Source organism: Macaca fascicularis, chromosome 4 (assembly GCF_037993035.2).
Source record: "Macaca fascicularis isolate 582-1 chromosome 4, T2T-MFA8v1.1".
In the NCBI taxonomy this organism is placed as follows: Eukaryota; Metazoa; Chordata; class Mammalia; order Primates; family Cercopithecidae; genus Macaca; species Macaca fascicularis.
In genome coordinates, this window is record NC_088378.1 from 64,948,462 (window position 1) to 65,092,640 (window position 144,179).

At 42.3% G+C, this 144,179-nt stretch overlaps 1 long non-coding RNA gene across 1 annotated transcript; it reads right to left on the bottom strand.

Annotated features, from left to right (window-relative positions):
• Positions 1 to 138,664: 138,664 nt before the first annotated feature.
• LOC135970311 (uncharacterized) lies at positions 138,665 to 139,648 on the bottom strand. The gene is made up of 2 exons (XR_010586003.2): positions 139,516 to 139,648; positions 138,665 to 138,789 (listed from the first exon to the last, which is right to left on the bottom strand). It is a non-coding gene; the product is annotated as an uncharacterized lncRNA (long non-coding RNA).
• Positions 139,649 to 144,179: the final 4,531 nt, after the last annotated feature.

Here is a 144,179-nt window from a genome sequence, read left to right on the forward strand (position 1 = left end):
TATATTTATAGTGTACATATTCCTATATATATTCTTAGAATATATATATTTTTTTCTTTTTTCCTCTTTGAGAGAGAGAGACTCACTGCCTAACATGCGGTAAGGGTGCAATCGTTGCATCCATCCATATTGTTTCATTACTGTGACCTCCTTTTTTGAAATCAGAACACGGGATTTTTCAGCAGAGGGCCTTGAAAATTCGTGATCTATGTGCATAGCTACTACCACACCTCCGACTTCCACTCCAGAACACTCACTCTAACCTCAGCTCTCTCGCCTTGTAAGGGCTCAGGCTTGTAGCCAGAGGTACTTAATAAATCTTTGTTGATGATAAGCCAATATGTTTCATATCATAACAGCTTTAAATGGCCCTGCCTCGCTTAAATAATGGCCAGAAGCACGGAAAACAACCACCAGAGTTCTGGCACCCTCTCTGGATTCCATCTGGACCACCTCCCAGGCACAAATTCTTTCCTGGGCGAATCTCACACCCATCTTCATCCCAGGTGGTTCTCTGAGCATTCTCTGGGGAAAGCGCCTCAGTTCCCGATGCACAGTAGGGTCTGCTTGCCTTTGTGGCCCATGTTAAATCCCCCTTTCTAGTGCAATCTCTAGGCTCTCCCCTGCTCACGGTTCTGGCGTTTGCCCCCTGCCCTCTCACCCAGCAGCCATGGAGGAGACCTACCCCTCCTATTTCCCCCATATAGAGGAGAAGAACCAGACACTCAGGCACTTCAGGACAATGTCAGGTGTGGTGCAACCAGATAATGCAAAAGAATGCTTTTGGATGCAAGAGTGGCCCAAATGGGCTAGAACAAGGAAGGTCTGAACTGGCCATCTACAGATGGACACGGGGCTGGGCTTGGAGAATGAAACCAAGTCCCAGGATGGCCAAACGAAGACTTGGCACACAGGGCCAAGAGTCCAGAGATGAACCAAAACCAGGAAGCTGTTGGAGCTGTCAAATTTGCCAAAGATCCAGACCCAGCCGAAACTCAAAGGGTTGCTCTGGTCAGGGGAGAACAGGTGATCTGAGGGAGTCAAGTAGGCGCTTGGGCAGTGTCAGAGGGGCTGAGTCCTGCAGATGCTGGGGACAGGACAGAGAAGCACAAGGCTGTCATTTTAGAAGCACCGAGGACAGTGTGGGGCCAGGTCCTCTCAGAGGCTCCTGCAGATGAAGAAAAGGGTTGGTTCAGAACCAGAGGCAGAGCTGAAGTCACAACTTCCAGGTTTAAGTGCTGACCCAGGATGGGTGCTGGAACACGCGCCAGGCAAGCCATTCTATAATGTGTCTCTGCATGTCTGCAGGTTGCATGGCTGTCACTGAGGAGCTCTCTCTGACTGGGGCCCCGCCTGCACCCTGGCAGATGGAGCAAGGTCCAGGGGGAGGCCCTGAAGCCTAAGAACACTGGGATTTCTCTGTGGGCCCCTCCTCTGCCACAGCAGTCATCTTTACCAAAGGGAGAGAACACGGAGGGCTGCTGGGAAACCAGGGAGAGTTTATGGGTTCGCCAGCTGTCTGAGCAGCAGGCAAGCAAGTCTGTCTAAGCTACAGGACTTCAGAGGCAGCCCATACTCCAGACTTCCCAGACCTCTCCTAGGGGATGTGGGCAGGCAAGAAACACATCAGCAGTTTGGTAAGACACCAAACACAAGCAGAGGCGAAGGAGGAAGTGGGTAACGCCCAAGCACACACAGGCTTGATGGTAGAGGTGGCCATAAACTTAAGAGACCCGCTCTTATATCCCCCTAAGGCCATCTTGCCGTCCCCAGGCAAGAACAGTGCTAAACAATGGCTTCCAAGTGCCCGCTCCTGAGGCAGACCATCATTGCCATGAGGCAGACCATCACTGCCATTAGCCCACGCTTGTGCACTGCATCCTCTCTGCTCACAGGGGGTAAAAATACAGGAACTCCTGCTTAATGCTGGTTTTTTATTTGGCTCTTTATTCTTATCTGTTCTTGATTCAATGACCATTTGCAGTTAGATTTTTTACCTAAATGGATGATGATCACCAGTTTTTTAGTTACCCCGTCTCCAGGGTTTTGACTGCACAAAACTTACATCCAGCCCTTTAGCTAAAGTTAGATTCACCTTGTGTCTTGGCTCTTAAGATTTTGACAAGTTGGCTGGCCTTGCTTGAACTCATATCTCTGCAAATACAAGGTCTATTGGAAATCTGGAGTTGTCACTTTTTTCCCCTGGGCAATCAACTGTACATTCACAAGGAATGTTCGCGATTGCTATTACTATAACTCTCAGAACACAGGCACCATATAACTCTGCTGAATAAAAAGAAGAAAACGACTCATAACTTAAGAAGCTGCCAGGGTTTAAAGCGTGGCCTTCAGAAGCCCAGGACTGCTGCGCCACTAACGCCTGCAACGCTTGAGTCTGAAAAGAGACATAATGTGTATTAGCATTCTCAGCAAAAGCACTGTAGCCAACTCTGTTTTCATATTCCTCAACCCAGTTCCTTTGAAAATGAAAGTAAAAATAAAGCAATACTCCTTTATAATTTCCTCAAGACCTTGGAGTGTGGGTTAAAGAAAATCTGCTGATTCTGCTGACCTTCGCAAAGGTGCGGTGGAGGCAGGGAGGAGTCACTGCATTTGGGTCTCATGCGGGTCCCTAAGAGCTGGGCTTTGCCCGTGCTTTCGATATTTTCTTTCAAACTTGCCATTTTGCTGCTGCAGCTGGGCTTGTCAGTTTTCAGTACTAATGGGTTGTGATGGAGTGTCAGGGGAAGTCAACAATCAATGCTTGAAAAAAAACTGGTGGGGGCGGTTGTCGGGGGGCCATCACTGCTGACATGGCCAGGAACAGAAATACAATGGTCTTCTTTTGTAGAAAAACAGACAAGGAATACTGCACTGTGTTTTGCTTTTAAGATTAGTATAGATTTTTATCCTTTGATGACTGGGCTGTCTGCCCTTCCCCCACTGTAAGTTTGGCTATCAAACAACATAGATTCTGGCTTTTAAATAAACCACTTTACAGTATAGTTAACATTACAATTCATGGTGTGAGTTGGACTTGTTTCTTGCAGGAAGATGAATGAAGATGGGGAAATGTCTGCCGAAACAGAGGCATGAAAAGAATGGTGTGAGATGGCTGGGCCCACCTTGCGAATAGGCCTGTTTTAGGAAAAACTCAGTTAGACCCCAATGTTGTGTTACAGTAGAATACCATTACAGTAACATTCAGCATAATGATGCTAATGGGAAAAGCATCAATGCCTGGCTGAAGTTTACATCCAGGGCAAGAAATCTCACCGAACATGTTTTTTACTAATAATTCAGTAGAACCCTATTGTGACACTGGTGTCAGAATACAAGAATAATATTAGCCTCCTACGTTGTTTTATTCAAGTCGTATATCAGGGATTATACGTGGAAAATGATTTGACCCTACTGTAATATAATCTGTGATAGCAAAGCACTTTCAAAACAGGGGTTTACTGAACTTATTGACGTGAATTCTATTCATGCCAAGAATCCCAGAGTGATAACGAAGTAAAATTATTCGAGTTGACTTTATATAACACATGAGTTCCTGAAAAATTTGGGGTGACTCAGAGTAAAACTCAGAATCACATCCTTACCTATTCACTTTGTAAATTCAAATCTACATGTAACAGGTTTTCTTTTTTTTTTTTTTTTTTTTTTGAGACAGAGTCTTGCTCTGTCGCCCAGGCTAAAGTGCAGTGGCGCGATCTCAGCTCACTGCAAGCTCCGCCTCCTGGGTTCACGCTTAACAGGTTTTCTTAAAAGAAAGTTCATCTCTATTCATCTTTCTTTATAAAACTGAAAATTTTGCCTGTAATCCCAGCACTTTGGGAGGCCAAGGTGGGTGCATCACTTGAGACCAGGAGTTTGAGATCAGCCTGGCTAACATGGCGAAACCGTCTCTCTACTAAAAATACAAAAATTAGCCTGGCGTGGTGGCAGGTCCCTGTAATTCTAGCCACTCAGGAGGCTGAGGCATGAGAATCACTTGAACCCGGGAGGCAGAAGTTGCAGTGAGTCGAGATTGCACCACTGTACTCTGGACTGGGTGATAGAGTAAGGCTCTGTCTCAAAAAAGAGAAAAGAAAAGAAAATTTTTGTTGCAGAAAAAAAATGTGAACACAAAGTGTCTAAAGTTGCAGTGAAATAAAAAGCAGCTTTGCTGATCCCATATTCTTGCCTGAACTGTGTTTTTTCTTTCACCTACTTCACAATCTCACCCAGCCCAATGATTACTCTCAATTTCATCATTTCTATATTATGAAGATGTTAACAAGCATATAGTAATGTAATGATTGGAGTAAAATAACACAACAAGTTTATTTTGTTTTTAAAAATCATCCGCCAAGAAGACAGGGTGTATTTCTCCTATTTCTCCCACTAATTGCAACTAAAAACCCTAGACATCATATATATATATAAATCAAACAGAAGAAGACTCTGAAAGGTGGACGGAAGGAGGTAGACTGAATAGGGGCCTTGGGACGCAAACAATGAAGAGTGTTGAGTTCCCTGGATTTTCTTTCTGTCTCATATACCCTGGACTTGGAAAAGAAGAAGCTGGCAACCCTGAAACCAATGAGTGCAGACAAAACCCCAGCGAGGTCTCACTGGCCTTTTTCTTATCTGCAGAAAATTCTTGATCTTTGCTGATGTGCTTGTTACATGTATATTAAATATTAATTAATAAGGCCATGTCTCTGCAACGTAGGCTATCTTATAATGCATGTTGCAAAAATGCCTGCCTGTTCTTGCTGATTGACACAGGAAGACTCCCCTTTCTTCTGGTGTGTGTGACTCCAGGTCTTCTCTGCAACCTCAGTGCTCAGAGCTCCGGCCCCACAGGTCTCTGTACTCTGAACCTGGCTTCACAAGCGCATGGCCTGAGGAGGGGCTCATCGTGCAGCTTTGGTAGGAAGACAACCTTTCTGTTTGGGATCCACGCTAAAAATGGATTCCACTGCCTCAATTGCCCAGCAACATCTATATTGTTGCCTGTTAGTATATTATGATTTAACATCTTCCCAAGTTACAGGAGTTCAGAAGATTACTATTTAGTCATCTTAGGCTTATCACTGTGTAGACTATAAATGGCCAGAAAATATGGAATGAACGAATAAATATTGGCACCACAGTTCGAACAGAACTGAAAGTACACACACACACACACACACACACAAACACACACACATGCACACACACACCCCAAACGCTGAAAATGCTGGATAAACTATTTTTTAATGCATGCTCAAAAGCAACGAAAGAAAATTCCCTGATGTCAGGAAAAAAGAACAGCTCAAAGAAAAAGAGGTGAGTGTGAGCCGAAGCCAAACAGATGACAGGGGCGTTGGAAACAGATACAGCCTAACAGGCGTGGGACTCAAGTTTTAACACCTCTACAGCAAAAGGAGATGAGGCCTTGGGCCCGTGCAAGATGGAAAGCTGAAATGAAACTCCTGTTTAAACTGGAAGCCATGAAGCTGTGCCTAGATGTTGACACTGAGCTCAGAAAGTCGGCACCTTGGTTTAGAGAATCAGCAAGGGAGCTTATCATCAGCTTAGTGCAATGGGTAGGAAGCCTCACCCATAGGAAGTTGGAGCCAGTGCCTGCTACACACATGTGTAGTGTTCCCATCTGTATTACCTACATGAGGAGAGAACCCCAACCAAGAAATTAAGACAGGCACTGATCCAGCAATCCCACTTCTGCAAACATATCCGAAACAATTGAAAGCAGGGTCTCAAATAAATGTTTGAACACCCATGTTCATAGCAGCATTATTCACAATAGCCAAAAGGTGGTAGACACAAGTACTCAGGTGTCCATCAGTGGGTGAACTGATCGACAAAATGTGGTATATACAAAAGAAATATTATTCAGCCTCAAAAAGGAGGAAGATTCTGTCACATGCCATCACATGGATGAACTTTAAGGACATTATGCTAACTGAAATAAGCCAGGTACCAAACGACAATTACTGTGTGATTCCACTTGTATGAGATACCTGGAGTAGTTAAAGCTCATAGAGACACAGGCAAAATGGTGGTGGATAGGGGCCGGGGAGAGGGGAAAACAGGTAGTCACTGTTTAAACGGTATAAAGTTTCAGTTTTCTAAGATGAAAAAGTTTTGCAAATTGATTGCATAATGCCATGAACATACTTAATGCTACTGAACATTACTGTACACTTAAAAATTGTTAAGTTGAGCGAGGTGCAGTGGCTCATACTTGCAATCCCAGCACTTTGGGAGGCCAAGGCGGGAGGATAGCTGGAGCCCAGAGACTTTGAAGCAGCAATAAGCTATGATCGTGCCACTGCACTCCAGCCTGGGTGACAGAGCAAGACCCTGTTTCTTTAAAAAAAAAAATTGTTAAGATGGTAAACTTTAATTTAAAAATTAAAGAGAAAACTGGTACAGAACCAGGGAAACCTTTGGGCCCCACAGAAGAGCAAATGGAAAACAGGAAAATCTAGACAAGAGCACAGTCAGGATCTTATGTCACCCCAGAAAATCAATCCCCACCGAAGATGAGCTCATGCGCAAAGATGACAAGCCACACAGGGAAATGAGTCACTGTAGAATAATCGGCAGAGGGAGCAAATGGAAAAACGTGTTCACCGAGGGAGAGAAAGCAAACATTCCTACCTAAGATACAAAAGATTGTCTATAAACCATAATAAATGAACAGAAAAGAAAGGAGGTTGGGAGAGGGAGAAGGAAGAGCTGGCATTAAAGAATAAAAGACAAACTAAATAGGAATTACAGGAATAAGCAAATAGACCATCATTACAATTTTCAAAAAGAACATCATTGCATGGGTTAAACACTGGTCTAATTGATACTGCTAACGAATCCAGAGCATGGAAAATAAAAGCAACACGTTTTATTCAGGCCCAGATCTTTTCCCAGCCAATTGTATGATTTATAACCCATGATGCAACACCCATTCTATAGCCAGACACAAAATACTATCAGGCATTCCTCTTGTTCATTCTCAAATATTCAAACTTCAGATTAGGCACTATTTTTAAGCCCTGGAAATACAGTTACGAACGAGACAGACAAGGTCTTTCTCCTTCTGGTTCTTGCATTCTAGTAGTTTGTTATCTAGAAGATAATAAATAGGCATAAATAAAATAATTTCAGATATTGATAAGTATAAGGAAAAAATAATACAGAACATAAGATAGAGAGTAATGGGGCTGTCATTGGGGCCACCTTAGACTAAGTGTCCAGAAAAGGTCTCTCTATAGAGTTGGCATTTAAGCTAAGCTTGAATGAGAAGGTATCAATCAAGCCAAGATCTTTGAGAAGAGCAATCCAAAGGGAAGAAGACTTGAGGACAAGGGCTCTGAGAAAAGAAAGGAGCAAAAGCCTTTGAATTACGGTTTAGAATACACATAGTAGAAAGAAAGGAGAAGGATGTTTTCCATCAGCCGTAGTATGTAAGATGCCCTGGTTCAGATCCGCCCAGTTACTTGCATTGCCATATTGCTCTTGGTTCCCTTAAAGTTCAAGTTGTAACTGGGTTCTAGGATACGGTCTGGGAGAATCAAAGCACCAGGCCAGAATTATACTCCCAAGGCAGACACAGAACCGTGTTCTCCCAGAATTCCCTGGGTGACTTTGTACTGCATATTGCCTGCCCCTGCGTGAAGGAACAAGTGAGTTGATGCTGAGCACCCTCAAGCTCCATTTATTTTCTAAAACAACAGCGGTGACCTTCTGTAAAGGGGCATATAGTAAATAGTTTGAGCTGGGCGCAGTGGCTCACACCTGTAATCCCAGTACTTTGGGAGGCTGAGGCTGGCAGATCACCTGAGGTCAGGAGTTCGAGATCAACCTGGCCAGTGTGGTGAAACCCCATCTCTACTAAAAATACAAAAAAGTAGCCGGCATGGTGGCAAACACCTGAAGTCCTAGCTACTTGGGAGGCTGAGGCAGGAGAATTGCTCGAACCCGGGAGGCAGAGGTTGCAGTGAGCCAAGATCAGGGCATTGCACTCCAGCCTGCGCAACAGAGCAGAATCCATCTCAAAACAAAATAAAACAAAACAAAACAAAGATGAGCCTTGGGATGTGGTGGGGTAGAAATGTGAGTACTTTTATGATTTCCCCCCCCCACCAAAAAAAAGTCAGAAAGACACTAATCTATTAATATTTAATATGCAGGTTGACTTTGGTGGCCTCACTCAATCTGATGTCGCAGCATGAGATCACATGGTACAGAAAGAATTGGAGGGAAAAGAGCCATCCAAGCGCAGCCAGTGGTCCTCAGTCTTTCATCACTTTCAGTGCCTCAAAGTACGTTACGGTTTGTATGTAACATCCAAAATACAGACAAGTAGCTTAAAAGATTTCCACAAAGAAACCTCGGACTGAAGACAATACCAATAATACAAGCACAGATGAATGACACAAACATGACAGAACCAACACTTCTCCAAGTCCTAGTGTGACATTTGTTAGTCACATAAAAGACAAAAAACAATGGAAAAATTAATTATATCTGAAAAGCAGTCCACAAAAATATTCAAATCTATATTCGTTACTATTGCTGTAAAACAAATCACTGAAAAACTTAGTGACTTAAAACAATAATAAGGATTTAGTATCTCACACAGTTTCTATTGGTCAAAATTTGGGTGCAACTTCTCTGAATGATTCTGGCTTAGACTCTCACATGAGATTGAGGTGAAGATGTTGGCCAGGGCTACAGTCATCTGAAGGCTTTGCTGGGACTAAAGGAGCCACTTCCAAGATTCACTCGTTTGGCTGACAAGTTGGTGCTGCCTTTTGGGAAGAGGTCTGAAATCCTCACCATGTGAGCCTCCCTATCAGGCTGCTTGAGTCTCCTCACAACATGGCAGCTGGCTTCCCCCAGACTGAGTGTTGCAAGAGAGCAAAGCAAAAGCGGCAAACTCCTAGCCTTAGAAGTCAGCACCATCAGGCCAGGCACAGCGGCTAATGCCTGTAATCCCAGCACTTTGGGAGGCCACGGCAAGTGGATCACATGAGGTCAGGAGTTCAAGACCAGCCTGGCCAACATGGTAAACCCCATGTATACTAAAAATACAAAAATTAGCCAGGCGTGGTGGTGCATGCCTGTAGTCCCAGCTACTAAGGAAACTAAGGCAGGAGGATTGTTTACACCTCGGAGGCAGAGGTTGCAGTGAGCTGAGATCGCCCCACTGCACTCCAGACTGGGCAACAGAGAAAGACTCCTTCTCAAAAATAAAATAAAATAAGAAGTCAGCACCATCACTCCTCACTCTCACCATACTCTGTTGGTCACACAAACCAACCCAGATGTAGTACGGGAAGGGAGTATACTAGGAGGTGAGGACCACTGAGGGCCACCTTGAAGGTTGGCTACCACAGTACACCCTCGGACCCCTAATAATTCATGTCTTTCCTACGTGCAAAATACACTTGCTCCCTCTCAAGTGTCCCAAAAGTTTCATCTCATCACAGCCTCCATTCAAAGTCTAGAATCTCATCATATATATCAGGTTCAGGTGCATATGAGGATCCTCAAAGGTCACTGAAATTTACCCCAAAGGTATCTGGTGTTTGGGGATTTTGAGATATTTAACAAGAGCAAACATTATTCATACCATGGTATTAGTCTGGGTCCTCGTGTGTGTGTGTGTGTGTGTGTGTGTGTGGAGAAAGAAAGAGAAAGACAGAGATACTGACATTGTAAGGAATTGGCTCGTGCACTTATGGCAGCTGAGAAGTCCCGTGGTCTACCATCTGCAGGCTGAAGACATGGGAATCCTAGTGATATAATTCAGACCATATCTGAAGGCCTAAGATCCAGGAGCACCCATGGTATAAGACCCAGTCTCAGGGCAGGAGAAGACCAATGTTCCAGCCCAACAGTCAGGCTCAGAGTGTGTCTTCTCCCTTTCTCTGCCTTTTGCTCTATTCAGGCCTCCAAAGGATTGCACGAGGCCCCCCACACTGGGGAGCACCATCTGCTTTACTCAGTCTACCCATTCAGGCATAATCTCATCTAAAAGCACCCCCACAGACACACTCAGAATAAAATTTAACCAGATATCTGGGCACCCTGTGTCCCAGTCAAGTTGACACATACAATTAACCATCACAACCATTAAAATAAGATAAAATAAATGAATGTTTAACATATTATCTATCTCACATGTCTCATCCCATTTACTTATATTTTTATGTATGTTTCATGATATGCATAATACAACTATGCACGAGTACACTTATATATGTACTATATCTAAAACATGCATTTGTATACATTGTGTATTTACAGTACTCTTTGTAAAAGAGGCACAGAATCAAAAGTGTGTATAAGCGTTCAGGCCATGGTAAGATGGCCCTCAGAGAAACAATTTGATTGGGAAATTCTGCATTGGAATTTACAGTATTCTTTTTAATAGAGGCACAGAATCAAGAGAAGTTTGGAGACAACTGGTGTAAAGAGCCTGAAAGGTGAAAGAAAATGCTCGTTCATTCCTAGCTGCTATTTTCAGTAATCACTGTCAGGGCTTCTATCTGGTGGTTGGTAAGTAGTATCAAAATATAGTTAGCAGCCTGACTGCCTTATGGGAAGTGGCAGAAAATGAGGTGGTTTTTGAGGGGAAGTGAATGTAAAAATCACATCAAGGAAGAAGAGGTGGTAGCTGTGGCAAGCATTTAGCCTGTTCTTGAAGATGAACGGAAGATTTAGAATCAAGGACAAATTTCCTTTTTAAAAAGCCAGTAAATGCATGACCCATTTATAAGACTAGAGCAACAAATATACCTAAGAAAAGTACGTAGGGAAGATTTGAAGGGGAGAAAGTGTATCCTTTCCTATAAAAATTGTGTCTTATTTTTTAAAGGAAGGGCAGTGCAGAGAGATGGTGGAAAGAAGAAAAGAGAGGGAGGACCGAATGAAGGGAGGGAGAGAAGGTGGGAGGGAAGGAAGGAACTTATCAACGTCTGCCACCATAAGCTACCAGCTCATTACCCAAAATGTTTAATTCTCTTCTCCCTTTGCTGCTCCTTCTCACTGAAACTTTGCATTTATAGAATCAAAGGTCACAAGAACAATCCTACTGCAGTTCTTCACCAGTATGGTTGTCCACTGTGGTAGTTCAACCAAACACCACAGTGCCAGTCACCACAGGCACTCCAAGAATCCTGCTCTTATAAACTTTCATCTAGCTAGCCACTGTGGAACAATACAGAATGTCCCAATCGAATTATTTCTCCAAGGGCCACCTTACCATGGCCTGAACGCTTATACACGCAGCTACTATTACCCATATTTACAATGTGCGTTGTGCCATAAGTAGTATAAGTTGGTAGTTGGTACATGTTATCACCAAAATGGTTGTATAATTTTTAAATGTCTTAGTTAAAGTATTAAGAATTACAGTCTAGGCTATGAACAACATCTACCATCTACTGAGCCCTTGTTTTCAGCCAAACACTTTTCATAAATGATTTTCATACATTCTGTCATTTCATCCTCACAATAATCGTTTGTGGTATGTTTGACTACTATCCCCATTTTACAGAGAGAAAACCAAGGCTGGGTTCTCTTAGAGTAAAAACTTTCAAAACAAAGTGCCAAACACTGCCCATAAGCTGAACAAAAGTGTTTGAAAACTAAAACTGAAAAAAAGGCAGAATTTCCAATGCACAGAAAAACAGACTACGGAATGTAGTTTTAACCGTTTAAATTTGTCTCCCGTATATTTTTCTTAAACATTTCGTACTGGTACCACTTATCTGCTCTTAAGGAAGGGTTGATAAAGGAGCAAACAAACATGTACTAAGCAATTATTAAAGAACAAGAACCAATCATGTCACATTTGATAGCCTGATTTTTGGGGGGATTTCATGCTTGTGATTCTTTATTGCACTCTTATGGTGTAGTCATACGTTCTGCTGGAAAAGTTGTCCCTAACTCACGTGATGTTACTGAACGTGTCTCTGTATCATGGGTTTATACTGGAAAGAACATCAAGCCTTCTAGTTATACTATCATCTAAACAAATTTGTGAACAACTGGCCTAGCTCTCCCTAAACATGATTTTACTCATATCATTTCAATAATATACTTTTCAGAAACACATTGATTATGTAAGATGGTATGTGAAAGAAATACCATCTTTTCTCAGTGTGAGTTGAAACTGTTGTTCTTGTAGTTCTTCTCCTGTTGCAAAGCAGTAGTGACACCACCCAGGAGGGCCACATCTCTGAAAGCCAGGAGCAGAACTCTGCAGGAGAACTCACACCCTGGGCTCCTGGATGACAGCACCTCTGCTCTGCAGAAGAAAAAAGGACATGGCTCCCCAAAGAAGGAGAAAGTGAATGGGAGCACCCCGGAGAGGATGCTGGAAACACAGTTAGTTGTGCTGTTGGTGGAGTGAATGGAATGTAAAGAGTCTCCAGGGATGACTAAGTCTAGATTCTAGTTGGAAGTTAAGAAACTGAGCTCACTTCTGGATAGAGTCAGCTTTCACCATCAATTATGTATCAAGCTCAGTAGCCAGTTCAAGTAAACAGCTCAGGAGGGAGGAGTGGGCCTGAGCAAAAGGAGGCAGGAATCTCCTGAGTAAGGGCAAAGGAGGTGGGGGCAGAGAAGCCCAGGGCTGCACAGAGCCCAAAGGCAGCCTCCAGGAGCCCCGAGATAAGCGGCACTCCCCACACAGTGGAAGTGCACCCCCCACAAGCCCCATCCACTCACTCAGCCTTGGTGCCACCAATTGCCTGGTCCTGGGACAGTCTTCCCAGGTTGATGGAGACAGCTTGTCTCCTGGAGCCACAGCGCTGCCCACTTCCACTCTCATTGGGCCCTCTGTGTGTGTCAGAATCTGCCCTCCCCTCCCATCAGGGCTGATTACAAATCTGTCATCTTTTCCATTCTATGCATCCCAGACAACATGCCCACAAGGATGCTGGCTGGGATGGGCATTTGGATGCCTTGACTTAACGAAGCCCACAGGTCCACAGTCCACTTCACATCCAAGAACACCTACCAAACCAATCTATCTACAAACAGAAATTGACACAGAACAAACGGAGCACATGGGGCTGAAGGGATGCTAAGCACAAAAGTGGATCAGATACAAGTTAGGTCAAAAAGAGGAAGGAAACTTTCCTGGGGAACCTCAGCTCAAACTGGCAGAAGACCATGGATGAGTGTTTGGGGCACCATTCTGGAAGAGAAAGGAAGAGACAGAGGCTGACCCACTCCCAGGCTTTCCTGATCAGCCAGGAGGGCCGTCCCAGGTAGTGAGTAAAACTGTATTAAACTACGCTGGAGAACATATCCATATATGTCTTTAAAGTGTTCCATGCATATATGCCAATGTCATCATTATTGCGCTACTATTGTGGTGGTGATGACTGATGGAATTCCTCACTTTAAATAAGAATGACTCACTCATATTGAACAGTTGCCATGGCCATGCACCCTAATAAGTGTAATTTCATTTAATTCACCCATCTGCCCAATGAGGTAGGCACTACTGCCTCTCTTTTACAGGTAAAGAAGTTGATTCTAAAAAAGGGAAAGTAACTTGCCCTCACTCAGAATGAGCAGTGAATGATCTGAGCCATTCGGCATAGCCAAGCAGTCCTAGGTAACGCTATGGCCTGGAGGGACAGTCCTGCTTTACAGCACAGCAAAACCACTAAATGTAAAGATGCCCCCTAATCCCTGAGATAAGGCTACATCATGTGTGTGGAAGCCATTCGAGAAGGCAAGAGTTTAAAACATTTTAGGAAAATCGCTATTCAGAATGATGAAAACAAACTAAAGTTTGACTCCCAAAGAAGTGACGTCAGCGGGCTGGAAAATGTAGTTATGTGGAACACTAACCCCGGATGAGGCTGGATGAATGAAGTGTTACCATATTAGTAATAGGAATATGAGAGCAGCACAATGGAGATGAGCAACGTTAGCCAAACTGCAATGGCTGGACAAATTGGTGCAGGAGAGAAAGGAGAATCTGAGAAACGTAGAAGTCATTTGTCTGTGAAACAGCCTCACAGAGACCTGGAGGACCCGGGCTACCCCACTCGCTTCCTACCACTGCCACCGACTGCTCAGAATGTGGTGCTGGAAGCCAGGCACACACCTGTAGTCCCAGCTATTCAAGAGGTGAGGTGGGAGGACCACCGGAGCCCAAGAGTTTGAGGCCAACCCTTAGACAACATAGCGAGATCCCTGTTTAAAAAAAAGGAACGATAAAAAGACTAGAGTGGGTTTTTCCAGGTAATATATTTATTTCTTTCCACAAACACTTGGCTCTTCTCCTCTAATTTTGAAACCCCTGACTCTGGGTTCCTCTGTATTTTGGCACTGCCGGCATTAGAAAATATATATGTGCTGCAGCCTTTGTGAACAGTACAAGGCTGTAGTAAAAGCAAACTGATCTCCTTGTCTGGTATATTTATGCAGTGCAGCAGAAAACCAATAAGTGCATGACCTTGTTCCACACACAAATATGTTCTTTTAACGGGTTTCTCCTTTAAGGCAGCAAGTCTGCACTGGCTGGGAGAACAGAAAGACTTTTCCTTTTAAGAAACGTGCACAATGGTACTATTTTCTTTTTCAGCCATTTTTTTTTTGTCTTTTATTTTCTCGGTTTCACAAACCATACTCATAAAAGCATATACTTTTTTTCAAATGATGACGTTAGCAGAACCATCGTGCAGAAGGGCTTCCCTCCCAGGGCTGCTGGTTTGCTTTTATCGGGTGCTGGAAGTAGACCCCACCACAGAGATTCACACCAATTCAGATTCTTATCAGTTACATTAGAGGCACCATATTTCAGGCTGTATTCCTATCTGACCTCTTGGCTGTGTTAGTCACATGGATATATGGATGGACAGAAAGACAAATAATGAGACTCTACAGGTCAATAACTGCTTTCAAACCACTACTATAATTAAGAAAGCACTGGTTTGATTTTCTTGCTCCTGCATAACTCTCGTTTGGGGTTGGGCAAAGTTGAGACTGATTTATGCCACAGCACTCCATGAATAAAGCTTTGGAATTAGAAAAGTGTGGCCACAAATGTTGTGTTTAATTTACACGTGCATCAATAAGCACTTCGCTCCACGCAATAGCCCCTGTGTGCTACACAGGATCGAGTGTACCATCAACATTCTGTGGTCGACACTCACCAGAAACCTGCTCTGTGCCAAGCACTGTGCTGGGTGCTGCACATTCAGAGACAAGCAAAAAAAGAAAACGGAGAAGAAACAAAAAAAGAACCTGCAACCGATGGGGCAGTGCCACAGGATCCAGATTCGCGAATACCCTTTGTGAAAATTGCTTCAACATCGTTCTATGTTTCACACGGAAAACCACCCCTTCCTCCTTCCACCCATGAATCAGTCGAGAACAAAAGGAAATGATTCTGAATTTTTCCTTTCTTTCCCAGCACCTTGGGAAGAGCCAGGCATAGAGCCAAAAAGATGAGGGGTTTTGCTAAGGAAAAACACCACCCTGTTTAGCTTTGATGGGGGAAAGAAAGAAAGAAAGAAAGGAGCAACTGTATCGTGTATAGAGGCTTGAATGATGTGTATGAGAAGAGTGTTTTTATGGATAACAGCCATGGGCAAAACAGCAGATCTAATCAAAAGCACTACACACATGGATGTTCCCGGCCTCTGGGAGAAGGGAACTCTTACAAGGCTGAGTTTCTCCATTTTTCTTCTTCAATTCGACACAGAGGATAGACAGCCTTACTGTGCATAAAATATTCCTCACCGCCTTCCTGTCCTCCACAAGAAAAAAAAAAAAAAAAAAGGCTCCATCACTGAGACAAGCCATTAATTCCAAACTAATAAAATACTCTTCCCTCCATCACACAGGTGAGTTGTGGTGTGACTATCCATGCGGTTCCGCACATGTGAGCGGCCAGAAATCGCCACGGCTACCCGCCGCTCCCTTCTTCCGAGCCCGGGAACCCAGTCCTGACTAAGGGAAACAAGGAGGCTAAGAGGAATGCTCCCCCTTCTTCTCTCCGCTCTCCTCCTCCCCGTGCCCCTCCTGCTCCCCTGTTGGACAGGCTGACTCTCCGTGAAAGGCCCCCGTAGGCTGCAGCAGAGATGGGAGGCAGCCGCTGCTGTCGCCCTCCACAGGGCACCACGTTCTCCCAGTTCGGGAGGCTTCACCGAGGTCACCTGCTCAGGTTCCTGATTTCCCCGTCAAGGGCCCAAGACGCAGGGCTGCCATGTTTTGGAAAATCTGAAGAGTGAACAACAGTCTGAGCAGACAGGAGCCCGAGGAAGTAACCAGAGGAGCCCGAGGAAGTAACCAGAGGAGCCAGGGCCTGGGAGGAGGAGAGGGGCGCTCCTAGCACGTGCTGGAAAACAGCGGGTCAGACACCAAGGCCAGACAAGACAGCGGGGCACCGAGAACCGGTGTTAAAGAGTCTGGTCCAGAATAATTCTGGGTATTGGAAAGCCAGATAAAAGATACGGAATCCACCAGGAAGCTTCTTGACTAGACCTCAAATGGGTGCATTTTGTGCTTTTTTTTGTTTTTATTTTGTTTTGAGACAGAGTCCTGCCCTGTTGCCCAGGCTGGGGTGCAATGGTGTGATCTCGGCTCACTGCAACCTCCACCTCAGGTTCAAGCAATTCTCCTGCCTCAGCCTCCCGAGTTGCTGGGATTATAAGCGCCCGCCACCACTCCCGGCTATTTTTTGTATTTTCAGTAGAGACTGGGTTTCACCAGGTTGGCCAGGCTGGTCTTGAACTCCTGACCTGAGGTGATCCACCTGCCTTGGCCTCCCAAAGTGCTGGGATTACAGGCGTGAGCGACTGTGCCCAGCTGAAATTGTTGCATTTTAAAACCAGATCCACATTCCACTGTTTTCCAAATTGCTCTTGACCATCCCCAAATAATCTGACCACGATGACTGATAGAAAGCTGGGGCCCTGGCTGCATCCCAGGCACCTCACCCGGTGTTTACCGGGATCTCCTCATTCACGGCTCAGGAGTGTTTTGGCCTACATGTGGTTGCTCCCCCACTTAGAGAGGAAGAGGCAGAGACTCAGGGTAAAAACTCACCCAGCTTTGCCCAGCCAGCAGGACCAGAGCTGGGGTTTGCACCCAGCTGATTTGATTCCCACCTCCACATCCTAACTATGCAAACTTTTAGAAACAGCCAGAAAAAATACATTTTTATAATGTGACAACATAGCTAGGTTAAACTGCAAGTCTGAGAATTTCCTAACCTGTGTGGTTCTGGCTTAGGACTGGCCACCGGAGGAATAGATGCGAGATCTGTAAGGCAGATTCAAAGCCGCAGGCTGCCACTCAGAGGTCCCACACTAGTGCAATCTGCTGGCACGGATGCTGGCCTGGGGCATCCTCCTCCCTCTGGACCTCCTCCTCCAGCTTCTCTGTGTCCTGAGTCAAGCACTGCACAGCTTCACAGCAAAGGACGCTGGCTTCTTCAGGTCACTCATGTCATCCAGGTTGCAGGTGGTAAGAGACAGACAACTGACCGTTTGTCCTTGTGGGTTTAGTTTGTCTTCACAGTTTCCAGTTCATCCTCAATTTCCTGTGCTTCATTCATGTCTTGCTTTTCTTCCCAATTTCTGGTCCTGCTGACTTAGAATAGGCCCCCGGCTACCGAACACAGAGGCTACAGCCTTCCAACATGTCTTCATCAGCTTCCATGATTGCATACAGCCCAATTGCCATAAGAGATGATCCCAAATGCACATCACTCACAGTGGTTCTGCTTCTCTGATGCACGTGTTGGGGCTGGCAGTGGTTTCTGGGGAACAGAACTTTAAAGATGAGTTCTTAGACTTGGAACTGGTGTATCTAGAATTGGTTCACTGATCTGATTAGATGTAGAGGCACTAACAGCCCTGTGACAATAGCCAAGGAACACTGGTAGCCTGTGACACGCAAGGGCAAAATATTCACTAAATTGTCATTTGTAATCAAGCGTCTGAAAGACAAGGCTTTAGGTGACCAAGTAGTTGCTGCTATAATGCTTTTGGTGAAAATAAAGAGTCTAATGGAGTTGGTTGCTTTTAAGACTAGTGCAGAACTTAGCAAAAGAAAATGAAGACATTGGGGCTTCTAATTCTCAGTTCAAAGTCTGGGGAAAGGACAACATGAAGCTTCTAGGACTTCCCTGAAGGATTTCTTGTCTTCTGTAGCCAAAATCTCTGAAAAACAATCCTAAATCTGATCCTAAGGACTGCTGAATGACAAAGCACATTGAATTCACAACCTTTCAAAAATCTTATACGTTAAAACCAGGGCATGGACTGGGCCCCTGAAAATGTGAGAGTCATTTCTGCCAAGCCTCTTTTGTCAGTGGAAGTAGCGCTTCTTCCTCAACCAAGCTTCCTTTTTCTGAGGTCTTCCTGTGCCTGAGAAACTTGTCATGGTCTCCACTGAGGTCGCTGCCTTGCAGGGGACCGATTCTCCCAGACCCTACCCAACTGTTTCCCATTGCTTCTGGACCTCCGACCAGGCTCAAGTCCTGGCAGGCCTCAGGAGCGAGGGCACAAAGTGTAACCCATGGGGAGGCACTGTACGCACCAGAAGGACCAAAACACAGCGAACTTTATCCATAGTATCCTGGAAGACACATTTGGGAATGAATCCCATGATGTTGGATCCAGCTGGAAGGAATAGTCCAGATTAAGCCAAATTTGTTGACACATGTACACTGAGAAAAGACCCTGGATTCAGTGTGTTAATGTGAGCAGTTGAGAGGGGCTCTAAATGTCTGTACAGGTCACTTCCTGAACAGGAACAAAAGTGGCCTTTACTGACTAACGTTGAAAGGCTGGCACTTCCTCAGCAAACTTCAAAAGACAAGATCCTGAGGCTTAGAAAATCAGAATTGTAGAGTGGACTTACTGCTTAAGACCTGTTCAGGATGGGTATGGTGGCTCACGCCTGTAATCCCAGCACTTTGGGAGTCCGAGGCAGGCAAATCCCTTGAGGTCAGGAGTTCAAGACCAGCCTGGCCAACATGGTGAAACCCTGTCTCTACTAAAAATACAAAAATTAGCTGGGCATGGTGGTGCACACCTATAGTCCCAGCTACTCAGGAGGCTGAGACTGGAGAATCACTTGAACCCAGGAGGTGGAGGTTGCAGTGAGCCGAGATTACACCACTGCACTCCAGCCGGCACGACAGAGTGAGACTCTGTCTTAAAAAAAAAAAAAAAAAAAAACCTGTTCACCCATTCCTAACTGTACCTTCCAGGAGAATCCAAGGCTGATATAAATTTACATATCTACCAGGAGATAAAACTGAGTTTAGGGTGGCTCTTCTCTGCAGGCCAGGAACAACCGTGAGAACTGCAGTCACTGAATTGGACTGCCAAATTCACGAGGATAGAAATGCCAGGGTGGCAGGCGCCCTTATTCACAGACACAAGGCTTTCACTGTTACTGTAATGGGCAGTACAGCTACGGGGGTGATCACAATGGTTTGACGCATGGAAATCTTTGGTGTCTCTAGAACTGAAATAGACATACCACCTGCTGGGTCTGATGAATAGAATTCTAACATGAATCATCCCAACAGAATTGTGACCCCTCAACCAATTTCTAGATTTGAGTCATTAGAAAGCCTCAGAGCCTCTTCAATGAGGTTAGGCTGGCCCCCCTTGACAAAGGTCCCAGTTACATCGCTAATGGTTAACTGATGTGTCTCCTGAAAGTCGGCCATGACTCCTGGTTGCCAAAATACTTGCCTGTGGGTGAAAATGCTTGGCACCACTGACGGCCCTCCCTTTAAACTTCTGACCCTGGCATCCCTGGTTCTTCTGCCTCTTCCGCTGCTCCTCTGACTCTCGTTTGTGGCTTCCTCTTCTTCTTTCTAGGCCCTAAATGTGAGAATCTCTGTGTTTCTGTTCTGGTGCCTTTTCTCTTTCCATTTCCTAAATACTTGTATCTCCTCTAAGTAGAAATTCCAAACTTCCCTCTTCAATCCTAACTTTTTCTCTGAGCATCATCCCTGCTTTTCCATTAGCTAAACATCAAACCCCTGGGTGCACTATCGCCATCTCTAAACCATCCCATATCATTTTACTTCTGTTTTCCTATCAGTGAGGCCGCCATCTTCCCAATCAGATGTGAAACATCAGACATCCTTGACTCCGCCTCTCTTCTCTTCCCACATCTAAACAGTCACAGAATATTAGCCATTTGTTTGTACCATTTCTTACCTACCTTTCTATTGCTGGAAACCCAGCCCTAGCTCAAATCTTGAAATTCCGGTTCTCTCTGGAGGAACCATAGCAGGCTTCCACTTCCATTCTGTCCCCCAATCATCCCCCAGCCAGCCTATTCTTAGCATAGGTTCTATTTTGGTGTGTGTAGTTCTATTATTCAAAAACCACCATGACTCCTTGCCTGCACAACACAGTCCAAGCTTCAGATTTTAGTATTTTTGCCGTTATCAGTTCATCAACCGACATTTTTCATGACCCATTTTTGCATCCTTTATATAACGGATATTCCAACCAAACTCCACCATTCCCAGAATCTAACCCACAGTTTCCACTTCTATATCTTTATTTGCAGCATTCCCTTTATCTTTCATACTGTCCTCCTCCCCACCTGTTCCCTTGTTCCATAAATATTATTGAACATCTCCCTTGTGTAAGGTCTTGTGAACATCAGGGCGTCGTTCTTCCCTTAGGTGGCTCAGAATCCAGCCCGTTGAAATCCTACAAATCCTGCAAGGTTTAGTCTAGGTACCACCGCCTTCTTGGACTCCTCTTTTATCTCAGTCAGAGGTGACCACTGACCATTGCACTCTTGCCCTTGCTCGTGGTGTTTTCTCAATGCTAGATGCCAGTCCTTCATCCTTGAAGGTCTTTATGACAGCTCTGCCTTCTGGCTAGCATGCCCGTACTCCATGTAACCAAATTCTCACTTCCTTTAGTCTTCGCTCAAATTCACATCTTCAAAGGCCTTCCCCCACCACCCTCTCTAAAATATCCTCCAACCCTTCCCCGATTCATTTTTCTTCCTTGACGTTATCAGCACACATACAGAAGTATGTGTGTGTGTGTGTGTGTGTGTGTGTGTGTGTGTGTGTGTGTGTGTGGTTATTTGTGTATTGTACGTCTTCCCCATGAGGCTATCAGCTCCATGAGAACAGGGATGCTATATGCGAGAACTGTCCTTTGGAGACACCAATCACCTTTCCCTCATCTTCCCTCTTAATTTCACAAAGAACACAACTCCAGAATTATAGTTTATACGTTCTTTGGACCAGATCAAATTCCTAGACAGGGCTTTCTTTCCCCAATAATTATTTCCACAAGCAGAAAAGGAGAGAGAAATGCATTTATCCTCTCCTGTCCAGCTCATTGCTTTTGATTCTGGTTACATCGAAAACAACCACAGCTCTCTCCCCAAGCTTAGCAGACTCTCAGGTAAGAACTTGATCAATGTCTCTTGAACGAATTCCCCCTACCCAAGAAACAACCTCTTACATATCTTTTCCACAGCTCAATATTCTCACTGCGGCCTGAAGTATTGACAGTGCAGACCACTGACCACAGTTTTCTCTTTTAGGGCAGCTGCCTTCAGCAGGGACTACCACTGGTTCCTTCTCACAGAACAGCCACCGAGCCCAGGAGCTGCAAAAGCAGAGAACACTAAAAGCAAAAACAAAGGTGCTCAGCCCCACCTGTGCCTGGCTTTAAGCCAGAGCCACTCCTTGGTGACCATTAGCTCCAGAAAGAAAAAGCACTGAAAGTGGGTCTTTCCTCCTGAAGCCCTGGACTCTCAAGAGACTTTTTCCTTTAATTTTTCACCTCGCTGGGAGTATTTTTGTAACCATCACTGACTGGATATAAGGGCTCTATGGGGAGACCGAGTTGTCCTAAGTGGCAGAGAGAGCTCGTTCCTCCATAATATGTCTTTCCGAGAACAGTGCATTGGTAGCAAAAGTTGTTTTGTTCATTCCTTTTTCCTGGTATGAGTTTGAGCACCCTGTGGAAAAGCCAGCCTTGGCTTTTCTTCTGCGATGACTGCAAGATCAGACACAGAAAGGCCTCTCTCTGAGAGGAAGGAGCAGCCACACCCTCACAGTACTAGGGCACCCAGAGCACAGCCGGTAAAGACCATGGGCTCTGCAAACAAAGCCCTCCAGGAAACAGCCAAGCCAGGACAATTCCCTTTGGTGACCTGCAGTGTTGATTATTTCCAACGCCTTTATCTGTGGTCCATGAGGCCTCTGAGTCACTTATTATTGGCACCGGTGACACGGGGGTCTTCATGGCACACACGTCTGAGCCTTTATCGCCTGTCTTCTGATCAGCCAGATAGATACCTTGCATGTCTCTAATACGTGCTCTGTGTCTATGACTTAATTATCGAGCCTAGATTCATGTAATTCGCCATAGAATCTGGCAAACTGAAAATTGTCAGTCCAAAGACATTCTGTGCAGCTACTCTGATGGCCACCTGAAGGTAATAACAGCCTGACACCTTTAAACAAGCCGCTTGATTTCTCTGGGCCTGGGCTCCCTCATTAATAAAATGAGAGAGGTAGAAGTAGTTGGTGGCTCCAACCCTGGCTGCATATTAGAATCACCTGGGGAACTTGTAAACTAACTATGGTGCATGGGCCCCTCCTTCCCAGACCAATTAAGTGGGAATCTGGGGGAGGAGGTGGAGGCCAAAGCCCCAGTATTTTTTTTAAAGCTCCCTAGGGAATCCTAATGTGCAGCTGACATTGGGGAACCACCAGATTGGAAGATCCTCAGGTCCCTTAGTGCTCACCTCACTCTGCTCTGCAAGGTGCCCAGGACATGCCCAGGAGCCGCTGTTGCTGTTTGAGTGAGCACGGAGACGTATTTCTAACAATGGTTTGCCTGGAGTGCAAGAGAGCCACAGGATGGGGTCCCACCCAGTGATATCTTACTGTCCAAAGTAAAAAAGTTCACTTACAGCCGGGCGCAGTGGCTCACGCCTGTAATCCCAGCACTTTGGGAGGCCGAGGCGGGCAGATCACGAGGTCAGGAGATTGAGACCATCCTGGCTAACACGGTGAAACCCCATTTCCACTAAAAATACAAAAAATTAGCCGGGCGTGGTGGCGAGCGCCTATAGTCCCAGCTACTCAGGAGGCTGAGGCAGGAGAATGGCGTGAACCCGGGAGGCGGAGCTTGCATTGAGCGGAGACCCGCCACTGCACTCCAGCCTGGGCGACAGAGCAAGTGGTCTCAAAAAAAAAAAAAAAGTTCACTTCCAATCACAATGGCCTCTGCGGGGGCTTAATGTGTCCATGGAGAACACAGGATCGGGGGTTTTCAGGATTTTTCGAGGAGTTTAATCTCACCAAACAGTGCTCAAAACAGAAACCTGTCAATCTAACAGTGTAAAGAGCCCTATCATTTATAGGTGGCCTTGTACCCTCTCTGCAAAGGTGAACGTGCCTTGTACCCTCTCTGCAAAGGTGAATGTGCCCAGCCTTCGAGTCCCACCTAAATCCCACCTCTTTGTTTCTGCTTTCTCTCCCTATTTTCCCTCATCCATCCATTCATTCATTCAACAAATGTTTATTTCAGTGCCTAATTTATTGAGGCACTGTCCTGAGCACTTGGGATATATTAGTAAACAAAAGCAAAGAAAAAACAAAGGAGAGTAGGCTAAGGCTGATGATCAGAGCTGGGAGAAGCACCAAGGTGTAAACTGCAATAATAAAGAGGTGGTGGGGCTCAGCCCCACTGACAAGATGGTATCGGAGCAAAAACTTGAACCTGTTCCTCTCAGTTCTGCTCTACAATTCCCTTCCACCCAGAATTTTATGTGGCTGGCCGGGTGCAGCAGCTCACGCCTGCAATCCCAGCACTTTGGGAGGCCAAGGCAGGTGGATTGCTTGAGCTCAGGAGTTTGAGACCAGCCTGGGCAACATGACTAGACCCCATTGCTACAAAAAATACAAAAATTAGACCGGGCGTGGTGGCTCACACCTGTAATCCCAGAACACTGGGAGACCAAGGTGGGTGGATCACTTGAGGTCAGGAGTTCGAGACCAGCCTGGGCCAACATGGTGAAACCCTGTCTCTACCAAAAACTACAAAAAAAAAAAAAAAACTTAGCTATGCGTGGTGGTGCACACCTGTAATCCCAGCTACTCAAGAGGCTGAGGTGGGAGAATCACTTGAACCCCAGAGGCAGAGGTTGCAGTAAGTGGAGATCGAGCCACTGCACTCCAGCCTGGGTAACAGAGCAAGACTCTGTCTCAAAAAGAAAAAAAAAAGAAAAAGAAAAAAAAAATATATATATATATATATACACACACACACACACACACACACACAAACTTAGCTGGGTGTAGTGATGTGAGCCTGTAATTCCAGCTACTCGGGAGGTGGAGGCTGAGGCAGGATGATAGCTTGAGCATGGGAAGTGGAGGCTGCAGTAAGCAGCGATCAAAACATTGCACTCCAGCCTGGGCAACAGAATGAGACCCTGTCTCAAAAAAAAAAAAAAAAAAAGAATTATCTGTGGCTCCATGTTACTATTTCATGTTTTAGTGACTTCCTCCAAGAAATTTTAAGCATCCTACGGGAAGGAATATGGCTTATACTTTTCTGAAGCTTCTCAGCACAGAGCAGATAATAGGCACTGAGGGGGAAAAAAAAACACCGTTGAGATGGCGAAAGGCAAAAATAACGCTAAAAGGAGCATTTTATCTTATCTGCATTACAATCCATTTCTCCATCAGAAGGTTTTTGGTTCCAATCTTAGATCAAATGGGCTTAATTTCATAGAATCATAGCATTTTAGACTGGAGAGGGACCTTGCAAATCTTCTAATCCATATCCCTCATTTTATAGGCAAGGAGCCTGTGGCCTGAAAGTCTGGGATTCTCCCAAGTGGGTGAGTGGCAGGCATTCCCCCGAAGGTCACACTGCTGCTGAATGAGCTGTCACTGCCACTTAGGAGCACCACAGGCTGCGGCACCAGCCAGGGCCACCCCTCACCCACTCGGTGACTCCTTCAGACACTGACCTGCAGTGCAAGGCAAATGTGGGGGCAGCTTGAAGCATCGCCACACCTCATGCCCCTGTCTCTGCTGGTCCCTCCACAGCACCGGAGCTCCCTTCCAATTCCCTTCAAATCCAGAAATTTGGCCCAATCAATTTACAGAACAAAGAGTTTTTTCAACCTACTGGGTTTTTCTGTAATGAACCTGCCTGCACCTTGGTGTCTGTCCCAGAAAAGACGTAGATGGTAACTATCACTTTAAATGAGCAAGGAATTCGTAATAAAACTGAAACCTACAACAGTCTTTTCAACCTTTATTAACCCATGCCCTCTAAGAGAAGCACAAAATCACACACTCCTTTAAGGGTCATTAAAGTTGCAGAATAAACTACATACCACAGCTAAATACAAAACAGTAATATTTAAAATGCATTTTTATCTTGAAAGATACCTTAACTTAAAAACATGTAATATTACTATGAACACTAAGTCCGCTTGCTTACTTTCTCCTCAGTTTTTTTTTAAGAGGAAATAGATTTTGTTTTGTTTTGTTTTGTTTCCAAATACAAAATACTGTAATATTCACAGTGCTTTTCTAAAACTACATAGGGTCTTATTAGGTGTTAATGGAAAAAGACAAAGCTATATTTTAAACCCTGTTGACCTAAAAGTTAAATTATGCCAGAAAACATAGACTTTTTGGAATGAGTACACAGCTTGGAATCTGGCACCATGTTTTTTAATTCAGATAAAAGGGGCATTTGGCAGGGACGGCTTTGCCAAGTCTGCATTATTTGACTCTGCAATCACGAGTTCTGAAACCTCAACCTAATTCCCAAGATTACTGAGATCTTGGGGTCTGTCGTCAGCACCATCCCTGACCAGAGTGGACAAAAGATGAATGGAAACTGAGTACCACGTGTGTAGCCTTGAAAAAAAAGGTTTATATGTCTGCGGCAGCCTGCCAGAGGCTTATAATAGAACCTCAAAGAATAGCCAAGCAGGGAAATAGGCAGGGGCCTATAGTTTCATCCCCTGTAGGAAGAAATCATAATATTGTCAAGTAGTGAGATAAATAAAAAAATTGGAAATGTTACCGACAAGAATGTTGGGCTGAACTGCAGACTGTATTACACTTTGTTGTCCTTTGTATTCAAAGATAATGTGCCTGACAGTGATTGTTCTCTGAGCCTCAGAATGTGGCTTAAATACCAATGGGAAGCTGCAGAGTCTTTTCCATGCTCCGTAAATTGTTCCGTGGTTTGCTGCCACTGCCTTGTCACTCTTTGTGGCTCTGCTCTTTAGAGTCATGGATAACCTGAAGCCTTTGGTCCAAGGGGAGGGAGCTCACGCCTTCCTGCCCTCGGTGGGATGGTCAACTCATGCCTCTGGTTTGACAAAAATTGATGCTACAAAGAGGAGCTTGGGAAGCCACTGTTGCTGTAGGAGGGACGTACCTCCTTCGCCCCCAATAACCCAGGAAACAGCAAGGGTACCAGGAAATCGCTGAGCATCCTAGTGATAAGGGCATTGAGTAGAGAGCATGGACAAGTTCCAACCCCACACCACTGCCCAAATGAAACGCTGAGCTTCAGAGAGTCCCCCCACCGCAGCTACCATCTATCAAGCATCTACGCCAGGAGATTTACAAACTGCGAAGTCAATGACTCCTCTTATAGCCCTCAGAGAAATGAGGTCAAGGGCACGCTGCTACCCCAGAATTAGAGAGGCAGGCAGGCAGATACAGAGAATCACAAATTACCAGAGCAGAAACCTCTATGGGAACCAGTACCAGGGTAGAAAACCCTGGACTGTAATTGATAAATTGTTGGAGGCTCAATGTGTACAGGTCTGAGAGTTAAAAATTCCAGGATGACCCAGTCACAGGGAGACCCCACACTTCTGTAAGTTTACCTTTAGGAGCTCTAGCAGCTGCGCAGTGAATGTTACAGAAAGAAAATCCTCTGGAGCTTCCAGCAGGAGGAGGAGAAAAGGAACCATTTTGAGATAAAACAGAGCATTCTGTTCTTCTAACAAGACCTGCCCTCAAGAGAAACTGATGTACCCAAGTCTCACCTGCTGGGTGTGTTTCAGAACCTAACAGAAGGGAAATAACCAATCCCAGCCTGCTGTAGCCTTCCACGTGGGGCAAAGGAAAATCCTAACTCCTACTCCTTCATATGAGTTAATATGCGAAGGGCTTTAATGAAGAAAGTAGATAACATGTAAGAACACTGGATAGTATAGACATAGAGATGGAAATTCCACAAAGGAATCAAAAAGAAATACTAAAGATCAAAAACACTATAACAGAGATGAAGAATGCCTTTGACGTGCTCACAAGAAGACTGGACATGGCCGAGGGAAAAAATCTCTGAGCTGTGGGATATGATAACAGAAACTTCCAAACTGAAACACAAAGAGAAAAAAAGACTGAAAAACTGAATCCCAGAAAGAGAAAAAAGAAAACAGAGGCAATATTTGAAGCAACAATGACTATGAATTTCCCTCAAATTAATGTCAGACACTAAACCACAGATCCAGGAAGCCAGAGAACATAAAGCAGAATAAATGCAAAAAGGAAAAAAACTATACCTGAGTAGGCCAGGTGTGGTGACTCACGCCTGTAATCCCAGCACTTTGGGAGGCCAAGGCAGGCGGATCACGAGGTCAGGAGATCGAGACCATCCCGGCTAACACAGTGAAACCCTGTCTCCACTAAAAATACAAAAAAATTAGTTGGGTATGGTGGCGGGCACCTGTAGTCCCAGCTACTCAGGAAGCTGAGGCAGGAGAATGGCACGAACCAGGGTGGTGGAGCTTGCAGTGAGCTGAGATTGCGCCACTGCTCTCCAGCCTAGGTGACAGTGACAGTGCAAGCCTCCGTCTCAAAAAAAAAAAAAAAACCAAAACTCTACTGAGCACATCATATTCAAACTTCAGAAAAATCAAAAGGAAAAAACCTTGAAAGATGCCAGAAGTTAAATTAAAAAAAAAAAAAAAAAAAAAACCTTACCTATAGAGGAACAAAGAATTACATCAGACTTCTCAGAAACATGCAAGCAAGAAGAGACTGGAGTAAAATATTTAGTGTTAAGAGGAAAAAAAAAATAACACCAACCTAAAATCCTGCCCTGTAAAATTATCCTTCAAAAGTGAAGTAGAAATAAAGACTCAAACAAAAATTGAGGGAAATTGTTGCCAGTAGCACTGCTTTTCAATAAATTTTAAAAGAAGTTCTTCAGAGAGAAAAAAAAAAAAAACATATAGGTCAGAAAGTCAGATCTGCAAAAAGAAAGGAAGAGCATCAGAGAAGGAATAAGTAAAGGCACAATAAAAAAAAACATTTTCCTCATTCTTAATTGATCTAAAAGATAATGACTTGTTTAAAATAATAACAATATATTTATTTCTGTATGCTTTTGTGTGTATGTGTATGCATGCTTGTATATGCATATGTGTGTGTGTTTCTGTATGCTTACGTATAAGTGAAATGAATGACAGCAATGCTACAACGGACACAAAAGTGGAATTAGGACTGTGTTTTGTGATAAGATATTTGTGGCCAGATGCAGTGGCTCACACCTGTAATCCCAACACTTAGGGAGGCCGAGGCAGGCAGATCACCTGAGGTCAGGAGTTTGAGACCAGCCTAGCCAACATGGTGAAACCCCATCTCTACTAAAAATACAGGAAAAAATTAGCCATGCATGGTGGTGGACGCCTGTAGTCCCCACTACTCAGGAGACTGAGGCAGGAGAATCGTTTGAACCTGGGAGGTGGAGACTGCAGTGAGCCGAGATCACTCCACTGCACTCCAGCCTGGGTAACACAGCAAGACCCGGTCTCAAAAATAAATAAATAAATAAATAAATAAATAAATAAATAAATAATTTAAAGATATTTGCATTACTCTTGATGCAGTATAGTGTTATTTGAAACTGAATTTAGATTAATTGTAAATGTACATTGTGAGCTCTCAGGCAACCCAATTTTTTTTAAAAAGTATAATTGATATGCTGAAAAAGGAAAGAAAATGGAATCATATAAAATGTTTAGTTAAAACTGCAAAAGGAGCCTTTCTCGCCCACCCTCGCTAACACCAGCGCCTCCTCTACCTCTGTGCAATGAAGGAGAGGGGGCTAGAGCCAGGAGGTCTCCACACCTGGGCTTCCACAAAGCCGACTGCCCGCAAGGCCACCGGTGTAAAGAGCCCAGGAAGCCACCGGCTCCAAAAGACTCGCAGAGTGCGCCCTCTACCGGAGGGGTGGAGGAAACTCATCGTCCCAGGCTCGGTACTGTGGCACTCCGGGAAATCAGACGTCATCTGAAGTGGAAGAATTCCTGTTTCACAAACTTCCCTCTCAGCATCTGGCGTGAGAAATTGCTCAGGACTTTAAAACAGATCTGCGCTTCCAGACCGCAGCTATTGGTGCTTTGCAGGAGTCAAGCGATGCCTTTCTGAAGACACTAACTTGTGTGCTATCCATGCCAAATGTGTAACAATTGTGCCAAAAGACATCCCGCTAATATGCCCCATATGTGGAAAACGTGGTTAAGATCACTAGGATGGGAAACATCTCATTCTCAAAAAAAAAAAAAAAAAAAAAAAAAATTCTCTTTACCACCTGTTATTGATAGTTCTGAATGTTAAGGTTTTTTTTTACATGGGGTCAAAAGGAACCTAAGAATATGATTGTGAGTGGAAAAATACAGGACTTAAATCAAATATTGGCAGTTTTTCCATTTTTGTGTGTGAATTTTTAATATAAATGCAGAGACATAAGGTATTAATGCAAGTCAAAATGTTTCAGTGAACAAGTTTCAGGAGTTCAACTTTATAATAATTATAAACAAACCTGTTATATTTTTCTGGACAATGCCAGCATTTGGAGTTTTTAAAACATTCAGCTTCTATGGACAGCAACCAAATGGTGTTTCTAGCATTTTTATCATACAGTAGACCCCATTCATTCACTATTCTGGATTATCCTACATGACAGTACATGTTTCTAATATTGTCTGTCTTCTGTGCTATTCCTACAAGTTTTAAAATGCATTAAATTCTTTAAAAAATTAAAATAGAAGTTTAAAAAACAAACTACAAAAGGCAAAAAAAAAAAGTATGGAAGACAAAAATAGGAACAAAGAACAAGAGCAACCAATAAAAACAATAACAAATATGGCAGACATCAATTCTACTATATCAATAATTACTTGAAATGTCAATGATCTACATACACCACTCAAAAGATAAACAAAGGGCTAGGTGTGGTGGCTCACACCTGTAATCCCAGCATATTGGGAGGCCAAGCCAAGTAGATCTCTTAAGCCCAGGAATTCAAGATCATCCTGGGCAACATGGCAAAAACCCAATCTCTACAAAAAAATACAAAAACTAGCCAAGCATGGTAGTACACACCTGTAGTCCCAACTTCTCTGGAGGCTGAGGTGGGAGGATCACTTGAGTCTGGGAGGTCAAGGCTGCAGTGAGCCAAGTTCATACCACTGCACTCCAGCCTAGGCGAGAGAGCTAGACCCTGTCTCAAAAAAAAAAAAAAAGATAGATATTCCAAGAGGATCAAAACACATGACCCAGAACCATTCCAAGATGGCCAAATGGGAACAGCTCCAGTCTGCAGCTCCCAGCGTGATCAACACAGAAGATGGGTGATTTCTGCATTTCCAACTGAGGTACCTGGTTCATTTTATTGGGACTGGTTGGACAGTGGGTACAGCCCACGGAGGGCGAGCTGAAGCAGGGCGGGGCGTCACTTCACCCAGAAAGGGCAAGGGGTCAGGAGATTTTCCATTCCTAGCCAAGGGAAGCTGTGACAGACTGTACCTGGAAAAACAGGGCACTTCTGCCCAAATACTGCACTTTTCCAATGGTCTTACAAACGGCCCACCATGAGATTATATCCTGCACCTGGCTCAGTGAGTCTCATGCCCATGGAGCCTTGCTCATTGCTAGGGCAGCAGTCTGAGATCAACCTGCAATTCAGCAGCCTGGAAGGGGGAGGGGCGTCCGCCTTTGCTGAGGCTTGAGTAGGTAAACAAAGCAGCCGGGAAGCTAGAATGGAGGGGAGCCCACCACAGCTCAATAAGGCCTACTGCCTCTGTAGACCCCATCTCTGGGGGCAGGGCATAGCTGAACAAAAGGCAGCAGAAACTTCTTCAGACTTAAACATCCCTGTCTGACAGCGCTGAAGAGAGCAGTGGTTCTCCCAGCATGGTGTTTGAGATCTGAGAACAGACAGACTGCCTCCTCAAGTGGGTCCCTGACCCCATGTAGACTGCCTGGGATACACCTCCCAGTAGGGGCCGAGTGACACCTCATAGAGGCAGGTGCCCCTCTGGGAAAAAGCTTCCAGAGGAAGGATCAGGCAGCAATACTTGCTATTCTGCAATATTTGCTGTTCTGCAGTCTCTGCTAGTGATACCCAGGAAAACAAGGTCTGGAGTAGACCTCCAGCAAACTCCAACAGATCTGCCGCTGAGGGACCTTACTGTTTAATGGAAAACTAACTAACAGAAAGGAATAGCATCAACATCAACAAAAAGGACATCCACACCAAAACCCCATCTGTAGGTCACCAACATCAAAGACCAAAGGTAGATAAAACCACAAAGATGTGGAGAAAACAGAGTGGAAAAGCTGAAAACTCTAAAAACCAGAGCACCTGTTCTCCTCCAAAGGACCGCAGCTCCTAGTCAGCAACAGAACAAAGCTGGACAGAGAATGACTTTGATGAGTTGACAGAAGTAGGCTTCAGAAAGTCAGTAATAAGAAACTTCTCCAAGCTAAAGGAGGATGCTCAAAACTATCACAAGGAAGCTAAAAACCTTGAAAAAAACATTAGAAAAATGGCTAACTAGAATAAACAGTGTAGAGAAGACCTTAAATGACCTGATGGAGCCAAAAACCATGGCACAAGAACTACGTGACGCATGCACAAGCTTCAGTAGCTGATTCAATCAAGTGGAAGAGAGGGTATCAGTGATTGAAGATCAAATGAATGAAATAAAGTGAGAAGAGACGTTTAGAGAAAAAAGAGTAAAAAGAAACTAACAATGCCTCCAAGAACTATGGGACTATGTGAAAAGACCAAATCTATGTTTGGTTGGTTTACCTGAAAGTGATGGGGAGAATGGAACCAAGTTGGAAAACTCTCTTCAGGATATTATCCAGGAGAACTACCCCAACCTAGCAAGGCAGGCCAACATTCAAATTCTGGAAATACAGAGAAAACCACCAAGATACTCCTTGAGAAGAGCAACCCCAAGACACATAACTGTCAGATTCACCTAGGTTGAAATGAGGAAAAAATGTTAAGGGAAGCCAGAGAGAAAGGTCGGGTTACTCACAAAAGGAAGCCCATCATACTAACAGCAGATCTCCCAGCAGGAGCTCTACAAGCCAGAAGAGAGTGGTGGCCAATATTCAACATTCTTAAAGAAAAGAATTTTCAACCTAGAATTTCATATCCAGCCAAACTAAGCTTCATAAGTGAAGGAGAAATAAAATCCTTTACAGACAAACAAATGCGGAGAGATTTTGTCACCACCAGGCCTGCCTTACAAGAGCTCCTGAAGGAAGCACTGAACATGGAAAGGAACAACTAGTACCAGCCACTGCAATAACATGCCAAATTGTAAAGACCATCGATACTAGGAAGAAACTGCATCAACTAATGGGCAAAATAAGCAGGTAACATAATAATGACAGGATTAAATTCACACATAACAATATTAACCTTAAATGTGAATGGGCTAAATGCTCCAATTAAAAGACACAGACTGGCAAATTGGATAAATAGTCAAGACCCATCAGTGTGCTATATTCAGGAGACCCATCTCACGTGCAAAGACACACATAGGTTCAAAATAAAGGGATAGAAGAAGATCTACCAAGCAAATGGAAAGCAAAAAAAAAGCAGGGGTTGCAATCCTAGTCTCTGATAAAACAGACTTTAAGCCAACAAAGATCAAAAGAGACAAAGGAGGCCATTACATAATGGTAAAGGGATCAATGCAACAAGAAGAGCTAATTATCCTAAATATATAGGCACCCAGTACAGGAGCACCCAGATTCATAAAGCAAGTCCTTAGAGACCTACAAAGAGACTTAGACTCCCACATAACAATAGTGGGAGACTTTAACACCCCACTGTCAATATTAGACCGATCAACGAGACAGAAAGTTAACGAGGATATCCAGGACTTGAACTCAGCTCTGCACCAAGCAGACCTGATAGACATCTACAGAACTCTCCACCCCAAATCAGCAGAATATACATTCTTCTCAGCACCACATCACACTTATTCCAAAATTGACCACATAGTTGGAAGTAAAGCACTCCTCAGCAAATGTAAAAGAAGAGAAGTCACAACAAACTGTCACTCAGACCACAATGCAATCAAATTAGAACTCAGGATTGAGAAATTCACTCAAAATCACACAACTACATGGAAACTGAACAAACTGCTCCTGAATGTTTACTGGGTAAATAACAAAATGAAGGCAAAAGTAAAGATGTTCTTTGAAACAATGAGAACAGAGACACAACATACCAGAATCTCTGTGACACATTTAAAGCAGTGTTTAGAGGGAAATTTATAGCACTAAATGTCCACAAGAGAAAGAAGGAAAGATCTAAAATCAACACCCTAACATCACAATTAAAAGAACTAAAGAAGCAAAAGCAAAGAAATTCAAAAGCTAGCAGAAGGCAAGAAATAGCTAAGATCAGAGCAGAACTGAAGGAGATAGAGACACAAAAAACCCCTTCAAATGATCAATGAATCCAGAAGCTGTTTTTTTGAAAAGATCAACAAAACGGATAGACCGCTAGCAAGACTAAGAAGAAGAGAGAAGAATCAAATGGACACAATAAAAAATGATAAAGGCAGCCGGGCGCGGTGGCTCACACCTGTAATCCCACCACTTTGGGAGGCCAAGGTGGGTGGATCACAAGGTCGGGAGATTGAGACCATCCTGGCTAACACAGTGAAACCCCGTCTATACTAAAAATACAAAAATATTAGCCAGGCATGGTGGCGGGAGTCTGTATTCCCAGCTACTCGGGAAGCTGAGGCAGAAGAACGGCCTGAACCCGGGAGACGGAGCTTGTAGTGAGCCGATATCGCGCCACTGCACTCCAGCCTGGGCAACAGAGCAAGACTCCGTCTCAAAAACATAAATAAATAAAAAATGATAAAGGGGATATCACCACCAATCCCACAGAAATACAAACTACCATCAGAGAATACTATAAACACCTCTATGCAAATAAACTAGAAAATCTAGAAGAAATGGACAAATTCCTGAACACATATACCATCCCAAGACTAAACCAGGAAGAAGCTGAATCTCTGAATAGACCAATAACAGGCTCTGAAATTGAGGCAACAATTAATAGCCTACTGACTTAAAAAAAGTCCAGGACCAGACGGATTCACAGCCAAATTCTACCAGAGGTACAAAGAGGAGCTGGTACCATTCCTTCTGAAAATATTCCAATCAATAGAAAAAGATGGAATCCTCCCTAACTCATTTTATGAGGCCAGCATCATCCTGATACTAAAGCCTGGCAGAGACACAACAAAAAAAGAGAATTTTAAACCAATTTCCCTGATGAACATCGATGTGAAAATCCTCAACAAAATATTGGCAAACTGAATTCAGCAGCACATCAAAAAGCTTATCCACCATGATCAAGTCGGCTTCATTCCTGGGATGCAAGGCTGGTTCAACATACGCAAATCAATAAACATAATCCAACATATAAACAGAACCAAAGACAAAAACCACATGATTATCTCAATAGATGCAGAAAAGGCCTTGGACAAAATTCAACAGCCCTTCATGCTAAAAACTCTCAATAAACTAGGTATTGGTGGAACATATCTGAAAATAATAAGAACTATTTATGACAAACCCACAGCCAATATCATACTGAATGGGCAAAAACTGGAAGCATTCCCTTTGAAAACTGGCACAAGACAGGGATGCCCTTTCTCACCACTCCTATTCAACATACTGTTGGAAGTTCTGCCCAGGGCAATCAGGCAAGAGAGAGAAATAAAGGGTATTCAATTAGGAAAAGAGGAAGTCAAATTGTCCCTGATTGCAGATGACATGATTGTATATTTAGAAAACCCCATCATCTCAGCCCAAAATCTCCTTAAGCTGATAAGCAACTTCAGCAGTCTCAGGATACAAAATCAATATGCAAAAATCACAAACATTTCTATACACCAATAACAGACAAACAGAGAGCCAAATCATGAGTGAACTCCCATTCACAATTGCTTCAAAGAGAATAAAATACCTAGGAATCCAACTTACAAGGGATGTGAGGGACCTCTTCAAGGAGAACTACAAACCACTGCTCAACGAAATAAAAGAGGACACAAACAAATGGAAGAACATTCCATGCGCATGGATAGGAAGAATCAATATTGTGAAAATGGCCATACTGCCCAAGGTAATCTATAGATTTAATGCCATCCCCATCAAGCTACCAATTACTTTCTTCACAGAATTGGAAAAAAATATTTTGAAGTTCATATGGAACCAAAAAAGAGCCCGCATTGCCAAGACAATCCTAAGCAAAAAGAACAAAGCTGGAGGCATCACATTGCCTGACTTCAAACTATACTACAAAGCTACAGTAACCAAAACAGCTTGGTACTGGTACCAAAACAGAGATATACACCAATGGAATAGAACAGAGCCTCAGAAATAACACCATGCATCTACAATCATCTGATCTTTGACAAACCTGACAAAAACAAGATATGGGGAAAGGATTCCCTATTTAATCAATGGTGCTGGGAAAACTTGCTAGCCATGCGTAGAAAGCTGGAACTGGATCCCTTCCTTACATCTTATACAAAAATTAATTCAAGATGTATTAAAGACTTAAATGTTAGACCTAAAACCATAAAAACCCTAGAAGAAAACCTAGGCAATGCCATTCAGGACATAGGCATGGGCAAGGACTTCATGACTAAAACACCAAAAGCAATGGCAACAAAAGCCAAAATAGACAAATGGGATCTAATTAAACTAAAGAGCTTCTGCACAGCAAAAGAAACTACTATCAGAGGGAACAGGCAACCTACAGAATGGGAGAAAATTTTTGCAATCTACCCATCTGACAAAGGGCTAATATCCAGAATCTACAAAGAACTCAAACAAATTTACAAGAAAAAAATCAAACAATCCCATCAAAAAGTGGATGAAGGATATGAACAGACACTTCTCAAAAGAAGACATTTATGCAGCCAACAGACACATGAAAAAATACTCATCATCATTGGTCATCAGAGAAACACAAACCAAAACGTCAGGGAGATACCATCTCACACCAGTTAGAATGGCGATCATTAAAAAGTCAGGAAACAACAGGTGCTGGAGAGGATGTGGAGAAATAGGAATGCTTTTACACTGTTGGTGGGATTGTAAACTAGTTCAACCATTGTGGAAGACAGTGTGGTGATTCCTCAAGGATCCAGAACAAGAAATACCATTTGACCCAGCCATCCCATTACTGGGCATATACCCAAAGGATTATAAATCATGCTGCTATACAGACACATGCAGATGTATGTTTACTGTGGCACTATTCACATAGCAAAGACTTGGAACCAACCCAAATGTCCATCAATGATAGACTGGATTAAGAAAATGTAGCACATATACACCATGGAGTACTATGCAGCCATATAAAGGATGAGTTCATGCCCTTTGTAGGGACATGGATGAAGCTGGAAACCATCATTCTCAGCAAACTATCACAAGGACAGAAAACCAAACACCGCATGTTCTCACTCATAGGTGGGAATTGAACAATGAGAACACTTGGACACAGGGTGGGCAACATCACACACCGGGGCCTGTTGTGAAGTGGGGGGAGGGGGGAGGGATAGCATTAGGAGATATACCTAATGGAAATGATGAGTTAACGGGTGCAGCACACCAACATGGCACATGTATACATATGTAACAAGCCTGCACGTTGTGCACATGTACCCTAGAACTTAAAGTATAATAATAAAAAAAAGTTAAAAAGAAATAAAATACTTTTTTGTATAAGTGTATGTAAAATATTAAATGGAACACACTTATATTGAAAAAAAGAATAAATAGACAATCTGTATAGACGTATACTTATTAAAGAAATTGAATCAATAATTTAACATTTCCTTGTATAAAGCACAGTGTAAGAGTGAAACCATCAAACCCAGATGGGTTCACTGGTGAATTCTACCGAATAGTTAAATTAGAAATTATACCTATATAATTTATAATATAGATATACTCTCTTCCAGAAGGAGGAAACAGAGAGAATACCTCCTAACTCATTCTATGAGGTCAGTATTACCCCAATACCAAAATCAGACAAAGACATTACAAGAAAAGAAATCTACAGACCAACACCTCTCAAGAGCACAGAAGCAAAAATCCTCAATGAAATATTAGCAAATCAAATCCAACAATATACAAAAAGAATTATGCACAACCAAGGGGAATTTATCCCAGGTATGCAAGACCAGTTTACTATTCAAAAATCTGTTAATGTCATCCATCACATAAACAAGCTAAAGAAGAAAAATCACATAATCATATCAATAGATGCAGGAAAAGCATTTGACAAAATCCAATACCCATTTATGATTAAAACTCTCAGGAAACCAGGAATAGAGAGAAGCTCCTCAAAATGATAAAGAACATCTACCAAAAACCTACAGCTAACATCATACTTAATGATGAGAAACTCAGAACTTTCCCACTAAGATCATGAACAGGCAAGGATGTCCCCTCTCACCAATGATTTTTAACACTGTACTGGAAGCCCTAGCTAATGCAATAAGACAATAAAAGGAAATAAAAGGTATGCAGATTGGGAAGGAAGAAATAAAACTGTATTCATTCACAGATTACATGATTGTTTAGAAAAAATTTTTAAGACCAAAAAAACCCTTCTAGAACTAAAAAGTGATTATAGTGAGGTTGCTGGATAAAGGTGAATATTAAAAAGTCAACAAAAATCTTCAACAAAATACTAGCGAACTAAATTCAACACATTAAAAAGATCATTCATCATGATCAATTGGGATTTATCCCAGGGATGCATGGATGGTTCAACATATGCAAATCAATCATACCAATAGAATGAATGACAAAAACCACATGACCATTTAGATAGATGCTGAAAAGGCATTCAATAAAATTCAACATCCTTCCATGATAAAATCTCTCAACAAACTGGGTATAGAGAGAACATACTCCAACACAATAAAAGCCATATATGACAAACCCACAGTTGTTATCATACCAAATGAGGAAAAACTGAAAGCCTTTACTCTAAAATCTGGAACAGGACAAGGGTGCCCCCTTTCACCAATTTTACTCAATATAGCACTAGAAGTCTTAGCCAGAGCAATTAGACAAGAAAAGGATATAAAGGGAATCCAAACTGGAAAGGAAGAAGTCAAGTTATCTTTGTTTGCAGATGATGTGATCTTATATTTAGAAGAACCTAAAGACTCCATCCACCCAAAACTATTAGCACCAATAAACAAATTCAGTAAAGTTGCAGGATACAAAATCAACATACAAGAATCAGTAGCATTTCTATATGCCGATAGCAAACAGTCTGAAAAAGAAACTAAGAAAGTAATTCTATTTTCAATAGCTACAAATAAAATAAAATATCTAAAAATAAACTTAACTGAAGAAGTGAAAGTCTTCATACCTAGAAATAAACTTAACTCAAGAAGTGAAAGTTCTCATCAATGAAAACTGTAAAACGCTGATGAAAGAAATTGAGGAAGACACCAAAAAATGGAAAGATATGACATGTTTATGGATTGCAAGAATCAACAGTGTTAAAATGTCCATACTACCCAAAGCAATCTACAGATTCAATGCAATCCCTACCAAAATACCAATGACATTCTTTACAGAAATATAAAAACAATCCTAAAATTCATATGAAACCACAAAAGACCCCAAATAGTCAAAGCAATCTAAAGCAAAAAGAACAAAGGTAGAGCTATCACACTGCCTGACTTAAAATTATACTACAAAGCTACAGTAACCAAAACCACATGGTACCACAATAAAAACAGACACATAGACCAATGGAACAGAATAGAGAACCCAGAAAGTAATCCATGCACTTACAGCCAACTTATTTTCAGCCAAAGTGCCATAAACATACACTAAGGAAGTGGCAGTTTCTTTAATAAATGGTCCTGGGAAAACTGGATATCCATAGGAAGAAGAGTGAAACTAGATCCCTATCTATCTCTCACCATAAAAAAAAATCAAACCAAAATGGATTAAAGACTTAACTCCAAAACCTAAAACTATGAAACTACTAGAAGAAAACACTGGGGAAACACTCCAGGATGTTGGTTTGGATAAAGATTTCTTGAGTAAGAACTCAAAAGCACAGGCAACCAAAGCAAAAATAAATAAATGGGAGCACACCAAGCTAAAAAGCTTCCACACACCAAAGGAAACAATCAACAAAGCGAAGCGACAGCCCACCAAATGGGAGGAAATATTTGCACACTACCCATCTGACAAGGAATTAATAACCAGAATACATAAGGGGCTCACACAAATCAATAGGAAAAATAGAATAATAATCCAATTAAAACATGGGCAGAAGATTTGAATAGGCATTTCTCAAAAGAAGACATAGATATGGCCACTGGGTATATGAGAAAATGCTCAGCATCACTAACCATTACAGAAATGCAAACCAAAAGTACCAGGAGATATCATCTTGCCTGTTAAAATGTCTTTTATCAAGAAGGCATAACATGGCAGTGAGGATGTGCAGAAAGGGTAACCATCATGCACTGTAGGTGGGAATGTCAAGTGCAGCCACTATGGAGAACAATATGGAGGTTTCTCAAAACACTAAAAATAGTGCTACCATATAACCCAGCAAGCCCACTGCTAGGTATGCATCCGAAAGAAAGGAAGTCAATAAATCAAAGCGATATCTGCACTTGCATGTTTCTTGCAGCACTATTCACAATAGCCAAGATATGGAATCAACCTAAGTGTCAATCAACAGATGAAAGGATAAAGAAAATGTGGTACATATACACATTGGAATATTATTCAGCCATAAAAAAAGAATGAAGTCCTGTCTTTTGCAACAACATAGATGGAATGGAAGTCATTGTGTTAAGTGAAGTAAGCCAGGTACAGAAAGACCAATATCACATGTTCTCACTCAAATGTGGGAGCCAAAAAAGAGGATCTCACAGAGGTAGAGAGTAGAATGGTGGTTACCAGAGGATGGGAAGGGTAATGGGATGGGAGGAATGAAGGGAAGTTGGTTAATGAGTACAAAAATATAGTTAGATAGAAAGAATAAGTTCTAGTATTTGATAGTATACTAGGAAAATTACAGTTAACAATCATTTATTATATATTTGAAAATAGTGAGAAGAGAAGAATTGTAATGTTCCCAACACAGAGAAGAGTTACGTGTTTGAGGTGATGGATATCCCAATTGCCTAATTGCCCTGACACTGTATATATGTATCAAAATATCACATGTACCCCAAAATGTACACAACTATGATATATCAATTTTAAATATGTAAAACTCCTTCTCTGGGAAGGACAATGTCAAGAGAATAAAAAGACAAGCCATACACTGGGTGAAAATATTTGCAAAAGACAAATCTTTTTTTTTTTGAGACAGAGTCTCGCTGTGTCAACCAGGCTGGAGTGCAGTGGTGCAATCTCATCTCACTGCAACCTCTGCCTCCCAGGTTCAAGCAATCCTCATGCCTCAGTCTCCCAAGTAGCTGGGACTACAGGCACATGCCACCACGCCCAGCTAATTTTTTGTATTTTGGCAGAAACAGGGTTTCACCATGTTGCCCAGGCTGGTCTTCAACTTTTGAACTCAGGCAATCCGCCCACCTTGGCCTCCTGAAGTGCTAGGGTTACAGGTGTGAGCCACCACACCTGGCCTGCAAAAGACACATCTGATGAAGGACTGTTATTCAAAATACACAAAGAACTTTTAAAATTAAACAATAAAAAAGAACCTGATTAAAAAATGGGTGAAAAGCCTGAACAGATAACTCACCAGAGAAGATATACAGATGACAAATAAGCATATGAAAATATGTTCAACATCACATGTCATTAGGGTATTGCAAGTTAAAATAAAAATGAGATACCACTATATACCTATTAAAATGGCCAAATTCCGGATATGGGGGCTCACCATAATCCCAGCACTCTGGGAGGCCGAGGCAGGCGGATCACGAGGTCAGGAGATCGAGACCATCCTGGCTAATAGAGTGAAATCCTGTCTCTACTAAAAAATACAAAAAATTAGCTAGGCGTGGTGGCGGGCACCTATAGTCCCAGCTACTCGGGAGACTGAGGCAGGAGAATGGCATGAACGTGGGAGGCAGAGCTTGCAGTGAGCCGAGATCACGCCACTGCACTCCAGCCTGGGTGACAAAATGAGACTCCATCTCAAAAAAAAAAAAAAAGGCCAAAATCCAAAACATTGACAACACCAAATGCTGGTGACGATGTGGAGCAAGGGGAACTCTCCTTCCTGGCTCGTGGAAATGCAAAACAGCCACTTTGGAAGACAGTTTGGCAGTTCACACAAAACTAAATATACTCTTATCATATGATCTAGCAATCTTTAGTATTTACTCGAATTAAGTGAAAACTTATGCCCTCACAAAAACCTGCACATGAATGTTTATAGCAGCTTTATTCATAATTGCCAAAACTTGGAAGAAACCAAGATGTCCTTCAGTAGATAAATAGATAAACAAACTGTGGTGCATTCAGACAATGGAATATTATTTAGCAACAACAACAACAACAACAAAGAGCTATCAAGCCAAGCAAATATATGGAGGAAGCCTGAATGCTTTTTCTTTTTTTGAGACGGAGTCTCGCTGTGTCCCCAGGCTGGAGTGCAGTGGCATGATCTCAGCTCACTGCTATCTCTGCCTCCCAGGTTCAAGCAATTCCCCTGCCTCAGCCTCCCGAGTAGCTGGGACTACAGGCGCTCACCACCATGCCTGGCTAATTTTTTGTATTTTAGTAGAGATGGGGTCTCACCAGGTTGGCCAGGAGGGTCTCAATCTCTTAACCTCGTGATCTGCCCGCCTCGGCCACCCAAAGTGCTGGGATTACAGGTGTGAGCCACCACGCCCAGCCTTGAATGCATTTTACAAGTGAAAGAAGTCAATCTGAAAGGCCACAAGTTGTGTGATTCCAACTACATAATATTCTGGAAAGGAAAAACAATAGAGTAAAAAGACAAATGGTTTCCAGGTATTAGGAAGAAGGGAGAGATGAATAAGGAGAACATACAGGAATTCTAGAGCAGTGAAACTCTTCTGTATAACACTACAATGGTGGATGCATGTCATTATACACACATCAAAACCCGCAGGATGTACAACACCAAGAGTGAAGCCTAATGTAAAATATGGACTTTGGGTGATATTAACACATCAGTGTAGGTTCACAAAGTGTGACAAATGTACCGCTGTGTTGGGAGATGTCAATAGTGGGGAAGGTATGTGTGTATGGGGACGGGGTATATGGAAACTCTGTATTTTAAGCTCAATTTTTCTGTGAACCTAAAACTGCCCTAAAATATAAAATTTACCAATTTGTTAAAAAAGTTAATAAGTACCAGAGCTAGGATTTTATCTCAGATGGAGTCAACTCTAAAACTGTTGCTTAATTTGGCAATGACAGCAGGTCTCCGAAATTACAGTCACAGCCCCCCAGCAACTGAATTTGGACCCTGTAACACTTTACGTTTCCTCGACCCTTTCTTTTTAGGTTTTCCAGCTTTAACTTAACTTTCAGCAGCCAAGGACATCACACTATCAACCAAGCCACACATAAAGGAGCTATATTACTACAAGCAGGCAAAAATAATTAAGGAGGCCAGGCGCGGTGGCTCACACCTATAATCCCAGCACTTTGGGAGGCCGAGGCAGGCGGATTGCCTGAGCTCAGGAGTTCGAGACCAGCCTGGCCAACATGGTGAAACCCTGTCTCTACTAAAAATACAAAACTTACCTGGGCATGGTGGCGGGCACCTGTGATCCCAGCTACTCAGGAGGCTGAAACACAATAATTGCTTGAACCCAGGAGGCCAAGGTTGCAGTGAGCCGAGATCACGCCACTGCACTCCAGCCTGGTCAACAGAGCAAGATCCCATCTCAAAAAAATTAAATTAAATTAAAAGTTAACAAATAAAATAATTCAGGAAATCTTTATTCACAACAACCAGTTCAAATTGTAATTCGTACCAAGTATCCACTGCTGTATAACAAGTCACACCCAAAATCTAGCAGCTTAAAATAACAACAGATTATTATTACTTGTGATTCTGGGGGTTGGCCAGGAAGTTCCATTGCTCCCACTGGGCTGACTTATCCAACCATATTCTGCTGGTGGACCAGCTGGGTTCTGTGCTCTGCTAAGTCGGCTGAAATAGCCGCGCCTCTCTCTCCACACAGTCTTTCATGTTGAGGTTTTTCACAGCATGGTGACCTCCAAAGTCCAAGCCAGAAAAGCAGAGGCTCCAAGCCTTTTAGGCTCTAGCCTCAGAAGCTGGACAGTGTGCTACTATTACGTTCCACTGGTCAGAGCCAGTCCATTCGCCCAGCCATATTGAAGGAGTGAGGAACTAGATGCCACCTCTTGATGAGAGGAGCAGCAAAGTCACATTGCCAAAAGGCATGAACACAAAAAGAACATGGGGGCCATTATTTTAAATATTATTGTGCCACAGCTTCCCTTCAGCCCCATTGATTCACGTCTCCTTCACATGCAAATTCCCAAAGTCTCATCCAATCCCAGCATCAGGCTCAGAGCCCATGACCTCATGCAGATCATCAAGTAACAATACAGATGAGGCTACTAAAGAATGACTCTTTGGTGTAGCAACTCTTAATCTAGAGCTCTGTGAACTAAAAACAATTATCCATCCCACAGACACCCAATATACAATGGAAAGACGGGGATAAGATAACTGCAATTGATACTTCCACTCAAAAACAAGGGAATGGGGCCGGGCGCAGTGGCTCAAGCCTGTAATCCCAGCACTTTGGGAGGCCGAGACGGGTGGATCACGAGGTCAGGAGATCGAGACCATCCTGGCTAACACGGTGAAACCCTGTCTCTACTAAAAATACAAAAAACTAGCCGGGCGAGGTGGCGGGCGCCTGTAGTCCCAGCTACTCCGGAGGCTGAGGCAGGAGAATGGCGTGAACCCGGGAGGCGGAGCTTGCAATGAGCTGAGATTCGGCCACTGCACTCCAGCCTGGGCGACAGAGCGAGACTCCGTCTCAAAAAAAAAACAAAGGGGGGGGACAGGAGGCATGGAACTGTCACTGGCCCATAACAACTCTTGAAACCCAGCTGGGCACATGTTTCAGGCCTTCTTTTCTGGGAATAAAGAATGTTCCTAAGCTGGGCGCGGTGGCTCACACCTGTAATCCCGGCACTTTGGGAGACCGAGGTGGGCAGATCACGAGATCAGGAGTTTGAGACCAGCCTGACCAACATGGTGAAACCCCGTTTCTACTAAAAATACAAAATTTAGCTGGGCTTGCTGGCAGGACCCTGTAATCCCAGCTACTCAGGAGGCTGAGGCAGGAGAATCACTTGAACCCAGGAGGCAGAGGTTGTAGTGAGCTGATATCATGCACTGCACTCTAGCCTGGGTGACAGAGTGAGACTCCATCTCAAAAAAAAAAGATGGAGTTTACTGGGGGCCAGATGTTCCTTTACTGGGGGCCAATTCTGGTCCCTAAGATTGTTTCTCTCCATTCTTATTCTTCCCAGCTCTTGGTTCTGCCCTAGCCTTGTGGCTTTACCTTCTGAGACACCTTTCATTTATCTCCAACAATGGCCCACGTTTGCAGCTAAGAAGCTTTCTTCGTCTTCTTTCTGCCCGTGGAAAGTTGGGAGTCCAGAAGCCTCTTTTTAATTTTGAATTCCCTCTTTCCCTTTCAGTCCAAGCTGACGGTGCTCTCATAAATATGATACTCTCAAAAAACTTTGTGGGTTTCCTATTAATTTTATAGAGTTTCTCTCCAAGCCCAAAAGGTATGTCTATAATTATTTTCAAGACGTACCTCTACTTTGAACATGTCAAGTTGCTATGAAACAATGCCCTTAAGATTCTTTGTCTGGTGAGAGAGTCCGTTAGGCACCTCCTTAAATTTTTCTGAAGTCTTAACAATAGCCATTTCCTCATTGTCCTTCCAGCATCTGCTAACAAACTTTTTGCTTCTATTACAACCTCTACCTGCCATCCAGTCACCAAATCATTGTCACAGGTTTTAGGATTTTGCTACACTTGCATCTAGTGTCAGATAACAATTTCTATTATCAGTTTCTCTGATAATTAAAAAGCAAAGGCAACACAATGGAGGAAAAATAGCCTTTTCCAAAAATGGTGCTGGAACAATCGGACATCCTCATACAAAACACTCTAAAACTTCATGGTTTTAAATAACCACAATTTATTATTTGTCATGATTCTATAGGTTGGCTGAGGAATTCTTTTCTGGTCTTGCCTGGGTATAGTCAGCTGGTAGTTGACTAGGACTGAACTCACCTGGGCCTTTCTCTGCAGAAGGTCTTTCTTCGTGAGCATAATTGTTCACAGCATGGGAATCTTAGGGTAACAAGAGACCAAAAGCAGAAGCTCCCTAGTCTCTATAAGCCTGGCCTCAGAAGACATCCAATGTCACTTCTGGCAGATTCCATCGGTCAGATCAAGTCACAAGAGTAGCCTGCAGTCAAAGAATAGAAAAAACGTAATTCTCCTTTTGTTCGAAGGAGTAACAAAGAGACATGAATACAGGGAAGTGTAATTCACAAATTATTAGGGGCTATCATTATAACAATCACACACACACATACACGCACATAATGTAAGGAAATATGTGAATATGTGCACATGATTTTTTCACATCTGAATTTGGAATTGTGATATTTGCTTTACTAGTTTACTTAGATAAATGTAGTTGAGTCATACATAATATTTTATGATAGCTAGTGAATGGCCTGTAGTATATTTGGCAAAAGTAATGTATTCTTAGTGATTTGAGATTTGTCTAGAGCTCCTGGCTATAAAATGTTTCCTGTAAAGTAAATGATATTGCTGAGGAATTTTTGTGGAAATTACAGAGTTTATGGATTAGCAAAGTGAGAATTAGTGAGGTTCCTCTATCTTTACTACAATCTGAGAACTAGACATCCTATAAAGAAATTAGTTCTAAGAGTGAAGGCCTTTTTCAGATCATTCTGGCAAAGATGACATCATATTGAAAGCAAAAGACTGTAAAAGCCAAAATTTGGCCATTATAGAGATCATTTTTACTGCAATGTATAATTTATATTAATTAAATTTTCACATGGATAACTCGGCAATAAAATTATTTATAATCTGAGTATGGCTGTAATCTTACTATGAAATATTTTTTACAAAGGTTTGAGACAATGTGAGCTATAGTTTTCTGTCTTTATTTCTCAGTCACTTTTACTGTTAAGAAATTTTTATACATTGGAGTATAAAGTGTTGTTTCTCAGATATCTGTAACTGAAACAAAATATTATTTTTACTATCTTCAGAAATGTGTAAAATGAATGATTATAAAAATACATGACAATGTTTACCATCTTCTTTCATGCATTAAGGGAGCTACTAACAAAGTTGTACTGAGGAATGTTGAATAAGACTGTTTCAGTTGGAGGACGTTTAATTTTACATATGGGAGAAAGATCCAATCAAATCAGATAGAATCTCATGACATAATTTATACCTGTAGTGCTATTATGTCATCTTAATTGTTTAATAGTCTTTATCAGGCAAAAAGTTTTGACCTTTCCCATCAACGTTGACTTAAGGCACGCTGCTATAGCCAGCTTCAGAATAAATTACACAGTCACAGAAAATTTTAAAACTTTGTGGAGAACACTTAAATCCATTAAAATTTTCAGTAATTCATCCTGTACAATCTTTCTCCAATAACATTTCAAGTCTGACAGCCATTCTGCCAAAAAGTTTAAAATGTAAAATGATTACATGAGGTACCCAGAGTAGTCAAATTAATAGAGACAAAACGTAGAATTCTGGTTGCCAGGTGATGGGGGAAGGGGAAATGGGGAATTACTGGAGATGGATGGTGACTATTGCTTGCATAACAATGCAAATGTACTTAATGTCCCGGAACTATACTCTTTAAAATGATTAAAATGGTAAATTTTATGTTGTGTATATTTCACCACAATAAAAATAAAATAAGATTAAATTAAAATATTGCAACTAGAAATAAATACTAACATCTTGGAATGTTTGTAGGTACAAAAGGAAGCAACTAAGATTATAGAACAAAATCAACATCAAGGCCAGGCGCGGTGGCTCAAGCCTGTAATCTCAGCACTTTGGGAGGCCGAGACGGGCGGATCACAAGGTCAGGAGATCGAGACCATCCTGCCTAACCCGGTGAAACTCCGTCTCTACTGAAAAATACAAAAAGCTAGCCGGGCGAGGTGACGGGTGCCTGTAGTCCCAGCTACTTGGGAGCCTGAGGCAGGAGAATGGCGTAAACCTGGGAGGCGGAGCTTGCAGTGAGCTGAGATCCGGCCACTGCACTCCAGCCTGGGGGACAGAGCGAGACTCCATCTCAAAAAAAAAAAAAAAAAAGTCAACATCAACAATGGCACTGAGATGCAACCATAAAAGTAGAAGAAAAAAATCCCTTTTCCAAAATGGCAGTTACTACCACCGCTAATACAGATGAAACTTGGCTTCAGAGGGTCAATCAGATTCAGGAGAAGCATTGCTGACAGACATAAGTGCAAGCAAGGCACATTTAGTCTGCAAAAAAGCTCATAGCTTAAAACGTGACTAAGTCTTGAATTAATCACTCTGCTTACATTATTATTTTTTTTAAATCAGGACTAGCTTAAGCATCACTACACCTAGTTGTCTTTACAGATCCCAGGGCAAAATCAGGAACCTCCATACAACATCTCAAATACTTGCAATTCCAATATCTCTTCTTACTATGTTTCCCCATGCCCTGGCCTTCACCTGGATGATTCATTTATCTAGGTCTCAACGCGGACTCTCTGAGAACGCTTCCCACTTTTCCCTTCTCTGATGGCTTCCTTAGTGTTCAAAATCACTCCAGTTTCCCTACCAGTGTTCCCCTGACTACCTGTGGGTCTTTCCCACAAGCCTGGAAGCTGTTGGAAGGCTACAATGGTGACTTGTTCCTCAATGTATCCATGGCCCCTAGTACAGTGTTTGGCCCATAGTAGACAGATAATCCATGTTTGTTGAAGGAATGAATGAAGAATTACATGAATGGAACACATGGATCAAGCTTCTTGAAGACGGGTCAATTGCAGGAGATAGGCTCAAAGCCAAAGATGGATCTGGGGACCCAATCAATCCAATTGGAATGAAGTATTAAAAGCCACCATGGAGATGATACAAACCAAGACATAGCAGCAAGAGGCTGGAATGCAACTTTAGCCAGTAGCTCATCAGAAGATATTAGACTTCTCAACTGGTGCATTCCGGAATGCAATTTCTGTTCTGGAAGGTTGTTGTAAATATTGCATTCAGAATGTAATCTTTGAAAGTCCTATGAAGAGTTATGTAGAGTAGCTGACCCATTTGCTCATGAAAAATATTTTTTACTGGGCTTATTACGTGTATGTATAGCCATATTGACAAAATCAAAAAAGGCTTTGTGTTTTACCTATGTAAACATTTTACTGTAAAAGTAAGAAAAAACACAAAAACATGCAACTCAAGATATTCCCAGAATCTCTACACCCCTAATTCAAGTAAATACCCAGGTGACACAGACTCAACCTGGGATCCACCAAGCCACTTATCCCTCTTCTCTCCACACTCACAGCACCCACCTTTCTCTTCTCCATGTCCATCTCTGCCTTTAAATTCTTATTGTTGAGATTTGAGGTTTTTTTCTTTACAGGTATAATTTTTTTTTTTTTTTAGATGAAGTTTCACTCTGTTGCCTAGGCCGGAGTGCAATGGCACTATCTCGGCTCACTGCAACCTCTGCCTCCTGGGTTCAAGCAATTCTTGTGCCTCAGCCACCAAAGTAGCTGGGATTATAGGCATGTGCCACCATGCCCAGCTAATTTTTTTGTATTTTTATTAAAGACAGGGTTTCACCATGTTGGCCAGGCTGGTCTCAAACTCCTGGACTCAAGCAAACCACCCACCTTGGCCTCCCAAAGTGTTGGGATTACAGGCATGAGCCACCGTGCCCAGCTTATTTATTCAATTTTTAAAACAAGTCAGTAATTTTTAGAACTTCTTTCAAAAATTAAAAAAAAATGAGTTGCACTTTGTTTATTTGTGAACCCCAATTGGTTTCCTGCCCACACCTCCCTTTTCCTCGAATCATTCTTGTGTAGAATCACCTGTGATGAAAGAAAAATCTCTGGTGACCACCGTAGCCCTAGCAAATGAAGTGCACGGCAGATGCAGCCCAAGCTCGAGCCCTTCCACATGAAAATCAGTGTTTACACTTGATCAAGGGCCAAATCGCACTGACTGTATTACGAACAAGAAGATGGATCTTCCAAGTAATTAGCTAGTGCATAAATATCAAAATTAATAAAGTAAGATACTATATCTTCTCATTTTGGTGGCTTCTAAACCAGTAGAAATTTGTTCTTCTGAATTCTAAGATTTTGAAAATCCCAGGAAAGGTAGAACTACATCAGAAAGAAACTGAAAAAAAAAAAAAAAAAAAAAAAACCCTATAAGCAAAGGCCAGCTCAAACCCTAGATAACTTTTCCTCCCTCCAATCGGCATGTTACAGAAAATAAATAATGTTTTCATTTAACAATAGATAGTTTAACAATCATTATCCTATGCCAGGACCTAGCAGTGCAAGAATGGCTTCCCCTTTTGAGAAAAGTTTCTTCTTGCCCAGTTGGACTCCAAGCCTCCTGAGGAAAAGGCTTACCAAATTCCATTTTAATGTAGTCACAGCTAGTTTAACAGCCTCAGGAATAAGGTCTGGCATGCCACTGGGGATGACAAAGAATAACAGGGGCAGGAGGGAAGGGGTAAGGATGAGATTGCCCAGCAGCTAGTTTATTTCATTTCTGTTTATTCAACATGCAGATTTAGTACCTACTGTAAAATTGTTTTTTTATTTGCACGCTTTATATATTATCTCTTATGGTTCTACGGGCTGACTAAGCACAGCTGGGCAGTTCTTGCTTGGAGTCTTTCACACAATTGCAGTCAGACAACAGCTGGGGCTGGAGTCACCAGAAGTTTCCACAGGCCTGGCCATCCAAAATGGCCTATTCACTTGGCTGGCAGTTGATGTTATCTGTTGGCTGGGAGTTCATTGCACACTATCAACCTGCCCACTTGATCTCACCTACACGAGATCCCTGATTCCTGAAGATTGCAGCTGGGTCCTGGTAGGGAATGTCCCAAGAGTGAGCATTCCAAGAGTCCCAAGTAGAAGCAGCAAGATTCTTACAATCTAGCCTTGAATGTCATAAAGCATCAATCCAGCTACAGTCCTGATTCAAGGAGGGGACTACACAAGAGTGTGAATAAAGGAGTCAGGGCTTCTGGGTGGGAGAAATCTTAGAAGAAGGAACAAGATAGGTAGGTAGGTAGGTAGGTAGGTAGATAGATAGATAGATAGATAGATAGATAGATAGATAGATAGATAATGGCTGGGCACGGTGGCTCACACCTGTAATCCCAGCACTTTGGGAGGCCAAGGCGGGTGGATCACGTGAGGTCAGGAGTTTCAGACAAGCCTGGCTAACACGGTGAAACCCCGTCTCTACTGAAAACACAAAAAATTAGCCGGGCGTGGTGGTGGTCGCCTGTAATCCCAGCTACTCAGGAGGCTGAGGCAGGAGAATGGTGTGAGGGGGAGGCGGATCTTGCAGTGAGCCGAGATCACACCTCTGCACTCCAGCCTGGGCGACAGAATGAGACTCCATCTCAAAAAATAAATTAATAAAATAAATAAATAGATATATGATAAATAGAACATAAAATTTATATATATATTTAGATACGTTATATATGTATATATATTTAGATATATATGTGTATATATGTGCAGATATTACACACTACACAGTGTGCTTTACAAACATTTCATTCACAAAAGTGAGTCCTGTTAGGTAGATATAAACATTCAAACGTTACAGAAGAGGAACCTGAAGCTCAGAGAAGCTGAGTCACTTCTCTGAGGTTACCCAGCAATGACTTTTCCTCTCTGAAATCCAATGGGCCATCTGCCGCTATTAACCCAAAGTGTTCAATGAGCTCTCTCTACTATTTCCCAGGTGCAAGGTTTTGTTCTAAGGGGCATTGTTGGAAATATAAATGATAGAGGAGATATGTCCTCTGCCTTCAAGGATTTTATAATCTAGTAGAGACCAAAAACATTGAGGTAAGATAATTCGTGGCTCAACAAGGAAACCTCTATTATAACAGATCCTCCTTTATCCGAACTACTGAAATTAAATATTAGGAACACCCAATGGAAATTGCCCTGAGAAACCTCTTTGACACTTTTTATGTCCTTCAAAGAGATTGAAAGAAAAGGTAAAAATAAGGAAGATGAGTAAAGGATAGGACTAGAATGCAGGAGCTCTGGAGGAGCCCCTAAAAGGCTATTGAAAGGAAGGCTCCACCGCCACAATAATGTAGAAACTTTCTTTAACATGCAAAAATGTAAAAATGTAAATTGATTTCTTTCTAAAAGGCTATGCAACAGGGTGTATATTTGTGTTTTTCTGTCAAAGAATGGGTTTAAAAACCTTTTTCCCTTTCCCACTGTAGTAGATGGATAGTCATAAAACCCTCCACCGTTTTTATCACACTGTTGATCACTTTCTCTACCTACAGGGCAATAATTTTCCACTCTGTAACCCAATCAATATGCTATCTACCACTAACTCCCCTTGCTACCCTTCTCCTCAACCTCAGTTATCAAATTTTTTTAAAATTACAACTTTAAGTTTCAGACAATTTAAGTCCGTGGTATCTTTCAAGCTATTAGTTTAGTTTTTTACACATTTTTTTAAGTGTCTATGTTCTTGCTGTCAACTTAAAAGCTGGAGAGTTTAAAGAACTTGAGCCACAGTACACCTTATTTGTCCCCTTGCGTCTCGCTACTGCAGCCCTAGGTGCTTTGTATAATGCATGAGTGAACCCCGCTTAGAAATAGAAATGCATTTTCAATAAGTATTTATTATGTTGTTCTGAGCATACAGCTTTAAATTTGCCCGCTGTAGCTTGAAGCATTACACAAACTGTTGGTCTGCTGACTGCCTCTCTGGCAGCAACACACAGAGAAAATAGATTGCTAAGGGTTTTTTTCCCCTCCTCCTCCCCCTCTCCTCTCTCCTCTCTCTCTCTCTCTCCTTTCTCTCCTGTTTTTTCCTTTTTCTCTTTTTAAAAAAGTCGTGGACATTTTTTAATCTTGTGGCATTTTTAATCAACACGTATTTCCTTCCAAGACCTATGATCCTCTATTGATTCCCATTAAAATGCCTTTCTTTTCTTTGCCCCCTCTGCTGATCGAATTTCAGATCAGCCACAGGAGATGCAACTAACCTTCCGGCACTACTGAACCCAACCGAGCGAGGGTGATCAAAAGGCTTGATGCATTCATTAAACATTCCCATCGCCCGGGCAGGCGCTCTAATGGAAGCTATCTCTCTGCATTGCAATTTTTTCCCCCTTTTTGTCTTCCCCCCACCTCCAAAAAAATGTTTTTTGCCTTTGATCACAAGGGGCGGGGGGAGAACATGAGAACAAAAGAGACCTATCTTTTTCCCCGGGGCTGACGTCAGTTTGATTTTACTGACAACTATTCGAGCGTGTGTAGCAGTTGGAAGCGGCCCCACGCCCGCTCCCCCTCCCACCTTCCACTTTTGGGAGAAAACAAGACTTTTAGCGGCTCCGGAGACGCGCCCTGAAAATGGCCCGCTCGGGCTCTGCGCTCGCTGCCCTCCCGCCCGCTCGGCAAAGGGCATTCGAGGCTTATTTGTGTGGCACGATCTTTACTGGGGCGGAAAACACGCGGCGGGGGAGGAGCGGGAACAGACGCAGCCGGGCGGGGAGAGCCAGGAATGTTCCTCCCCGGCGTGGGGAGAGGAGAGGACACGGGCAGAGAAAATAGTCCCCGCCCGGCGCGGGGCGCGCGGGGTCCGGGTCCCGGGCGGCTCCGGGCGGGGCGGCGGCAAGAGGATTCCGGCCGCGCGGAGTCGGGGCGCAGGGAGCTTCAGACGCCGCGGGCGCGCGTGCGCGGTGCGGCCCCCACGCCCCGGCCGCGGCGGCCTCCGCGGCGCCAGCCTCCGGCTCGGCGAGCGCGGCGGCGGGCGGGCAGCAAAACCTGGGCCGGAGCCGGGCGCGGAGCGGGCGGCGCCGCGGAGTTTGGGCGGCAGCGCGGCCCGGCGAGGAGCTGGAGAAGCCGGCGGCTGGGGGACGCGCGCCCCGAAGAAAAGCCCCTCTCCCGCGTCCCTCACTCGCTCCTGGAGGCCGCAGAGCGGGGCTTGCGATGCCGGTGCAAGTTTCCCAATCAGGCCTAGGAGGAAATGGATGCAATTAGGGCACACACCCGTCCCGCAGTTGCCAGGAGCCTGAAGATCTATGACCGACTTAAGCCATTTCTGGAAAAGTCATATTTTCCAGGCTTTCGTGAAATAGTCATTGCGCCTATTCTAAATCTGGAGGCTAATGAGCATCTATTTCAGGGGGAATGAAAGATGTGAAAAGTAGACTGGGCTCCGGGAAATGTGGGTAATGGGACTGGACCTGCGCCTGGGATCCGCCCACCCGTCCTCTCCCGGGAGCCCCCCGACGTGTGCCATTAGCATAAGGCGCGTTAAGCGCTGCCACAAAGTCCCGAAAAGGTGAATTAAAAAGGATCACTTCTCCCTCAGGATCTTGACTTTTACTAAGGGAAAAGATGCCTTAAAGAAAAGCCGGAGAGAGCTGGAGTGGCCGTGTCATTCCCTTGGCGTCTCTGCTGACCTCCATTTCAGCCCGAACTACACTGGGTTCCAGTTCTGTCTTCCTATTTCCCTGGGCTCCTAGAGGGTGGATACCAAGGCTAATCGGTGTTTGTATCTGCCCCAGCCCTCCAGGGCACACCATAGGTGCCCAATAGATGCCTCCTAAATGAGCATATATTGGAGGTAATAGTAAAATACTACCAAGCATAGAGGAAAGAACAGTTAAAGGGTCAGACGGTGCTTTGTGAAAGGCCAGGCATTTGAGCTGGATTCTGAACACCAACTCTAGTTGGTCTGCAGATGACAATAAAGGCCACTCCAGGTTGAGGGAACAGCATGAGCAAAGCAGGGAACATACAATGAGTAGGCAAGTGGTAAATCTGCATAGGAGGTTACTCAGGGGGCATAGCAAAGGAAGTCAGGAAGCCACTGAATACCTTGCAACACAGGTAACAGCCAGGAAAAGCACAAAACATGCTGTTCAGTGGTTCCGGAATATGGCCGTGCAAATATATAATAAAATAAGGAATGTGGATATACAAAAACAAAAGTAAAAAGAAGAACAGGACAGTTTATAGGGGAATTTCAGAAAAATTACATGAAACAAAAAAGAAATGTCAAGGAAAATCCCTGGCCTGAAACTCCCAGAACAAAACATTTAGTACCATTTGTGGGGGGTCTTTATGTAAGAGGGAGAAAGAAAAGAGGTAACAAAGAGGAACTAGTGTTTTCATTAAAGATCTTTGACCATAATAATGTTTCTCATCAGTGAAGGCATAAGAGACACAGGAGATTTTAGACATCACTGTTAAGAAAGAGCTGGAATTCAGAATTAACAAGACAATAGGGAGAGATTGAAAACAAGATAAATGTGGATCATCAAGGAATTTTAAATAAACTGTAGCACAGTCACTCAACAGAATATTATGCAGTCATTAAAACTGCAGTGTATTTCTTGGAAGGATGTTCACAATCGATTGTTATGTGAAGAAACAAGTTACAGATGATCAGATCTGGAGGGGCATACTTAAATGTTAGCAGCGGCTCTCTCTTGATGTTTTGATTGTTAGTGATTTTTCACTTTCTCCTTCATGCCTGTAAGTATTACCTGAATTTTTACAATGAGCAATTAATAAAACAATAAATAAATGAACACAAGATTAAGCAAAGTTTTAATCTTGTGAAAATGTTTGTAAGTTTTCTGTTGTGAAACTGAAATGATGTCTGTGGCACTGGAAATCCTCAAGGCAAAGAAAAGAAGAGAGCCTCCCGAGTCACACTAATCAGAGGCCTGCACACGTGCTATTTGTTACTCCCTGTACCATCTCGGTCAAGCTACTTCAAGACCTGTCTGGGCCTCAGTAACCTGATCTCGAAATGAAGGGAATATTAGCATCTACCTAACAAGTGGTTGTGAAGACCAGAAACGATATCTGTAAAACTCTTAGTGCTTGGACCCCACGAGGTGCTCAGGGCTCCATGGGTGGAAGCTCTCATAGGAGTGAAGAGCATAGACTTCAGAAAATGCCTTTCCTCTCGGATCCTTCCTCTACCACTGTGGTGGTCATTAGAGCTGTCTGCAAAAATTCCTCCTCTCCCTTTCAGATAATAAAAGTGTACTTCCTCGGCCCTCTGAAGTTACAGGTACCATGTGACAGCCTCTGGCCAATAAAATAAACAGAAGTAGTGTGGACATTGAGCACTTTGCCGTCTTCTCCTTTTCCACTTGCATGACAACCAGCAGTGTCCCGATAGTGTCTGCCGAGGTCTCAGATTGAGGAAGAAGCCTCCAGAGACCTTGGTAGACATTTAGCAGGAGGGAGAAATAAATCTTTGATATTGTAAGCCACTAATATTTGGGAGCTCTTTGTTATCAAAGCCCGGTTTAAGTCATCCTGACTGACACAGCTACTTACTAGTTCCATGACCTTGAAAAAGTGACTTACCTGCTCCAGTTTGCCATCTCTTCCCCTGTAAAATCTAGGTGTTAGCATTCCTACTCCATAGGGTTGGAGGGAAAAATGAGTTCCATGTCCAAAGTGCTTGGCACATCCTGGCACCTGCTAAGCATACGTGGAATGACAGAAACTGTTATCATTTCACACACTGGCTTCTCTCCCCATCTCTTAAATGGGAGCAGGTGTCAATGCCGAGAGGATCATCTGATGCTTCTACCTTGTCTTCCTACCATTGGATTTGCCTTATGGCAGTCATATGAATGGAGATATTACCTCTGAATAAGAGATGGCAGAGGCAATGTAGGTAAGAAAACTCATTGAGACATTATTTACCATGTCCTTTTCATCCTTGGAAGAAATTCCAAATGTTCATGTCCTAGCAGCGTCAGCAGCCACACGGCCAGTAGGAAAGCTCTCTACCACGATGGCCGAGGGAGTCCTCTGGAGAACTAAGAGCACCAGAAGGTTCCAGTGACCCTCAGGGTCACACAGAGAGCATGAATGAGATTTAGAGAGATGGCTATAAGGATGGTGATCATCAGTTTCTTCTAGAATAAACCAGTTTTCTTATCCTCTCTGGATCATAAAAATGCAAGTGGTATTGAATGTGTGTGTGTGTGTGTGTGTGTGTGTGTGTGTGAATGAGACTTGTGTGTCAGGTTGTTCTGATGCTCTGTGGACTCCCCTGCTTGTGGAGTGGAGAGCATGTGGCCATTTAAAAAAAAAAAAAATCTGGTTTTCAGGGCATAGGAAAGCTTTGTATCCATTACTACCTAATCAGGAAGGCTTGCGATTCTGACAGCAAATGAACAGTCCTCTGAGGGTGTTTGGGCATGAGGCCAAACACCTCAGAGAATCCAGGAGTGCAATGCATGGCTCTTCTCCCCAGCGGGGCTCAGCAGGGGTATGGTCACACCTTCCCAATTTGGAGAGGGATATAAGCCCAAGGAAATTCTCAGGCAATGCACAATGAAGTCTCTATTACCTGGATTTCAGTTACTCAAGGCTCATGTGAAGTGAGGCACTCAGAAAACCTCTTCACTACCTCTGAGAAAGAGTAGCATGCAACAGTGAGTAATGAGGAGCCATAGCTGTACATTTCAGGGCACTTTCTAGTTAACTAAGTGTCTTCACACGCATTGACTCATTTCATCCTGACAATGAAAGGATCAGTCACATAACAGAGAAGTTTTGCCCCACTGTGCCTCTACTTGACGCGCTGGAAATCGTCAGTCTTTCTAGACTTTCAAGCCCTCCACCACCACAGAAGGCAGCAGAAAAGCAGAGGAAAGACAGGGAGTTAGTTCAGGGACTTGGCAGCCCCTCTCAAATGAAGATCATTAAGCAGTGGGCACATAATTTGACTGTGACCTGGGCATTCGACTTCCGTTTCTGTCACAACCAACACACAGCTACCTCCCCTGTTCTAGCTCCGTTCCACCGATCCACGCATGAGAGCCACACCCCTGGATTGCTCCTGCCCCAGCTCTGCACACACCCATCCATCCTCCACATTGCAGCCCGACTCATCTTCTTAAGCACCACTCTCATCGTGCCAGTGCTCATGAAATGCTTTCTAGTGCCTAAGTACAAGCTCCTAGGCCCATCGTTGATGGACCCCTGAAGACTGGTCCTACCCTACCAACTCCTACTTTAGTCAAAAGTCCATTTCCAAGTTGCTTCCACCCTGGCTGGAATGTCCTTCCTTCTCTCTGCCACAAATCAAAATTCTACACACAAGGCCAGTTAGATGTTATAGCCTCCACGAAAATGTCATTGACACCTCCACAGACAAAGGCTTTTCCATGCCCCTGAATTTCAGTGGGTATTTTACGGCTCAGCACAGCCGTCTTCAAACAAGGCACACCTAGTCCTCTGGGCCTGAGACTTTCCAAAGGGGCCCACAGACGAGGATATTTTGAAGGAAGGCAACATGCAGACCTTCAAATTCAGTATCTGCTTTTTATTACACACCCATGCCCCTTTCACAATGGCTCCTATTCCACTTTTTTATAAAAGAGAAGCGTCCCTCTCCCACTTTTCCAATCTTCCTGGCATGCCTTGCTCTGGGCTTTAAAAACCCTCCTGGACACCAAATAAAAGAAAAATGGAAAATATTGGTGTAGGTGTAAGGGAGTGAGTGGCTCTAAGTTTGCCTTAACAAAGGACCATATGTGGCAGCGCTTAAACCACAGAAACTTATGGTCTCGCAGTTCTGAGGCCAGAAGTCCAAAATCAAGGTGTTGGCAGAGTTGGTTCCCTCTGAGGGCCCTGAGAAAGGAGCTGTGCCAGGCCTGTCTCCTTGGCTTGGAGATGGTCGTCTTCCTCCTGTGTCTCTGCACATCATCTTCCCTCTAGAGGTGTCTGTCCCTATGTTCAAATTTCCTCTTTTTATAAGAACACCAGTCATAGTGGATTAGGGTCTACCCTAATCACCTCGTCTTAACCAATTATACCTACGATAACCCTATTTTCAAATACGGGGCCCATTCTGAGGTACTAGGGGTTAGGGCATCAATATATGTGTGTGTAGGAACACACTTCAGTCCTTCACAGACTGGATAACAAAGCCTTTGCAAACCACACGGTTTCCAATATTTTGATTTCAACAAAACTGAAGGAGGATCTGGTAGAGTTGTCAGCTGACAGATCATTAGAAAATCATCTTTGATCATACATTACCATGTGATTTGGGGCAAATAAGTCAGAAAAGATTATTTGCCCCAAAAGACAGAAATGGAAAGATAATTTTTGACTTATTTGCCCCAAAAGACAAGAGCTGAAAGACATTTTTACAACAAAACTTTTTCCATTCCCCTCTCCTTATTTATAAGAACAAGGAGTTCTCATCTCTAAGAAATGAGAAATAGAAATAGAAATAGAAATAGAAATAGAAATAGAACTAATGCCACACACTGTCATCCTAGCAATCTAGCAATGAGTAGCAAGTTGGGAGGCTGAGACAGGAGAACCACTTGAACCCAGGAGGCGGAGGTTGCAGTGAGCCGAGATCGCGCCATTGCACTCCAGCCTGGATAACAAGAGCAAGACTGTCTCCAAAAAAAAAAAAAGAAAACAAAACAAAACTACCAATAAAACTTTACTTTTCATGTTAGCATTTATGAAAATTCGGTATTCATTTAGGTTGTTTAGATCAGTTGTGTAACACTAGTCATTGCAATAACTCAATTCAGAAAACACTGAGAGCCTATGGTCACAAGAATTTTAAAGTGTATAAATTTTAGTTTGTATACATATGTTTGATAGATAAAAGTACAACGAGATATTCAGTAAAACACTTTCTATCATTATATTACATTAGCATGAAATTCTGAAGGGGAAGTAGAATGGAAATGAAATTTCAAAGAGAAAACGGAATACAATTTTTGCTTGCTGAAGATGAGCTTGCGTGTGTATTTCTTAAATGGATGATGGTGGGTAACAAACTGATGGGATCTGAATTCCATTGAGATGCATTTAAAAGAGTGATGTCACAGTTTTCTTTTAAAATGTCAACATTTACAATACGCTGGAATTCACATGTTTATAACTATTCAAATGTATGATAAAATTATAGGTATCAATTTTAAAATATGCAGAGAAGAGCATTGTTTTCTAAACTATTTAAAGTTCTTGAGCAAAAACTTAAAAGACTAATTCAGCATTCAGTGACAAATTTTGTGTTGTTCTTTAGTTGTCTGAGTGCCTCGGGGGATATTTAGAATGTAGTCTTCTGTAGTTCACTGTTAATCCAGGGAGATTAACTGAGCTTTTGTCTTTATTTTTATTTATTTATTTATTTATTTATTTATTTATTTATTTATTTTGAGACAGAGTCTCACTCTCTAGCCCAAGCTGGAGTGCGATGGCGCGATCTTGGCTCACTGCAACCTCCACCTCCGGGGCTCAAGTGATTCTCCTGCCTCAGCCTTCCGAGTAGCTGGGACTACAGGCGCCCGCCACGACGCCCAGCTAATTTTTTGTATTTTAGTAGAGACGGTGTTTCACCATGTTGCCTAGGGTGGTCTTGAACCCCTGAGCTCAGGCAATCTGCCCACCTCAGTCTCCTATAGTGCTGGGATTACAGGCGTGAGCCACCTCGCCCAGCGAGCTTTTCTCTTGACTAAGCGTTGTCACCATTTTCACCCACAAGTGGAATGGTGGGATTGGATGCAAGCTTGAAATCTTTGATTCCCTTCAGAGAGGTGCATGGTGGCATGAAAAGTACATGGTCTCAAAACCACGGTGAGATACTACTTCACACCCATTAGGATGGCTATTATCAAAGAGAGAGAGAGAGAGAGAAGAAATAAGTGTTGGCACAAATGTGGAAACCAGAACCCTGGTGCAATACTGGTGGAAGTGGAAATGGTGCAGCCACCAGGGAAAGCACTATGATGATTCCTCAAAAAACTGAAAGTAGCACTACCATAGTATCCAGCAATCCCACTTGTGGGTATATATACCACAAATAATTGAAAGCAGGGTCATGAAGAGATATTTGTACACCCATGTTGATAGCAACATTATTCACAACAGCCAAATGGGGGAAACAACCCATATGCCCATCTGCAGGTGAATAAACAGATAAATGGTGGAATATCCATACAATGGAATATGATTCAGCCATAAAATCATAGGCTCTGAGTGTTTTCTGAACTGAGTTATCATTGCAATGACTAGTGTTACACAACTGATCTAAACAACCTAAATGAATACCCCTGAGCTCAGGCGATCTGCCCACCTCAGTCTCCCAGAGTGCTGGGATTACAGGCGTACAGGCTGGGATTACATTCATAAAGGGGTGAATGAAATTCGCATACATGCTACAATATGGAAGAGCCTTGAAGGCAACATACTAAGTGAAATAAGCCAGCCACAGGACAAATACTGTGAGATGTCACTTATATGAAGTATCTAGAATAGTCAAACTCATAAAGACAGACAGTAGAATGCTAGTTACCAGGAACTAGGGAGATGGGGGGAGAATGAGAAGTTATTATTTTACGGATTCTGAGTTTCAGTTATGCAAGATGAAAAAGTTTTGGAGATGAAACCAAGTGAGGTAGCATGCATCTGTAGTCCCACCTACTCAAGAGACTGAGGCAGGAGGATTGCTTGAGCCCAAGAGTCTGAGACTAGTCTGGACAACATAGTGAGACCCTGTCTACACAAAAAATAAAAATTAGTTGCGTGTGATGGTACACTCCAGTAATCCTCACTACTCAGGAGGCTGAGGCGGGAGGATGACTTGATCCCAGCAGTTCGAGAGTAGCCTGGACAACACAGCAAGACTACATATCTTAAAAAAAAAAAAATATATATATATATATGCTGGACAAGGATAGTGGGGTGGTTGTACAACAATGTGAATGTACTTAATGCTACCAACTTTATACTGAAATATGGTTAAGAGGGTAAATTTTACTTATGTATATTTTATCACAATCCTTTAAAGGATATGGTCTTTGCATTTGGAGAGATCTAGTCTCAAATCCAACATCTCCTAGGTATGACCTTGAACAGGGTGCCTAAACTCCCTGAGCCTCAGTTTCCTCCTGTCTAACGGGAATAAAAACACCTAACTTAGAGGATTTTTATAAGAATGAAAACGTCAACAGATCTGTAGCGGATTCTGTGGAGAGCCACCCTTCAGGACTCAGGTGCCACTGCCCGAGCTGCTGGGGGTGTTGACTGCTGGCAGCCTACAGCTGCGTTGCTCTCCAGGCATCCGCTCCCACAGGAAGCTGCTTAGCCAAGTCTATGACCCCTCTTGGGAGACAGCAACTGGTTAATGCCAGTTTATAAGGTCCAGCCCTCTTGCCTCAACTGGAGGAAACTCTGAAGGGTCCTCCCAAACCAACAGCTTTGGCAGGATCCGTTGGGATCTGTGTCAAGATACCCCACATTCTCCCTCTTCCCAGCCCTGCTTCTCTCTTGTTCTTCCGGTGATGGGAGAACAGGGCTTCTGCCTGTGCATCGCCAGCTCAAGGTCTGTTTCCAGGTAACCTTCTCCTGCTTCCAAATGTTCCAAGAGCTGCCCGTTGGCCTCAGAATGAAACCTGCAATGATTGTCATTTCCTGCAAGACCTGACATGGCAGAGTCACTTACTGTCTCTCCTGTTTCTTCTTCTGCCCCTCCTCTTGCCTCACCCCATTCCAGCTGCCCTGGCCTCAGGAATTCCCACAGCGCCTCTATACTTGCTGTTCTCTCTGCCTGGACCCTTGTCCTCTGGGGCTCATTTCATTCTTCCAGGTCACCCCGTCAGCCTGTCTAAAATATCCCCCAGCTGGGCCCCAATGCCCCCTATCCCTGTACCCTACTTGTTTTTCTTTTTTCTTTTTTCTTTTTTTTTTTTTTTTTTTTGAGAGGGAGTCTCGCTCTGTCACCAGGCTGGAGTGCAGTGGTGCAAGCTTGGCTCACTGCAACCTCCACCTCCCAGGTTCAAGCTATTCTCATATCTTAACCTCCCAATAGCTGGGATTACAGGCACTCACCACCATGCCTGGCTAATTTTTTTTTTTTTTTTTTTTTTTTTAGTAGAGACCGGGTTTCACCATGTTGGCCAGGATGGTCTCGATCTCCTGACCTTATGATCCACCTGCCTCGTCCTCCCAAAGTACAGGGATTACAGGCGTGAACCACCGTGCCCGGCTCTTTATAGCATTGATCATTACCTGAAAAGATTGTGTATACTCATTTGCTTATAAGTACTAGAATGTTCCCCAGAGGCAGGGACTTGCTCTGCCTTCTGCCCTCTGGTTCTCCGAGCAGCTAGAATCCCTGGCACATACTAGGCACTCCAGAAACATTTGTGGAAAGAATTAATAAATTAGGGCTAATGCACACTGAGCATATAACTCAGTGTATACCATATGTCAGGGCCTCACAGATAGTACATTATTATTTTATTATATTTCTTGTCTGTCCAATTCAGACAGAGAATGTCAGACAAGGTCCTTCTTTTGTATCCCTTTCTATAGTACTAGGCACAGAAGCCCTCCATAAATACTTCTAAACTAGACTTAATATGTTCTAAAGCCAATGGTGAGATAGAACTGAGATTATTTCTGTCCTGGCTGGCTATCGGTTCTATTTCATTTGAATGGCCAAGATTCTCTCACAGCACATCAGGTCTCTATTAAAATTAATCATGATCAGACTCTATTCATCCATCACTTAGGGAGAAAAGATGACAGAGGTGTCCCTTCGTAGTCATCCTGGCCACTCCTGGAGGTGGAAGGTTGCTCTGAGGCCCAATGTGACATGTCTTCACTCTAATCATCAAATATTTTTACATATTACTTAATAATCTCTAAGAAACTACAAAAAGGGAGGACATCAGTGTGAGTTCTGCCCCCAAACTCACTTAAAGTCCAAACTTGGCAGAGAAGAGAGGCCCCATCACTCTGCACCTGTTCCCCAGCCAGTTCTCACAGCCCAGGGCAATTTCCCCTTTCACTTCCCCTGAAGGGGAATGTACCGCCAAGCACTCCTACCTGGTTTGACATCCCATGTTCATGGCTGGATAATGACAGTGCCCTTCATAAATTCTATGGCATGCAGTATCTTCTGCTCTGCCATGTTCGTGGAGGAGGGAATACACAGGTACAGCTGAAATCCCCTAGACAGCTACCATGTATCTATCTACGTTCACTGAAACAAGCTTGCAGAATGCTAAGAGCATTCTTTGTTCTTCTTCCTTTTTTGCAGACGTAAGAAAACCTAAGAAAGGGAAGCCATATCCCTACCAGTAGGAACGCTTTCAAAAGAAGGGAAGGATGTGACAGCTGGGTGCCAGGCATAGTCCTAGAGAAGCTGACATCCATTTTGTACTTTAATCCACATCAGGACACTTCAAGGTAGTTGGTATTGTCTTCAATTTGCAGATGAGGAAAGAGGTTAAAGAAATTAACTGATATACATTGGGTCATGCAGATGATAAATCATACACCAGGATTTGAAGTAAGTTTCCTGTGATTCCAGAATGTCTTCTAAGAATCTGCTACACTGCAATGTGCCCTTGGGCTGGTTAGTTACTCCCTTGAATCTGAGCTTGGTTATCTTCCTTAATAGCTCCCTCTCTGCCCTGGATCCTATTTCTAAAAACAACAACTATAAAAAGTTAACCTACCAGATTAAAAAATGTCATCTGTCTACAATAATTAAAACAGAATGCTGGGCAGTAAAAGAGCAGAGTTCAAATATAAACTCAGGTGTGTAATAAAAGGAGCATTTCAGATCAATGGAGGAAAAGAAGATTGTTCTATAAAAAGTATTGGAAAACCTGGTTAGTGAGACAATTAGTAGATGCCCAATAAGTGTTTGTAATTAGTTTTATTGTAAAATTAAATGAGATAACACATGTTCTCCAGCTTCTGCAGTGACTGCTAAGAAAAGAGAGTCAGTGTAACTTTCTGAGGTCTGGACTTCTTAAGTCTCTCATCTAGATAGCACCCTGACCTTCATTCCTCACACAATCTCCTACAATACTTTCAGATTTACCAAGTGCTTTCACTACCCTATTAGTGCAGGGCAGGTGTTCTTATTCTCACTTTCTATATATGGACACTGAGACTCAAAGAGGTTACAATCACAGCTGGCGTGGCCGTGTGAAACTTAAAGATGGCTTCCTGGTTCTTGTGCCACGGTCTTATCACTAAACTCTCTATATATAGTCTTTCCCCACCCCCACCCTGACGTTCACACCACACAATTTAACAATGGAAAGTACATAACATCAGTACATCACCATGAGCACAGTAACTAGGTTAATTTCTATGTAATCCCAGTCAGTCTTTGCCCGTAGCACACATTTTACATCATTATCGTCATAGTTTAATTACAATTTAGTGGCCCATTTTCCCACTTGACAATGCTGTTTACAGTTTTGTAGCAAATGACTGATGTGCATCTTCCTGTCTTTCGCACGCTTCTCTTCTTTAAAGTCATCCATGTAAATCTCCATCTCTAATCCAATTGCTCTTAAATGAATTTCGTTCACTTGAGTGACTGCATTCAGTTGTGTTCCCCTTTATAGGCAGTCAGTTCTCGTCCCCCAGCAAGAAGTCCTGTTTCTTTTCCCAGTCCATAGGTGACTTTAGATGTTGTGTTTCATTTCCTGGGCTTTCGGGATTTCTCTCCTGCAGGTGAACCGCCAGGAGCTCTTCTTCTGCAGGTTCCTGCCTAGGTGTGAGCAGCGTAAGGAACTGTCTCTTGCCTTCTTGGAGTTTATGACCATGGCATTCCTGTTAAGGATTCACTCCTCACTCCTTTTTTAACCTGTAGCTTTCCAGTTTCACTTCTCCAGGCCAGTCATCACTAAAACCATGACTCACCCCCATGGTTTCCTCTCTGGCAAGGGAGAAATTTCAAACCTGAACATTTTCATCACCGTTAATGTATACAGTATGATTCACCAAGACTCTATTAGAGTATTAAATAAGTCATTATTTTCAATCATCCACACTGTATGTTAAAAAAAAAAAAAAGAGGCATTTTATTGCATACTTAATGTTCTATTCTCCCCATTTAGTAGATGGAAATGGCCTCACAGAAACATATCTGACTCAGCTGGTCTCTGTTTGGAAACAATATAGAAAGAGATACAGAAAAGAGACATTTTTTGGTCAGTGTTTGTCCTAAATGCTCCATAAGGTCAAGTTCAGTCAACTTGAAATAAGGAGTTATGGGGTCTTAACAAAGTAGCACTCAAATAGTCTGTCAATAAATATCTATTGAATGTCAGCACGCAACTCGGTAGAGATGGCTGAAGGGAAATGCTGCTGAAAGCCACGTTGTCTGACAAACACATACACTAGTAAAATCTGCCAAAAAAGGGTGACATAAAATGAAGGTTGTAATGTTTTTAAAAGGTTGGTTTTGATCAGGTTACAACTGTAAAGTGCTTTCACTTAATTAAAAGAAAGATGATAAAGCTACAGAATAACAATAATAGTAACTGGGAAAGATACTGTTGTGATTGGTTTTGCTTTCAGGCATCTCCTTGTAAGGGTTTTGTGCAAGGAGAAGGGCAAGAATCATTTTTCCCTAAGAACTTATTTAATCTATCGATAAGTCTCATAATTTTATTTTCCATCATTAAGGAGCTTTTCCTAGAGAAAAAAGAAGTCCAAATTTCATTTTGGGAGGAAAGAAAGAAAATTTTTTAAATTATGATTTAGCACGTCTTAGGCTGGGTATAACTTTTCATGACTCAGTTAACATAGGTTAGGAATGGCCAAGCATGTTTGAATATTCTGCTTTTGTGAGGCGTGGGCATTGCCAATGGTTGAAAGTTATGGTAGCTGTAATTCAGAAGCGGGAATAGTAGTGTCAACCTGAGAAAAATGTAGCACTATAGTAACAAGCCAAATTGCTGGCATTGTCAGTAGCTGTGATTTCACTGTATTGATTGTTCCCTGTGAAACGTGAAGCTCTTTATTGGAATCATTTGTATGGGTGTCATATTGGGTTAATTGCAAAGCAATTGGATTTAATAATAATATAATGGTGTATCCATGTACATCGATTGCTAGAATTGTGAGATGTGAATTGTACTTGATCACGAGGTTGTGCTTCCCGATGCCACAAGATGAGCAAGTCCTAGGCTTATCATGTAAATTTAAGCTGCCTAGGGTGAGCTTTAACTTATATGCCAGTTTGGATTGTTATTGCAAATAGGCCTGGAACATGACTGGTTATAAATGGGATGCCCTTGAACTTGAATTGTTTTAAAAAGCATAGCTTCATGTTGAGTTAACAGCATGACGTGAAGATTAGTACCAACATAAACACAGTGAATGAAGGCTTTCTGTTGGCCATGCTTTCTTGTAGAATTTCATATTTACTAAAATTATTTAAGTCTTAGCTAAGTTGCTTAGTCCCATTAAGTAAGAAATGCAAGAAAGATGGTTTTCGAAATGGGCAGAAATTCCCTGAACAGCATGGTCTCATGCCAAATAAACAAATCAATGACCGAGTTAATAATTTCATAATAATTGAAGATAAAACATAGTTATATATTTGCACAGTTATTTTTAACATTTAAAATTGGTGGATATTTTTCACTTTTCCAGTTGAAGGATACTCCTTTCCAAAAGCAATGGAACAAGGAAACAATAGATTTTTATGGGAAAATTCCACATCCAAGAGATGAAAGAAAACCTTAAAAATCAAGACAAATCTAAGTAGGAAAACTTGAGGTTTTAAAGAAAGACGAAAAAGGAAGAGGAGGAGGAAGAAGAGAATGAAAAATAGATGAATTAGAAAATAAGAAGATTGGTTGGGCACAGTGGCTCACGCCTGTAATCCCAACACTTTGGGCGAGCAGATCACTTGAGGTCAGGAGTGAGACCAGCCTAGCCAATATGGTGAAATGCTGCCTCTACTAAAAATACAAAGAAATTAGCCAGGTGTGGGGGCACATGCCTGTAAATCCGGCTACTACGGAGGCTGAGGCAGGAGAATCGCTTGAACCTGGGAGACGGAGGTTGCAGTGAGCCCAGATCATGTTATTGTGGCACTCCAGCCTGTCTCAAAAAAAAAAAAAAAAAAAGATAGAAAGAAGGAAAATGAGAAGATTGAGTAACCGTAAATCCTGTCTGGCACAATATAGGCACTCAAAAAATGTTTTTGAATATATAATTTGATTAACTAAGTGGAAAAAAAAGATAGTAAAAAAGTGAGTAATAAAATAAATAAATAAATAAAAATGTATTGTCTAGACTGTTGTATCTGATGTTTCTAAATAGAAACAACCAATGTTTAGGCCAAGCTTTGCCACATGAGTTTACACTAAACTATCATTTCCACCAGTTATATTGACTGTGTTCACTGTTTGAACTAGTACAATCTCTATAACACTTTCTTCACATCATTTGACTTTATGATCAAATTAGAGAGGTGACTGGGAGAACCACTAACTTCTACAATTCATCCAAAAGCGAATGCAAAATCACTCACCCAAAGCCAGTACTACTGGGACCAAAGGCCTCTCATTTCCCTTCTGCTTTGGTGAGTCTGACCTTCTTACCAACTTAAACATCATTTTGGGGGTTACTAAGTCAAACATAAAATTAAATATGCCTAATAAGTGTATTTATCTATTAAGATATTAGCTATATGTATTAGTTTCCTACAGGTTGGTCTTTGTAAGAGCACAGACCAATGTTACAAGATGTTTATTAAACATTTTTCCAAAAGCTGTTCGCATGAGTGTGTTCAGGGCTGAGCAGAGCCCCTTTCTAACTGCTAATGAATTCTATGACCACGTGTTCAGGGCTGCGCCTGACTGAAGTTGACAGCTGAATCAAATGAAAACAAACAGCAGCAACAGAAGAGAGAGAGGGAAAAGTTACTTTTATCTTTTACACAGATCTTTATTTTAGTTTGATATACATGTAGTGATAATATTGCAGACGTAGGAGGACTTTGGGAATCCAGGAAATTCTAAAAGGGAGGCCTGAGGGAGATGAAACATACTAACACTGGGAGGGAGATGCATGTTTGTGGATAAAGTTCCACACATGGTATCCTGTGGTGTGATGGGAACCACAGGAGTCGGCACCCTCTGTCGTGGCTACAGTTCCAGTCTCTAGAGTTCCAATCTCTTGCTGCGATTTTACCATGTAGATGCCAGACACTGAATTTTCTTAATCGAAGCAAGACTGCTTAGGTCAAAATAGTAGAATGATGCGAATTTAAGTAGGAATCAACAACAACAAAAAAGCAACATGAACACAATGAACTCTTGTGTTACTATTCAAACATTTAGGTATCTCCACATAAACATTCCTGTTAAAAAAAGTACATATATTTTTTCAGATATTACTATGAAATTTGGACCTGATACCCAAGAAAAGTTAAAAAATAACCTTCTCATTCTAAGCATGTCCTTCCTCTGAATGATCGGAATAGGCTAATATTATTAAATACATAATATTTATTATGTATTTTATAGGCACCTTTTTCTTTGTTCATAAGCATCTTATTCATCATCTGGAGAAACAAAAAATTGAAATCCCTATTTGCTTTTAGTTTCTCTTGCTTTATGGGAGTCCCACCCTCCCTTTTTCTATGGTATTTCTATGCCCTTGCTACTGTAACAGCAAAGAAAAACGAGACCACTAGGCAACGTGGCTCACGCCTGTAATCCCAGCACTTTGGGAGGCTGAGGCAGGAGGAACATGTGAAACCAAAAGTTGGAGACCAGGCTTCTGGTGAACATAGCAAATACTCTACTAAAAGTAATTTTTTTTTTTTTTTTTGAGACATTGTTTCACTCTTATTGCCCAGGCTGGAGTGCAATGACACGATCTCAGCTCACTGCAACCTCCACCTCCCGGTTTCAAGTGATTCTCCTGCCTCAGCCTCCCAAGTAACTGGGATTACAGGCATGCATCACCACGCCCGGCTTATTTTGTATTTTTAGTATAGAGGTGGTTTCACCATGTTGGTCAGCACCATGCTGGTCACCATGCTGGTCTCGAACTCCTGACCTCAGGTGATCTGCCCAGCTCGGCCTCCCAAAGTGCTGAGATTACAGGCATGAGACACCGTGCCTGATCTAAAAGTAATTTTTAAAAATTAGCCAGCTATGGTAGCACATACCTGTAGTCCCAGCTACTTGGGAGGCTGAGGCGGGAGGATTGCTTGATCCCAGGAGATGGAGGCTGTAGTGAACTATGACCACACCACTGCACTCCAGACTGGGCAACAGAGAGAGACCCTGTCTCGGGAAAAAAAAAAAAAAAAAAAAAAAAAAAACCACCAAGGAGAAAGAAAAAGAAAAACAAGACACCCACCCACAGTGTTTGTGTGCAAAATCCCACCAAACTGCTCTCCCCTCCAAAACCTGTGCCCTGTGTCCCTGGGCAGACACTGGCTGAAAAAAATGGGACTCAGGGAGGGAGAAGGAGGGAGGAGATTACAAAAGCCAAATGGTACCACAGCACAGGGAATGCTGCTGGGGTTTCTCTTAGGCTTCAGTTCCTGTCTTACAAAAGATTTGCAGTTTTTATCCTGTCTTGGAACAAATAGAACCACGGCTGTTGTTTCACAATCTGTGCAGCTGATTGCATAGACTGGTTGCACATTTCTAATTCTATCACATTTCCAGCAGTTGTAAATGTTCCTACCTCTGGGACAGGAGGATGTTACATGGGTTTATTGTTGGAAGAAAGGACAATATAATAGGGAGGGATGGCGGGAGACTGGGGGTGTGGGAGAAGGCACATACTCATTCCTCCACATGATTCATTGCTTGGCCATCTTCTTCCCACTTCCATGCACCTGTTCATGTTCATACTGACCATGTTTCAAACTCGGAAGAGAGGCACCCACTCTAACAATTAGGACCATACTTGCATAACCTGGATTATGTTTGAAATCAAAACCATCCCAAAATATCTAGAACATGAGATAGCCCTATTCACAGCATTTCTTCCCTTCTATCCATCTATTAAAATCTACCCCATTGTCTAGGGACTCATCGGAGCATCCCTCCTTCAAGAAAACTCCTTTAGCTATTCCAATGTAGTGTGACTCTCCTTCTGAACTGGTAGCATGAAAAACAGTCTTATACTTATTGCAATGTTGATTATAACTATTGAGTATATTATGATATTATATAATCACTTCATCCATATTATTTTTAGATTTTTACCATGTAAAGGAAATCATCCATGTTATTTTTATAAAAGTGTAAAAAGGGAAAGTTTTTTCGAGAAATATATATGTATGCTGTGGCATTAGACAGTGACTCTAATATATATGTTTTCATGTAGTGTATGTAAATGCTGACCACTACTTAAGCACGGCACTGTTTAACATAACATGCTATAGTGTTGGAGGTCTTAGTTTCTGAGGCTGTTCATGTTTATAAACTATTTTGCCTACTCCCATAACCCTCTAAAAGAGATATATCTATATTCAATTTTCACAATTATATTAATAGATGAAGGCATAGATTAGGAGATAATCTATCTAATGATTCTTTTTGTAACAAGTTTTAAAATCACCAGCCAAGAGAGGAGCATCATCAGTACGGTGCCTAGGGGCTCGGCCACTCTATAGACACAGTTATAGTGCCTCATATTTGATGCCTTGTGTTTCCTTGTCTCCTTGTTTTACTATCTCTATTTTTTGTAATAGAATTATACCCCTTTGATGTTCGAAGAGATCAAGTATCATGCCTTCCTTCACTACTGCTGCTACCTAGAATGTCCATTGACATTGTCTACATCTGGTCATTTAGTCTTTGCCTCAACAAATACATGTGATATAGAATATTTCTATCAATATTAGATTTGTGAACGTAACATTTCTAATATTGATGTCACATTGTCAGAAAAGTCTATTCTTATAGTCAACAAAAATTTGATCCATTATCTCCAACTTCTAAACTTTGGTTCTAAATATGATCTCTGAAGGAATTTTAAAAAATCTACCCCCAATTTTCCAAGAAAGCCCTTCATAAATGCATAGCTTTTTCACTGTTCCACATGCATATTCTCTTCTCTAGGTCAAAGGGCCTCGATTCTTCCAAAGGTTCTTTTAGGCATTTCAACATTCTTCTCTTTCATTCATTCAATCAACTTTTGCTGAAGATCCACTACATTTAAAGCATTGTGCTGCATGCTGTCTACATGATGATGAGCAAAATCAGACATGGTTCCTGTTCTCATGGAGCTCAGAGACAGGGAAAACATTTATTACATAATCACACTAGTGGATTGATCATTCAAAGCTCAGATAAGGACTCAGAAGGAAAAGACCACTATTCTATGCAAGCGTAAGACAAAGGAACCTGCCTCTGAGAATCCAGGAAAGATTTTTCTAATAAAGAGATGATTGAGTTGAGACTTGAAGAAATAGCAGAATAAAGGGAAGAAGGGAGGACAGACAAAAAAACAGATAGAGGAGACAGCATGTTCATGGATGCTGAAAAGAGAGGGTGCATGGCGTGCTCAAAGCAAGAGAGAATGGCATGATTAGGGTACAGAAAATGAGGGATAGAGGCTGGGCGCGGTGGCTCAAGCCTGTAATCCCAGCACTTTGGGAGGCTGAGACGGGCGGATCACGAGGTCAGGAGATCGAGACCATCCTGGCTAACACGGTGAAACCCTGTCTCTACTAAAAATACAAAAAACTAGCCGGGCGAGGTGGCGGCGCCTGTAGTCCCAGGTACTCGGGAGGCTGAGACAGGAGAATGGCGTAAACCCGGGAGGCGGAGCTTGCAGTGAGCTAAGATCCGGCCACTGCACTCCAGCCCGGGCAACAGAGCCAGACTCCGTCTCAAAAAAAAAAAAAAAAAAAAAAGAAAATGAGGGATAGAAAGGTGAGAGGTAAAGTTAGAGAGTCCAGCAGAAATAACATTTTTGGGAGCCCTAAAGGCCTGTTAGAGTTTTGGGTTTTATCCTCAAAACAATAGGAAGTCACTGACAGCTGTGACAAATTGTATTACTGGTCAACAAATACTCTGGTCTCACTTCCTCCAGTGCACCTCCCTATGGGAGGATCATGCATCCCTTCCCTGTCAAACTCAGAAGATGTGACCTGCTTTAGCCAATGAAATGTAGGCAGCAATGATAAGTATCCCTTCCGGGCAGAAGCTTTAAGACCCTGCATGTGGGTTGCCCTTTCTCTTTTCCCTCTACCTTGACCGGCAATGTTCTACATAGAGGCCACTTCCTCAGCCTGAATTCCAAAGTTTCCATGGAGCAGGGCCACAGACATACCATGAATAAGCAATAAACTGTTCTTGTTGAAAACTAATAAGATTTCTGAGGTTGTTTGTTACCATAGTGTTACCTCACTTATTCTGACAAATAAAAAGAGTTTTACAAGGCCTAAGGGAACATGACTGTTTTGGTCCATTTGTGCTGCTATAACAAAATAGCATAGACTAGGTGTCTTATAAACAAGAGAAATTTGTTTCTCACAGTTCTGGAGGCTGGAAAGTCCAAGATCAGAGTGCCAGCAGATCCCGTGTCTGGTAAGGATCTGCTTCTTGGTTTGCAGATGGCTATCTTCTCCTTGTGTCCTCACATGGTGAAGAGCAGAGAGAGTGGAAGTCACCTGTCTTTTCTTGTAAGGGCACTAATCCCATTCATGCAGGCTTCACCCTCATGACCTAATGACCTCTCAAAGGCCCTACCTCCAAATACCATCACACTGGGTATTAAGCTTTTAACAAAAGAATTTTGGGGGAAAACAAGTATTCAGTCCACGACAATAATGAAATTTGTGTTTTAAAAAGATGAGTAACCGCTATTCAGAAAGTAAACTGAAAGGAAACTAAAGTAGATTCTGGAAAACCAGTTAGGCAGTTATTATATTTACAGATAGAGGATAATGGTAAATTGGACAATGGTGAACATAGAGATAGAAAGCTGTAGATATATCCAAAAGCTGTTTAGGAGGTAGAGTTTTTAGGGCTTGGTGATATATATGGATCTTTTGTGGGTGGCAGGGAAGATGGAGAAATGGAGGTATCAAGGATGATGGTGACTTATGATGAAATGGTTAAAATTAAAGGAGGACAATATTTGAGGGAAAAGATCGTGAAGTTAGCTTAGAACATGTGGAATCTGAGATAGCTTTGATACAGCCAGCTGATGCTGAGCAGGAAGGTGGCTACAAATCTAGAACTCCAAGACTGGCTTAGACTAAAAATTTAGGAATCACTGATGTGTAATGGTAGCTATAGGTGGTGGTGAGTTTGTCTGGGTATAAAAGTGAAGGGGAGAGATTTCATGACTAATGTTGAGAAGCTCCAAAATTTAACATCTGGGTAATAAACTTATTTATATTAAGAGGGGCTAGCCAGAAGGGAGAGAAGAGAATCAGGAGAATATGATGTCTCAGAAGCCCCTAAAGACAAGAGTATTTTTCAAGAAACAGAGCAAATAACAGTCTTAACAGTGTCAAGACTGCTCAAACCTCAAGAAAGATAAGGAGCAAACAGCCTATATTGGATTTAGCAACATGAAGGTCATCAATGGCCTTTGCCACAGCTGGTTTTTGCCACAATGATGAGGCAGAAGTCCACTGATACAGAGCCACACACAGCCCTCCCAAGTCCCTGCAAGCTTTGTCAAGGACACCAATGAGTGAGAGGTCTGCATGCTCAGTGCATGGTATCCCCGCAGGAAGATCACCCTCTTACACACAAGTCCTCCCGATGGGGCTCACTACCATGAGCCTGAGCCTGTGTGGACACAGGAGCCCTGGTCCCCTTCCTTTATCTTCTCCAGAAGTTAAAAGGAAATTATAGCCCCAAGTCATTATAAAACAATTATTTAACACCATTTTGCAGATAGTTAGGAAAATAGGATTAAATACTGACACAGATGCCATGATATCCAGCTATAAAACTAAACAAACCCTCAACAAGTTTATTCACATCTGTTCAATAAAAAGAAAGCACCAGAGGCCAGGCACGGTGGCTCATGCCTGTAATCCCAGCACTTTGTGAGGCCGAGGTGGGCAGATGACTTGAGGTGAGGATTTCAAGACCAACCTGGCCAACATGGTGAAAACCCATCTCTACTAAAAATGCAAATAATTAGCCAGACGTGGTGAGAGGTGCCTGTAATCCCAGATACTGGGGAGGCTGAGGCAGGAGAATTGCTTGAACTCGGGAGGTGGAGGTTGCAGTGAGCTGAGATTGTGCCACTGCACTCTAGCCTGAGCAACATCTGCCACCTCAAACTGTTACTGCCTCGTGCCTCTGTCTCTGTCCCCTGACCCTCTCCAATTCATTTTGCACAAGCACCAGCCTGCCAGAATCCTATCCCTAAAATCCTGCTTTCACCATTTCTTTTTTCGAAGACTTACAATGGCTTCCTATTTGGGGCACATAAAATGTAAAGTTTTCTGTTTAGAACACACAACAAAGCCCCATGCGATGACTCACAACTGTAATCCCAGCACTTTGGCAGGCCAAGGTGGGAGCATCCCTTGAGTCCAAGTGTTCAACACCAACCTGGCAACATAGCAAGACTCCATTTCTACAAAAAAAAAAAAAAAATCAGCTGGGCGTGGTAGCGCACGCCTGTAGTCCCAGCGGGCTGAGGAGGGAGAATGGTTTGATCCCAGGAGTTCAAGGCTGCAGTGAATTATGATCACACCACTGCACTCCAGCCTTCCAGCCTGGACAACAGAGTAAGACCCTCTTACTCTATTTTTAAATAAATAAATAAATCCCACAGAACATTCCACAATCTGGCCCCCTTTATTCATTCAATCGTTTTACCTCCTCCTCCACGGGGCTGGCATCAGAACCAGCTCCCCACATTCCTCTCTGTCTTTCCCTCTGTGCTTTGGTACCTACCTCTCCTTTGTCTGAAATATCCTCTGCTAGTCCCTTCACCGTGTCAAATGTCACCCATCTTTCAAAGTCCAGTAGGAAAACTCTAATGTTGAAATTGCTTTACCTTCTACAAGAAAATTGCCACTAAAAAAACTAACTTTATGGAGGTTTTGCTATGCATGCTCTTTACATGAATTATCTCACTTAGTACTCAGAATAGACCTGTGAGGTAAGCAACATTTTGCAAATGATGAGATTAAGTTAATTTATGTAAAGCACCTAGAACAGTGCCTGCCCATAATAAAGATTCAATAAACATTGGCTGTCGTTATGCTTACTAGAGGGATTTAGTCATTTTCCCAGATTACTCAGCAGCAAGTGAAAGAGCTGGAATTCCAATTCTGGCTTCAGAGCCCATCCTCTATCTTGCTAAGGGCAAAAGTGCTCTATTTGCACAGCTCCCACCTTGCCAAGCTTCCCCAACTCTTGAATGTTTTAGCCGTTGGGGTATCTGTTCTCTTCTGCTTGGCATGCAAGGGCTAGCTTACTTGCACTTTTAGTTTTTCTTCAGTATATGTTTTTTGTTTTGTTTTGTTTTTTGAGACACAGCTTTGCTGTGTCACCCAGGCTAGAGCGCAGTGGCACCATCTTGGCTCACTGCAACCCCTGCCTCCTGGGTTCATGATTCTCCTGCCTCAGCCTCCCGTGTAGCTGGAATTACAGGCATGTACCACCATGCCAGGCTAATTTTTGTATTTTTACTAGAGACATGGTTTCACCATGTTGGCCAGGCTGGTCTCAAACTCCTGACCTCAAGTGATCTGCCAGCCTCAGCCCCAAGTCCTGGGATTACAGGCGTGAGCCACCGCACCTGCCCAGTATATGTTGTCTTAACACTATGACTATGCTGCCACTTGCTCAAGAGTAAAGATCAGTGGTGTGCTGATGAATGTCTAACAGCCAGCCCTCCAGGAGGGGAGGGTGATGTGTTTGCTGATTTCAGTGGTATAAACACTCCTCCCACAGCCAATTTCAAGATATCAAAGTAAAGTCAATCATCGCAAAGCTTCTGAGACTTTAACAATTAGCTCTTGTGAGTTGGTGCAAGCTGGCTGTGGCACACCACTGATACTAAGCAGTGTGTCTTGTGCTGTATTCTCTAGTATCTTTCTTAGTTCCACGCACAGTGCTGAGCAAATAGGATGCATGACCACATATAGGGAGCTTCTGGTTCGAGGTTGCAAATTGCATATAAACATTTATTCAGCCTACTCCCCAAAATCCCATTAAAATGATGATAGGCAAAAAAGAATACTTCCATGAGAGTGCTTAAACACAAAAGGGTGCCAACAACCAATTAGAAAATTTGAAAAATGTATGAAAGACACAAAGGCAGACAGAATCCCACTGATGGATGAACCAGAGGAAATCACAACTGAAATAAGTCCGGATGAGGGCTGCTGTGGAGATGGGAGGTATATTAGGCTGTTCTTGCATTGCTATAAACAAATACTTGGCCAGGCACGCTGGCTCACGCCTGTAATCCTAGCACTTTGGGAGGCAAGTGGATCACAAGGTCAGGAGTTCAAAACCAGCCTGGCCAATATGGTGAAACCCTGTCTCTAGTAAAAATACAAATATTAGTCGGGCGTGGTGGTGGCACCTGTAATCCCAGCTACTGGGGAGGCTGAGGTGGGAGAATTGCTTTAACCCAGGAGGCAGAGGTTGCAGTAAGCTGAGATTAGGCCACTGCACTCCAGCCTGGGCAACAGAGGGAGACCATCTCAAAAAAAACAAAAAACAAAAAAAGTCAAGTGAGAAACTTCTAGAGCTCCTACAGTAAAAATGTACACTCATTCCGCAAGAACACTTTCACATCCCCTAGGAAAGAAAAAAATAATAAAGGGCAGTTCACAGTCAAAAATTACAAGGCCCATGAAGAAATAAATTACCATGAGGTGGAGTCAACAGACATAGCAAATGGAAGAATCAGCCCTCAGAGAGCTGCAAATAAAAGCAAGCACACTCTAAAAGAGACTATGAACTAACTCTAACGTGACTAAAGGTATACACAAAGGCATATAAACTATAACGAAAGGCAACAATAATATAAAAACAGAGGAAACAACTTTGAAAAAAAATCGAGTCTCTATAAATGAAAAATATGGTCATTGAAATTAAAAACTCAATGAACAGGGCCAGGGGCAGTGGCTCATGCTTGTAATCCCAGCACTCTGGGAGACTGAGGTGGGCGGATCACTTGAGCTCAGAAGTTCGAGACAAGCCTGGCCAACATGGTGAAACTTTGTCTCTACCAAAAAAAAAATCCAAAGACTAGTCCAGCATAGTGATGCACGCCTGTAATCCCAGCCACTCAGGAGGCTGAGGCACGAGAATTGCTTGAACCCAAGAGGCAGAGATTGCGCCACCAAACTCCAGCCTGGGTGACAGAGCGAGACTCCTTCTTAAAAAAAAAAAAAAAAAAGAAGAAGAGAAAAGAAAAAGAAAACCTTAATGAACAGGGTAATGAATAGATAAGAGAAAAGTGAGGAAAGACTCCATAAATCAGTAGATAGATTTTAGGAAATTTTTCAGAATGCAGAAAAAATGCACAAACATTACCTCATAGGTACCATCCCAAAATTTTGAATCTACTTTGTTCTTTTAGTTAACGTAATCTCTCTAGATTAGGTCTAAACACGAATTACCTTATACCAGATTCTGCTCTGTAGTGAACTGGCCAAGAGGACAATGTAGCTTAATCCCAGTTTTGTAGAATTCAAATTACAGTTTACATAGGGTCATGAGCCAAGTAATGACGTTCCAGTTAACCATGAGCTGCATATATGATGGTGGTCCCATAAGATTATAAAGGAGCTGAAATATTCCTATTGCCTAGTGAAGTCATAGCTGTCATAACATTGCAGCCCAATGCACTACTCGTGTGTGTGTGTGTGTGTGTTTGTGCAGTGATGCTGGTGTAAACAAACCTACTGTGCTGCCAGTTGTATAAAAGTCTAACCCATACAATTATGTACATTACGTAATACAGCTGAGAGTTTTTCAGAACTAAAGAAAAACATAAACAAGTCTTCAGATTTCAGAAGCGTACAAAGGCCCTAAGGTATAAAAATCAAAAATTAAAATGTCACAATTTGTTACACTATGATGAAACTTCAGAATGTCAATGATAAGAAGAAAAATCTTAACAAAGGACAAAAGCAAATCTCCTAAAAGCAAAAAGCAAAAAAACATCCAATTAAACCATCATCAAATTTGTCATCAGTCTCAAAAGACGTTTGTAGGAAATGAATGGCATCTTTGGATCCCATGGTGCTAACGGAAGATAATTCTCATCTTAGATCATGCTCATTCCATACCCAGTTAAATTTTCATTCAGGACTGAGAATGAAACAAGTACATTTTAAATCAACAATCTTGGGAGTTAGCCACCCAATAACCCTTTGTCAAAGAGCTACTAGGCTGGGCTCGGTGGCTCACGATTGTAATCCCAGCACATTGGGAGGCCCAGGTGGGCAGATCAACTGAGGTCAGGCATTTGAGACCAGCCTGGCCAACATGGCGGAACCCCGTCTCTACTATAAATACAAAAATTAGCTGCACATGGTGGCGCTCACCTGTAATACTAGCTACTCAGGAGGCTGAGGCAGGAGAATCACTTGAACCCAGGAGGCAGAGGTTGCAGTGAGCAGAGATCATGGCACTGCACTCTAGCCTGGGCGACAGAGTGAGACTCCACTTCAAAAATAATAATAAAATAAAATAAATGACCTACTAAAGGGTTTACTTCAGTAAGGAAAACCACAGAATCCAGACAGAAGAAGTCGAGGACAAAATCCAAGGGTAAATAAAGAAATTTGTATATATATTGTCAAAGAACAATAAGAAATACTGATAACCAGCTTGAGACGACCTTAAAAATAAGATAATGCTGAGTACCAGCCAACAACAACATGGAAGACTGCAGAGGAAAATCTGAATGAAAAATTCCTAAGCTTCCTATATTAGTCTGGAGGAGAAGAGAGATATTAACTAACTTCACATTCTTCAAGAATTTTAGAAACTAAATATTAAAGGAATAGAATTATAATGTATAATTTCTTAGCCAAAAGAGGGGAAAAGAAGGAAAATAAAAGAATATAACAATGAGATATCGACAATTCAATGAAAGGCAGAAATGAGAGGAATGGGAAAACACCCAGAAATACAAAATCTAAATCAATTCCAAATAAATCTGAATTAACAGCCTAAAAAATATGTTGACTGATGCATAATAAGTTATATAAATGCATACATATTTTTTTTAAAAATCAATACAAAATATTGTTCATGGACAGATATATGAAGAAAAATATAAAAACAGGCCAGGCACAGTGGCTCATGCCTGTAATTCCAGTACTGAGGGAGGCTGAGGCAGGAGGATCACTTGAGTCCAGGAGTTTGAGACCAGCCTGGCCAACATAGTGACATCTCATCTCTACAAAAAATAAACAAAATTAGCTGAGTGTGGTGGAGCATGCCTGTGATCCTAGCTACTTGGGAGGCTGAAATGGGAGAACCGCTTGAGCCCAGGAGGTTGCACTGAGCCAAAATTGTGCCACCACACTCCAGCCTGAGCAACAGAGCAAGACACTGTATCCAAAAAAAAAAAAAAAAAAAAAAGGAAAGAAAAAGAAAAATATGAAAACATGGATGGGAAAGATAGTGGCTCCTTCCTGCGGGGAAGGAAGATTGAAGACAGGTATAAAGGGGTTTCAGAGTACCTTCACATTTTTTTTATAATGAGAAACCAAAAAAAGGAAGAAAGAGAAGAAGGAGGAGGAAGAGGAAGCGGAGGAAGGAAGGAAGATCAATGATGAGCCATTCAGTCCAACACAAATAATTGTACACAAACAGGCAACTCAAGAAAACTGCCCTCTCACAAATTAAAAAGCACGGAAAAACAGATAAGGCATGAGTAAGTACAAAGTAAGACCTACAAAGGATGATTTAAAAACCGTTTGTCTTCAGTTACCGGTATTGGCTTTGACCTCCTAACTGGAAAAGAAAATGGATTTAATTTGCAAAAAAGAGATTAATATTAGCCCGGGCACGGTGGCTCACGCCTGTAACCCCAGCACTTTGGGAGGCCGAGGTGGGTGGATCACGAGGTCAGGAGTTCAAGACCAGCCTGACCAACACAGTGAAACCCCATCTCTACTAAAAATACAGAAAATTAGCTGGGCGTGGTGGCGGGCACCTGTAATCCCAGCTACTCAAGAGGTTGAGACAGAGAATTGCTTGAACCTGGGAGGCGGAGGCTATACTGAGCCGAGATCACGCCACTGCACTCCAGCCTGGATGCCAGACCAAGACTCTGTCAAAAAAAAAAAAAAAAGATTTATATTAGAGTGAAGGGTGACTATGTGACTCTAGGATATTTTAATATTTGACAGAGTTTAGTGTATATATTTTAGAAGAGTCTTGTATCCTTGAAATATTTACAAATAAGAATAATTTGACTAATTTAATAAAGACCTCTTTCTGAAGGCAAAAGGGTACACTACTAGATCACTGGTTCTCAAACTTAGTGATCTGAAAATTTGGGGGTAAAAAACTGCAAAAGGTGTTGAACAAGTAAAAGCAACCTCAGGATGCTTCCAATTCTTTTTTTTTCCTTTTCTTTTTTTGAGACAGGGTGTCTGTCTGTCTCTGAGGCTAGACTGCAGTAGTACGATCATGGCTTGTTGCAGCACAGCCCTCCTGGGCTCAAAAAATCCTCCATCCTTGGCCTCCTGAGTAGCTGGGACTGTAGATGCATGCCACCACACCTCAGTAATTTTTTAAAAAATGTTTTGTAGAGACAGGCATCTCACTATGCTGCCCAGGCTGGTTTCAACCTCTTGGGCTCAACGATCCTCCTACCTCAGCCTCCCAAGTGCTGGGATCAAAGGCGTGAGCCAATTCTAAAAGCCTCAAGCCAAAGAGGTTCCTCCACCCACTGCCATTTGCCAGTATTCTGAAGAGGAGGAGGAGGAGGAAAAGGAGGAGGGAGGAGGAAGGGGAGGAAGAAGAGGAAGAGCTCAAAAGTAAAACTAAATCACTCACCTACTTTTACCTACACATTGCTACTTTTACCTACTTGTTCTCTGTCATTTCTCACTAAGGCAAAGAGTTGGATGCAAAGAGAATTTGAATAAATTTGATAGCTTTCTGCTACATTTCCTCTCCCACAATTTTTCTTCAGGTATTAGCTCTCCCTTACCTTGGCCAGAGTCAAGAGAAAGAAGGATTGAATTACTTCTCTTTCAAATCAATTATCAGTGGGAAATTTTGCTACTGGTTTTTATTAAGTTTATGGCAGCTAAAAATGTAGATTCCGCTCTTCTGTCTTTTTTCAAAGTAATGACAAAGGTTTTTTACCCAGACATCAAGACCACCAGATATATCTTGAGTCAGTCCTGTAAGACTCTTCACACTACAGAATGGTACCATGAGTACTTTGAGGACTACCAGACTATATGACCTCAACCATTCCAGCAAGAGGGAGATTCTGAAATGGCATTTTTTCCCCCAATACTCTTTTCTTATTGAGGTATAATTTACATATTATAAAATGTACATACTTTAAATATACAATTCTGTTAATTTTGATGAAACTATATACTCATATCAATCAGGATACAGTGTAAAGTCATTTTTAAAGGGAGTTTATTACCTGGATAGACCCAATAGAAAATGAAGCACAATAACTTCTTCAATTTCCAGATCTTATATTTGAAATGGTAGAAACAGCATCAAAGACTTACAGCTAATGAGAGACAGTGTGGCAAACAGTGCATTTTACCCCATCTGTAAGAACAGTTCTATTTTCCATAGTCACTTAGATAAGCAACAGTAAATGCTATAAATCACTGTAAAGTGATTTGTATTTTCAAGTACAAATCTTAACATTTATATGCTGAAAAGCGATTCATCATACTTTATTTCTTTCAAATTTCCTTACACCGCCACATGAATAAGCGATATATCTTATCTTCTGTACTATCTGAAAAATCTGGATTAACAGCCTTGGCTGAATTCTATTATAGCCACAGGGGTACAGGGCTACAAATAGTTCTCTTTAAGTCAAAGGAAAATAACAACAAATACAGGAACACCTCACTCTGAAGTTCCTTTATTTTGGCTTAAGCCTCTCTTAACAGGCTCTTTTCAAGCCTTTGGAGCATTATTAAAAGGTCCTACTATTGATTTTCAGTGCTTAGTGCACGTGAAAATGGAGCGCCTTCAGCTCTAATGACTGAAGTCCCCTCACTGTCTAAAGGACAGGTACAAAGGCAGAAGATGCACTTGGAGTTCATCCTTACAACCATCCTCATGACTTAGATTTTAATGCCTGGAAATAGGACAGGTGGGAAATAGGGCACGGAATTCAACTCATCTCTCTTACTTAAATATAGCACTGCTGCTATTTCTGTTACTTATCTTGTGAAATTTTTTAAGTATTGGTATATTTTGCTATTCAGCATGAAGCTGTATGCTTCATTTCCACCTTTGAAATCCAAATTTCCAAGTAATCACTTTTAGGACAGCATTCCTCTATTTTCAGCTTCATTCTCCATGGACCATTTATTTATTTGTGATGCCAAGCCATTGAGTAACCAGAGGTTACAGTAAGAATTCGTCATGCCAGTTTCCATCTTAAAAAGAAAAGCCTTCAAGACAAACAAACCATTTTTTTAACGGGTAAAAGAAATGAACAAGCATTTCACATAAGAGGGAAAAGAGAATAGTCTCATAAGTTCAACCTCATAATCAGGAAAGTGCAAATTAAAGCCACAATGAGACACCATTTCACACCCCATCAGATTAGCAAAAATTTGTAGTCTGACAATACCAAGTGTTGATGAGGATGTAAAACTACAGAAACTCTCATACAAATCGGTATGGGGGGAGGTGTCTAAATGGGTAAAGCATGTTGGAAAGCAATGTGTATTACCTAGTGAAGGTGGTGCACACACCCTTTATCCCAGTATTCTATTTCTGGGAGACATATGTACACACACACACACACACACACACACACACACACACAGGACTGTATGTTAGGGTTAGGTGATATTAGTGTTCCTTTTATTGTGTGACAATTCTGAAGTATTTAGGAGTGAAAGTCAAGATGTCTGCAATTTTTAAATGGTTCAGCAAAAACAAAAAACAAAACAAAACAAAAAACCAACGTGGAATGTGGAGAGAGACAAGGAGAAAGAGAGAAACAAAGAAAGAAAATGTGATAAACTGTCTTTAAAAGGGAGCAGCAGGCTCTGAGGGCAGAGTCTGCAAGTTTGAATCATGGCTCTGCCAGTTATTGATTGTAATCTGGGTAATTGATTGAAGCTCTGTCTACCTCGGCTTAATCATCTGTAGAATAGGAGTAATGGTGGTATACACTTGACACAGATGTGGCATTAAATAAAGTAATTCATGTGAAGTACTCCAAGGGCAATTGCTGCTTCCTTACAAGCCTTCAATAAACGTTAGTTATTCCTTCTGTTAGTTCCATTCTGCAGATGATATAAGTAGAGACTCAAAAAAGTGAAGTATAGGCTGGGCGAGGTGGCTCACGCCTATAATCCCAGTATTCTGGGAGGCCGAGGCAGGCAGATTGCCTGAGCTCAGGAGTTCGCGACCAGCTTGGGCAACACGGTGAAACTCTGTCTCTACTAAAATACAAAAAATTAGCCGGGCGTAGTGGCGGGCGCCTGTAGTCCCAGCTACTCGGGAGATTGAGGCAGGAGAATGGAGTGAACCCGGGAGGCGGAGCTTGCACTGAGCCGAGATTTCGCCACTGCACTCCAGCCTGGGGACAGGGTGAAACTGTCTCAAAAAAAAAAAAATTAGCGGGTTGTGGCGGCAGGCGCCTGTAATCCCAGCTACTCGGGAGGCTGAGGCAGGAGAATCGCTTGAACCTGGGAGGCAGAGATTGCAGTGAGCCAAGATCGCGCCACTGCACTCCACCCTGGGCAACAGAGCAAGACTCTGTCTCAAAAAAAAAAAAAAAGTTTTGGTTTAAAACCATGTTGAACTTCATCACAGCACTTTGTATAGGAGTGAGAAATTACTACCTAGATATTTAATAGGTGAATAGTAATAAACCAAAGAAATATTCTTACATTGAACTCATTTGCAGCCATTAAAATTGTTTTTGTTTTTGTTTTTTTTTTTTTTGAGATGGAGTCTCGCTCTGTCGCCCAGGCTGGAGTGCAGTGGCCGGATCTCCGCTCACTGCAAGCTCCGCCTCCCAGGTTCACGCCATTCTCCTGCCTCAGCCTCCCGAGTAGCTGGGACTACAGGCGCCCGCCACCTCGCCCAGCTAGTTTTTTGTATTTTTTGGTAGAGACGGGGTTTCACCGTGTTAGCCAGGATGGTCTCGATCTCCTGACCTCGTGATCCGCCCGTCTCAGCCTCCCAAAGTGCTGGGATTACAGGCTTGAGCCACCGCGCCCAGCCTAAAATTGTATTTTTAAATGACTATGTAGTGACATGATGAAATGTTCACTATATTATTATACATTAATGTTATATTAAATTTTAAAATATAGGATCCCCAAACATTAATAATTATAAATATATACATAACACAGAGCTACAGATGCACACATATATACATGTGTTTCTGTGTATATATTATATATGAAAGTATACATATGACATACATATGTATACATATATGATACACTGCATTTATATCTACATATATAGAGACATATATGGTATACTGGATTCTGTGTCTGTGTGTGTGTGTGTGTGTGTGTAGCACAGAAAAACCTGGAAGTTTATATACCAAAAAGATTTTGAAGTAGTTAGAAGTGGGTTTCTCTGAATGTAGAGATGAGAAGTGACTTTTCCTTTTTTTTCTCATCTAATCTGTATTTTCTTGTGTTTCTACAGTGAAAATGTAAAACTGGTGACTCTGGAGAACAATTTGACAGTATCTAACAAAGTTGCAGATTGTATACTTAAAATCCTGACACATTTCCACTCCTGGATGAAAGTCGTTACATGTGCACAATGCAACACATACAAGAAGGTTCACACCAACACAGTTTATAATAGAGAAAAAGTGGAAACAAGGCCAGGCGCAGTGGTTCATGTCTATAATCCTAACACTCCCGAGGCTGAGGCCACAGGATTGCCTGAGCCCAGGAGTTTGAGACCAGCCTAAGAAACATAAAAAATAATTAGCCTGGAGTAGTGGTGCACACCTGTGGTCCCAGCTGCTTGGGAGGCTGAGGTAGGAGAATAACTTGAGCCTTGGAGGTTGAGGCTGCAATGAGTCAAGATCATGCCACCGCACTCCAGCCTGGATGACAGAGCAAGACCCTGTCTGGGGAAAAAAAAAAAAAAAGATGTAAACAATTTATATCCAGGCCGGGCACGGTGGCTCAAGCCTGTAATCCCAGCACTTTGGGAGGCCGAGACGGGCGGATCACGAGGTCAGGAGATCGAGACCATCCTGGCTAACACGGTGAAACCCCGTCTCTACTAAAAAATACAAAAAACTAGCCGGGCGAGGTGGCGGGCGCCTGTAGTCCCAGCTACTCGGGAGGCTGAGGCAGGAGAATGGCGGGAACCCGGGAGGCGGAGCTTGCAGTGAGCCGAGATCTGGTCACTGCGCTCCAGCCTGGGCGACAGAACAAGACTCCGTCTCAAAAAAAAAAAAAAAAAAAAAACAATTTATATCCATCAACAGAAGCATGGCCATTCTAGACAAGGGATGCTTCGGCAGCAGAGCTGCTGTTATCAATGTGTATATACCAGAAAAATATTGTGATATAGCTGGAGCGATACAACTGCCATCTGTAGAAATGTAAGTGCAGTATGATACCGTTCATATAAAAATTGTTTGAAATGCAAAATAACACTTTATGGTGTACTGTTTATGTGTATACACCTGTGCATATGTAGTAATACTTTTAATGCATGGGAACGATAAACACCCAATGTAAGGTAATGTTTATCTCTGGAATTTGAAGAAGGAAAATGAGATTAGGAAGGAGGACACATCAGTGGTGGGGCTTCGATTACATCTGTAAGGCCTTATCTCTTGGGCTAGGGAGTGGACTACATATGCGTTTTTTTTGTTTGTTTGTTTTGGGTTGTTTTTGAGGGAGGGTCTCTTTCTGTTGCCCAGGCTGGAGTGCAGTGGCTCAATCCTGGCTCACAGCAGCTTCAAATTCCCTGGCTCAAGTGATCCTCCCACCTTAGCCTGCATATGTCTATTATAAAATTCTCTGTAGGTTTTTGTCTGTATGCCTGAAATGTTTCATAATTTAAAAGTGGTACTCATATAATGAAATTTTAAAATTAAAATTTAATTTAAATGTGTCTCTAAAAATGTTAGGTACAATAAACTTTTGGAATAATTTGAAAAAATATTTTTACGTTTTTATTTTTTATTTTTTTTTATTTTTGGCATAAACAGGATTTCCAAACCAGAACATTTAATTTCTCCGAAACAGAAATGATTTTTAATGAGAATATTTTATTGTCATTATTACTCAATTGTGTTTAAAACCCAAAGTGTCTCCACTGGAGGGAAAAAATTAAGACAAAACGCTTCCCTTCCTAAAAAAAAATATATGTCTAGAGGAGGGAGATAGTGAAGACACTGAATCTGTAAAAAGTGGTAGTCATTTTATTCTACCAACATATTCTAAATTTAAGGGGAAATCCATGACCAGAGCAGCCCCTGGGTGACTCAGCCCAGCTTCCAGGCTTGGCAGAGCCCATCAGCACAGCGTGGCCGACTCGCCGGGGACTGGATTACACATCTGCACGTGGTTGAACAGCTTGGTCAGTGACACAGTCAAGCTAGCTTGAAAAGCAGGTAAGGAAAACACTGGGCGCATTCCATATTTTCCCTTAGGGAGAATTACACCTTCAAGTCAAGCTGCATTTTGCATGCCTGGGACCTCCAAAACACTATTTAAATTATGTACAGAAACCATTTCATCCCCAGTGAAATATATTTGTTTCTTCCGGAGAAATAAGGGGCGACCCAGTCGCTTCGCAAGGATCGCAGGTGGGTGTTCCAAGGGATCCACACTCTCGTTTTTTTGTTTGTTTTTTGTTCTTTGATGTATTAACTTCTCTCCTCTCTCTTTTTTTTTTTTTTTAGACGGAATCTCCCTCTGTCACTCAGGCTGGAACACAGTGGCGTGATCTCAGCTCACTGCAACCTCCGCCTCCCGGGTTCAAGCGATTCTCCTGCCTCACCCTCCTGAGTAGCCGGGATTACAGGTGCCCACCACCACGCCCGGCTAATTTTTTGTATCTTTAGTAGAGACTAAAAATTCGCCATGTTGTTTCGCCATGGTTTCCCCATGTTGGCCAGGCTGGCCTCGAACTCCTGACCTGAGGTGATTCACCCGCCTCGGCCTTCCAAAGTGCTAGGATTACAAGCGTGAGCCATCGCTCCCGGTCATTAACTTCTCTTAAAACACACACTGTCTCAAAGGCTGGAGGGTTTGGGGATGTTCTCGTCCTTTCTGTGACCCACCTACCACAGTCTTGGGGGTAAAAGCTCCGGTTTTAAAAGCTGGGAAATTCCACCTCACGGCCATGCGGTCTCAGCAGCTCTGGCGACTGGGAAACGTAGGGTTACAGGGCAGTAAAGATCATCAAAACGGAGGGTGGAGGAGAGAAACTAAAGACTAAAGCTGAGCGGTCACAAACGCTGAAATTAGTAAAGATCCACGTTGTGGGGGGTTGGGGGTGCGTGTGCGCCCGGCAAAAAGCCTCTGCGTCCATACGGGGATCCACCGCGGGCCTCCTGGAACTCACAGGCTCCCTCGGAGCCTCTAAGACGCGACTTGATTGACAACAATTTTGTTTACACACCAAACGCCCTGGGGGAGCCACACACCAGTGCCGGCGTTCCAGACGCTTCCTCTGCGCAGAGCCTGCCCGGGACGGGGGCGGGGCGGGCCCTGTTGCTTAACTCACCTCTCCAGCCCCGCACCCGCTCCCCGGGGAGGCGCCGGCCCAGCGAAACTGGTGCATGTGTCAGCCGCCCAGCACCGGCCCAGGGGGTCTGCCGCGCCGCAGGCCAGCCTGGGAAAACGCCCAGCGGCTGCAGGCCTCCCGCTGCGCGCTGCGTGGTTCTGCACTGCCCTCAGGACCTGTCAGGAGCAACACACACGCACATGCAGATGCCCACACACATGCACACAGACACACACAGGCACACACTGCGTCGGTAGGAATAGCTCAGAGGTGCCCTTCCTTTCCGGGCAAAGTGCTTAGTAGCTGCGTTCAGCGAGAAGAAATCATCCAAAGGTAACCCTTGCTCTGAGCCCTCCCTAGGAAGAAGGGAGAGGTCACTCTGGAAAAGCCTGGAACCTTCTCCCGCTTGAGGGTGCGGGACAGCAGCCCACCTCCCCTTCGAGTAGGCCAAAGATCTCTCCTTCCTTTTTTAGGCCTGGCTTTCCCAGTCACTAAAAGGGCTACCTTTCACCTTAAATATCACCTAAGCTGAAATATTACTACATTGCTTTGCAGTTGGTTATAGTGGAATCTTAGTTTCAGAATTACATTCAACACCTACTACGCAAAAGCACCACATGGACACTGCCACAAAAATTAACACAGTGGATCATCACAGAGCTGAATGGGGTTGCTGTGAATATCTCCCTAGTAAGATAGGAAAAGGGCCCATGTGGGCTATGATATTTGTATAAAGTGGTGCTGATGAGCTCATTGCGGGACTAGCTATTTGAACTCAAGTTTCAATGCAATGTAAATGAGAACTGACTTCACCCTTGACTTGTAATTTTCTCTCCAAGTATTTCTCACTAGCCATTTTCATTTCCTCCTTTTCCTACCGTTCTCACCCTCATCTTTCTACCCTCTTCTTGAAGCAGAGCACTTTTTCTCCACACTCTGGAAGGCCCGAGAGGAGAGGGGATTAGAGGCCCGTAAGCAGGGGAAATCCTATCCATTAGAGAAGGACAAGGGCAGAGCAGGGGACTTCCGTGCTTCTCCTGCCAAGTTAATACGCTAGGAGAAGCAGCTGGGTCGGGTCTGGACACGCTTTTCTGTTCTGCAGCTCACAGAATTTTTTTGTCGCTTTAACTTCAGTGATCTCTGGTGCCCCCGAAGGCAAGTAGCACACCTGAATCATACAGCTTCAGATGAGTTGAGTTCAAAGTTTTATTTTCTACTTTTAAAGCCCTCAATAAATTAGGGCAAAGGTACTTGGAACCCAGCCTCTTGCCCTGGCGTTCCTCTGGGATTGTTAAGGTTGGCTGAGCAATCTGCTCTTAAGAAACCAGGTGGAGAGAGACCTGGGTGGAGAGATCCGGGGGTTGTTTGTGGAACTTTCTCCTCCTCTGTAGCATATGCCAGCGTCTCTCAGGAGCAATCCTGCTAGGTTGCCACCAGAGCTAGGTGGTGTCGACCTGTCTTTGTTATGCAAGTTGCTGAACTCAGAGTGTTCCAGCGGAGTGTTCCTGGCCAGCACATGAATGAGGAAATGGGTCGACACGAATTCTGGGCAGCAGGATTGGAAAGAAACACCTCCCCACCCCCGCCTTCCCTGCACCCCCATCTTCTTGAGATAGCTGATACTGGAAGAGAAGCTAATGCTTCATGTTGATTAAAGTGATACAATACTGTGGAGTCAAACGAACATTCTGAACAAATCTAAGTTGATCTTTTTTTTGTTTGTTTTTTTTTTTTGTTTTTTGAGACGGAGTCTCGCTCTGTCGCCCAGGCTGGAGTGCAGTGGCGCGATCTCGGCTCACTGCAAGCTCCGCCTCCTGGGTTTACGCCATTCTCCTGCCTCAGCCTCCTGAGTAGCTGGGACTACAGGCGCCCGCCACCGCGCCCGGCTAATTTTTTGTATTTTTAGTAGAGACGGGGTTTCACCGTCGTCTCGATCTCCTGACCTTGTGATCCGCCCGCCTCGGCCTCCCAAAGTGCTGGGATTACAGGCGTGAGCCACCGCGCCCGGCCTAAGTTGATCTTTTAAAAAGCAATTAATTCTTACTTTTTTGTTGTTGTTGTTGTTGTTTCTTTTCTGAGACAGAGTCTCGCTCTGTCACCCAGGCTGGAGTGCGTGGCACCATCTTGGCTCACTGCAACCTCTGCCTCCCAGGTTCAAGCGATTCTCCTGCCTCAGACTCCCAAGTAGCTGTGATTACAGACGCCTGCCACCACGCCCGGCTAATTTTTGTATTTTTAGTAGAGATGCGGTTTCACCATATTGGCCAGGTGGTCTCAACCTCCTGACCTCAAGTGATCCACCCACATAGGCCTCCCAAAGTGCTGGGATTACAGGTGCAGGCCACCGCACCCGGCCTAATTCTTATTTTCTATTTCTCTTTATGTGGAATCATGTTTTGTCCTGGCTTTCAGGTTTTTACATTTCCAGCAAAATAGTTATTTTAAAGATTTTTTAAATTATATTAACAGAGAGGGAAATTATTGTTTTTTTCTCTGAACAATGTCTGCCTGCATATCCCCTGCCGCTGTAGCAACTAACATGCTTTTGAATACTGGCTGCAGAGGTGACATTTGGTGTCATTTTCCAGGTGGTGCTGACTGTCTCCCCAGGGACAATGCAGAGACCCTGGGATTTTGTATGTAGGGTCTGAGACACAGGCGGGAATGTAGAGCAATAAAAGGAAGTTCTCTTAAGGTTGTTGCAAGAGACCATCTCACAAAAAGAAGAAAATAAGAAGGGCCAGGGGCCCTGTGGTTCATGCTTGTAATCCCAGCACTTTGGGGGGCCTAGGAGGGCGGGTCATCTGAGGTCGGGAGTTCGAGACCAGGCTGACCAATATGGAGAAACCCCATCTCTACTAAAAATACAAAATTAGCCAAGTGTGGTGGTGCACACCTGTAATCCCAGCTACTTGGGAGGCTGAGGCAGGAGAATTGCTTGAGCCCGGGAGGCAGAGGTTGTGGTGAGCCGAGATTGTGCCTTTGCACTCCAGCCTGGGCAACAACAATAAAACTCTGTCTCAAAAAAAAACAAAAAACAAAAAGGGTGAGATTTCGGTGGGGACATCGCCAAACCACGTCATCAACGTCCTGCTTAGAGTGAAGGATCCCTTTCCACTTTACTCAAGAGAATGGTCGTGCTTATAGTACTTTATCTCAGTGTCCTCCACAGCATTTTTCTGAGGAATCAAATCTGTCTGTTATTATGGGAAGAGTGCAGACTTTTAGGGAACTGAGATAAGAAAATCCTTTGGCTGGAATAATTTGTTCTTTATTTTACTAAGTCTCTCAGTAACATAGTGAACCTATCTGGGTGGTAAATAGATTCAAAGTCATAGGGGAAATGACCCAAATATTTTATTTTGTTTTCACTCTTTTGTTATGCTGAGTTAATTTAGAAAATCAATGATACCCCAAGTGAAATAGCCTTTACTTAAACCCTTACAAATAAACTAGACATATGTCCTTAAAAACAAATTAAAAACCAATCAGGCATGGTGGCTCACACCTGTAATCCCAGCACTTCAGGAGGCTGAGGCAGAAGAATCACTTGAGACCAGGAGTTAGAGACCAGCCTGGGCCATATAGTAAGACTCTGTCTCTACAATAAAAATAAAAAAATTAGCCAGGCATGATGTCAGGTGCCTGTCATCCCAGCTACTCAGGAGGTTGAGGTGGGAGAATTAATTGAACCCAGGAGTTTGAGACTGCAGTAAGCTATGATTACACCACTGCACTCCAGACTAGGCAACAGAGTGAGACCTTGTCTCTTAAAATAAATAAATAAAATAAAATAAAACTTTTTTTTTTTTGAGACAGAGTTTTGCTCTTGTTGCCCAGGCTGGAGTGCAATGGCATGATCTCGGCTCTCTGCAACCTCCGCATCCTGGGTTCAAGCGACTCTCCTGCCTCAGCCTCCCTAGTAGCTGGGATTACAGGCACCCGCCACCATGCCTGGCTAATTTTTGTATTTTCAGTAGAGACGGGGTTTCACCATGTTGTTCAGGCTGGTCTCAAACTCCTAACCTCAGGTGATTCACCCACCCCGGCCTCCCAAAGTGCTGGGATTACAGGTGTGGGCCACCGAACAACTCTTAATTACTTAAATAATGGTGCAGAAAAGAATTTGTTATAACCAGCAGACTAAGGGGCCATTCACAGAATAAGAGATAGATGAATTGAACTGATGGGGGAATTAATTTAAGCTACCGATTGTTTCTTTTCTCAGAATTCTTTGGCAAAAATTAAATTATGCCAAGTATCTATCAGTTTTATGATAACAAGACCATCAAACTTGTTTCATTAAACATTTCCCTTATCTTACAACTGTCTAAACAGGAATTTTCCCATTTAGCACCCTATCAATCCAGAGTTAGGATTATGCTGCAATCTAGGAGGTCTTGTGTATCACATGTTAATATTTGTATAGTTATTAAAATATTTGATAATTTGTACAGGGGCTCTGTAAAATTAAATATCACATTCCATTTATAGTATTGGAAAAGAGTTTAAATAGAAAATTATGTTCTAGCCTTTGGTGTTTTGTTTTGTTTTTGAGATGGGGTCTTGCTCTGTTGCCCAGGCTGGAGTACAGTGGTATGATCTTGGCTCACTGCAGCCTCCACCTCCGGGGTTCAAGTGATTCTCCTGCCACAGCCTCCTGAGTAGCTGGGATTATAAGCATGCACCACCATGCCCAGATAATTTTTGTATTTTTAGTAGAGAAGGATTTCGCCATGTCAGGCTGGTCTTGAACTCCTCCCTCGGGTGACCTGCCTGCCTCAGCCTCCCAAAGTGCTGAGATTACAGGCGTAAGCCACTATGCCTGGACCCTAGCCTTTGGTCTTTGCTGTAACACTTGTAAGATGACATATTTAAATGGTAGGTGTAAGGAAACACTTCTTTAAAGTACAACATTTAAGCAAAATCTTTTACACTATGTTGTGCCGTGGTTTTCAGACTGCATTTATCCACGGACTCTTTTGCAAACAAAATATTAAGTAGAAGTCAAGTAAGTAAAACAAATGTGAACAGAGCTGTTGAGGGAGCAGTGGAGGGGCGTTGGTGATCCACACCCTCTGAAGGGCCACAAGTGCCCCTTAGAGGAACACCAGACCTGTAGGAACTTGAAAGCCGGTGTAGTAAGGCTTATTTAAAAGAAAATAAATGAAAGGTGCTGTTTGAGATGACGCATCTTTTCCTTGCAACTGCATGCATGTAGGCATGGATGTGTGTTTGTGAAATACCATTTAATTAATATCCAGTTCTTATCTCTATCGTTGTTACTTTCGTGGCATTTTAGGACAGTGCAATACACAGATAATGGATTCTTTGTCTATAAGTTTCAAATTCCATTTTTAAAAAAACGTTGCAGTACAAAAAAGGTCAAAGGGCATGCAAGGGCCAAAATACGTGTGACCTGGAGGACACTATTTAGATATATATTTCTATTTTATAGAATAACAGTAGCATCTCAATAACTGTCAAATTATGATTGGAACTCTAGAGATGATTTCATCCAAAAACCTGATTTTTTTCATCTGAGGAGGCTGAGGGACTTCACAAGCTCACAGTGATGCATACCAGACCAGCACACAATGATCTTGCTCCCCAAGGCACGTGCTTATCCCACACTCCGTGTATTGCAATGTATACATTAATATAAAATTGTTACAACTTGAAAATATCAAAAGTAGCTATTGGTTGAAATCAGCTGGATCTTCCTACATTTGTTTAGCTGGTCAAGAGAACAGATTGTGTCCGATTGGACTGTGTCCTTGCACAGCACAGGTCACCTACCAAAAAGATTTCAGGAGCAAAGGTATAGCAGGTCATGCAGAGAACCAGAGAGTGATGAGGCACACAACATATTCACGCTTTCCTTGTAAAGCAGAGGTTAATAAGCAAGCACACAAATTAGCAAATGTGAGGCTGAGATAGGAAGGCTGAAACTTTGGTTTAGTTGAGTTTGATATTTTCCACCTTTGGCAAATACTTTTTTCATGAAACTCAAGCACAAATTGTGGAAGAGACACATTCAGAAACAGACTTTCTCATAAATCCAAAGCATTAAATCTTAGGCTGAATAGCAAGTTCTATGATTCCAGCCTGTTATGGATGTACAGTTAAAATAAGAGAGGTTCATGTGACTTTTATCTACTGTAAGATTATTTATGTGTATGCCAACATACATTTTCAAATTGGATGCTTAATGCTGCATTTCTTTAAACATGTCATTCTCTGATTCAAGCTAAATTGGAATTGTTTAAGTTCTTTTGGGGCTTTCAAGAGAAATACTAGAGAAGAATCTGCTATGAACCAAATTAATATACTAATCTCCATTTTGGTTTTTGGCAGCTTTGCTTCTGCTAGGGAATATTAGCTCCTGTAATTGTAGTCATTGTGCTACTAATTGTATATACAATTATATTGCGTGCATTTTGATGTTTGTAAATGCAAATGCTTTAGAGTGAGAAACCACCACAGGCTTAAATGAGGAAGATGGACAAGTGGGTGGATCTGTGGGTGTGGTCCCCGGGCCAAGCCTACCCACAATGTCTTGTAAAGAGGCTCCAGCTAGGAGCGTCCCCAGCCTTCAATGTCGTTTGGCAAGTGGAGGATACTTGTCTTTGTAAAAGCATCTGGGGTACTTAGGGCAATGATAATATTTTCTATCCAATTTATTCAGATTGTATTATCTAAGATGGCCTTTATTTTCAAATTATATGATCTATACAGTATTTGAAGTTTCCTAAGAACATAGGTAAAAGGAAAAAGAAAAGTGCTTATTATATGTTATGTAATACTTGCTCAACCTACCTCACAGAATTAGTGCCGGGATCGAATAAACTTGAAAATTGTAAAAGACATTGCAAACTGTGAAAAAACTATTCACATCTATTGATACAAAGACATGTTTGAATTACATTTCAGCATTGAAATAAACATGAAAAGTTCAGATGACCACATCAGTCCTCTCCTATGAGAACACGTGATGTTCGTTTTTTCTTCAGCAGCTTTATTGAAGTATAATTTGCATAACATAAAATTCATTCATTGTAAGGATACAACTCAAGGATTTTTGGTAAATGTATATGGATGTGCAGCTATGGTAGAATTCATTTTAGATTCTATTTCAGGACATTTTTAAGACCCTAAAAATTTTCTCATGCCCATTTGCAGTTAATCTCTGCGCTCACTCTGAACTCCAAGAAATTCCTGATGTGTTTTCTGCCTCTATAGATTTGCCTTTCCTGGACATTGCATATGAATAGGGTCATATAAATATAGTCTTTTGCATTTGGTGTCTTTCGTTTAATATATTTTCTGAAGATCCATCTATATTGAAACATGTACTAATCTTGGTTTCTTTTTATTGCTGAATAGTATTCCATTGTAGGACTATATTACACTTTGTCCACTCACCAGCTGATGGACACTTGAGTTATTTTGAGTTTGGGGCTATAATGAATAATGCTGCTGTGAACATTTACATACATATCTTTGTTTGAACATATGTTTTATTTCCCTTGGATAGATTCTTAGCAGTTAATTGCTGGGTTTATAGCAAATTGATGTTTAACTTTTTAAGAAACCACCAATGTAGCCAGACACAGTAGCTCATGCCTGTAATCCCAGTGCTTTGGGAGGCTGAGGCAGGAGGATCACTTGAGGCCAGCAGTTCGAGACTGGGCTGGGCAATGTAATTTGACCCTGTCTCTGCAAAAGAATAAAATTAGCCAGGCATGGTGGCATGCTCCTGGGGTCCCAGCTACATGGGAGGCTGAAACAGGAAAATCACTTGAATCCAGGAGCTCAAGGATTCAGTGAGCTATGATGGCCCCACTACACTCCAGCCTGGGCAACAGCCTGTCTCAAAAGGAAGGAAGGAGGGAGGGAAACTGCCAGTCTGTTATCCCAAGTAGCTATATCATTTTACATTCCCACCAGCAATGTACACAAGTTCCAGCTTCTCCACATCCTCACCAATACCTGGTATCGTTGGGCTTTTTGATGATAGCTGTCCTAGTGGGTGTGTCATGGTATCTCGCTGTGGTTTTGATTTGCATCTCCCTCATGACTAATGAGTTGAGCATCTTCTTATGTGGTTATTAGACACTCGTTTATCTTTTCTGTTGAAATATCTACTCAAGTCTTTTGACCATTATAAAAACTGTGTCAGGCTGGGTGTGGTGGCTCATGCCTGCAATCCCAGCACTTTGGCAGCCTGAGGCAGGAGGATCACTGGAGTCCAGGAGTTTGAGACCAGCCTGGGCATCATAGTGAGATGCCATCTCTACAAAAAATGTAAACATTAGCCGGGCATGGTGGCACACACTGGTAATTCCAGCTAAGGCTGAGGCTGGAAGATTGCTTGGGTCCCGAAGGTCAAAGCTGCAGTGAGTTGGGATCATACCACTGCCCTCCAACCTGGACGACAGACACTATCTGTTTTTTCCCATTAATTGCCACTTCACCTTACGCTGTCTTGTGACTTCTTTTATTCTGTTACCTTCCACTGTTATTAAACTTCTGTACCATTATTTAACTTTCAGTGTACATATTTTTTCTTTCCCCAACCTTGATTTTTAAACTCCCTTAAGAAGAAGAGCACTTCTACCTTATTCATTCTCTTCTATAGCAAGTGTAACAAAACGCCCCCTAAATTAATAAATCTTCAATAAATATTTGGGACAGAAATAATAAAAAGCTCATTGTCTTTATGTAAATAGTGTCAGTGTATCTGGTATCATAATTTAATAACTTGCCTTGAATTTTGTTTCTTTATTACTTATTGTGTACATCAGAGTCTTTAGTTTTAAAATCATTTTTGAAGCTTCAGCACTTTGGAAGGCTGAGGCAGGAGGATCACTTGAGCCCAGAAGTTTGAGACCAGCCTGGGCAACAAAGAAAGACCCTACCTCTACAAAAAATACAAAAATTAGCCATGCATGGTGGCGGATGCCTCCCATAGTGTTCCCAGCTACAGGGGAGGCTGAGGCAGGAGGATCACTTGAGGCCAGGAAGTGGAGGCTGCAGTGAGTCATGTTCATGCCACTGCACTCCAGCCTGGTGACACAGCAAAACCCAGTGTAAATAAATAAATAAATAAACAGTTTTGAGAAGAAGGAGTATATCAGAGTGTAAACTGGGACAAACAGATTTAATTATCAGAGAAATATTTTTAAAAATTCTAAGGAAACTCTAAAACATATGGTAGTTAATATGTTTAAATAAAGTAAATTCAGCATTTTAGGCACTCTACTTTTTATCCAAATATCCCTGCGTACCTTAACAAAAACAGCAGTCACATGAATGATCAAAACGGGCAACTCTCTCAAGTATATCGAAGACTAAGTAGAAAGCAAACCAAACAGCTCACCTATCACCAGTACTTTTGACCCAAAAGAAAAGATTTCGAATTATACGTATAAACTTACTTATGTATAAGCCTGAATGTAAAACAAAAACAACTTCCCCTATTACTAGTAAATAACAGGAAAGAAAAAAAAAAAAAAAACTTTTGAGCCTTATCTGGAAGGATGCCAAAGATATACACTTGAGAATATTTTAAGGTAATTAGCATTTTTGTCTCTGTGTCAGTTAAAATAGGCTTTTGCCTGCTACTAATTTTCTTTGGGTTACTGAGACCATTGTATGAATGAAGGGCTGTTAAAGGCCATTTATATTGTGCAAACAGAGGCACAAATTAGAGAGGGCATGTTAATAAGGAAAGGGGGCTTATGAGTGCTCAATTATGAGCCCAGAACCTGTTCCTATTTTAGAGGGATAGAAAACACATCAATCTTGCTTTTAGAATATTTTCAATTAAAACGAACAGCGCACGGCACACTAAGAGCCAGCTAAGGCTGCGGCCTTGTAGATTTTGAATCATTCTTACCTACCATCTTAGTTTCAAAACTGATATACGTATAATGGGCTGAAATAGCATTTGAGATCCCAGAAGGCCAAGGTCCCTGAGCTGCATAAGAAATTCGAAAGGAAAAGAAATATAAAACTGGACCATCTGTTTCCCTTTTCAACATGCAACCTTTGGAGTAGAAAATTTGGAAGAGGATGCTATTGAAAACCTGAATAGGGATGAAACACAGTACACACACTCACAACATATCATTAACTTCCTCTCTCCTAAGCATAATCAATAGCGTCTGCAAGCCTAGTTCTGCATGTTAAAAACAAAGCACAATGTTAGCCGCACAGAGCAGCTCACCCTTCTCCCCACACAGACAATAGTGAGTTGTAATAGACTCACCAGGCAGACTCGCTCTCCAGTCCTAGGCAGTGCCTCCTGCCTAATTGGCGTAAGCAAAGGGAGGCAAACACTCTGTAGCAGGCAAGTGTTTTGGGAATCTAATTCTAGTTTGCATATGCCACTATATGTATGAGCCTGGTTTTGCCCCTGTGTTAACCACTACTTCCAGTGGCCTGCTATCATGTTCCTGATATGTATTTATGAAAACATCGCAAGATATTGTCCGCAAAGCTACCTTTTCCCCTCTATGAAATACCTATTTTGGATTTATAGCTAAGTGGGTAACCAGTGTTCATATAATGTTCACAGAGTGGAAATACACAAAATAAAACAGTGACGGGTGGCAAGAATGAAGGCCTTTAGTCTCAGAGTAGAAAAACCACTATGCCTCAATACTATTCAGTAAGCCCAATGCTGAACTTCTGCAAACCATAATTGTAGTGGATGTTTGGCCTTTCTTTTTCAGGTGGCACCAGTCCTCTCTCTTGAAACTTTTGTAACTGTTAAGGTTGAAGTGCCATTTAAAGAAAAAGGAAGGCAAAGAAATGAGCTCTAGGAAGCCATGGTAAGTCATTTGTCAGTGTATCCTTTCTTGAGCTCATTGGGGAAGCAGGGTTCAGGGTGATGGGATCGTAGACTTTATTTTGAATTTGTCTGTTATAACCTTAAAGCTTTCTTCAAGGAAATACATAGGGTTCATGTCTGATATATAACGTCTGTTGCTATGGAAAGGTTTATACTTAATCATATGACAGTGTTCTCTTAGGGGTGGGGAAACTGGGGTATCAGTTCATCTTTTTCCAAAACTCCATATGTTTTACAAGATAAAACAAGACAAAAAAACATGTACAGCACATGTTTCTGGCATTAGAAGAAAATTTGAAAGGCCTTTTTTACATTGTGTGTATTGAGATGCCATTCTGCGTTCAAAAATGCATAGTAGCCTCTTACTGCAAAAGTTAATGATAGAGATGTCAGTTACTCACGATATATTATCTAAGCTCTTCTGATATTTCCATCTCTAAACTCATGTCCATGTTGCCTTTCTCGTTTCCACCCAAATGTCTGTTGTTGGCTCCACAAGAGAGCTGTCCTTTTGGCATATTATCTAGTGCTCTGTTCTTGGTGAACAATTTCACCGCATTGTGATTGTACTATGAATGTTTGCTGTTCATGAGCCCAGCACTGTTAAAAATAGAAAGGTGGAGGCTGCCCTAATATTATAATCTTGGCTTTTCTAAAAAAAAAAAAAATGCAACAATTGTTCAAGCACAATCTAAACATTTTCAATGTTCAGAGTTTTCCTTCTATTAAACATTGAAAAGTATTGTTTGTTTTTTCACAGTAATACGTTGGCTGGTGCTAACTACTGCACTTGTATGGAAGGAGGCAGGAGCGTGGACTGTAGAGTCAGACAACCCAGCCCTGCCGTGCATAATCTTGGGCAGGCTTCTTAACCTTTCTCTGCCTGTTCCCACATCTATAACATTGGGATAATAATAGGACCTATTTCATAGAGTTGGGGTGGGAATTAAACAAGATAGTTCTGGTAAAGCACATAGAATGGTGAATGACGCATAGTAGGTATGCAGTTAAGTGCTGGTTCATTACCTTGTTGAACATCTTCATCATCCTACAATTTTTACTCTTGCCTTTCTTCGTGTGTGTGTGTGTGTGTGTGTGTGTGTGTGTGTGTGTGTGTTAGATGGAATCTCACTCTCTCGCCCAGGATGGAGTGCAGCGGTGAGATCTTGGCTCACTGCTCACTGCAGCCTCTGCCTCCCAGGTTCAAGCGATTCTCTTGTCTTAGCCTCCCGAGTATCTGGGATGACAGGCACCCACCAACATGCCTAGCTAATTTTTGTATTTTTAGTAGAGACAGAGTTTCACCATGTTGGCCAGGCTGGTCTCGAACTCCTGACCTCGGGTGATCCACCTGCCTTGGCCTCCCAAAATGCTAGGATTACAGGCCTGAGCCACCATGCCCGGCCTGCCTTTCTTCTTGAATATGCAACTACTTTGTTTAACTCAGAGGAATTTAAAGTAGTAGACTCTGGGACAGTGTGGAAGGATGTTTGAAAAATATGTGGAAATGAGAACTTTTCAGTGCCCCACAAACAATACTAAGAATCTAATTGATGACCTTCCCACATCTGTGAGGACAACTTTGCCCTCAGTCTGTAATGACTGTGATTCCCTTTCTGCCTACTGTCTCACCAAAAGCTTCATTTTGGTTCTAGATGATATAAACATGAAAACAGTTTGTCCAGGTGTATACGTTTTATGTATGTTTTAAAAATCTCTTTACATCATCTGCTTTCTCTTTTTCTTTTCTTTTTTCTTTTTTTCTTTTTTTGAGCCAAGGTCTCTCTGTGTTACTCAGGCTGTAACACAGTGGTGCAGTCTTGGCTCACTGCAACATCTGCCTCCCAGGTTCAAGCAATTCTAGTACCTCAGCCTCCCAAGAGACTGGGATTACAGGTGTGTGCTGCCATGCCTGGCTAGTTTTTGTATTTTTAGTAGAGACAGGGTTTCATCGCGTTGACCAAGCTGGTCTCAAACTCCTGGCCTCATGTGATCCACCCGCCTTGGCCTCCCAGAGTGCTGGGATTACAGGCGTGAGCCACTGCACCCGGCCTCACATCAACTAGTTTCGTGCGGTGAGTCTTCCCTACTCACAGTTCTTACATGTTATCAAATGTAGAAAGAGGTTAAAAAATAATTTTGATAATTATTTTAGGTGTCTAGAGAAAGACAAAGAGCTCATTTTGTATACATCCAAACCGATGACCAGGGTTTCAGCCCAGACCTGGAATTCCTTGTCAGTGTTTGGCATTTACCACAACCAGTGGAATCAATATTAGTGGGACCCTTTTCTTTACGCAGGACATAATTTGGTACTGTCAAGTCAATCTGGCTACAATTGAACGGAAGTTTTTGTTATTTAAATGCTGTTTCAAAAACATTTTATGTATATACGATCTCTAGTGAGGTCAAATTCCCCTGTAAATATTATCTAATTTATTCTCATAACATCTCTAAGTGATAGGATGCATTTGTCTTTATGATTAGCATCTGGTGTTAGGAGATTCACATTTACTTTGTTGGAAATCACCAGGAATAAATCTCATGTAGACACTAATGGAAAATATAATAGGAGATAAATACAGGTATGTCTGCAAATGAAGATATTTTCCCACCTTTGAAATCTGTTGACTAAAAAGATAAAAAGTGGAACAACTTATGATGATTGAATAGTAATAAAAAGCAGCATTTAATCTAAATCTCTCTTTCCCATGATTACAGCATGCTAAATATTACTCAATACTAGGAAGTCTGCTGATGAGCTATGTAAATGTTTTCCAATAAAATTAAATAGATTAGATTTGGAAAGAGAATGCTAATGTTTTGAAGGCTTTTAGGGAGTCTTCTTTTAAAACTTTTCTGAAAAATATAATGTAAGACGGTGTGTCATAGTTTCAATAGTGCTAGCAGAGTGAACACCATTGTTCCCATGTGGGTAGAACAGGCAGAGGCAACCATGATGTTCGAGAAGTTCTTGTCATCTGTGATCCTTTATTGTTAATTCTCTTCATGTATTTTGCCTGCTGCTTTGTTTTGGTTGTCAAAGTTTGTTACTGAGACAAGTCCAAGATCATCCTATTCTGAGAGTCGCGGATTGACTTGGCATGACGCACCGTGAGGTGAGTTTAATTGCTGTTAATATTGGAAGGATGAATAATCCTATTAAAAAGATGAACAGTTATAAAAAAATAAATAAGTGGAGGCAAGTCTAGATTACATGAAAGAAAGACAGCTTGATGAGGGGAAACCCATTAACCTGAAAGGAAATGGTTCTTTGCTTCTAATTTAGCAGTTGTGAGCAAGACTGCATTCATACCAAATCAAAATGGAAACAATTTTTCTGTATCATTTATAGATTTGAATATTAGGTGTTCTTATACAAGGAAGAAGAGATCCTACTGTGATTCCTAATTGCTCATAGAATACCAGGATGCCATGTTAGGTGAGTTGATGTTGTTCATATAGAAAAACAAGATGCCATGTTAGGTGAGTTTGTTCTTGTTCTCAGATATTATTACTGAGTCAAAAGAGGTAACTCTATGTTAGGTCAAGAGCACAATACTCGACACCAGTGCTTCTCGGACCCGAATGTGCCTGTGCATCAGTGCATCACTGGGATCTCGATGCACTGCAGATTCAGATTCAGAGGCTCTGGGTCGGGGCCTGAGATGCTGTACTGGAGAAGCCCCCAGGAGATTCCCATGCTGCTGATTCATGGCCACTGTTTGAGAAGCCAGGCTTCAGACAACTGTTTTATTTTATTTTATTATTTATTTATTTATTTATTTATTTATATATTGAGACGGGGCTCACTCTGTTGCCCAGGCTGGAGTACAGTAGTGCAATCTCGGCTCACTGCAACCTTTGCCTCCCAGGTTCAAGTGATTCTCCTGCCTTGACCTCCCAAGTAGCTGGGATCACAGGCACCCGCCACCACACCTGGCTACTTTTTGTATATTTAGCAGAGACAGAGTTTGACCATGTTGGCCAGGCTGGTTTCGAGCTCCTGACCTCAGGTGATCTATCCACCTCAGCCTCCCAAAGTGCTGAGATTACAGGTGTAAGCCACTGTGCCTGGCCCAGACAACTATTTTAAAAAGAACTTGGCCAGGCTTGGTGGCTCACGCCTGTAATCCCAGCACTTTGGGAGGCCAAGGCAGGCGGATCACGAGGTCAGAAGTTCGAGACCAGCCTCGCCAGCATGGTGAAACCCGGTCTCTACTAACAAAATACAAAAAATTAGCCAGGCGTGGTGGCACACGCCTGTAATCCCAGCTACTTGGGAGGCAGAGGCAGGAGAATCGCTTGAACCAGGGAGGTGGAAGTTGCAGTGAGCAGACGTTACGCCACTGCACTCCAGCCTGGGTGACGGAGCAAGACTCCATCTAAAAAACAAAAACAAAAACAAAAAAATCTGCACCCACACAGAGTAAGTTGTTTTGTGTAAGTCTGAGATGAGTAAAAACTCATGACCATAGGCGGCATGCCTGGAAGGGCAGACTCTCCAACCTCACAGCCAAATGCCACCTCTGTGTGCTGTGTGACACCTCCTGAGACACTGATGAGTTTCTTTTATCAAAATCAAGTTCACCCATGCTAGGTTCATTATTTTAGGAAATTGAATGGCATCAATATAACAAAATATGAACCACTTGTTCTGGAAGGGAAATGGAGGGAACAAGCAAATTTAAAGTTTCAAGGCCTCCTTTAAGGACAACTAGAAACACCAGTAAGACTGAAGCCAAAATGGAGCAGTCTGGAAAGGCAGGAAGTCCCTGGTTTCCATCAGAGCTTTATTAGTGGTCTCCTTCAACCCCTTCCTTCCTTCCTTACGGTCACAGTTATTAGATGGCTACAGGAAACATGGGACTATTCTGTCTATATGATAGACATCACCACTGAAATTCACGATGCCTTAGTAAGAGAGAGCAGTATGCTTCTCCTTCCTCCTCCCACAGACTAAGTTTGTTAAGAGAACACTGCAAGGAACACACAGCATGCACATCTCAGCCATACAGCCTGTGCCCAGGACATGCTATTTATTGGTGGTTACATACTGGTAAGATCATCTGACACCTCCCAGCGTGAAGTCTGGTGTTGTGGGCTCTTGAATGCATTTATCTTAATCAAACCTCAGATAGCTGAATAAGAGGGAGAACATTGAATTACTTTGAATAATTAAGAACGTATTTGAGTCAGGAGAGCTTTAAATAGGAAAAAATAGGTTTCAGAAACTTGACTGCATGTTAAATACTGTGCATTTTGAGTTATTGTGACTATCATTTATTACTTCTCTGGTTAAGTGTGCAGGAACAGATAAACACAGACTTGCCTGAATAGATGATAGGAAAGCAAATGACAGGTATATGGACAGCAGGTGCATTAAAGGCCCATGAAGGTATCAGTGACTTTGCAATTATAATACAGCCATGAAGATGAAGATTTTTTTCGTGCTTTTCAACTTACAATTATGTATGTGTGTATGTGTATGTATATATGCATACATATATAACTTGTAATGATATGTGTGTATTATATATGCATGTATATACATATATATAAAATACATATATATACATGCATATTTTATATATATGCATGTATATACATATATATAAAATACATCTATTGTCTCTGAAACCATGAACCACTGCATATATCACACTGATGTCCTTAAATCTGGAAAAAAAAAATCTCTGATGATGGTTTCATGACATTACTGAAAGTTATTTATTCTAAAATTAATGTATTCTTCTACCCACAACATAACCTTTTTTTAAAAAAAGGTTGTGACAAATTTATTAGCTACTAACTCATGTAATTTCTTTGGCCTTGCTCTACAAAGGCAAATTTACTTCTAGCGTGTTAGAAAAATATCTACTCCTTCTAGTGCACACAATTAGAAAGCAAACACAGCAGCTACACACGACATGAAAAGCCTCCCTTCCTTCTACCAGGTCATGAAAGTGATGGATAAAACAAAACAACAAACTCAGACATTGTCTGAAGCTGATACCAGACTGGGCCACATATTGAGAGGTCTGAATTTATAATATTTGCTTGGAAACCTAATCCTAAATCCATTGTCTTGGAATAGGACACTAAGCAAATAAATTAACATAAAAATAGGTCCAAAGACTTTGAAACCTTTGGATCTGATAGAAGCAAATACGAAAGTACTCTGTGAAGTCACTTTCAAAACATAGAGGTCAGAAGCTGTATTAATTGGCTAGGGCTGCCATAACAAAATACCATAGACTGGATGGATTAAACAATAAAATTTTATTTTGCTTATTTTCTCATAATTTTGGAAGTTGGAGAAGCCAAGATCAAGGTATCAGCAGGTTAGATTTCGCCTGAGGACTCATTTCTTGACTTACAGAGGGCACCTCATTGTGTCTTCTTCACATGGCCTTTTCCAGAGCAGACACATCTCTCGTGTCTCTTTCTTTCTCTTCTCTTCTCTTTTCTTTCTTTCTTTTTTTTTTTTTTTTTTTTTTTTTTGTGAGACAGAGTCTTGCTCTGTTGCCTAGGCTGGAGTGCAGTGCTGCAGTCTCGGCTCACTGCAACCTCTGCCTCCTGGGTTCAAGCGATTCTTCTGCCTCAGTTTCCTGAGTAGCTGGGACTATAGGCACGTGCCACCATGCCCAGCTAATTTTTGTATTTTTAGTAGAGACGAGGTTTCACCATATTGGCCAGGCTGTTCTCAAACTCCTGACCTCGTGATCCGCCTGTCTCAGCCTCCCAAAGTGCTGGGATTACAGGTGTGAGGTGTGAGCCACCGCACCCCGGCCTCTCTTTCCCTTTTCATAAGGGTACCAGTCATGCTATACCAGTCATGCTATATTAAGGCCCCACTTTTTTTTGTTTTTTTTTTTTTGAGATGGAGTTTTGCTCTTGTTTCCCAGGCTAGAGCGCAAGGGCATGATCTTGGCTCATTGCAACCTCCACCTCCCGGGTTCAAGAAATTCTCCTGCCTCAGCCTCCGGAGTAGCTGGGCTTACAGGCATGTGCCACCACTCCCAGCTAACTTTGTATTTTTAGTAGAGATGGGGTTTATTCATGCTGGTCAAGCTGGTCTCTGACTCCTGGCCTCAGGTGATCCACCCGCCTCGGCCTCCCAGAGTGGTGGGATTACAGGCGTGAGCCACCGCGCCCGGCCCCAGCCCCGCTCTTATGACCTCATTTAACCATAATTACCTCTTTAAGGGCCCTATCTCCAAATCTGGTTACATTAAGTGTTAGGGTTCTGTAGTTTTGTGTTCTCCAAAGAAACGGAACCAACAGAATATATATGTATAAATAATGAGATTTATTTTCATATGTATACATATATGTGGAAAGTGATTTATTGTAAGGCATTGGCTCATGGGATTATGCTGACTGAGAGGTCCCATGATACGCCTTCTGTAAGCTGGAACCCCAGGAAGGCCTATTGTGTTGTTTAAGGGCCTGAGAGCCACAGAACCAATGGTAAAGGTTCCAGTTGAAGTCTGAAAGCTTGAGAACCAGGAGAGTCAAGGACAGGAAGTTGATATCCCAGCTTAAGCAATCAAGCAGAGAGAGAATTTAACCTTCCTTCATGGTTTTCCTATTGAGTTCCTCAGTGAACTGGATGGTGTCTACCTTGGGGAAGGCCGTCTACTTTACTCAGTTCACAATTCAAATGCTAATCTCTTTTGGAAACACCCTCAGGGACATGCCAGAAATGATGTTTAACCAACTATCTGGGCATTCCATGGCCCAGTCAAGTTGACATATAAAGTTAACCAGCACAGGCTTCAACATATAAACAGGGTTGTGGAGAGGTACACAGTTCAGTCCATAACAGAAACCTCTCCCTGAGAAACAAATCAAAGCTCTGAAGATGAATACAAAACAACCACCACAAAAAATGTTATAAAGTATACAGGGAATGAAACTACCATTAAAAGAAAGTCATCAGGGCCAGGCGCAGTGGCTCATGCCTGTAATCCCAGCACTTTGGGAGGCTGAGGTGGGCGGATCACGAGGTCAGGAGATCGAGACCATCCTGGCTAACACGGCGAAATGCCGTCTCTACTAAAAATACAAAAAATTAGCCGGGCGTGGTGGCGGGCGCCTGTAGTCCCAGCTACTCCGGAGGCTGAGGCAGGAGAATGGTGTGAACCTGGGAGGCGGAGCTTACAGTGAGCTGAGATCGCACTACTGTGCTCCAGCCTGGGTGACAGAGCGAGACTCCGTCTCAAAAAAAAAAAAAAAAAAGTCATCGGAGGCAAAAACCAGGAGAATTAGCACAAAAACAAAATACAAAACACTCTAAAGTAATATGCTTAAAATGAGTAAAGAGATTTTTAAAGGAAGTGAAAACATAATGAAACAATAAGACACTATGAAATTAAAGAGTAGGCAAATTTGAAAAGACATAGACTGTCTAGAAATGAAAATTATGGTCCTGGAAATGTTAATGGATATGTTAAATAGCATGTTAGACACATCTAAAGAAAAAAATTAGCAAACTGGAAGATATATATGAGGAATTTGCCCATAATGAAGTATGGAAAGAAAGAGAAGAGATTAAAAAGTGGTTCAGAGATAAGGAAGGTAAAATGAGAAGGTCCAACATATGTCTAATATGTCTCAGGGAAACACTGGAGAGAGTAGAAAATGGGATGATAATTTTCTGTAATGAAATACAAGAGTCTAAAATGTGAAGAAATACACTGATTCCCAGGCAGGAAAAATAGACAAGTAAGTATATATCTAGTTTGAGAAAAATTCAACAATTTCAATATTTCCCACAAAGGAAATCTCAATAGATAACACAAAATTGGTTACATATAGAGCACATTCTCTGGTCATAATGCAGTAAAATTAGAAATTAATAAGAAAATAATAGCTGCTTGGAAAATGAAAAAGACCCAATAAAAAGGGTCTGAAAAAAACACAAACTACATTAAAGCATGAATTGAATCTTTTAAACTATGTTTTCACCCTTATATATATAAGAAAACAAATTTTTAAGGTACAATATATGGCATATAGCTGTACCTGATTATTTATAATTCTGGTTTTTTGTTTATTGTTTTTTGAGATGGAGTCTTGCTCTGTCGGCCAGGCTGGAGTGCAGTGGCTCAGTCTTGGCTTGCGGCAACCTCCGCCTCCCGGGTTCAAGTGATTCTCCTGCCTCAGCCTCCGGAGTAGCTGGGATTATAGGCATGCGCCACCATGTCCAGCTAATTTTTGTATTTTTGTTAGAGACAGCATTTCAACATGTTGGTCAGGCTGGTCTCAAACTCCTGACCTCAGGTGATCCACCTGCCTCAGCCTCCCAAGGTGCTAGGATTACAGGCGTGAGCCACCGCGCCCAGCCTACAATTCTGGTTTTATAAGCAAATAATTTTCCTTTGCTTCATGGTTATTCCTGAGACTACTTTGTTAACTTCTGTCTGATCTTGATACTAGAGGACTACATTTTGTTGGTACTTTACAAAGTGCTTTTGCATACATTCCTGTCATCCTCTAATTTCCCCCTCTTGGTGATGTAAATGAGAGATGCATTTATGACATCCTTAACTTAACTAGAATGCAAATCACTTAGCAATATGCAAATGAATGAATACTGCTAGAGTCAGAAATTTCTTGTGATTTTTACTTCCTGTTAAAGCATATAGGGACTTCATTCAAGTATGCCCAGTGAGTACAGACTTACAGTGGAAAATTACTGACATTAAGGATTGAAGAGCTTGAAGACAGTATTCTCCCACTAGTATTAAGTATTAGATACACGATATAATAGATTTGTTAATTGATTTAAGAAAAGAACAGTCTGAATAATCCTAGGATATTTAATAATAAAATGTAACAGAAACATTGTATGTAGAAAAACATTGTTTCTTTTAAAAATGTGACAGTGGCCAGGCACAGTGGCTCACACCTGTAATCTCAGTACTTTGGGAGGCTGAGAAGGGAGAATCACCTGAGGCCAGGCCAGTTCAAGACCAGCCTGGTCAACGTGATGAGACTCATCTCTCCAAATTTTTTTTTTTTTAAATTAACCAAGCGGCCAGGTGCGATGGCTCACACCTGTAACCCTAGCACTTTGGGAGGCTGAGGTGGGCAGATCACTGGAGGCCAGGAGTTCAAGACCAGCCTGGCCAACATGGGGAAACCCCATTTCTACTAAAAATACAAAAATTAGCCAGGTGTGGTAGCATGCACCTGTAGTCCCAGCTACTCCACAGGCTGAGGCAGGAGAATTGCTTGAACCCAGGGGGCAGAGGTTGCAGTGAGCAGAGATTGAGCCACTTCACTCCAGCCTAGGCGAAACAGCAAAACTCCATCTCAAAAAAAAAAAAAAAAAAAAAAATTAACCAGGCATGGTGGCACACTTCTGTAGTCTCAGCTCCTCAGGAACTAAGGCCAGAGGATCCCTTGAGCCTAGGAGTTCAAGGTTACAGTGAGCTATGATTGCACCACTGCACTCCAAATTTTGATGTTAAGACCTAAACTTCTACTAAGGATTATGTTCATGTTATTTCTTTAATAAATAACCCATAGAGAGCTGGGCACATTGGCTCACACCTGGAATCCCAGCACTTTGGGAGGCCAAGGTGGGCTGATCACTTGAGGTCAGGAGTTCGAGACCAGCCTGGTCAACATGGTGAAACCTCGTCTCTACTAAAAATATAAATAATTAGTCGGGCGTGGGGTGAGTGTCTGTGATCCCAGCTACTCAGGAGGCTGAAGCAGGAGAATTGCTTGAACCCAGGAGGCAGAGGTTCCAGTGAGTTGAGGTCGTGCCACTGCACTCCGGTCTGGGCAACAGAGCAAGACTCCATCTCAAAAAAATAAACAAACAAATAAATAAAATAACCCATAGAGGTCTGCTTTGGGAATATTTTCATTTCTGAACGTGTCTGTAGTGAACCTTGGTTGATACTCCAGACAGGCAGCCTGCTGTGTTCGGAAAGGTTGCATAGGCCTGCTAGGATTCACAAGCCCAGGCACAATCAAATGGCAAAGCATTGAACAAATAATTCTGGCAGTTTTTAGTGCCTGTTTTTGTTATGTTACTGATGTGTCTGCTGTCCTTTTTATCTATGTTAAGCTGAGTATTTCTACCTGGAGCCAACCTTGACATAAACTCTGCCTATTCATTGACTTCCCCAAGAAATCCAATCAGTTCAATATCCTTAAAGATTTACTGAAGGCTGATGATGGCATCACAAGGGGTTACATGTCACACTATGCAAACTTTCACCTCCAGGCCTATCGAGTATTTCTTACTTTCTATCTTCTCCCAGGTCCCCAGGCACCAGGAGTCACCTTTTCTGGGACACTCACCAGCATAGCCTCACTGCACTCTTATTCCTCCAGGACTTTCTCCAAGGGAAACTTGTCACCTGCCCTTCAGCCCTGCACTATTAAGCAGATCAATTCAGTCATCCAGCCCAATTTTCTTATTTTATCACTGCACCCAGTAAACTGAAGGCTCTCCAGCTACAAGAATTTATCCTCAGAGAGCAATGAGGGCTACAACCAACAATAATTCTGTTACGTTAAAAAAAAAAAAATTTTTTTTATTAAACTACCAGTACCGACATTTCCCACCAAACCATTTTTGCCTTATAAATAAATCAAAATGTAAAATGGAGGGCCGGGTGTGGTGGCTCACGCCTGTAATCCCAGCACTTTGGGAGGCCAAGGCGGGTGGATCAGGAGGTCAGGAGATGGAGACCATCCTGGCCAACACGGTGAAACCCCGTCTCTACTAAAAATACAAAAAAATTAGCCGGGTGTGGTGGCGGGCTCTTGTAGTCCCAGCTACTCAGGAGGCTGAGGCAGGAGAACGGCATGAACCTGGGAGGTAGAGGTTGCAGTGAGCCGAGATTGCGCCAGTGCACTCCAGCCTGGGTGACACAGCGAGACCCTGTCTCAAAAAAAAAAAAAAGTTAAATGGAGTAACTTTTAAAGAAATACAATAATCTAATAACAGATTGGTTACATTCCCAATCTGTTAGTATATCTTGACTAAAACTTGGATTTATTTTGGGGTAGATAAAAACTTCAGGATTAAATCCCTTTAGATTCGGGGCTTCTGAATAGTTTCCAAGCTTGGCGAATATCTAAGGATTTTAGAACATCCTGATATCTCTTTACTTAGATTTCACATGCTTTTCAATTTAGCTGTTATCTAAATTAATCTCAAGAGGTACCAGTAGATATTTGTGTAATAAATGAAAAGATCTGGGGCTGGGCGCGGTGGCTCACGCCTGTAATCCCAGCACTTTGGGAGGCCGAGGCGGGCGGATCACAAGGTCAGGAGATCGAGACCATCCTGGCTAACACGGTGAAACCCTGTCTCTACTAAAAATACAAAAAATTAGCCGGGCGTGGTGGTGCGCGCCTGTAGTCCCAGCTACTTGGGAGGCTGAGGCAGGAGAATGGCATGAACCCGGGAGGTGGAGTTTGCAGTGAGCCGAGATCGTGCCACCGCACTCCAGCCTGGGTGACAAAGCAAGACTCCGTCTCAAAAAAAAAAAAAAAGAAAAGATCTGTATATGTTATCACCTCCAGATAATCCTTATATCAAAAGTTTGCCTATCTTCTGATATGTTTACTTTTAAAAATTTAGTCAAAACCAAAAAACATTGATCTCCTTTGCCCAAACAAAAAGAAGAAAAAATAAATATTGATAAAATAACATCATACATTATAATAAATCTACTTTGCAATGTTAAACAAAATAATATATTAAGTAGCCTTACTTCACTTGTATTTAAATATAAACTAATTATGCAGGCCAAGCACAGTGGCTCACGCTTGTAATGCTAGCATTTTGGGAGGCTGGGGCGAGCAAATCACTGGAGATTGGGAGTTCAAGACCAGCCTGGCCAACACGGTGAATCTCCATCTCTACTAAAAATACAAAAATTAGCTGGGCATGGTGGTGGCATGTGCCTGTAATCCCAGCTACTCAGGAGGCTGAGGCAGGATAATCTCTTGAACGCGGGAGGCAGAGGTTGCAGCGAGCTGATATGGTGCCAATGCATTCCAGCCTGGGGGACAGAGCAAGACTCAATCTCAAAAAAATAAAAATAAATAAATAAACTAAAAATGCTAGCCTAGCAACATATTACTTTCTCTGTAATATATTTAATTATATTTGATTTTAATTTAGGTACTTTATTACTGTGACTGCAATTGTCTAGCCTGTTTGGTTTGAGGAATTATTTATTTCTTAAATTAGTCCACTAATTACCTAATTAATGGTTTTAAAAAAATAAGCCATTGAGCGTCTAAAACAATTTGGAACGTGAAACAGTGGTTTGTAAACATAGTTACATAGTTACTTCCATATAAAATCCTAGACTCATAAGTTCGTAGAATTTTAGGGGTTAAATCATAGAATGATGTGATTCTCAGAGATTTAGAAAAATTAAAGAATTTCGGCCAGGCGCGGTGGCTCAAGCCTGTAATCCCAGCACTTTGGGAGGCCGAGACGGGCGGATCACGAGGTCAGGAGATCGAGACCATCCTGGCTAACACGGTGAAACCCCGTCTCTACTAAAAAGTACAAAAAACTAGCCGGGCGAGGTGGCGGGCGCCTGTAGTCCCAGCTACTCGGGAGGCTGAGGCAGGAGAATGGCGCGAACCTGGGAGGCGGAGCTTGCAGTGAGCTGAGATCTGGCCACTGCACCCCAGCCTGGGCGACAGAGCGAGACTCCGTCTCAAAAAAAAAGAAAAGAAAAGAAAAGAAAAATTGAAGAATTTCATTTCACATAAACCAGCATTTAGTATTCAGGCTATTTCATCCAGCATTGTTGTTACTGATTTTCCTACTCAAACTGTTTCAGAGATAAGACTTTTGTGAGCATTAGTTAAGTCAAGGTTAAGACATACCTGCTGATAAACTGTGTGTACAGTGATCTGAGTCTTTGGCAATGACCTTCCTATAGAATTGTGTGTGGAATCTAATGGTGATTAACTTTTAAGTCAAACTTTGGTCCCCTAAAAAAATATAACATTTCAGAAGATATGTGAGATAATTTGGAAAAGAGGGTGTGAGTAAAGAGAGGGAATTTGGAATATGTCCTCTAAAGAGGACATTGCAATAGAAATGATAAAGAAAAAAATTGGCAAAGTAATTAAGAACAAAGTTCTGAGCAAAGCTTGAAATCCCCATGAATGTTCTATGTCTTATATTCTTAATTTATTTTATTCTAAAGGTTTCATGAGACATGAAGATGGTCATCATTATTCTTTGACTTTTCATTGTTCTTTCCTAATTTTTTTCTTCTTTCTGAATATAAAATCTATCTTAGAGGTAATGACTATGTATTAAAGTTACATCAAACAACTATTTTAAGATTAAATCAAATAGAAGAATGCACTTTCTTTGGAAAAATTGATTAAATCCAGTTTCCCTAATGAAAGATTTACATAGGAATGATTTTAAATCAAATTTCTCCTGGATAAGGAGTCTACTGATAAAACTAGGACTATTCTTTTTTTTTTTTTTTTTTTTTTTTTGAGACTGTCGCCCAGGCTGGAGTGCAGTGGCGCAATCTCGGCTCACTGCAAGCTCCGCCTCCCGGGTTCACGCCATTCTCCTGCCTCAGCCTCCCGAGTAGCTGGGACTACAGGCGCCCGCCACTGCGCCCGGCTAATTTTTTTCTATTTTTAGTAGAGACGGGGTTTCACCATGGTCTCGATCTCCTGACCTTGTGATCCGCCCGCCTCGGCCTCCCAAAGTGCTGGGATTACAGGCGTGAGCCACCGCGCCCGGCAGGACTATTCTTTTAAATGGACTATTTATTATACATTCTTGAAAAAACATCTTTTATTTGTATGACAAGGTGTTAATTTCCTTAATATCCAAATGTTCTTACACATTAATTAAAAGGTAAACAAGTCGATTTAAAAATAATAGATAGTTTTGTTTGCAGGGGAAAAAAACCTGACCAATAAAAATATGCAAAGTTCAAACTCATTTATAATTGAAGATATGAAAATGTCTAAAATTGAGAAATGAATTTTCCTCTTTCATATTGCCAGTGATGAAAACATTTGTTGCAAATGGGAAATCTGCCCTCTCTGGTACCATTACTAGGAGTGCAAGTTGATAAAACCTCCTTCCAGAGCAATTTGGCAGGATGTATTAAACGTTAACCTATACATTTTACTTTTAAATTGAAATAACACATCTTTTGATCTTCCAATTCCATTTAGAAATTTATCCTATGGTTCTTTTAATACATGAACAAGCATAATCATCACATTGCTTTTGTTGTTGTTGTTGTTGAAATGGAGTTTCACTCTTGTCGCCCAGGCTGGAGTGCAATGGGGTGATCTCAGCTCACTGCAACCTCTGCCTCCCAGGTTCAAGCGATTCTCCTGTCTCAGCCTCCTGAGTAGCTGGGATTACAGGCGTCTGCCACCACGCCCAGCTAATTTTTGTATTTTTACTGGAAATGGGGTTTCACCATGTTGGCCAGGCTGATCTTGAACTCCTGACCTCAAGTGATCTGCCCTCCTCGGCCTCCCAAAGTGCTGGGATTATAGGCGTGAGCCACCACACCCAGCAACATTGTTTTGTAAATAACCAAAACCCAGCTGAAGGTCCATCAGTCAGGATCTGGTGTCTTCTGTGTTACGGATATCTCTGCTTAAAGGGAGGAGATGGAGCTATATGTGCTGGTAGAGAAAGATGTCCAAGATAGATTGTTTTGTGCAAAAAAAAAAAAAAAGCAAGCTGGAGAATGATATATAATGTAATCCTATTTGTCTAAAATAAATAAATATTTTACTAAGGGGTGGAAGAGTGAGAAGTACTTTTGCTTATACATTGTTCCATCACATACCATTTCTTTTCTTTTTTCTGATTTTGTAGTTGTTGTTCTGTTGGATTTCTTTGCTTGTTTGTTGCCATAAGCATGTATAATTTTTTATATAATTTATAGCTAATGGTGAAAGTCATTTTTGCCTAGATTCAATATTTGGTTTCAATGTCTCTCAGTCTTCTGGGAACCACAATATATGTGCTCTTAGGAACTAGAGTAGGAATAGTATCAGTCCCTTTTTTTTTTTTTTCCATTTCTCCCCCGTGGCATTCCTGGTGGACAGGCTCTTCTTTAACACTTGACTAAAGAGAGAAAGATGCCTCCGAGGTCAGAGAGGATGCTCAGAAAATTAGCATCACTGGGTCCGAGGGCCAAAGTGGGCTTTAAAAACAAAAATTAAACATGCTTTTATTAAACAAAACTAAACTAAACTAAACAAAAACCCTATACTTACATGCAGCACTTTTTTATTTCCTCTCATACAGTCTCACTTAACAGCCAATAATTACAAGTAAGGGAAGGCAGAGAAGAATTAATGGCACAAAATGAAGCCAACATTTTTAAGCTCTCTTTTGTGGGGTAGACCTATTTCCAAATAACTCTTCCAATTCTAAAAAGCAGCAACAACAAGAACCAAAAGTATTTTGCTTCACATCATGTAGATGTCAGTTATATGTTGACCAAAAAAAAAAAAGTATTCATGCTGCAGGAGAGTGGCTTTTGCAGACTGAAAAGCAACTGTGATACACTTAGAAATGCTTATTTCAATGAGATTTTCTGCCGTCAGACTCAGTTCACTGAAAGAAATAAAACAGCAGAGAAATAGGGTGTCCCAATAGCTGTTTTATTTATTCCTCTTATTTTCCTATTTGATCAAATTTTCTTGCAAACTCCTTTGTAGATTAAAGTTTATTTTAGTAGGCAATACCTTGGTTAAAGCTGCTTTGCAATAAGGAGGAGGATGGATTAAACTGCCCTCTTCCTAATTGCTTTGTGAAGCCTTCCTCTCTCCCTAATCTCACTGTAGTTTCTTAAGAAATGAGGCACTTACATATCCCAAGGGCTTAAATGGAGATTTCTGCTGCAGAGGATAAAGTAGGGAGTTTGCTGCATTAATCATTGAGTAACATCAATCACGCATCCACTTGGGCAGTTAAATTTCTGTTGAACAAAGTACAGAACTACCTGGGGAATGTCTCCCTCTTTATAAGTGGTGTCATTAGACATCTGTTGTGAAGACTGTAAAAACAGATTTTAGATGCAAACACAGTGCTAGGCACATAGTGAGTAATATTCTATGAAAAGTATTGAGTAAATAAATTAAATTCCAAAATAAAGTATTGCACCAATTCCCTAAACAGACTATTAACTACCTCCTTGCTCCAAATTTGTCTGCCCATTGCAGCAGGAATATCTTTTTTAAGCATCATTTTTATTTCAGACTCATTTTCAGGAGCTACAACAGGTCCAAATTTTTGCTTACATGAAACCTATATTGATGATTCATCTTGAAAGGTTTTCTAGCAATTGGTTTCCTTCTCCCTCATTCCTCTTCTAAAAGATGATTGTATATTCACATGATCTTTGCTAGCCTAGAGCACATGTGAATTTGCTTCACTTTTTGCTTTCTCTAATCCAAATGCCACTTCTGCCATCTGTAATGCCTTCCACCATCAACTTTACCACTCCAGATCAATCCCATTCTGCTCTTATTGTCACTTGTCCTCTCAGCCAACTTGGCAGAATTCAAGTACAGAACAGGGTATTTATAGTAATAAAGTGTGGAGAGTTTTATTTCAGTTTTACTTGACTTTTTGTCAACTCCACAGAGCTTCATTATCTTTGGTGGGAAATAGGATCAGGGAAGGCAAAGGCCGCTTTTATGACTTTCTCGTTCTCAACAAAATGATTGACGTATCCAAGAGACTTCATGACTTAATTTCAAGGGTCTGATAACATCTTAGCAAAAAGATCAAAGTGACTCCATTTAAAAATAAGATGAAATATGATATTAAATATTAATGGGAAGAGTCAATAATAAAAAGTGTTAAATATTTGCAAATCAGTCCAAAAGTATAATGAAATTCAAATCAAAGTCTCAATTGTGGTGGATTTATGAGTTTTTGTTTGTTTGTTTTGTTGGAACATTGAAAGCATTCTAAAGGCCAGGCACAGTGACTCATGTCTGTAATCCAATAGCTTTAGGAGATTGAGGTACAGGGATATCTTGAGGCCAAGAGTTCAAGACCAGCCTGGGCAACATAGTGAGATCCTGTCTCTACAAGAAATTTTAAAATTAGCCAAACAAAGTGTCACGCACCTATAGTACTAGCTGCTCAGGAGGCTGAGGCAGGAGGATTGCTTGAGCACAGAAGCTCAAGGCTGCAGTGAGTTATGATTGCAGTCCAGCCTAACTTACAAAGCAAGACCCTGTCTCTAAAATACTAAATAAAACAAAACAAAATTACTCTAAAACTCATCTTAAACGATGAATTTGCATTTATGGAAAATAATCTTTTTTTTTTTTTTTTTTTTTGAGACGGAGTCTCGCTCTGTCGCCCAGGCTGGAGTGCAGTGGCCGAATCTCAGCTCACTGCAAGCTCCGCCTCCCGGGTTCCCGCCATTCTCCTGCCTCAGCCTCCGGAGTAGCTGGGACTACAGGCGCCCGCCACCTCGCCCAGCTAGTTTTTTGTATTTTTTAGTAGAGACAGGGTTTCACCGTGTTAGCCAGGATGGTCTCGATCTCCTGACCTCGTGATCCGCCCGTCTCGGCCTCCCAAAGTGCTGGGATTACAGGCTTGAGCCACCGCGCCCGGCCGGAAAATAATCTTTTAAAAATTTTATCAGGGAGAATATACCATATCAGTTATTATACACTAGTCAAAAGCTAGAATAATTAAAGCAATGGAATTGGTGGAAAAATAGATGTATAGATCAACATAGCATAACTGAAGGTTTAAAATGATCCATGGACATAAGAGAATTTAGGTTTTTCTACAGAGAGCATTTTGCATCAGGAAATAAAGGATGATATATTCAATACAGGTTGAGACATTTGGTTAACCTTTAGGAAGAAAAATTTAGATTCCTACCATATAACAAAACAAAACTAAATAGATTAACAATATCAAAGTAAATAAAATAAAAACAAAACAACAAATAAAAGTACTAGTGGATTGTAGGCATTTTTTGTTTTTTTAATTTTTAATTGAGACAGAGTCAGAGTCTTGCTCTGTTGCCCAAGCTGGAGTGCGATCTCCGCTCACTGCAAGCTCCACCTCCTGGGTTCACACCATTCTCCCGCCTCAGCCTCCTGTGTAAGGGACTACAGGTGTCCGCCACCATGCCCTGCTAATTTTTATATTTTTAGTAGAGATGGAGTTTCGTCATGTTGGTCAGGCTGGTGACCTCATGATCTGCCCACCTCGGCCTCCCAAAATGCTGGGATTAGAGTCGTGAGTCACTGCACCTGGCTAAAATGATAGAATTTCTAAACTATCTTTTTGGTGTTTACATTTCTGACTACCTTGCATTGTAATATGAAATGTGCTCTGTAGGAAATGAATACGTTGGTATCTGGGTTTGTTCATTTGTTCGTTTTGAGACAGGGTCTCACTTTGCCGCCCAGGTTGGAATGCAGCGGCACGATCTCAGCTCACTGCAGCCTCAACCTCCCAGGCTAAGTGATCCTCCAGCCTCAGCCGTCTGAGTTGCTGAGACTCCAGGCCCACACCACCACACCCGGCTACTTTTATTGTATTTTTTGTAGACATAGGGTTTTACCATGTTGCCCAGGCTGGTCTTGAACTCCTGAGCTCAAACAATCTGCCAGCCTTGGTCTCCCAAAGTGCTGGGATTACCGGTGTGCACTACTGTGCCTGGCCGCCTTGTATTTGTTGATGTATTTGTTGTGTCTAGGCTGTGGTCACTCTACTAATTGCCTGTTTCCTCTAATTATTTGGGGTAAGATTCTGTATATGTCCATTAGAATGTGCTTATTAATTGTGTTGTTCAAGACATTTTGTATTTCCTAGTTATTCATTGGCTTGCTATATCAGTTTCTGAGAGGGATGTGTTAAAAATGTCTACCATGTGGGGTGGCGGGAGGCATAGCATTAGGAAAAATACTATTTTTTTAAGCATTTTTTTTAAGCATCATTTTTATTTCAGACTCATTTTCAGAAGCTATAACAGGTCCAAATTTAACTTAACACATGCTGGGCTTAACATCTAGGTGATGGTATTAAGGAAAACACCACGGCACACGTTTACCTATGTAACAAACCTGCATGTCCTGCACATGTACCCTGGAATTTAAAAAAAAAAAAAAAAAAAAAAAAAAAAAAAAAAAAAAAAGAATAAAAATAAACTACTCTTTATCAGCCATCAAAAAAAAAAAAAAAAAACAAAAAAAAACAAAAAACTACCATGATTGGGGAATTTAACAATTTCTTTTAGTATATCTATCATTGTTTATTTTTATACATTTTTGTGGCTATATTGTTAGGTGCAAACAAGTCCAGGATTGTTTTATTTTCTTTATAATTGTTCTTTTTATTAGTAAATAATGACTTTTTATACCTAACATTATTGCCTTAAATTCTATTTCGTATAATTGCCATTGTTTCATCACCTTTATTTAAGTACTTACCTGAAATATTTTTCCATAAGTTTACTTCAAATTTTAAGAGTCATTGTATTTTATGCTTCTGAAGAACATGAGAGCATAAAACATAGATAAAATTTGTATTTCAATTCAGATAATCTCTGATTTGTAACAGGTGGGTTCGTGTTTACATTTATGAGGATTCCTTGTATTGGGTTTATTTCTGTCATCTTGTTTTATATTTTCTAGTTACCATATTTTTTCTTATTATTTGAGTTTTTACTTTTTCCTGCTCTCTACTGGATTTCTTGAGTTTGTTGCCTTTTTTTCCTCCTCCAGTGTTTTGAAAGACATGTATTTTATTCCTTTTAGATGTTACCCTTAAATTTTGGATATGTCATGCTTGATGTTTTAAAAAGCTAAAGCTAAACAGTAGCTGCATGCTCTCTCTCCCCATGTTATTGTTCTCTAATTTGTTAGTTTCACCAGTTTTTGGAAATCTCTCTAAATTAGCCTTTATTATTAGAGTTGTAGGGTATCTCATATACAGTACTTCTCTTCCTCTCTTAAAATTAGAGGCCATATGGAGAAATAAGGGTGGAAAGAGGCAAGAATGAGAGAGTTGAAAATCAAAATACAATGTTAGCTTTATTTCAGGTAGGTCTGATTGCAGAGAGAGATTTTAGATCTGTGGACAGATGAGCTTGCTGATACTGTATTTGAATTAAATGGACTTCATGCCTGATGGCAGAGTGGGACAACAAGTGTCCCCAATAAGGCTGTTTGCACAGACCAGGCAGACAAGAATGTAGCTTCTCTGGGAGAGGCAGCTCTGAAGGAGAGAAAACAGTAGGGGCTGAGCCAAGCATGTTGAGGCCTTTCTTCTCAGCTTTGCAATCCTCCTGCCTGGTGGAAGAATGGTTGAGGAAGCAGAAAGAAGTGCAAAGTATTCTCATATTATCACTTGAGGAGATTAGAGTACTCCTTTTCTCCTCTCTATGGATATATGAGTGGGAAACAGTTGTTCCTCTAACCCCTGTTACTATTATTGCTGCTGTTATGAAAGTTGTTTTCTATATTCCCTGCAAAAGTCTGATTTACCTTGGAGCTAATACTTCAGTTTCAGGATCCCTAGTCTGCAAAGACACTTCCAAGGTCCAGGAAGAAGAAGTAGCCCCAGAAGAGTCAGAGGAATGCAGCTCTGCCAGCCTGGAGGTCACTCTGCTCACCCTAGTGGTAATCCTGGAGCTGCAACGTGGGGGTTGGGTACCAAGCCCCAGTGACAACTTGAACTTGGTGAACCTTATGGGACATCAGCCTCTTCCCCAAGGAAAACATTCTGAGACACGGCTCTACTCCCAGCCCCCAGGGCCATGTGACCAGGCTTCATGGTCCCTTTGGCACACTCTACCCCTGACAACAGCCCTGGCAAGGCCCAGGGTGGCAGGGATACTGGGTGTGGTAAAACCCAGTCGACCTTGACCAGCTTGCTGTGACTGTGAGATCAAAGGGCTGAAGTTATGTCTGAGGATTCCCCCTCGACTACCAATAACAAATTGTGAAGGTAAAATAAACTTTTCTCAACTATGACTGATTAAAAACAAATAAATAAATTTTGCTACTTGGGGAGCTGAGGCAAGGAGGATCACTTAACACCAGGAGTTGGGGGCTGTAGTGTGCTACAATCACACCTGTGAATAGCCACTGCATTCTAGCCTAGGCAGTATAGTAAGACCCCATCTCTAAACACAAACAAACCTACAAACCACAAATATTGACTGGGTTGAAGACTAATCTATCCTTAGAAGACAGACTTATCTTTCTACTTTTTTAAATAGAATATGATACCTAAAAGTTATTGTCACATTAAGAGGTGACAAAGAATATATAGCCAAGGCCGGGCATGGTGGCTCATGCCTGTAATCCCAGCACTTTGGGAGGCAGAGGCGGGCGGATCATGAGGTCAGGAGATTGAGACCAGCCTGGCTAACACGGTGAAACCCCATCTCTACTAAAAATACAAAAAATTAGCCGGGTGTGATGGTGAGCGCCTGTGGTCCCAGCTACTTGGGAGGTTGAGGCAGGAGAATGGCATAAACCCGGGAGGCGGAGCTGGCAGTGAGCTGAGATCACTGCACTCCAGCCCGGGCGACAGAGCGAGACTCCGTCTCAGAAAAAAAAAAAAAAAAAAAAAAATATATATATATATATATATATATAGCGCCAAAAAATATAGGGAATAAAATGTATAAAAAGGAGGGGATTGGTTATAATAAAATAATTGAAGACTGTATTATAGTCCTGGATTTTGTGAGGTTTTGAGGCATTTAACTACAATTTAAATTGTTGTGATTTTTATTCTTATTCTCAGTAAATCTAAACTTTCGTACCTAGGTATTTGTTAATAATTTGGTATTCTTTTCTTTTAAAAGCCCCCCCCCCCAACTATTAAAGCTTTAGATCCCACAAAACTTGAGCAAACCCAGCTTTTATTGTTTTACGAATCATGTTTGCTGAACAAGGTGCAGGGGCTCACACCTGTAATCCCAGCAACTGGGGAGGCTGAAGCAGGATTGCTTGAGCCCAGAAGTTTAAATCCAGGCTGCAAAACATAGCGAGATCCTATGTTTCTACAAAAAAAAAAAAAATTAAAGAATTAGTCAGGTATGGTGGCATGCACCTGTAGTCTCAACTACTTGGTAGGCTGAAGTGGGAGAAACCTTTCCGCTCCGCAGTTTGAGGCTGCAGTGAGCTGTGATTGCACCGTGGCACTCTAGCCTGGGTGAGAGTGAGACCTTGACTCAAAAAGATAAATAAATAAATAAAATAATGTTTATTTATTTATTTTTTTTTAGACAAAGTCTTGCTCTGTCACCCAGGCTGGAGTGCAGTGGTGTGATCTCAGCTCACTGCAACCTCTGCCTCACAGGTTCAAGCGATTTTCCTGCCTCAGCCTCCCAAGTAGCTGGGACCACAGGTGTGCACCACCACACCCAGCTCATTTTTGTATTTTTAGTAGAGATGGGTTTCACTATGTTGGTCAGGCTGGTCCCGAACTCCTGACCTCAAGTGATATGCCCGAATTGACCTCCCAAAGTGCTGGGATTACAGGTGTGAGCCACTGTGCCTGGCCTGTTTATTTAATTCCTTTGCTTACCATTTCTCCTTATTTTTCCCATCTCTCTTCTGGGTCCATTTTCCTTATTGATCAAGTACAGTGATGCAGCACGTAATGATGGACTGCACATATGACGATAGTCCCATAGATTGTAACGGAGCTGAAAAATTCCCACGTGACATCACAGCCGCTGTAATATCATAATGCAATGCATCGCCCACTTGTTTGTAGTGATGCTGCTGTAAGCAAACCTACTGAGCTTCTAGTCATATAAAAATATGGTGCATATAATTATATACAGTACGTAACACATGATAATGATAATAAATGACTATGTGACTGGATTTTATATTTCCTATATTATACTTGTTATCATTATTCTAGAGTGCATGCCTTTTAGTTATTAAAAAAAAAAGTTAACTGTAAAACAGCCTCAGGCAGGCCCTTCAGGAGGTATCCAGAAGAAGGCATTGTAATCATAAGAGATAACAGGTCCATGTGTGCCATTGCCCCGAAGACCTTCCAGTGGGACAAGATGTGGAGGTAAGACAGTGATGTAGATGATCCTGACCCTGTCTGGGCCTAGGCTAGTGGGTGTGTTTGTATCTTAGTTTTCAACAGTATTTTAAAAGGTGTTTGTTTGTTTGTTTGTGATGGAGTTTCGTTCTTGTTGCCCAGGCTGGAGTGCAATGGCACAATCTCAGCTCACTGCAACCTCCACCTCCTGGGCTCAAGCAGTTCTCCTGCCTCAGCCTCCTGAGTAGCTGGGCTTACAGGCATGAGCCACCACTCCCGGCTAACTTTGTATTTTTAATAGAGATGGGGTTTATTCATGTTGGTCAAGCTAGTCTCGGACTCCCGGCCTCAGGTGATCCACCTGCCTCGGCCTCCCAAAGTGCTGGGATTACAGGCATGAGCCACTGTGCCCGGCCAACATTTTAAACGTTTTTTTAAAAATTAACCAAAGGAAGCTTGGCCAGGTGCAGTGGCTCATGTCTGGATTCCTAGCGCTTTGGGATGCCAAAGTGGGAGGATGGCTTGAGGCCAGGAGTTTAAGACCAGCTTTGGGCAACAAAGCAAGACTTCATCTTTACAAAAAAAAAAATTAAAAATTAGCCAGGTGTGGTGATGCACACCTGTAGTCCCAGCTAATCAGGAAACTGAAACTGGAGGATTGTTTTTTTTGTTTTGGTTTGGTTTGGTTTGGTTTTTTTTTGAGATGGAGTCTCGCTCTGTCGCCCAGGCTGGGGTGCAGTGGTGCGATCTCAGCTCATTGCAACTTCTGCCTCCTGGGTTCAAGCGGTACTTCTGCCTCAGTCTCCCAGGTAGTTGGGATTGCAGGTGCGTGCCACTACATCTGGCTAATTTTTTTTTTTTTTTTTTTGTATTTTTGGTAGAGATGGGGTTTCAACGTGTTGGACATGCTGGTCTCAAACTCCTTACTTCAAGTGATCTGCCCGCCTCAACCTCCCAAAGTGTTGGGATTACAGGGGTGAGCCACTGCACCCGGCCTGGAGGACTGTTTGAGTCCGAGAGTTCAAGGTTGCAGTGAACCGTAAAACTGCCACTGCACTCCAGACAAGACATCACTATTGTATGTTGTTTTCTGATACATTGTACCTTGTTTTTTGAAACAAGAGTGAGAACTTGTATCAAAAAAAAAAAAAGAAAGAAAGAAAGAAAAAGAAAGCAAAGAAAAAAGCTTACAGAACACACATATAAAGAAAGAAAGAAAATATTTTTGAACAGTTCTTTACTGTGTTCATGTTTTAAGTGTTATCAGAAGACTCAAAAAAGGCCAGGCACAATGTCTGATGCCTGTAATCCCAGTGTTTTGGGAGGCTGAGAAGGGAGGATGGCTTTAAGACAGGAGTTCAAGACCAGCTGGGGCAATAAAGTGAGACCCTCCAGTCTCTAAAGACAATTTAAAAATGAGCTGGGCCTGATGGCACGTGTCCATAGTTCCAGTTACTTGGGAGGTTGAGGTGGGAGAATCAGTTGAGCCTTAGATTTCAAGGCTGTAGTGAGCTATGAGTGCAGCACTGCACTCCAGCCTGGGCAACTGAGCAAGACTTTTTTTTTTTTTTTTGAGACAGAGTCTTGCTCTGTCACCCAGGCTGAAGTGCAATGGCATAATCTCGGCTTACTACAACCTCCACCTCCCAGGTTCAAACAATTCTCCTGCCCCAGCCTCCCAAGTAGCTGGGATTACAGGTGCACGCCACCATGCTTGGCTAAATTGTTTTAATTTTAGTAGAGACAGAGTTTTGCCATGTTTGCCAGGCTGGTCTCGAACACCTGACCTCAGGTGATCCACCCAACTCGGCCTCCAAAAGTGCGGGGATTACAGGTGTGAGTCACTGTGCCCGTCCAAGCAAGAAAGAAAGCAAGAGAGAGAGAGAGAGAAAGAGAGAGAGGAAGGAAGGAAGGAATGAAGGAACAAAGGAAGGAAGGAAGGAAGGGAGGGAGGGAGGGAGGAAGGAGAAGGGAGGACGGAAGGGAGGGAGGAAGGGAGGAAGAGAGGGAAAGAAAGAAAGAGAAAGAAAGAAAGGAAAGAAAGAAAAAGAAAGAAAGAGAGAGAGGGAGGGAGGGAGGGAAGGAAGAGAGGATGGAAGGAAGGGAGGGAGGGAGGGAAGAGAGAGAGCGAAAGAGAGAAAGAGAGAAAGAAAGAAAGAGGAAGGAAGGAAGGAAGGAAAGAAGAAAGGTCAAAGTTTTTTAAAAATTGAGATTATAAAGTAAAAAGGTTATAGTAAGCTAAGATTAATTTATTATTGAAGAAATGAATGAATTGAACGCAGCCTCAGTGTCCAGTGTTGATAAAGTCTACAGTAGCATGCAGTGATGTCCTAGGCCTTCACAGTCACTCTCCACTCACTCACTCACTCACCCGTGCAACTGCCAGTCCTGCAAGCTCCATTATGGTAAGTGCCCTATACAGGTGAACCATTTTAAAATCTTTTAAATTGTATTTTTGCTGTTATCTTTCCTATGTTTAGATACACAAAATACTTACCATTGTGTTCCAGTTGCCTGTAGTGTTCAGTACAGTCACATGTTGTACAGGCGTGTAACCTAGGAGCAACAGGGTGTCCCACACAGCCTAGGTGTGGAGTGGGCTATGCTGTGTAGCTTTGTGTAAGTGCACTCTGTGATGTTGGCACAAAGACGGAAGTGCCTGACGATACATTTCTCAGAAAGTATGCCCATCATTAAGCGACATGTGACTTTTTTTTGTAGTCCTTCCAGTGAAGGTCTGTTAATGGTGAATTCTGATAGCGTGATCATTTAGCCGTCACTCTTGAATGAAACAGCTGGATAAAGAATTCTATCCTGGGGTTTTCCTCCCTTGGCCGGGCGCGGTGGCTCACGCCTGTAATCCTAGCACTTTGGGAGGCTGAGGCAGGTAGATCATGAGGTCAAAAGATTGAGACCATCCTGGCTAGCATGGTGAAACCCTGTCTCTACTAAAAAAAATACAAAAATTAGTTGGGCATAATGGTGCGTGCCTGTCGTCCCAGCCACTCGGTAGGCTGAGGCAGGAGAATCGCTTGAGCCCCGGAGGGGGAGGTTGCAGTGAGCAGAGATCGAACCACTACACTCCTGCAAGACTTGTCTCAGGAAAAAAAAAGGAAAAAAAAAAAAAAAAAGAATTCTATCTAGGGGTTTCCCCTCCTTTCAGCACCTAGAATTGTTATGTCACTTCTGGGGTGTGCCACTGTCGTGCAGAATTGAACGTTTTCCTTTGAAGATAGCCTATCTTTACCCCCGTCTTTTCTCTGTCTTTGGTGCTCTGCAGTTTCACTCTCATATGTCTAGGTTTGAATTTGTTTTTATTTAACCTGCAAGGGCCTAGGGGCACTTCCACAATCTGAGGATTTATGTCCCTTTTGAATTTTAGAAAAGTGTCACTCTTTAGCATTTTATTTTTAAAATTGTTTTTATTAAATACTGAGAAGACACAAAACAATATTTTAAAAATATGTAAGGTATAAAGTATAATGGAAAAAACAAAAAGAGAAGAATAGTACAACCCCTATGTCCTCGTCCTCGAGTGTAGGAAAAGAGTGCCAGAGTCACACCATTGCTTTTGAATTCCTTGTCTGCCTCCCTAGCCCCTCTGGTTTCCATTCTGGAGACCATCAAATCCTAAATTCGATAGTTATCATTTCTTCGTAGTTTCACAAAGAAAATTTAGTTATGCATGTTTTAAACTGTATATCATTGGACTAAAGCTGTGTTTTCCTTTGTTTTCTCCACTCAAAATTATGTTCTTCAGATTCTCTTGCATTGTTGGGCATAGGTGTAATTTATCCATACTCGTTACTATATAGTATTCTGTCACTCATATTTTATTCATCTGCTGTCAATGGACATAGATTTGCTTCTAGTTTTTTATTAGTAAGACTAGTGCTGCTTGGGCTGGGCGTGGTGGCTCATGCCTGTAATCCCAGCACTTTGGGAGGCCAAGGCAGGCAGGTCACTTGAGGTCAGGAGTTTGAGACCAGTCTGGCCAACATGGTGAAACCCCATCTCTACTAAAAATACAAAAATTTGCCGGGAGTGGTGGCATGCACCTGTAAGCCCAGCTACTCGGGAGACTAGGATTCTCCTCCTAACGCAGGAGAATCATTTGAATCCAGTGAGCAGAGATCATGCCACTGCACTCCAGCCTGGGCGACAGAGTGAGACTCTCTCCAAAAAATAAACATAAAAATAAAAATAAAAGAATAGTGCTGCTTTAAGCATTTTCGTAAACGCCTCCTGGAACAGGACAGTTTCTCTAGAGTTTACACCTAGGAGTAGAATTGCTAGGTCATAGAGCACGTATGTGCATTTTCACAAAGCAAATTGGTCTCCAGAGTGATTAAATTAATTTACACTTCCATCAACAATATATGAGAAATTGTCTTGCTTCACATCCCATTCAATGCACAGTAGTGTCAGGTTTCCATTTTTGCAACCTTCATGGATGTATAACAGTACTTCATAGCAGAATTAATTTGTATTTTCCTGATTGCTAATGAGATTGAGTGACATTTTGTATACCTATAAAACACTTGTGGAATTCTTTTGACTCTGGTGAAAATAGATGTCTTTTTTAATTGATTTGTAAGAATTCTTTACATGTTCAGGAGACTAATCCCTTGACAATTACACATTTAGCAAATATCTCATCCTAGTCATTTCATTCTCATTATAGTGTCTTTTGATAAGTAAATGTTTTTATTTTAAATGTAGGCCCATTTGGGGCCGGGCGCGGTGGCTCAAGCCTGTAATCCCAGCACTTTGGGAGGCCGAGACTGGAGGATCACGAGGTCAGGAGATTGAGACCATCCTGGCTAACACGGTGAAACCCTGTCTCTACTAAAAGATACAAAAATATAGCCGGGCGAGGTGGCGGGCGCCTGTAGTCCCAGTTACTCGGGAGGCTGAGGCAGGAGAATGGCGTAAACCCGGGAGGCGGAGCTTGAGTGAGCTGAGATCCGGCCACTGCACTCCAGCCTGGGTGACAGAGCGAGACTCCCTGTCAAAAAAAAAAAAAAAAAAAAAAAAAAGAAGAAAAAAAAAAATGTAGGCCCATTTGTCAATTTTTCCTTTGTGGATTTCAATTTTTGTTTCCTGTCTAAGAAAATGTTTATATCCCTAAGGTCATACGAGTATTCTCCCAGACTAACTTCTAAAATTTCTGTAGGGTTGTATTTCACATATAGCTCATTAATCCACCTAGAGTTGGTTTTTGTGTGTGATGTGATGTATCAGTGTTAAGTCCTAAATACTCTTATGTATTCTACCCTTGTTTGTTTTTGTAAGTATGTTCTCATCTTCCGTCTCACTTATACACACAGCGACATTATGGGATGTAGAAAAATGGTACTTTTTGAGAAATTTATAGACTTAAAGCTTAAAGGCTGAAAATTAAGTAGCTATGTTTTCAAACTTGAATGTTAAAGAACAACAGAAAAAAAATCACAAAAAAGTAGGATGAAGAACTCTATAGAGATAAGAGCAGAAACCAAATAAATAACCACCATATAAATAATAGATCAATTAAACAGAAGTCAATTAAATAGGAAACACATAAATAATAGAAATGCTCAGGGAATCCAAAATACTGCTCTTTGAAAAGTCTAACAAAGTAGATATCTGGTAAGACTACTCAAAACAAGAGGAGAAAAGGCAAAAATAAATATTGTTAAACTGACAAAAGTGTCATAAGTTCAGAAGCAGCAGAAATTAAAAGGTTAAGAGAATGCTTTTCATCAACTTTATGCCAATAAAATAAAAATTCAGAAAAAATACTCATTTCCAGGAAAATGTATGTCGATTTTGCATCTATCGGGCTAAACTCTCTTGTTAATTCTAATAATTTCCCTGTGCATAATTATCAGTTTTCTATCTAGAGCAACTATACAACACAGGAATTGTAACAGTGTTACTCTTCCCCCATTGCTTCCTTGAATGTCACTACAATTGTCTTTCTGGAATGCCAATAGAAGTATAGTTATTTTGTACTTCTCATTCTGTCCTCCAGGCTTCCTAACCTCTCTTTTGTATTTTCAGTTTGTTTGTTTTTGTTTTTTGGTGTTTGTTTTTGTTTTTGTTTTTGTTTTCTGAGACAGAGTCTTGCTCTGTTGCCCAGGCTGGAGTACAATGGCATGACCTCGGCTTACTGCAACTTCCACCTCCCAGGCTTAAGCGATCCTCAGCCTCAGCCTCCCAAGTAGCTGGGACTACAGGCGTGTGCCACTATGCCTGGCTGATTTTTGTATTTATGGATTCGACCCCTGTAGTGTAGATTTATATTTGGTTCTCAAGGGTCCCAGAGTTGTTGTGGGCTTTGGCCCAATTTGTTTTTTCTTGTGCAACCTTTTTGTTAGTTTAGCAGCTGAGGATTCTCACCTTATATAGTGGTGTGTGATGTGTCTCCGGTGTGAGGATGTGTATGTGTATTTGCGAGAGGTATTAGGGGTATGAGGATGTCTGTGCCGAGTGATTTCTAATTCTTCTACTCTTTAATACATTTACTTTACCTTGTCCTTATTCAAATGATCATGACTTCTAAATTATTGAGGTTCAAAAAAAGCTTTTCTCTAAGTGATCTGCCAATATGTATGCACTGATTTTAAGTCAGGGATTTTAAAAAATACTTAATTCTAAAGTGAGAGGAAAATAGAAAATATTCTGCAGAACTATCACACCAAACTTTGCTCAGTATATTATTTGAAAATTTTTCTCATGGTTCCTGCTTCCTTCAGAAAGCTTTTGCAATAAATTGTATTAAAACAAATTCTATACAGAACACAAGACTGCCAGTATAGCAAAATGTGTGAGATAGTTTCTCACAATGGACTTTCAGTGGAATACGAACATCTCTTTTCTAGATGATATAACTTTCCTAAGATCTTAGAAGATATTTTAAAAGTTTTTCTTATACAGAAGGAAAGAAGAAGGAAAGAAGAAAAGAGGAAGGAAGAAAAGAAGGAAGAAAGGAAGGAGGGAAGGGAAGGGAAGTGAAGGGGGAAGGAAGGGAAGGAAAGGGAAGGGAAGCGAAGGGGAAAGGAAGGGAAGGGGGAAAACAGGAAGGGAAGTGAAGGGGGAAGGAAGGGAAGGGAAACAAAAGGGAAAGGAAGGGAAGTGAAGGGGGAAGGAAGGGAGGGCAGGCAGAAGGAAGGAAGGAAGGAAGAAAGGAAGGAAGGGAGGAAGTGAGGAAGGAAGGGAGGGAAGAATAAAATCTAATAAAGTTTTACCAAATATAAATACATTTTTATACGTGTTCTTCATACCTAGCATTTCCCATTATTAATTATTGGTAGGTAGTCCTAGATAAGAGAAGTATGGGCATGGCTCATATGCTGTGGTGTGGTCAAAAATGAAAGAGTCAACTATGACAGAACAGCCTGGCACTGTCTAACCCTGGAATTGGACCCATCTATTGAGTTGGGGCCAAAGCGACAGCACCAAATTCAGCCCAGGCCATGGTGAGAGGTGCCTCAGTGCAGGCTTCACCAGGGACCTGTAGACTGCGGCCGCTGCACAGGACTTCCCCAGAATGGGAACCAGCTTGAGACTCCTCCAATCCCAGATTCTCCCTTTACTGGTTGTATAACCTGATACAAATTCTTTTTTTTTTTTTTTGGTTGGGGAAGGGGATGGAGTTTCACTCTTGTCGCCCAGGCTGGAGTGCAGTGGCCCGATCTCAGCTCACCACAACCTCTGCCTCCTGGGTTCAAGCGATTTTCCTGCCTCAGCCTCCTGAGTAGCTGGGATTACAGGCACCTGCCACCACACCCAGCTAATTTTTTGTATTTTTTTAATAGAGACAGGGTTTCCCCACATTGGGCAGGCTGGTCTCGAACTCCTAACCTCAGGTGATCTGCCTGCCTTGGCCTCCCAAAGTGCTGGGATTACAGGTGTGAGCCACTGTGCCCAGCAACCAGATACAAATTCTTTTACTTCACATTTTCCAGTATCCTTCCCTGTGAAACAGAGATGTTATCTACCTCATAGGATCCTTATGAAGATCATATGAGGTCACGAATGCAGAGCCCATGGCACTGTGCCCTGTCACACTGCAAGCACTCGACTCATGTGAACTGTCCATGCAAGCAGTAGGCGTCAGGGCGGTTCAATAAGCAGGGAGCTGATATTTGGCAATCCAGGCAGGCTGGCAGCATCGTATACAGTTTTCAGCAGGTAACAAGATGATAACAATGAACCAAGGGTTGAAGTACCAGATCCCAGTCCCAACAGAGGTGGAAGGATAAAATAGACATTGTGGCAAAAGCAAAGAAGAGCCCAGGCTCAGGAGAATAGAGTAGGCAGGATTCAGTGGCTGGGGCTCAATGCTAAGAAACAAGACAAGGATGTGGTTAGCAAAACTGTTGGACAAAGTGAAGACTGGGCCTTGGCTGCAGGTACAGGACAGAACTGGAGGAGCAGTGGCAAAGGAGAATGGGTGTCCACTCTCAAAGCATCTAAACATAGCTTTGAAAATTCACTGCATGTCACCCTACTGAAGCCCAGTTAGCTGACTATTGGTCCTGGAGCCAGGGTAGGGGAACTTGCTGGAGATGATAAATAAAATGTTTTTAGTTTTATTTATTTACTTATTATAAAAGAAATTAAATCATATCCTGACCGAATAATGCAATGCAAGATGCATATCACTTACAGCCTCTTACACTTGAGTTAACAAAATTAGAAATTAAACCAAAGTATCTAGAAAATACATCACAGCTCAGCTACAAATCACCTATTTTTAGACCCATCATGCTAATAACTTTGTTTTTCTGTAGTGCAAGGAAATACCTATATCTAATAATTTTAATAGTCTGAGCTCTTTGGCAGTATAGTGAAAAAGCATGTTCAACAGGAGTTTTAGTTATTTTTCTTTAAAAAAAATCCCAAGACAGGGCACGGTGGCTCATGCCTGTAATCCCAGCACTTTGGGAGGCCGAGGTGGGCGGATCATCTGAGACCAGGAGTTCGAGACCAGCTTGGCCAACATGGTGAGACCCCGTCTTTACTAAAAATGCAAGACTTAGCTAGGTGCGGTGGTGTGTGCCTGTAGTCCCAGCTACTTGAGAGGCTGAGGCAGCAGAATCTCTTGAACCCAGGAGGTGGAGGTTGCAGTGAGCTGAGATTGAGCCACTGCACTCCAGCCTGGGTGACAGAGCTAGACTGCGTCCCAAAAAAAATAAAATAAAATAAAAAATAAAAATAAATCCCAAGTCTGTAGGGTGGCCACACAGCCTTTGTGCATGCCATTTAAAAATTATATGTGTGCTCCCCATTGCAAAACTTTTATTTTCCCCATGTTGTCTAGAAATTTTCCCCATGTTGATAGCTGAAAATCATTAAAGGAATCCATGATGGTTGTTTCTAGGTCTTTGACTCTTGCTACGTGGAGCAGCAGAGAACTTTTCTTCTCTAATGTCCCAAGGCAAAATTTCCCATTTCAGAAGTAAGGCTCCTGAGGAGGCCCTGTGGGCTTGGGGTTCCCTAACTACGAGAGCGGAGTACTGGCACAGGAGGGTGGTCACCTCACGTTCTCCCTCCTGCACGGACCACCCTGCAGTATGTTCAGACGAGCAGAGTGACTGGCATGTGTCTTGAAAAAATATGGCTCCAGCAAGTGATTTTCTGAAGCCATTGCCCATGTTGTGACATGAGGATTCTGTTCAATTTCCCTAGAATAATGGATTGATCAGCCGGGCTTGGTGGCTCACACCTGTAATCCCAGCTCTTTGGGAGGCTGAGGCGGGAGGATCACCTGAGGTCAGGAGTTTAAGACCAGCCTGGCCAACATGCTGAAACCCCGGTTCTACTAAAAATATGAAAATTAGCCAGATGTGTTGGCGCATGCCTATAATCCCAGCTACTCAGGAGGCTGAGGCAGGAGAATCACTTGAATCTGAGAGGTGGAGGTTGCAGTGAGCCAAGATGGTGCCAATGTACTCCAGCCTGGGTGGCAGAGAGAGACTCCGTCTCAACAATAAATAAAAATAAATAAATAAAGATAGAAAGAAAGAAAAGAAAGAAAGAAAGCAAAAAAGAAAAGAAAAATGGATTGATTGCTAAGGACATATCCTCATGCATAGGGACCAAGAAGAGAAAATAATAGATTGATTGCTAAGGACATATCCTCATGCATAGGGACCTTGTGCCTGCTCAGGAAGTGTAGGGAAAGGTCAGATATATCAGCCACACTGGTCCCCTGCTTGGAGGAGCAGGCATTGCCCCAGTATTGCTCTAACTGGTTTCAGAGGTCATTCATTCACGGGAGGACCAGGTCCTAGGTTAGGCCCTGGATATGCAAAAATGTGGGGGTGCCCTTCTGGAGCATCCTTTTTGGGGTCGGGACATGAACACTCACAGATATTTACACCATAATACAATGAAGGGTAAGATCGTGATGCCCACAAGCTGGTTTCATAGCTCTGAGGGCATGTGGGAACTGTGATCAAGGAAGGCTTCACAAAGGCCGGTGGCATTTGGGCTGAGTTTGGAAAGATGGCAGCTTCTTACCAAGCAATGGGAAAGAACATAGGAGGTAGTAAATGTAAAGGCGGAGAGGCGTGAGCGAGCCCGGTGGGGCAGGGTTAGCAGTGGACTTTGTCAAGGACCACTTCTCAGAGAGGGCTAGTAGTGAGCCTGACTTGGGAGCGGTGGCTGGACATTTAGGGGAATGATACAAACCAAGGCACAGAGAGAGGAACCAGCAACAGTGGGTGAGGGTGGAGAGGCCAGGGCCGTCCTGAGGGGCACTGTAGTGGACTGGAGGGCCATGGGGCAGTGGGGCCCCAAAGAAAAGGAGCAGATAGGGGTTGCCTCAGGGTTGGAAGGCTGTGGCTAGGAGGACAAGAAGTTGGTGAAGGAAAGAGAAAGTGTGGAAGAAGGCCGGGCGTGGTGGCTCAAGCCTGTAATCCCAGCACTTTGGGAGGCCGAGACGGGCGGATCACGAGGTCAGGAGATCGAGACCATCCTGGCTAACACGGTGAAACCCCGTCTCTACTAAAAATACAAAAAACTAGCCGGGCGAGGTGGCGGACGCCTGTAGTCCCAGCTACTCGGGAGGCTGAGGCAGGAGAATGGCGTAAACCCGGGAGGTGGAGCTTGCAGTGAGCTGAGATCCGGCCACTGCACTCCAGCCTGGGCGACAGAGCGAGACTCTGTCTCAAAAAAAAAAAAAAAAAAAAAAAAGAAAGTGTGGAAGAAGCTAGAATGGTCTCAGGGAAATCAGCGAAGGGGAAAAATAATTTTGAGACTCACAGAATCATCGGTGGCCACTAACTGGTCCATTTGCCACTTTTCATAGCTAAGGAAATTGAAGTCTGTCAGTAGGTGCCTCTTTCAGGTGGAGGACCGCCACCTGTCCTTGAGACTTCCATCCCACCCTCACCCCTGAGTCCTCTCGCACATATCTGGCACTTAGAAGGGCTTATATCATGTAAACAGACCTCCTATCTCAGCTGTAGCAGGAGTAGAATTAGTCACAAAACACCACGCTCCAGATATCAATACATATTTCCAAAAGATGGAAGCAGGGGAAAGCCAAGAAAAGACAAGAGGGTTTTTCTAGAAGAAGGTCATGAGAAACCAGAGATGGAAATTTTCCAGGGACCAGATGAGGCTAGAAATTAGAATGTGGCAGGGGTTACGGAATAAAATGGAGTCAGTGGGGCCAACTGTTTAAGGAATTTCTCTCTGGAAAATCAGCAAGAAAAAATACTAATTGGAAAGGCTAACAGGGTCTTACTCATCTTCTACAGTTTTATGTTTGTTTATTTCTGAGACAGGGTCTCTTGCTCTGTTGCCCAGGCTGGAGCATAGTGGCATGATCATGGCTCACTGCAACCTCAACCTCCCAGGCTCAAGCAATCCTCCCAGCTCAGCCTCTCAAATAGCTGGGACTGTAGGAGTGCACCACACCTGGCTAATTTTATTTTTTATTTTTTTTGTAGAGACGGGGTCTCATTTTGTTGCCCAGGCTGGCCTTGAGCTCCTGGCCTCAAGTCACCCTCCCACTTAGGACTCCCAAAGTATTGGGATTACAAGTATGAGCCATCGAAACCATCCATCTTCTACAGTTTTAACCTCAAGCCTAAAATTGCTATGACTTCCATGAATTATCTCACACTAGTAAGAGGATCTAGCCTGGTTAATGATACATGTATCAAATGATAAATTATAGTTTGTAACATTGTTTTTTTCCTAGACCCAGTGATGTCTTTAGTAACTCTGTCTGGCTGTCTCTTCCTGTCTCTCTCTGTCATTCTACCTCTCTCATCCCTCCCTCTTCTTGCCCACTTCCACTTCCATTCCCTTCCAGTTTCTTCCTTCTTTGTCCTCTTCTCCACAGCACTGTGGGCGACGTGGACTCTCATCTCTGTGCATGCACCAATCCTTGTCATTACAGCCAAAGGGACCCACATGGCCCCACATGGGAGGGTGCAGATTCCAGAGGCCTAGGGCCAGCAGCTTCCTTTACTTCCCTCTTCCCTCCTGCCTTGCTATCAGCCTCCTTTTGTAGCGGTAGAGGATCTATAGTGCTTCGTCATCACCTGTAAAGTAAAAATGTTCTACATTATCCCCTGTCCTATGTAGCCACAGAATCATGGAATTAACTTGGGCTTGCTTGGAAAAAGAGTTCCCCTATTGCATGACTCTCCTTCTCAGTACCCATCTCCACCCACCAAGAGTCTATCATGACATGGTCAGTGGTGGCAAACCCTGGGATCCCAATCTTGAGGGAATGGGTTGAGGACCCATGAGACTGAACTGTTCAGATGGAAAGAAAAACTTTTCCAATATTTAGGTATGTTCTCCTTTTCATACCTTCAGCTCATTAATATCTAGGGCTGGGTCTGAGGGGATATTGTGCAGAAAATAGACTTTGTCCCCACCATTCAGCCTCCCATTCACTGAGGTCTCTCCTCCTGCTTCAGCTCACCTTCTCTCTGGCACCCACATCCACTTTCTTGTCTCCTTTCCTTCTTCATCAAAGCAGGCTTTCAGAAACAGATCCAAAATATGTTCATAAGAAGGTGTAAATAACTGATACAAGTTTAAGGTATTACTCGTTAGAAGCAAATTTGTATTTTGACAAGACTCAAAGCCTTTGCGGAAAAGAATAAATCCATAAATCTTTAATGGAGAAAGTTTAATTACATAGCAGGAGAAATGCTTGGGGTTGAGTGGAGTATACCTGGTTTTCCTAAAGGCATACAACACACATCTACTCTACTTAGAAATTAACACACACACACACACACACACACACAGACACACACACACATTCTCAAACCTCCTTACCTGTTTAATTCCAGACAATATGTTAAGTGCTTACACACACTTTCTCATTTAATTCTTACCCCCCAGAAATTGTACGAAGTGGATATTTAGTGTCTCACGTACATCGTGGTACACAGGAAGGTCAGTACATTGCCCAAACTTGCATGGCCGGTAAACACGGAGCTGGGATGCGAATCTACCTTCTTTCCACAGATCATGAAGCCCCCCGCAGGAATACTGTATCCATGTGGTGAGGAGCAGTTTTCCTGTTTGCCTCCTGGGTTGTTTTCTTAAGGAACATATAGAGCTTTAAGTACCTTTTCTTGTAAGTCATTTTTAAAAGCCCCTTAATCATCTTTGTTTTTCTCTGAACTCCCCAGAGTCTGTGTGTGTCATCCTCATAATGATTTGCTTGAAATGAAACACAGTGGCCTGGTCTATTTTCACTTTTCAGCCTATGCAGGATATAAAAATAAACAGCATATGGTGAAAAGTTAATGAGATTTAAAAAAATAAGTTCACTTAAAATAATCCATGGGGTTTTCTACATGTGTTCTTGGTCTGGTTTCAAAAACCACAGGAGTTTTACGATGCTTTAGAAAAGGGTAAATATTTTGCATTGTTTCTGTTGGGGTCAACGGGAAACCAATCTTGTAGGATCAGCACTAATAATCATGTTGTTTGTAAACAACTGCCATGCTAGACTAGTACAGACCAAGCCTTACTGTGATGTGCCTGAGCGTTAAAACATGTACGTAGCAACGCTGCAATGCTCTCTACAGTTAGGAACCTCATGCCTACACAATAGTCCTTTAGCTAACAAGAATGAGGAAGTCTACCTGGAGGAAGGTGGTAAGTCAGACAGAGTTCCTTTCTTAGAGTAGTAGCTCTCTGAACACAGCTGGAAACATATGTTACCTTAATAGGCAGAAACCATCTTTTAAGAAAAATGCTCTCTGCCTTTTTTTTTTCCATTTTTGGGGGGGGGGCGCAGGGGGACAGGGTCTTGCCCTGTCATGCACCAGTACAGGTGCATGCCACCATGCCCAGCTTTTTTTATTTTTTGTAGCGATAGGGTCTTACTATGTTGACCAGGCAGGTCTTGAACTCCTGAGCTCAATCAGTCCTCCTGCCTGGGCCTCCCAAAGTGCTAGAATTACAGGTGTAAGCCAACATGCCTGGCCTTCTCTGCCTTTTAACTAATTTTTTTCAAGTTAGGAATCCTGTATTTATTTATTTTATTGAGACAGGGTCTCACTCTGTTGCCAAGGCTTGTATGCAGTGGTGTGATCACTGCTCACTGCAGCCTCCAACCTCCCGGACTCAAGCAATCCTCCCACCACCGGAGTAGCTGGGACCACAGGCACATACCACCATGCTTAGCTGAATTTTGTATCTTTCAGTAGAGATGGGGTTTCGCCATGTTGCCCAGGCTGGTCTCAAGCTCCTGGGCTCAAGCAACCCACCTGCCTCAGCTTCCCAAAGTACTGGGATTACAGGCATAAGCCACTGTGTCCAGCCTGTCTTTATTTTAAATGACTAGCATAAAGAGTCATTGCTGCTTTAGCTACATCAGTTCTCTGCATTGAAAGAAACAGTTAATTTGAAAATGCATATAATAATTTTATTTGCACGTTTGGATTCAGCCATAAAATTATGTTGACAATTGAGTGCCCACTGTGGGTTCGGGAATGTTCTGAGTGTGGTAAACAATATAAGAGAAACTGAAGATAGGGACTTTGTCCTTGAGAAATCGATCATCCAGCTACAGAGATGAAAAGTACCTTAATAAAGTGGTTATCAAACACTTCCGGCGTGCCAGGTGCTGTGCTCAGAACTTTGAAGGCATTATTTCACTGAATCCTCAGAAGCCCGGGGAAGTAAGTACTACTGCGATCTGTGTGTTACACAGGAGGAAACCAAGGTTTGGGACGTTTACAAACTCTTCAAAGGGTTGTTGTGAGGATTATGTGAGAAATCATAATGCATTATATCAGTTGGGTTTAGATGTGATTTTCTACGAAAAAAAGAGAGAAAAGGGGGGAAAAAACCAAAACAAAGCAAAAAATACCAGTAGCTTAAACAAGACAGAAGTTTATTCTTCTTTCTAATACACGAAGTCAGGAGGTAGCCAGTAGCCGAGCTGCCCTGAAGCTCCGCTTGGGCATGTGGATGTACTGACTTCCAAGGGAATCTGCAAAATGTAGATTTTTTAAAAACAGGTGGTCAGCTTGGCCGGGCGCGGTGGCTCAAGCCTGTAATCTCAGCACTTTGGGAGGCCGAGGCGGGCGGATCACAAGGTCAGGAGATCGAGATCATCCTGGCTAACACAGTGAAACCCCGTCTCTACTAAAAAAACACAAAAAACCAGCCGGGCGTGGTGGCGGGCGCCTGTAGTCCCAGCTACTTGGGAGGCTGAGGCAGGAGAATGGCATGAACCTGGGGGGCGGAGCTTGCAGTGAGCTGAGATTGCGCCACTGCACTCCAGCCTGGGGCACAGAGCAAGACTCCGTCTCAAAACAACAACAACAACAACAACAACAACAACAAAAACAGGTGGTCAGCTAAAAATTGGGACTTCTGTAACTAAAGGTGGGAAGAACAGATATTGGGTTAGGCAACTTGCTTCTCTGCCATATGTATGCACAGTGCCAGACACGGGATAAACATACTAAATGGTATGTAATAACAGTTACCAAGCTCAATGTAGCCTAGAGGTGGTTTGGTTCATTGATTAAACACAACTCTTTGTGTCTGAGGTTTTCTCTTTTCTAGGCTTGTGCACTATCCCTAAATAGGTAAGTGAATGAGAACAAGGGAGGGGTGTGCCGCAGGCTGGAGGCATCCCCATCCCCGCTTGGGTCAGCTTCTCCTTTACCTTTTGCAGATATTCAAGGTGGTTTGCCCTAAGGTTTCGCACCTGTGTGAAGGTGGCAGGAAGCAGCCAAGTCACGATGCAAAACAAGGACGCTGCCCAGGCCTGGGCATTTCAGTTTCTGATTGCCTCTCCTGCTCCCTCTCAGCACCTGTGAATGACAGCTCGGGTCTCTGGCAAATGGGAAAAAACAGGGACATGCCAGTCACATTGGACAAGACATCCTCTATATCAGCGACAACAAGCAAGATGCCCCTGGTGCTGTGCAAGCAGGTGGCCCTGAGAAGGGGTTGGTTTTAACTCATGGCTAGATGTCTTGAATTTGGTCTATTTATTTTGAAAGGTTTTCCATGGATCATCTCAATCTCACAGATACCTAGATAAGAGACAAGATGCTCAGGCTACAGAATGTTCCCACTGTGTGGAGCTGAGGAGTTGTCTTCTGCCTCTTAAACCTTGAAGCTTGCTTTTTCTTTTTTGAGACAAGTTCTCACTCTGATGCCCAGGCTGGAGTGCAATGGTCTGATCACAGCTCCCTGGAGCCTCGACTTCCCAGGCTCAGGTGATTCTGCCACCTCGGCCTCCCAAGTAGCTAGGACTACAGGCACATGTAACTATACCTAGCTAATTTTTATTTTTATTTTTTTATAGAGATGAGATTTCACAATGTTGGCCAGGCTAGTCTGGAACTTCTGGGCTCAAGCCATCCGCCTGCCTTGGCCTCCCAAAGTGTTGGGGTTACAGGCATGAGCCCCCGTGCCCAGCCTGAAGCTTTCTTTAGATCTCAGTTTCTTTTGTGAGCAGGTTGGCGTATCAGAGCAGGGGTGGGAGAGCAAGCTGGGTAGGACTGATGGGTAGGGTGGAATGGTCTGGACAGCAAGGATAAAAGCTGGAATTTCCAGTTGCTTCATAAATTGGTTTGGGCAGGAAGGGGTGGAGAGAAAAAAGAAGAAAGAAGGCCTTGGCCCTGCCATCCTTTCACCTTCTTATCTAATCTACGACCTCATTCTTCAGTGTTACCTCCACATTGTCTCTCTCATGGAGGCCACTGCGAGCATACATGCAGCTCTGTGCAAGTTAGGAAAAGACACCCCATTCTCCAGTGGACTCAGCTCTGTGCCAGGACTCAAAGAGTGGCATGCAAGGCCCCAGCTGAATCAGAGACCCCACCCACCTTCTTGGCCTTGAGCAGTGAGCAACCTGCACATTATGAAGTAGTGGACTCTGTGGGGTCAGTTCACTTGTCTCTATCCCCATAGTCCCTCTGGTCCCCATACAACTCCACCATCTCTCTCTTCTTACTTGGGCTATGCGCGATCATCACAGATAATTAGGAAAGCCACTTACAAAGAGGCCTACATTTAGACGTTGGTGTTGTTGCCAGGTACGTTATACATTTAGTCCTAGAGATACGACGACTAGATGAAAAGATGTTCACCATGTTTTTTGCTTTTTAGTTTGGGATCTATTATCAGCTCACACTGCCCTATGAATTAAAAAAATAAATAAATCTTAAGATTTATTCTGCAAAAGGCATATTTGTATAGCATTGTATTCTTGAGTCTGTACATTAGGAATTTAAAAATGTAAACATTAAACATTTTATGATCCTATTTTGTGTTTTTTTAAATATCATAATATCCTCAGAGCCTCAATAAATGAGAGTGGCCAGGCCTCCCTGGTCCCAGAGGTCTGAGCCTGGACTCCTGGGACCTGCCCCCCGATTCCAGCTCTGGCTGCACCTCCAACGTGCTGTCTTCCTAGCAGTGGTTTCTTGCCATAACCCAGATCTGATGTCAGCCCCCTGCTTAAATGCCCTAGTGACTTCCCAGTTTTTGGGTCACAAGCCCTGATTTAACTGGGCCTGGGACAAGCATGGTGGTCCCCATCTCAGCTACCACTCCCAGCATGCCTGCTCTCCAGTCCCACTTGCCTCCTGCTGTCTGCGACACTCTTTCTCTTCTTTATTTAATGTTTTCTCCTCTTTCTTTAGTGTTCAGCCCAAGTCACATTTTCTCAGGGAAGCTGTCCCTCAGTCCCCAGTCTGCATCAGGCTCCTTGGCTATTTCCCTCATAGAACCCCGTACCTTTCCTTCAAAACCCATTGCTTTGGAACTCTACATTAGTGATCATTCGATGAATGATCCGGTACATTCAATGTGGTCAAGTATCATTCGGTTTTTTTTTTTTTTTTTTTGAGATGGAGTCTTGCTCTGTCGCCCAGGCTGCAGTGCAGTGGCGCGATCTCGGCTCACTGCAAGCTCCGCCTCCCGGGTTCACGCCATTCTCCTGCCTCAGCCTCCCAAGTAGCTGGGACTACAGGAACCCGCCACCACGCCCGGCTAATTTTTTGTATTTTTAGTAGAGACGGGGTTTCACTGTGTTAGCCAGGATGGTCTCGACCTCCTGACCTTGTGATCCACCCGCCTCGGCCTCCCAAAGTGCTGGGATTACAGCCGTAAGCCATTGCGCCCGGCCGTATTATTAGTTTTTATTGTTCACTACAGTGGCCACAGCACCTAGCACAGGGCTAGGGCAGAGTAGGTGATAGACAGTTCCTTGTTAAATGAATAATCGGGGTTGAGGCAAGGAGTCCCCTTCCCAGATGCTCATTGTGGGTTATGATTCGGCAGGGAAACCTTTTGGCACGTCTGGTCCTTGAGAAAGAGGGTCACCTATACTACACAGAGTACAGCTTGACACAGGTGTCACCTGAGGGCCCAAGAAGATGCCAGGGAGAGCTCACTGAAATTTAAGTCTTAGAGTTAGATGTTGCAATGTAACTTCAAATCAGAGAGAGAAAAAAATTCCTTATATTTAACTTGGGCATTTTTAGGGGAATGGGTTAATAAGCAGATTCCTCAATGAAATTATGTCATTTTGTGTATGAAAAGCATATAACCAAGTCCTTTGGCCCTGACCAAGACAATTAGATGACTGTCACAAACCCTTAAAGGTGCTCACTGACTTGCATAATGAATTAGAAACAAAGTCATTGGGTATAAGCAAGGTGAACTAAAAATGAGGAATGCGCTCCATTAATGCACGAGTTACTGTTATTTGGGACTTACTGTGTTTCAAACATAGTCTTATTCTCAAAGTTTACCTGTACTATAAAGCAATTAATCATATCTGTGAGAGACCCAGAAGGCCCTCAGGTAAGTTGCTGAAACTTTTCTAGAAAACTGAGGTGATTCAACTGCCAAGTGACTTCTTTGTATACCTGATTATATATGTTTACTACTCAAATATTTATTTTTGAGGAACTAGAGAGGAGTTACCTATGCAGGACCTTTAGCCAGCCAGGCAGCATGTTATCACTAAGAACAGCCACATAGATCACTACCTGACGTGATGTAGAAGGAGAATATTGAAAAACACTGGTAGGTGTTCAGTAAGTTATTTTCACTAATGGCAAAATGATTGAGGACAGTACTGGAAATAAAAGGAAAGAAGCCATTGAACACACATTTGTCTAAAAGTTACAAGAAATTTATAAATGAGGTTGTAATAAAGCCACTCAAAAGAGGACAGTCCAGGATAAAATAAAAAGTACAATGTATTAAAATGTAGTAAGGCGTTTCTAAATGTATTTCACTGGTGTTACTATGTTTCTAAGCACTTTGGAGAGAAACTGTAGTAGCCTGATGTTAAACTTAAGATTCTGGAAGTCCCAACTCCACAGTGGTGGGTTCCAGGTGTCAAGCTGGAGCTGTGTCAGAGGGAGGATTAGGGTCAGGTGACCGCTAATGGCAGCCAGCAAGGTTCCGCTGCAGGAAATGCTGTGGGATGGGGAAGGTCTGAGCTTGCTTCTTTACTGGCCAAATCCTATGTGACATTGAAGGGCAGACCTTAGTAGGTTTCAGTGATTGTTAATTGTTTATCTCCCCTATGAAGGACAGGACCAAGGTAATTATCTTTTAGTTTCAAGGCATGACACAAGGTAGACTCCAGATAAATTTGTTGAATGACTACATGCAGTTTATCTCCATCCAGGTTTATTATCCCCACAATAATTTTCTTAGTAAGTTTATTAGAGACACCGTCTGCCTTAGTTCCCAAATTTAAACTATTTTTTTTGCCTAGGTTTTTTTTTTTTTTCAAATCCTACCTAATTGATTTGCATAGTTGTTTCAAATCAAATGCTACATCCCATATCTTGCAGTGATGCAGTTATTCACTGCTAACATCTAAATCGGAGAAGTGAAAAGGACAATTGTTTGGTGATTTCTTAAGTCCCTGCCCAAGATCAGTAGGGAAATCCCATTAGCTCTATTCATCGCATTTCTCATAAATCTAAAAGGAAAGCAAGTATCCAAAGCTTTACTCTTTAATAGTTCTTATTTGTAAAACCTTGACAGGGCTTTATTCTAAATTGCTTCCAAATTACATAAAGAATAGTTAGAAATATGATGGGCAGTGAATCGTGATAGTTTCAGTCATCGAATAAATAAGTAGAACGGTAAAAGGGGACTAATCTGAAAGCAAACAGAGTATGATGGGCTACGATGAGGCAAAAAGAACAGAACTGTGGAATTCTTAAACTACCATCTGGCTCAATCCTCTTTAAGTGGCCAAGTTGAAGAGCCTTTTATTCAATGCCCTAAAACTTATTCAAAAGGCGCAGTATTTGAATATTAATATTTCCATACAGTAAAAAAAAAAAAAGTCTTTTGTAACCAAAAAGGAATGTTTAACAAAATAATGGG